This window comes from Crinia signifera, chromosome 1 (assembly GCF_055691185.1).
Source record: "Crinia signifera chromosome 1, ASM5569118v1, whole genome shotgun sequence".
Taxonomy (NCBI): domain Eukaryota; kingdom Metazoa; phylum Chordata; class Amphibia; order Anura; family Myobatrachidae; genus Crinia; species Crinia signifera.
In genome coordinates this window covers 84,190,801-84,332,168 of record NC_139217.1, presented here as the reverse complement: position 1 = coordinate 84,332,168, position 141,368 = coordinate 84,190,801, and the positions used below count along the sequence as shown (strand labels likewise).

Below are 141,368 nucleotides of genomic sequence, written 5' to 3'. Positions count from 1 at the left end.
GAATTATATACTGCAATAAATAAAATACTGGTAGCCACTGCCAGTGGCAACAGCAAACTGGAATTATATACTGTGATAGGTACTGGTAGCCAGGGGCAACAGCACACTGGAATTATATACTGCAATAGGTACTGGTAGGCACTAGCCAGTGGCAACAGCAGAGAGCAGACTGCAGCAGACACTAGGCAGTGCAGGGCAGGCAGTGGCACTAGCAGCACCAGTGGACTATCACACTGTGACTGACTATACAGGAGCACAAAGGAGAGACAGAACACAGCACCAGTCATCCTTGCAATGGTGATGTCTTGATCACTGAGCAGAGACACAGTACACAGCAGCACGGGCCCAGCAGAGACCACACACAGCAGCAGCACACCCTTCCCTACCCTTCTCCGAGATTGGAGTGAAGATGGCGGCGCGAGGTTGCGGAATTTAAGGGTTCCGTGATCTCGCGAGAATCCGACGCCGGGCGATGACGTTTTGCCCGTGCGCCCAGATTCCAGTCAGGCGGGATGGCCGAACGCTGCTCGTATCCGGGCCCGGATTGATGACGTCCGTGCTGGCTCGGATCTGAGGAATCCGAGCCCCCACATCTCTAATAAGCAATGGAACTATGATGCTATGTACCAGGCTAAGGGGGCGAGAAGTAGCTCATTTGTGTGGTTACTATATCACAGCACAGGTGTTACAATTATTAACAAACAAATCTTAAAGAGAGCAAGCCATTAGGGGCCTGCAATAAGAGGGGCGTGAGCTTGCTTGTCTAATATGGAATTATAAGGTGAGAATTAGGCAGTGGCAGATCTAACCTATGAGTTGCAGGCCTGCAGCCCCTCCCACTGGCTTTACTGTGGCTGGCAGTGGCTTCCTATTGGAAGTCCTACCTGTCTATCACAGACTCCACAGGCAGTCCCAGTGGCAGTCCCAGTGGGAGGACTTCACTCCCTCTGGGACTGCCAGATGAGGCCGCAATAAGCAGAGGCGGGGGGCGGCAGAGAAAGCTCCGTAAGCACGGGGCGCGTGCGAGCATCTCGTGCGTTAGTGCCCCTGGTGAGAGCCGGCCGCTGGCAGGGGGCAGGCGATAGAATCGCAAGGAAGAGGCCGGCTCTATCTGTAATATAGTTGCTTCTTATTTTACCCTTGTATGTCCTATTGTCATGTATTGCTGATTGCACATTGTAACCTACACATACCTCCCAACTTTTCATACCAGCAAGGAAGGATAGGGGTGCACGCCCGGGCATGGCGTAGCAGTAAGGGGCATGGCCTATAAATCGCATCATTCCCATGCGGCCACGTCCCCATTTTCGCCGCTGTGGAGCCTGGCCTGACCAGCGGCTCTGTAAGCTGCTGGCCAGCCCCCAGTCTCTCTACTGCGGGAATAGACCCTGTGCACAACGTGTCTATTCACTGGATTACAGGGGGGACTCCCAACTGCTCCCTGCCGCGGGACACTGCCAGCCTTGGGCGGGACGCGGGGAAAGTCCCCAAAATCCAGGACGTTCCCACAGAATGCGGGACAGTTGGGAGGTATGACCTACGTCGTGCACCCAAGATGGCTGCCTCCCTGGGACTCTCCTGTGTAGAAAGAGCTGTGAATGGTTCTGATGATTTAGCAGCAATCTCTCCTAATCCCAATGTGTGTAGGAGGAATAATCTTTGGAACTGAAAACACAAAATGTCTGTCACATCTTTGTATTTTATTCATTGTTTCTGTATTCTCTGAACTTCTGTATTATGTTCATGTTATCTGTAACGTGTTTTGTGCCGAATTGGAGGAAATACTGTAGAAATATAATTCTTCTTCTTCTTTGTCTTCTTTCTCCTTTGTTAAAACTTCTTTTTACTATTTTGTATTTTATTATTATTATTATTATTAATATTATTATTATTATTATTACTATTGTTATTGTGGCTAACTTTGTGGAAAAGAAGGTTGCACAATATATTGTCCCCCAACCGTAGGCTTGCGAAGCCCATTTTATTAGTGCATGCACAATTGGAGGGGCATGCCTATCGCTGCCTACTGGATGTGTCTATCTCCATCTACTGGGCGTGTCTGTCATCGCCGACTGGGCATCAATGCAAACCAGCACATACTTTTTGTACTGTGCAATGGATCCATCACACGGTAAAAACGCACCATGTATGGGCACCTTTAGTCCATCAAGCTGTAAGTTTGTTACAATATATTCCCCCCTTGGCCCTCTCTCCCCTAACAGATACCTGCAGCAGACCCTCAGTGACTGCTGCTGCAGCTCCTACCCACCACAGTCAGTCAGTATGTACAGTACTCAATGTGCATGTCAGTTTCAAATGTATTACTTTACAATTTAATTGCTATTTCTTTCCTCACCAAGCAAAGAAAATACCTAACCTAGCTTGCTTCCTTCTAGGAGGAACACTGACTGCCTGGCTGCAGCTCAAGCTGGCTCCTGCTCAGCGTGGCTATCACTCACTGCCTGCTGAGAGTCTGCTGATAGTGACTGTGGCACACGTGCTGTTGGCTCTGAGGCAGCAGGAGGACAGGAGTGTGGACGCGAGGACAGATGCGTGCCGTCACCGCATTGTGCGTGCCGTGACGTCTATAGAGGCGAGACCTGGAGCTGACTTGAATGGAGCCCAGTCAACGCTTCAGGTCCATCTGCCGCAGTGGCAACACCCAGCTGCCGTGATATGTTTGGAGTGTGCGCTGGAGACTGGCGGTGGCAGGCAATTAAGGCAGTCCTGACCGCCACTGGCCACCGGGTGCTGCTGCTGTGAATTTTGCGTGCATTTTTCCTATGCCCCCAACCCACATAGAGAATATGACTTTGTAAAATGTCAGGTTTTTTTTGCAGAAAAATTGGACATTTCACAAAATTAGACTAAAAACATCAGTCACTACATCACGGCCTACATCTCTTAGGGCCAGATGTACTAAGCTTGAAAAGTGATAAAATGGAGAGTGGTAAACCACCAGCCACTCAGCTCGTAACTACCTTGTTACATGCTGTGTTTGAAAACTGACAGGTAGGAGCTGATTACTTGGTGTTTTTTAACTCTCCATTTTATCACGTTTCAAGCCTTAGTACAGTACATCTAGCTCTTAAGTAGCAAAACTATGCTCTATTACATAAAGGGTAACAATCTCAGGTGTCATTCCTCATTCAGCACTTGTGGCTGGTGCTACTCATCACCAGTATTGCTAAAACATTAATTTTGAGAAGGAGGGCACTAATAACTATTTCTTCAGTAGAAAGGTGTATTCAGTGGCAGATTCGGGGGGGGGGGGGGGGGGGGGTGTTAACCGGGCACATGGTTTTTTTTGTAGCTGAGGACCGGGGCTTTCCAAAAAGCACAGCCTCACATTTCTAGTCCCTGCATGATCCAGGGACCATATTCCCAGGTAACATCCTGTAGTTTCTGGTGTGAAAGGGGTATTATTTCAAGAAGCCGAGTCCTGGCAATGAGCACGTAGGTAAGCAGCACTTATGTAGCATCATTTTTAATAGGCATTTGGTGTTTGGCATAATATGTAATGGATATTATGGTGTGTGGCTTAATGTGTAATGGGCTTTACAGTGTAAATGTTTGATGCTCAATTTCGGCGCGCAGTGTCCCTATTTATTAAGCATATTGTGAACTTTGGATTAATCCGTGTAGCATTATGTCAATTTTAGCCCAATCTGTGTAGCATTATGTGAATTTTGCCTCCATCCATGTGTCATTACTGTGAATTTTGCCTCCATCCATGTGGCATTACTGTGAATTTTAGCTCAATCTGTGTAGCATTATGTGAATTTTGGCTCAATCCGTGTGGCATTATGTGAATTTTGGCTCATTACGTTTTGCATCATGTGTAAGGGGCAAGTATAACGGGGTCTAGTATTTTGTTGGATAATGTGTAGAAGTGGTATATGGTGTGGTACACTACACTCAAGGACACTCCCCCTTTTGAGTGGCCATACACCCTTTTCCGGAGCGCACAAGCCTTTGGCGCACACAGAACTACATCCTTTACTTTCGACGCCAAGGTGGGCCTTTAAATGCCAGGGTCTATTTTTAAACCCATTCCCGCCCGCTCTCTGCTCTCATCCTCTCTCTTGCTGCTCTTGGAGCATGTACACTGGCACCACTAACACCCCCCCCCCCCTCCCCTACCATCCCCTCTCCTATCATGGTACCCCTCCCCTGTAATTTTCTCCTGGATCCGCCCCTGGGTGCATTCACCCATCAATATTGCTAAAAGTAGGATTTAAGTCCTCAGACTGTTTTCATTTTGCCTTTATACTACATAATATTTGTCGCATCCAGAACATGTTATTGTACAATAATAATGTTTTTAATTATTCCTTATAAATTGTACATCTGGGCTGTGTTACATGCATTTACATTTATAACGATCTGTGCGTCTGCCTCAGAGTACACATTATTCCAATAGATGTTAATCTGTTTATTGCGACCAAGTGAAGCATATTGAATGGTGAATGGCATATTAACATGTGTAAATGAGCCTCTGAATATTCATAGTTAAATACATAAGTATGCAATATTTACACTTTCTTCAAATGACAGTTTGTAAAGATAAAATGGGTTAGAAAGAGTGCAGAAGAACAGATGCGTGCTCCTTATCACCTGTGCGTGTATACTGTATATACTGCATACACCATGGCACACTTCCATTCAGTGTTCTGCGCCGTGTCCAAACCATGGATGTCTGTGGCATCCCTGAGATTTGTACATCACCAACAGGCAATGGCAGCTTTATATGTCACCTGTACAGTGGCGTAAGTTCATCCCAGTTGCCCGGAGGCAAGGTAAGTACTGGTGACCCCCCCCCCCCCAATAGCTAATTCAGTAAGGTGTCTGTCTCCAGTAAGGTCATGGTTCTAATACAGGGTGTGACACTTGCAAAAATGATGTTAGAAGGGGGAGTCAGCCACATTAGCAATATCAACTGCTTTCACTTAACTGATTCAAACTCAAAGGGAAGGAGAGGTGCCCCCTTGGGAGCAGGAGCCCGGCGGCAGATGACTCCATTGCCTCCCAGAGTTCTGCCCCTGCACCTGTATGCTATGTACAATCAGCATTGCTATCCTAGAGAATGTATAGAGTCCAGTGGCTGGAAAACAGGACAGAGTTATTCACCAGAATAAAGTAAGAGAAAGATGCAAAAGGGAACAGGACACAAAAAGGCAGAGCAGTGGGAATGGTTGAGGCAGATGGAAGTCAAGGACAATCTAGAATGATATATAACTGAATATTGAAGGGAGAATGGTGCAGGGCACAGCAGCAACTAGGGTACAATAATCTGGCAAGGGATAAATCTCAAGATCTGCCTTCTATAGGAAGTCAAGAGGTGGAACTAGGATATGCTATTACATCAAGACAGCAGAAAAACTGAGCTGATCAGGTGAAAGCAAGGAGCTGTCCAACAGCTAGAACAGCTAAGTCAAACGAGCAGCAGACCACAGAGGCAGCAAACTAGATCTAGAATCCTGACACTGTGGTTATACCGGGATTGACTGTACCCATCAGAGAAGAGTTGGGAATGAATGGGACCGCATACACAGAGCAAAGGTTAGTGACTGCTGTCCCTAGGGCATGTTGTAAGGAGAATCTCAGAGAGTTGCCCTTATACACTGCATGGTATACCTGCTAAGTAGTTTTCTTCATATTACTTGATACAGTAGGGTCAATGGGGCAGATGTATTAAGCCTTAACAAGAGATAAATGCAAGGGTGATAAAGAGAGATAAATGTCCAGCCAATCACCTGCTAACTGCCATGTTACAGGCTGTGTTTGAAAAAAGTCAGTAAGGTGCTGATTGGCTGGATGTTTATCTCTCTTTATCACCCTTGCATTTATCTCTTATTAAGGCTTAATACATCTGCCCCATTGAATTGATGTATGGAACTGCAAATCTTTCTAGCCATGTTTCTGTGCATGTTTAGCTAATTATGTTTTTTTGTCATTGGGTTGGTGGAGCTTTATTTGCTGGACTGGACAGTGTGGGGGCCTTGGACCTTGCCATTGCATGTACATGTACTCTACTATGCATACTAATGATATACTTTGTTGCTGTACTATTTATATCATTAGATGAACATCCCTAGCTGCTAAGTATATACTGTGCAATACAAGGCCCTTGTTGTGCAAAGCAGAAAAAGGGCAGTGCAAAATCCTTCATTGCCTTTTGCTCCAAGTGCAGCTAGATGTACACCAAAGTGCATAGGGTTGAATAGCAAGATACTGGATCAAGTGTCTTGAAATAATATCTGGTATATAATATGATCAATAAAGCTGCCACTACATCATGCAGTGTAAGGGACAGAGCAGAGCAGCACATGCGTATTGTACCAGCTTATTATAGCACATTTACTGTATGCGTGGCTCTGAGCCCTCATACATCGCAATGGACCAGAGACTAGCTGCTAGGAGGAAGAGACAGGAGCCTTACCATGAAGTGGGAGATTGTGAGCTTTGAAAATGCAGTACTGGGATTCTATTATGTTTTTGTATTTATTTATTATATGTTTTACCTTTTTCTGACCACTTATCTTATTTAAATGTTTGAAACAGCCTATACTATAGACCAGTGGTTCTCAAACTGTGGGTCCTGACCCCAAAGTGGGTCCCAACCTTCTCTGCATGGGGTCGCGACTGCATGTTGCTGACCATCAGGCTGATGACTTTTCTAATCTCAGTCAGTGATTCAAGGAGTCTGATACATCTGTTGAATTGTCTGTTATGTCAGACTCCTCACATCATTTGGTGCCTCCACAATGCTGCTATGTATGTGCTGTCTGCTGACTACACCTGTGATGTGATGGCCTTCTGCAGTCACTTGCTGGGGTCCTATAATTATGTTTACTGTCTGATGGGGTCCCAGAGCAAAATAGTTCGAGAACCCCTGCTATAGACCATCTGCACGTTTAAATATTTATACTGTATTCCATACTGTATCCAGTGTATAAAAAGACCAATTTTTAGGGCTGTTACCGCTCCCCCAGACTCCCGTACTTACTCCAATGCACTGCAGAGTGGAAGACACTAAATATCCTGCGTTTGACACTGATAAGAGGAAACACCGACAGATATAGATCGAGGTCTGAAATGTAATGATGTTTACCCCTGAATGTTGAAAATCATTATTTTTATTATAATTAGTAATAACGTTTTTCTTTATTTTTTTTTTATTCTTTAACTTCTTTCTCAGATTCCACTTAAAGTCATACATACAAGTCTATTGCATATGTTCATCCTGAGATTTCATCATTACAGCTTCCATTACTGTCAAAATAGAGATGATCGATAACATATGGTTTGCCAAACACCAGATGGGCCATGAACCTTCCTTGTTGTTTTAGTGGTCAGCCAAGCATACAGGGAATTTTCAGTGTGTAAGGCTGGGGTAGCCAACCCTAGTCCTCGAGAGCTACCAACAGTGCATGTTTTGCAGGTCTCCTCACAGAGGCCCTTATTCTGGTTCGTGCGGTACGGCCCGCGTGCGGCCGTACCGCCGATGTTTTCCGTCTGCACATGCGCAGAGGTCAATCTGCGCATGTGCAGGCGAATTCGCCGCACATAACGTTAGTACGCCGCAAAGGGGGCGTATAGGGGCGTGAGGGGCTTCATGCCCTCATTTCCCTATGTATACGCCCCGCGTTTCATGGGCGTTCCCATGCAAACGCGGGGCGTACGCATGGTAATGAGGCCATGACGCAACTCATGGGGGCGGAAAGCTGACGTCGCCGGATGTCAGCTTTCAGCCCCCATACAAGCTACCACACGGACGATTGTCCGTGTGGTCTCAGCTTGCGGGAGCTGCCGCGGCGTGCGGACCTGCCTTCGATGGTCGACGACCATCGAATGCAGGGGGCAGCTCCCACCATGGTGGAGGCGTACGCCTCCACCATTTTCATGCGGATCGGCAGCCGTCCGTGTACGGACGGCCGTGCCGATCCGTCTTGTAGGCGGGGATTCGTCTGGTGCGGTCGGAGCCGCATATGCGGCTCGACCGCACCAACCAGAATAAGGGCCAGAATCACAAGTGAGCTAATTAGCTCCACCTGTGGATCTTTTAAAATGTGTCAGTGATTAATGAGTGCAGCTGTGCAGTAGCTAGGCTGTCTGGAAAATATAAGCTGTTGGTATCTCTCGAGGGCTAGGGTTGGCTACCACTGGTGTATGGCATTAAATTCACTACAGAAATTCACTATAAGCTCTATTTTCATAATTATTTATGCTACAGTGATTGGAACTAAGAAAGATGTGTATCTGCCTTGGACATGGCCATATAAGCATTTATTAAATCGGCGTCTGTACTAAGAATGAATTCTGGGCAATCAGGAACCGACTTTCCTGGCTCCTGATTGGCCGCTAGGTGGCTCCTGATTGGCCAGAATTCATTCTTAGTACAGACACCGAGGAGGAAGGATCTCTGCGGCTCTGACAGTCGGGGAGCTTTGCTGGAGTCGCCGGCAGCGTGAATAAGAAGCAAGAAGATGGAAGAAGAAGGAAGAAGGCCTGGACTACATCGGACCAAGCCAGAAGAACTTCCATGGAGGACCTGGGTGAGTTGGATTTCCTTCCACAGGCCACCATGGATTTCTTCGGCCCCGGACCTGACGCCGACGCCGACATGAAGATCGACATGATGAAGAATGACGACATGATCCGGAACCAGGACAAGACACCGGATCAAGACCTTGGGACCTACCTACGGGATCAAGATAGGTAAGTATCAGTGTGTGTGTAATGTATGTATTAAACTTTTATTTTTCAGGTGTCAGTGTGTATTTATTTAACTATTTTTTTTACTGTGGAACTACAAGTGCCAGCGGGCCCTTTAATGCCCCGCAGGCTGGGACTTGTGGTTCTCCAAGTCCCAGCTTGCAGGGGAGGCTTGCTGGGACTCATAGTTCCACAGTTTAAAACAATAGTTTATTCATCTTTATTCACCAAGATCAGCTCGATGCCCACCGCCCAGGGGCATCGAGGACAGCACCAGGCTTCAGCCTGGTCAGGTAAGTCCTGGAGGGGGGGCCCTTTAATGGGGGGGTCCCCACTCCCCCAGGGCCCCTGGCCAGGCTGACTGTTCAGAGGGCTGAATGCTTTGGCCGGGGGGACTTGTATAAAAAGTCTCCCCCCAGCTGTGGCATTACACTGCTGGCTGGTTTGGCCTGGGGCTGGTTCTTAAAATACAGGGGACCCCTAGTCATTTTGTCCCCCCGTATTTTGGGAACCAGCCCCGGACCTGGAGCCTGGGGCTGGTTGTTAAAAATCGGGGAACCCCTATTTGTCGGGTTCCCTGATTTTTAATTACCGGCCCCGGCTCTTTCAGCCTGGTGCTGGTTACAGCTGTGGGGGGGACCCCACGCTGTTTTTTTTATTTATTTATTTAATTTTCTATTTTTTTTTACACCTTGCAGCCTGCACGGAACTGACTGACCTGTGCAGGTTGCCTCTACTAATTCGTATTAGCGGCCGTATATATGGCCAGCTAATACGAATGGTTACACCATCTGAGGGTTACAAAGCAGTCATATCTGACTGCTTTGTACATTCCCCTCCGGAACACGACTTTGCATACGACTGAAACAGTCGTATGCAGTCGTAGGGGAAATACTAATGCGAAAAACTAGGTTTTTCATATTAGTAAATTTCCCCCGATGTGCTAACAATACAAATACAAATTGCCGTATTTTCGGGATAGTAAATGTCAAAAATAAGTGAATTTTTGAATACAAATACACCTATTTTTCACAAATTTCCTTTAGTAAATTTCCCCCTTCTACTTTTTTTTTTATATATAAATTAAAATCTGCTTGTGTTAAGTTTGAACAAAATTGCTATGCTAAAACTGATACATATATACCGGAAGTGACAGTATAGCCTTCTACCCTTACTGCTGCTACTACAAGCACATTAACTCATTAGCTTGGGCAATTAGCCCGAAATCTGTTGGTTAATGCATGTTAGCACAGTTATACCACCAAATGGGCTTATCATTGACTAGCTCTAGGCAGATATTCAATCCCAGGTCAGGACTGTCGGGCTGGTCCGACAGACATGACCCTGTCCCGTTCTTGGATGGCTCGACGAAGAATCGGCAGGTGGCAGAGGCAAACCCAGGATTTCTAGAGGGGGGTTTTCAAATGCAGTACACAAATTACCACTCTGTGGAACATTGGAACGAGAGTCTGGGGAAGCGCTAGAATGACCTACTAATGACCCTGGACATTAATGTACACACTGTTCTTTTTATACACTGGATACTGTATGGAATGCAGTATTAATATTTAACACTATACATGGTGTATACTATATTATAGGCTATATCAAACTTTTTAATAATATAAATAAGTTATCAGGAAAAGGGTAAACTCACCATAATAAATACACAAACATAATAAAACCAGTACTGCACTTTCTAAGCACACATTCTCCCACCTCATGATAAGGCTCCTGTCCCTTCTTCCTGGTAGCTGCTTTCTGGTCAAGTGCACTGATTGTGGACACACACACAGCAAACTTGGTAGAAGAAGCTGCTACCACTGGAATGCTACTCTGTATTATGTGGTGGCAGCTGTAGTATTCATATTATATACCCGCTATAGTCATCATTTGAACCACTTGCCAAGAGGAGAGGGGTTTCCGGGCAACCAGAACCCCTTCCCCTGCGTTTGCCTATCGGTGGGATTCAATGCCGCTATTTCCCCCGTCGGGAATAGCGATGAGAGATTGAATACCCCCGTATACCTATAAGTCACTGACAGGCATCATGGATAATTCAACTTGGCCTGTAATTTGTACTGTATAAATGTTTCTGTTTGGGAGTCGCTTACTCAGTCTATCAGCCCGATAGACAATCGGCTATTCTCCCTCGTGGGCGTCCACGACCCCCATAGAGGGAGAATAGAATAGGTGGCGAGCATAGCCCGCAACATTCACCAAGTATCAATTATGAAATCATTTTTTGGTTTGTTTATTTATATGCTGCTATGCTTTTAGGGGCCCATACATCAAAACCTATCGGGGTGTAGGTCTCACATTTGGTGAATCGGCATGGGGAATAGCCCCTTGAGGTGAGTACACACTGGCCGATATATCGGGCGTTCGATTGAACAGCCGACATATTGATGCACCATCAGCCAGTGTATACGAACGATATATCTGAGAACTGCGTCTTTAACAGATATATTACGTTGGATCTGCGACACAGCGGATGCCCAATATATCTAGAGATATATCGGTGCATCCTGCTGTGTGTACGGGTGATCCACTGACTGTCCGTACAGCTGTGCCGGAAGCCGCCGGTGATTGATAGCTCACTTGTGAGGTCAGTCCCGACAGATCATGAATGGCAAACACGCTGCCCGATGATTCTGTAGATATATCTGCAGATTAATTGGTCTGCAGATATATCTACTTGTGTGTACCCAGCTTTAGATGTTTTGCATGCTTTATGTTATGGATCACAGGTTTGTTAACATAAGTGCTTAGCAAGTCATGGTACTGTATATACTTCATATTATTAAACAGGTAATCAAATAAAATCATTTTAATCAATTGAATGCATTGAATTCTGTAATTAGGACCCCTGTACCTGCTTTTGAATTGTATTTATTTGATAAATCTTATAGAACAGTCTACGTTTACAACAAAGCTCCCGTGTCCATAAGCTCTTGTCATTTGTAGAATGATACTTGATCACTTGTAATTTCTAAATAAAATAGGAAATTATGCAAATTTGTGACATAAAATAATTGCAAATTACCTATATATAAAAAGTAATATCTTGCATGAAAAATATGAAAAACAGTGATTGCCCTCTTACAGCTTGTTTCAATTTTCTACAAATTGGGTAATATCAGATTTTCTCCAGTAGGTGGCAATGTAGTGAAATATAACTGTACAGCAATACAACTGTTCTTTATAATACAGTAGAGCTATCTTAAGGACTTTGTGGATCAATTTAAGAATATCATTTTAAACCAATCACCTGTATTCCAAAACCATAGAATTTGAGCACATTTTATTGTACAGTATGTTGTATGAGGTTGCTTATAACCAGTAATAAAAAGCACATAAAGTAAGTTACCTGTAAATATCTATTGCTCTTTCATTCTTTTTTGTTCAATGTGTCCTCTGTGTTCTGTACACCAGCAGTGGCGGATTCAGGGGGGGGGGGGCACCCGGGCACATAGCTGAGGACCAGGGCTTTCCAACGAGCCCAGCCCCGTGTCTCTAGCCCCCCAGGAACCGGAGATATCGCCTGGCAAACCTGTAACGTTTTTTCCCCATAGGATAATATGGGACCCGTCAATTCCGACCCCTCCCGGTTCCGACGGCTGCCAGTTCCCGCCCTGGCATCACAGAAGCTTGTGGTTGATTTCATTCAATTTCAAATCACTGGGCCTTCAATATGATACCAGGCTGGTCCGAATTGGTCAATCAGTTCCAGAGATATTACGTGTAAACCGATTTTTTTATTTTTGAAATGTAATTTCATGGTTGTTCATGTTCTTTGAGGGCAGATTACTCTGGAACCAAACGATCCAGTTTCACTGGACCAAAATCATTCAAAGCCCACTCAAAAGTTCTTCAATATAATACTTGTCTCATGTAAATGGGTCAGTTGGTTCCGAAGATATAGCCGGTTAAATGAGATAACTGGTTAAAGGGGGGAGGGGTGGTTTTCTCTACCCCTCACACCAGAAAATGCAGGGACTAGGCTGGTGTAAAAGGGGCCAACCAAGGAATGCCTTTTCTGGTGTGAAAGGGGTATTATTTCAAATAGCCGGGACCTGCAGTGCTCTGAATACAGCCAGGCTCTGCCACTGTCAGTGGCTATCACTTCTGCCTGGCGGCGGCTGTCCCCCATTTGCCACGAGCATGTATTCCCCCTTGGCAATGAGCATGTAATCCCACATGGCTACGAGCATGGAACCTCTGGCAATGAGCATAGAACCCTTGGCAATGAGCATGTAGAGAAGCAGCACTTATGTAGCATAATTTTTAATAGGCATTATGGTGTTTGGCATAACACATAATGGACATAATGGCGTGTAACTTAACGTGTAATGGACATTATGGTGTAAATGTTTAATGCGAGCCTTTGGTGGACAATGTCCCTGTTTATGAAGTGTATTGTGAATTTTGGCTTAATCTGTGTGGCATTATGTGAATTCTGGCTCAATCCATGTGGCATTATGTGAATTCTGGCTCAATCCATGTGGCATTATGTGAATTTTGTCTCAATCCGTGTTGGCATTATGTGAATTTTGTCTCAATCCATGTGGCATTATGTGAATTTTGGCTCAATCCATGTGGCATTATGTGAATTTTGGCTCAATCCGTGTGGCATTATGTGAATTTTGGCTCAATCCGTGTGGCATTATGTGAATTTTGGCTCAATCTGTGTGGCATTATGTGAATTTTTTCCCAATCCATGTGGCATTATGTGAATTTTGGCTCAATTCTGTGTGTGTTATTATGTAAATTTTGGCTCAATCCATGTGGCATTATGTGAATTTTGGCTCAATCCTTGTGGCATTATGTGAATTTTGGCTCAATCCGTGTGGCATTATGTGCATTTTTTCCCAATCCTTGTGGCATTATGTGAATTTTGGCTCAATCCTTGTGGCATTATGTGAATTTTGGCTCAATCCGTGTGGCATTATGTGAATTTTGGCTCAATCCGTGTGGCATTATGTGCATTTTTTCCCAATCCTTGTGGCATTATATGAATTTTGGCTCAATTCTGTGTGTGTTATTATGTAAATTTTGGCTCAATCCATGTGGCATTATGTGAATTTTGGCTCAATTCTGTTTGTGTTATTATGTGAATTTTGACACAATCCGTGTGGCATTATGTGAATTTTGGCTCATTCCATTTGGCATCATGTGTAAGGGGAAAGTATAATGGGGTCTAGTATTTTTTTGCATAATGTGTAGAAGTTGTATATGGTGTTGACATGCACCCTGTTGAGTGGCCACACCCCCTTTTCCAGAGCGCGCCTTTGGCGCGCGCACAACTACATCCTTCACTTTGTCGCCATGGTGGGCCTGCGTACTTTAAATGCCAGGGCCTATTTTTAATCCCATTCCCACCCTCTCCTGCCACTTTCTTAGCATGTACACTGGCACCACTAACACCGCCCCTCCCCACCTAAACCCTTTTTTATCATGGTGCCCCCCCTGTCATTTTATCCTGGATCCGCCCCTGTACACCAGCAAGGGTCATTCTTTAATATGGTTTTAGTATGTAAATGTAATAACATGTGGAAATTCTATTCAGTAAGGATTAATGCTGCACCCAGAGATCTGACTACCAGCACCCACCACAGCTGTACTTCTCGGACATTTATTCATTTACTAATTACTGATTTTAAGCAAACACTGGCACTGAGTGTGCCGCATCTGGTTTTTGCTGAGATTTATCATACAGTACATGCACAGAAGCCATTCTGCACTTTTGCCTAAGTCCGTGTCCACCCAATTTGAAAGGATCCTTGCAGAATCTTTCTTGAAATGGGCATTTCATTGTTGCAGCTGGCATGGTAGTGCTGTTGCACGGAACTGTTCTGTCTTGTGGGGGTGTCATGGCATACTGAGAGTGGAAGTCTATGGGGCTGGTAACAACACTGATGATAATGATGGCAACTGCAGTTGGAGAAACAGTGAATGGATAAAACTGAACAGATCCTAGCTTTGGCCAATGAAAACACAAATAATGTATTAAACCAACATATAATGTTTTAAATCTGGCTTCCGCAAAATCGTCTCTGACTTCTTTGTTCCATCCATACTGTCAATAAAGATTTAACAAGAATATTATAAATGGTATTTACAATATATAGAAACCAGGTTCACCAGGGTGGCCCTTGCCAGAAGCTTGCACATTTATACCCTTGGTGGAGAGGATATATAGCGGCATTTGCAGATTACAGATGGACAACTATAAATAGATGCAGTCCCTATGTCCACCAATAACTCACAGTTCATTTTGCTGTTTATGAACACAAGTAAAACCCACCCACAAAACATTCCAGGAAATTGTTGCTATGCTGTAGAACTCCAGACCAGGAGTAAATCTATATGGCATTCTTGACAACCCCTTCTTCACTTCATTCTATCCTCAATGCTGCCACCAGCTCATCTTCCTTTCCAAATGTACTATGTCCACTTCCTGTCTCTTGCATGCCCTCCACTTGCTCCCATTCCTTTTCAGAATTCACTTCAAGCTTCTCACTCTAATATACAAAGCTTTCTCCAACTCCTCTCCCATTTACATCTCTGACCTTATCACCCTTTAATACCCCTTTCACACCAGAAAATGCAGAGACTGACCCGGGTTGGCCCCTTTCACACCAGAAAAGTCCCTGCATTTTCTGGTGTGTGAAGGGGGCGGGGAGGAGGCAGGCAGGCAGCTTGATGGAGGAGAGTACTCACCCCGGTTGTTGGTCCTCGATGCAGGCCGGGGATCCACACAGGCGGCAGGCGCAGATGACAGGTCAGACGGAGGGTGCAGATGACATAGCTCTCTGGCGGAAGTGAGGGCGCCAGAGAGCTGCGTCATCTTCATCTGCCGCTGTCCTGTCATTTGCGCCCGCCACCTGTGTGGATCCCCGGCCTGCACATCAAGGACCGGAAATGCGGGTAAGTACTCCCTAGCCCTTTCACAACAGCCAGGTCCCCGGGTTGAACCCGGGAACAACCTTGCTCCATAGCAGGGTTGATATCCCAGAAATTTTTGCCAGGATTTTGGCCTGGGAACCTTACACACCAGGGCTTGTCACGAGTTGCTCCCGAGCCCAACCTGGGAACTTTGGCTGGTGTGAAAGGGGTATAAGACACCTGCCCATCCTCTTTGCTCTGCTAATGCAAGCTAGCTTTTCTGCTTAATCATTATCCCCCCCCCCCCCCCCCCCGGGGTTAAAGTGGGCCAGAACGTGGCAGAACTGCGTTCTGGCAATTCAAATTGGAGGCCAAACTGTTCCGCCTCCGTCTGCCGACCTTACCAGGACACAGCACACTGCGCACACAGCAATGTTGAACAGACGCGCAGGAGCGATTGAGCAGCCTGACAGGGGGACAGCAGGCTGGCTTGTGATTGTGCTACTTTGTGACCATGTCCATTTCTTGTGAAGCCACACCCAGTTTGGGGCTGTGCACCAAATGCGTGCAATTGGTGGAGGACCTTGGCAGGGAAAATGAGTTCCACCACCTCTCCAGGACCACTTTAAGCACTGCTTCCTCCTACACCAAGATTTTGCACATGCTGCTTCCTTTCTCTAGAATTCTATACCTCTCGGTGTGTACACACGCATCGATTTACTTTCAATTTGATTTGCTTTCGTTTTCCCCAAATCCACCCCCTTTTGATTTGGCCTTTGCTTTCCATTCAATTTCACATTCGATCTGCGATTTAAGGCACAGTATATACATTTGATTTAGGTCGAATTTGATATTTCCTTGCCTGGACAGTCGTTTTCTTTTCGATAAAGAGTATATGGGAGCACACAATGAATGAATGCAGATCGAAAATGTCTTAAAAAGCGTTCAATTTCGATTGGATTTAGTTTCTATAAGCAAAATCAAATTGAAAACCTGTCAAAAATGAAGCCTATGTACACCCATTCTCCCTGTCAGATTCTCCACCTCTCCACAAATCTACAATTGAGCTCTTAAGTCCCACTTCTTCACCAAACGCAGCCAAATCTCATCGTAACCCTCTGTGCCGCACTTAGGGGGTTATTCAGACCTGATCACAAAGCTCCTTTTTTTCTCAAATGGACAAGTATTTCTGCATATATAGCAGTATAGACCCTTGAGATGGAGCGCCTGACGGGGATGCGCGAGCGTCTCACGCTCACACGTCCCATGCGCGTGCGCCCCCTTCTGGCGGCTTGTGAACGGCGGCGGATGGCGATTCTATCACCAAGAGAAGCTCTAATGAGAGCTGCTCCATCTTTATAAGATCACTGCCCGTTTGGAGTGTGTCTCTTAGATGCAGTAAAGCCATGTACACCCGGGGCGATTGGCCGGGTGTACTAGATCGTCAAAATTGCCCAGAAGATTAGCCAGTCGCCCTGTGTGTACACTCGCAGATGATAGCGATGCATGGCCCGTGGTGTCGCTTTTGACTGGGCATATAGATTGTACAGGCAAGTCAATTTTGACTAGACACCGCACAGGTATCTGGTTGTACACACAGGCTAGTGCCAGGGGATGGCAGCCAGCTATCTCCATCTTTATTTTGACTAAACCTTTATAAAAAAAAATATTAAATTAAGGAAATTGTGTTTAGACTTTTTCAAAGAAAAAATGGTCCCGAGTTCAGCCGGCATCCTGCACAGCCACCAAACTCAGAAGCTATGACATATGGACGAAAATATCTTTTAAAAAGAGAATTGTCTTATTTTTGATGTGGGCATACCCACAATGTCGACCATTGTTGGTTGAAATATAAAGAATACATGAAATGTAGTAATAAAGTGACATATTGGAGCTGCACGGTATACAATCAGCAGGCTGCCAGGTAATATGGGTCACTCCTGAAGTGGAAGGAGTTGAGTTGATAATAGATAATGGCTTGAGATCCGCCCTTACATTCATTACAGCAAAAAAGTTATTTCTGGAAATTCAATTATAAAAAAAACCCTCTATATTGTTGAAGATGTATACTGGAGAAACCCCCCCCCCCCACCAGGGAAAAGAGGAAACGTAATATACAGTATGTATTATAAATCAGGCTGACATTACTTGCCGTGAGTGGCTAAATAAAAGTCAAGTTGACTGGCCGTCTATTAAAAAGACTTCCATAGATTCTTGAAACGTAATGACAAAAATGTTCATTTCAAAGTCACCAGGAGTCACCAGGAGATTAGCTACAAGATTTGTCTAGACATTCAAGAAAACTGTGTATATAGAGAACCCTGGAGCCAAGGAGAAGAATTTCTTTCAAATTCTATATGGCTGAGTGAGATTGTTGGTCTCACATATACAAAGTGTACAGTCAAGAAGTTTAAGAATACTGTTAGCGCCATAAATAACAAATTACTGTACAACAGAATATTGACAATTTCGTTTTTTGTTTAACAAAATTAAACATATTACTACAGACCAGTGTTGGAATATATACAACAGACAATGGGTTATCATTCACATGCATGTACCTTGGAGGGACAGCAGATGGCAACATAGTAGTAGTACGTTTATTTATAAGGCGCCACAAAGTGTCCGCAGCGTCGTACATAGCAAACAAAAAAACAAATTACAAGGTAACGTACAGGGTGTGTTGAAAAATACAGTATAAATAGGGGTATAGCTGGTAGAACTAAAATCAGCATCAGTTCAGAAGTAGGTGTCAAAATTGTCGAGGAGACTGAAGATGAAGTAGAGGAAGGGAAGAACAGGACAGGAGCACAGGTGAGCTAAAGAGGTAGGGTGAGTACGTGAGGAAGGAGGACCCTACTCATAAGAGTTAACATACTAAAAGGAGGTGGGTGGACGAACGAAAAACAATAGGATAAGTAGGAACGGATGGGAACGGAGGCAGGATAGGAGGATCAAAAGAGGTTAGGAGGAGGGATAGGCTAGTCGAAAAAAGTGGGTTTTGAGGGAGCGCTTGAAGGAGGTAAGGGAATCAGATAGCCTGATGGGTGGCGGGAGGTTGTTCCAGTGCAGGGGGGCAGCGCGAGATAAGTCTTGGACACGGGAGTGGGAGGAGGTGATTAGGTGAGAGGTCAGTCGGCGGTCAGCGATGGAGCGAAGAGGACGGGAGGGAGTGTGGATAGAGATCAGTGAAGAGAGGTAAGGAACAGTGGAGGAGGAGAGAGCCTTGTAGGTGGTGGTGAGGAGTTTAAAGAGAACTCGGAAAGGAATGGGGAGCCAGTGAAGAGATAGACAGAGGGGGGGGCGGAGGTAGAGCGGCGGGAGAGGAAGATGAGCCTAGCAGCCACATTAAGAATGGATTGGAAAGGTGCGAGGCGGGTGAGAGGTAGCCCAGAGAGAAGGATGTTGCAGTAGTCAAGGCGGGAGATGACAAGAGAGTGAATGAGAATTTTGGTCGCGTCAGTGGAGAGGAATGGTCTGATGCGTAAGATGTTGCGTAGCTGAAAGCGGCAAGACTGTGAGATAGCACGAATGTGGGGGTGAAAGAGAGGGAGGAGTCAATGATGACACCGAGGCAGCGCGTTTGGTCGGTGGAGGTGATCTCGGTTTCACCAATGCTGATGGAGATAGTGGGAGAAGAGGGGATGTTCGGGGGATGGAAGATTAGAAGTTCAGTTTTAGCCATGTTTAGTTTCAGGAAGCGTTGGGTCATTCAGGCTGAGATGGCCGTGAGGCATTCGGAGACCTTGGACAGGAGTGATGGGGATAGGTCGGGGGAGGAGAGATAGATTAGGGTATCATCAACATAAAGGTGGTAATGAAAACCATAGGAGCTGATGAGGGTGCCCAGAGAGGTGGTGTAGAGGGAGAAGAGGAGAGGGCCAAGGACTGACCCTTGGGGAACACCGACTGGCTGCGGGGTGGTAGGAGAGGAGGAGCTCGGAGTGGAGATGGAGAAGGAGCGATCGGAGAGGTATGAGGTGAACCAGGAGAAGACCGTGCCAGTGATGCCAAAGGAGCGGAGGGTGTTGATCAGGAGAGGGTGGTCAACAGTGTCAAAGGCAGCCGACAGATCAAGCTGGATGAGGATAGAGAAGAGGCCTTTGGATTTAGCCAATAGTAGATCGTTAGTGACTTTGGTCAGGGCAGTTTCAATGGAATGTAAAGGGCGGAACCCGGATTGGAGGGGGTCTAGAATGGAGTTAGCAGTAAGGTGGCTAAGGAGACGATTATAGGTCAGACTGTGAGATAGCACGAATGTGGGGGTGAAAGAGAGGGAGGAGTCAATGATGACACCGAGGCAGCGCGTTTGGTCGGTGGAGGTGATCTCGGTTTCACCAATGCTGATGGAGATAGTGGGAGAAGAGGGGATGTTCGGGGGATGGAAGATTAGAAGTTCAGTTTTAGCCATGTTTAGTTTCAGGAAGCGTTGGGTCATTCAGGCTGAGATGGCCGTGAGGCATTCGGAGACCTTGGACAGGAGTGATGGGGATAGGTCGGGGGAGGAGAGATAGATTAGGGTATCATCAACATAAAGGTGGTAATGAAAACCATAGGAGCTGATGAGGGTGCCCAGAGAGGTGGTGTAGAGGGAGAAGAGGAGAGGGCCAAGGACTGACCCTTGGGGAACACCGACTGGCTGCGGGGTGGTAGGAGAGGAGGAGCTCGGAGGAGCTCGGAGTGGAGATGGAGAAGGAGCGATCGGAGAGGTATGAGGTGAACCAGGAGAAGACCGTGCCAGTGATGCCAAAGGAGCGGAGGGTGTTGATCAGGAGAGGGTGGTCAACAGTGTCAAAGGCAGCCGACAGATCAAGCTGGATGAGGATAGAGAAGAGGCCTTTGGATTTAGCCAATAGTAGATCGTTAGTGACTTTGGTCAGGGCAGTTTCAATGGAATGTAAAGGGCGGAACCCGGATTGGAGGGGGTCTAGAATGGAGTTAGCAGTAAGGTGGCTAAGGAGACGATTATAGGTCAGACGTTCTAGGAGCTTGGAGGCAAAAGGGAGGAGCGAGATGGGCCTGTAGTTAGATGGAGAGTTGGGGTCCAGATTTGTTTTTTTGAGAATTGGGGAGACAAGAGCGTGTTTGAAGGAGGAAGGGAAGATCCCAGAGGATAGGGAAAGATTAAAGAGGTGAGCCAGGTGAGAGCAGACTGACGGACTGAGACGACGGATAATATTGGAGGGGATAGGATCGAGCGGGCAGGTGGAGGGAGAAGCGGATTGAAGGATAGAGTGGACTTCAGCGGCAGTGGTGGGGTAAAATGAGGACAGGGGTTGGAAGGAGGGGAGTGGAGATGTAGGAGGGGAGGAGGGAGAGGGTGAGGTCATGGCAGCAGTGATGGCAGTCCTGAGAGAGGAGATTTTGGTTGAAAAGTAGGTAGCAAAATCAGCGGCTACGATGGAGGACGGAAGAGCTGGAGGAGGGGGGGGGGGGGGGAGAGCAAGGAGTTGAAGGTGGCGAAGAGCCTGCGGGGATTGGATGAATGGGAAAGGATGAGGGACTTAAAGTAGGATTCCTTGGCCAGAGCAAGGGCAGAGCTGAAGGAGGAAAGAATGAATTTGAAATGGAGATAATCCGCGAGGGAGCGTGATTTCTTCCAGAAGCGCTCAGCGGTGCGAGAGCACTTTTTAAGGAATCGGGTGATAGGCGAGTGCCACAGTTGGGGGTTGGAGCATCGAAGGGAGATAGAGGAGGAAGGGCAGGCAGAGTCCAATGCCGAAGATAGGGTGTCATTATAGAGGGAGGCGGCGAGGTTCGGGCAGGACATGACGGCGATTGGGGCGAGAAGAGGACACAGCGTGTTTGAGAAGGCAGCAAGATCAAGTGTGTTGACGTTATGCCGTGAGACAATGCGCTTGGGAGGGGGGGCGGGAGAGGGGGATGCACTGAGGGAGAAGGAGATGAGGTGATGGTCAGAAAGAGGAAAAGCCGAGATAGTGTAGTCAGTAAGGGAACAAGAGCGAGAGAAGACAAGATCGAGGGAGTGTCCTTGGATGTGGATGGGAGAGGTAGTCCACTGAGATAGGCCAAGAGAGGAGCAGAGAGAGAGGAGTTTGGAGGTGCCAGGATCAGCGGGGTTATCCAAGGGATACTCTGATATGCATTGCTTGTTTGCTGTTATATTCCTGTATCTTTCTTGTACTTCCTGTTCATGTTGTCTGGGTAGTGTCTAGATCCCCTTCAGTTTTGACAATTTTCCCATCATGCCCTGGGTCCATGTATACCTGGAGGGGGAATATAAATCTGCAGCGTGCCTGAAGCATGTGAGCGTAGCGAGCCTGCGAGGGTACAATGCAGCTAAAATAAAGCAAAATAACCTACACCTACGTGAATTACAGATAAAATAAAAAATGTTGTGAGGGCATCTAACAACTTCCGCCCTCACTGAACGTCACATCCTGTAATCAGAACTGAAGGGGATCTAGTCTCTACCATGTTGTCTGGAGAAGAGATGTGAGGAGCGCGTGTAGCATGTTGAGGTTAACAAGTTGTTACTGAATGCTGGATGTTTTGTCTTATTATATTGATCCTGTTACCGTTACTGCTCTGTTCATACTGTAGTCTCCATTCAGTTTGTTCTGTATAACTCTGGCCCCTTCCACGTCGCAGATCAGACCCAGAATATATTGTTGGGCATGCTGACGTTACAACCCGGGTCGAGGTGCGATGTGAAAGCACCAAACCTTAGCATAATGGAGAGCAACCCGGCAATTCAACCAGGGTTATACAAAGCTTTAAACCCGGTTTTCCCTCTGTATAATGGGTGACCCTGGCTTAATGTAAATGTGGCGGACCTGGGTCGGACCCATGTTTGCAATGTAAAAGCATCATCTGTGTACCAGTACCCGCTGTAAAAGGAGACACTGGTTTACAATGCTTATATGTTGCGTAGCATTGTTATGTGAATCTGAATGAACCCACCTGGCTTTAGAACACAATGGTGGTGATCTTTTGCTTATATTCATCCCTGAAGCGTGTCTAAGCAAGGGTACGTACATTATGTGACTTAAAGGACAAACTGTCATGAAATGTGTCATGACATTTTTCTGATGTCTTTAGACCCATGATGCCTTTTGCTCGAATGTCCTGAAGCCAGACTGCGGCATTGGACCAATCTATACACCACTCTGTAGAACCATGAGGCACATACAGGAATAAAGCATTGAGAAAATTCATTTTGTGACAGCCACTGTTATGATTAAGACCTCACTGAGTCACACGGGTTTTAATAAATAATAGTAGATACAGGACATGTCAGTCACAGGCTACTACTGTATATGACGGTGTTCAGTGTATCTACCTGTGCTTTGAAATGCTCAATGTTTTCTAGTTATTTTTCGCATTTACTGTAGGTTCCAATCCTCATATAAAGAGAATAGCAAATACATCTTCTTCCCAAGGCACAGGGGGAGGTTAGCTCTTTTATAAGTTTCTGGATAAGCACATTTTATTACTTGCTTTAATTGAATTCGGTTTGAGAATTATTTGATATATTTTGACTCCAGTCTTACTGTTTTATTACTGAAAATGAAATGTGATACTTTATCAGTCTGATTTGCTGAACATCACAAGTGAAAAGTTGCAAAAGTAATGACTCAAGCCTTTTCATTTCATGAGTTAGATGACTGTAGTGAAAGTGTTCCATGCCAAATTTCTGGTGTCAATGGCTATCGGCAATCTTGGGGCCAAGGGAAGGGGGTGGGACTAAATGTTGCCTCTCTGTTTGGTCCCACTTCCCAAAGTGGTCTGAAGTCTTCTCAGAGCCGGCCCTAGCCTAAATCATGCCCTAGGCAAGATTTTGGCCGGTGCCCCCTAGCACCACGACTAGTTCCGCCTCTGACCCTGCTCCCCTTTCCCAGCACCATCAACCCTCATCATAGCAGTCATCATTTTGGTGCTCCTACCCGCAATATTTTAAATAGAAACAGTGCACACATTCGGTGCTCAGCCCAAACAGCGGTGTGTTCTTGCTGGGAAGCGGCATGGCCACACAATAGTATCCCCAATTCAAATTATGCCACATTATGCAACTTTATTTACATTATATCTTGCTATGGTGTCCCTTATTCACGTTACATCACACAGTAGTACCACTTTACCTTATGTACATTACTCCTCACATTATTCACATTATACCCTTAGAAAAAAATCCTGAGAAAATATTGTATTTTAAGCACCTCCACGGCCACAATGCAATTCAGCACAAAGCAGTGTGTGCTGGGCAGAGGAGAAGAGCTGCAGCTGCTGCTGTCACTTAAGGGGAAGGGGCCCAGGGCCCCCACTGGGCCCTTCCATCAGACTTTGGCCTGGGTAATTTGTACCCCCTACCCCTTTCTCTCTGTACCCCTGATAATACCACACAGTAATGCCCCTTACACATGACACATATTATTAATGTCCTTATAACCATAATGCCCCTTACACATATGTTGCACATTATTAATGCCCTTATACACATGACACACATAATGCCCATTACACATATGTTGCACATTATTAATGCACTTATACACATGACACACATAATGCCTGTTACACATATGGCGCACATTATTAATGCATTTATACATGACACACTTACACATATGCCGAACACTATTGCACAAGCAACCCACCTGCAGATAGCACTCGCACAGCCACTAACACTGTGACCTCTGCCTCTGCTTGGATACACATGTTTCCTCATACATTTTGACTTAATAAGCCATGCAGCTCCTGGCCAGTTCTGCTAACATTAGGTGCCTTTTTTGTTAAATATTCATCTTATTTGCATTGTTATGACCAGCACACACAAGAAGCTTCCAATGATTAAAATGATATGCAGCATGCCTATATTCTGTGTGCGACTGTGGCTGTACCTGCATACAGAATGCTATGTTACAGTGATTTCCATGAATACACTATTTAATATACAGATTCAGCCTCACTCACACACATAATATAGGCATGCTGCATATCATTTTAATCAGCAGAAGCTGCTGATGCCCCTAGGCATTCCAAATGCCCTAGGCAATTGCCTAGTTTGCCTATGCCTAAGGCCGGCTCTGAGTCTTCTCTCCAGTAGCGGATACCAAAGAAGTCTTAGTAGTAAGCAAAAGTGGTTACTAAGTACAAACTAGGGCGCTAATTGGGGATTTCATTTATATTTTCCCAGAAGCTGCTAATGCCTGCAGTTACTGGGTAGGGGGTTCCTGCTGTGCTGACACCATGGCAGTGACTGGGGGATGGTGCAGGGAAGTAAAGGGACTGGAAGGTCCCTCAGAGCAGCAGCTGGTTTCTGTCATTTGTAAGCTGAAGCACTGCTGGATGTATGCCGATTTCAAAGGGAAGTTATCATTATTTAAAACAGAAACAACAAAGTAAAGCAGCGCTTTCACACAATAATTACTAACAGTGTATGCATCAATCTAATGGTAAAAAATGTAATAAAAATACATGAAAATACAATGATAAAATGACAGTAGAATTGATAGGACCTATTGCATGATATAGTTACCACTGATGAATCGATAAACCTGCTCTGATCTTTGAAATAAATGTCCAATGGAATTTAGAGGGAGTCTGTCCATGTGTTGTAAGTAACCTGTGGATGCTTGGTTGATGGCCCGTTGGCAAAAGATGGTATAGCCAGCCCGTGGAACCTTTGTATTAGCGCAATCCAATTCCAGGAGTCTTGGACGGTTTGCAACCTCAACGATGGATGATGGGACAGGATCAGAAAGTTCAGCAGGTAGTCGAATAACAGTTTGTGGCAATTGGCAGTGTCCCTATTTCTCTGAGGGTTGGTCCAAACCCACCAACCCTCAGAGAAATAGGCACACTGCCAATTGCCACAAGCTGTTATTCGACTACCTGCTGAACTTTCTGATCCTGTCCCATCATCCATCGTTGAGGTTGCAGACCGTCCAAGACTCCTGGAATTGGATTGCGCTAATACAAAGGTTCCCCGGGCTGGCTATACCATCTTTTGCCAACGGGCCATCAACCAAGCATCCACAGGTTACTTACAACACATGGACGGACTCTCTCCAAATTCCATTGGACATTTATTTCAAAGATCAGAGCAGGTTTATCGATTCATCAGTGGTGACTATATCATGCAATATGTCCTATCAATTCTACTGTCATTTTATCATTGTATTTTCATGTATTTTTATTAATTTTTTTACCATTAGATTGATGCATACACTGTCAGTAATTATTGTGTGAAAGCGCTGCTTTACTTTGTTGTTTCTGTTTTTCTTAAATTCTGGGGAATTGACCACCCCCAAAAGCAGCCGCTTGCTAAGACAACAACCCATATAGAAGCGCTCTAACATTAACCTCGGTTAATATTGCACAAACAAAAGTTATCATTATTTGTCTTTCATCTTTTGCAGTTTCCATGGCTGACCACGGCCTTCTTTACATTTATCAGTGTTGCCCATTTCTTTGTGCTTTTTCAAACGAATTTGAACAGATGTGAGCTTAATAACACGTGGCATAAGGCTTCACCTATAATAGACACGTTTGTGGGGCTGAATTAGGTCCAGCTCCATACTGGTGCCACCAGGTCTTACAGGGAACAAGGTGCCTAATACCTCTAAAATGGACAAGAGGAGGACTAACTAAAAACCCTGTACAAGTGGAAAACAAAACATAAAGTGGCACAGCTGTCCCCAACAGGTAAAGATTCCCCCAGTATTCCAACGTACACACTAATAATCTTGGCTGACAAGGCTGAACCAGGTAGGGTACTCAGGGTTTTCACAGGACCCAGAAAGTCCAGGAGCTGGCAGACAGGGTACAAGACCCTTGAAAACAGGAGCAAACAAACCAGGGACACCAGGGGCTAGCTGAATAACTTACAATCTGCTATCATCGGTGTCTGGGTGAAAGGCAGCATGGGAGATAAAGGGAACATTCCCAATCAGAATAGCTAAGGCTGACAAGCTCCCTTAATGAGGAGACTTACTACAGGTGAGCAGCGTAACACACAAGACCCAGAGCTAATGGCCTAATTATACAGCAGCTGCACTGCACATTGAGAAAACAGGAGTCAGGCTGCAGCTCCACAGTGCCAAAACCATATACCAGAAAACATGGTATGCAAACAGACAGAAATACGTAACAGGAATGAGCCACTGCTGGCTCATGACTGTGGGTATGACCTCTTTGTATTAATCTAGTCTAACCAGTTTGTAGCCTCATGGATGTGAACAAAGAACTGAGCTGCCATCATCACCTTTAAGGCCCCCATACATTAGGCCGACTTGTCCTAGGGACAAGTCGGACCCAATTTACCTGCGAGCCGCCCGGCAGCTCCCCGGGAGGCTCACATACAATTTGGCACTTGATGTGCCATTTTTTACATGGGATAAATCGCATGCGATTTATCCCATGTAAAAAAAAACCCCGGGGAGCTGCAGGGCGGTGAGGAGTAGTGGGGGCGGGCAGCGGCGGCGGTGGTGCGGGCGGGCAGCGGCGGTGGGGGCGGGCGGCGGGTGCGGTGAGCGCTGCTGACCTGGCCGGGCAGTGTACTTACACATAGCAGCAGCGGGGACGGGACGCGTAGTGGCGGCTATTAGATTTTTAAAATATCTGTCAAATGACCGGCCGCTCTCTGATTGGCCGGAGAGCTCTCAGCCAATCAGAGAGCGGCCGGTCATTTGACAAGTATTTTAAAAATATAATAGCCGCCACTGCGCTGCCCGTCCCCGCTGCTGCTATGTATGAATGGGCAGCCTGTGATTGGCTGAGCGCTCTCTCAGCCAATTGCTGACTGGCTGAGAGAGCGCTCAGCCAATCACAGGCTGCCCATTCATTGTATGGGCTTTTTTTTTTCCGTACTGACAGCTCCAAGTCCTGCCGGCTCCCCCTGCCCGGCTCTATGCCGCCTGTGTCCCCCGCAGCGTCCCCAGCCCCCCCTGCTCCCTCTACCGCCGCGCCGCCCCACTAGGTCCCAAGTCGGGTGGTCGGACGTGCAGCAGGTCCGACCACCCGACTCAGATCCGATGCGCACGGGACCGCGCATTGGATCTGAGGGGACATCAAAACTAGCCGTTTTTGGTCCGATTTCGGCCAGATCCGACTGATCTGGCTGAAATCTGACCAAAATCGGCTAGTGTATGGGGGCCTTTAGTCTATCTGTTAATTGAATTTGATACTTGAGGACCTGAAGGCTCAAGCTGTGTAATTTTACTGGTGGATAAGTATCATTAGTGAGACTGGGTATTACAGTTGTAATTGTATACGCATGTATTATATGCAGTATATATGTGGTTAACATAAGCTATCTATGAAATAAAGGTTAAAACAGGGTGCATGAGAGAATGTGACCACAATAAGACTAATTAAAAAAATTAATCTAATAAACATATATACACTAAACATCGGCACTCACCTTTCCTAGTTTTGGGGTGCCCTATGGCTTGTGACCACATTGTTTAAACAGACATTGTAGACATTGACCCCTCCCACCCACATTATGTCATAAATGTGCAGGCATTTGACCTGCTCATTGTAATGTGGTATAAAATGAACAATATAATGTTACATAATATAAACTGGTTGTCACAACTGTAATACGTTTCCCACCAACTCGGGATTTGGCTCGACCTGACATAGGGGCGGGGAGTCTAACCGTGCTGGGGGTTTTCTGCCAGTGACCCCTCCAAGCGGGATTTGGGCTTTAGCGGCGCCCGACACGTCGGTCGCGCCCCCCTGGTCAGGTTTCCCGTGTGAGTTGTGGGTGGTTATGGGAATATGGAAGCGTGGTCGTCAAACAGGGTCGATTTCAGTACGGTCAGGAGGTACCCAAGGGGGAAGGCAAGAGAGAATCCGAGGACAGGCCGGGTCATACGCAGGAGGCACGTTTCGTGGGACACTGGGATGAGACTGAGAGAATGGTCGAAGAGGCAAGCTATGGTCATACACGGAGTAACTCGGGTTTAGGTACAGTAGGATCAGACAAGGGAATCGTCAGCAACAAGCTGGGGTCAATACGATATAGGAGACTAGATATAAATGCACAAGGACGCTGGAGCTGGTGTAAACCTATACTCTGGCAGCGTTCACCTGTCAGGGACTTCCTTTTATCCCTGCAGGCTCGCTACCTAATTTCCTGCCTGTCCCTTTAAATCTAGTTCAGGACGGCGCGCGCGCGCCCCTAGTGGGCGCGTGCCCGCCAACCCGGAAACTGCACGCTCATGTTGGAGCCGCAGGAGGACCCTTGCTGCCGACGGGGATGTGCTGCCCGGGCGGCTGTCCCCTGGGCTTCCGAGCACCGCTCAGACACTGCCGCCCAGGACCCCGGACTCGCCCGCTACACCACGCTGGACCACGGACCCGGTAAGAGACCCCCGCGGTCCGGGGAAGCATAACATTACCCCCTCCCCTAGGGGTGGGCACCGAACACCCTATGAAGGGTTTGTTGGGATATTTCCGATGAAAGTTGTGAAGTGCCTGTGGGGCATGAACTTCAGAAGCCCTAACCCAGCAGCGCTCTTCAGGGCCAAATCCCTTCCAGTCAATGAGGAACTGAAGAACTCCTCTGGAAATCCTGGAATCCAGAATTTGATTTATTTCATACTCCTCATGATCACCCACAAGAATGGGAGCGGAAGAATGTTTAATGGTGGAGAACTTATTGATAATAAGTGGTTTGAGAAGCGACACATGAAAAACGTTGGGAATCTTAAGGGATTCTGGGAGTTTGAGTCTTACTGCCACAGGATTGATTACTTGGAGAATGCGGAACGGGCCGATAAATCTTTGAGTGAGCTTCATGGATGGAACCCTGAGTCGCAAGTGCTTTGTGGAGAGCCAGACCCTATCTCCGGGTTTAAACTGAGGAGCATTTCTTCTTCTATAATTAGCGTAGCGTCAAATAGCGATCAAAGGATTTAGTCAAGTTTTTCCTTACTTCTGACCAAATGTCTAAAAATCTTTTAACCGTCTGTTGAACGGCTGGTAACGTACTGGAAGACTTGGAAAATAATTCTGGAAGGTTAGGGTGAAACCCATTCTGAATGAAAAAAGGAGAACGACCGGTGGACTCATGAAAGAGATTGTTGTGGGCAAATTCTGGCCAGGGAAGTAGGGACACCCAATTATCTTGATTGGCTGAAATATAAACTCTTAAAAATTTCTCTAGGTCTTGGTTAACCCTCTCAGTTTGTCCATTACTCTGGGGATGGTAGGCCGAGGAAAAATTAAGTTTGATGAGGAACATAAGGCTCGCCAGAATCTGGAAGTGAACTGAACCCCTCTATCCGAAACAATACTTTGAGGGAAACCGTGCAACCTGAAAATGTCTTTGATGAAGATCTGGGCTAACTTGGGGGCAGACGGGAGACCCTTTAGTGGAATGAAGTGGGCTGCCTTAGAAAAATGATCCACTACCACCCAGATAGTGTTACAACCCTGGCTGACATGAAGTTCGGTAATGAAATCCATTGAAATGTCTACCCTGGGATGACTTGGAATTGGAAGAGGCTGAAGTAACCCGACCGGAGCTTGAGAAGAAGATTTGTGTTGAGTACATGTGTCGCAAGCCGCCACAAAGTTCCTAACATCCGCTTTCAACGATGGCCACCAGTAGTGACGGCAAAGGATTTCCATGGTTTTCTTTGCACCAGCATGTCCGGCGAAACGAGAGGAATGGAACCAATGTAAAAGTTTAGTTTGTGAACTTGAAGGCACGAAAGTCTTCCCGACTGGGATCTTAATTTTCCTAGAGGATGCAATAAAACAGGATGATTTTAGGATGGGTTTCTGCTCTTCCAATTCTTCCGAAGAGGCTGGCCCAAAGACTCGAGAAAGGGCATCCGCTTTGATATTTTTGGACCCTGGACGATAGGGTAAAATGAGATTGAATCGGTCAAAGAACAAAGACCATCTAGCCTGCTGGTAGTTGAGACAATGAGCGGTTTTTAGATACTTCAAATTTCTGTGGTCAGTATAAACTGTTACTGGAAACTTTGCCCCTTCTAAAATATGCCACCATTCTTGCAAGGCCAGTTTGATGGCCAACAATTCCTTGTCTCCAACTGCATAATTTCGTTCTGGAGATTGAAATTTCTTGGGAAAAAAAACGCAGGCATACCATTTATTAGCAATATCTCTTTGGGAAAGGACTGCCCCAACCCCTACTGAAGAAGCATCTACCTCCAGGAAAAAAGGTTTATCAGGATCGGGACATCTTAAGATGGGGGCGGATACAAAGAGTTGTTTAAGTAAAAAAAAAGGCTTGTTTGGCTTCCAAGGGCCATTCCTTTGTATTCTCTCCTTTCCGGGTGAGCTTAGTTATCGGGGTTACCACCGATGAATAATTTTTGATAAACTGTCTGTAAAAATTACAGAATCCCAGGAATCGCTGGATGGACTTCAGTACTATAGGTTGGGGCCAGTCGGATATCGCGGATAGTTTCTTTGGGTCCATCCGCAATTCCGTGCCTGTGACAATGAACCCCAGGAAAGGCATCTCCTGCTGTTCAAAAGAGCATTTCTCCAGTTTGCAGTATAACCTGTGTTCCCGAAGGCGGGACAGTACTTCACGAACATGGTGCCGATGCTCTTGGAGGTTTTTAGAAAAAATTTAAATGTTGTCTAAGTAAACTACTATGAACTTGTTCAAGAGGTCTTGAAAGATATGGTTCATGTATCTTTGGAAAACTGCCGGGGCGTTGCTAAGACCAAACAGCATTACTAAATACTCAAAATGCCCGTCACGCGTATTAAAGGCCATCTTACACTCGTCTCCAGATCTAATTCGAATCAAATTGTATGCTCCGCGGAGATCCAACTTCGTAAAAACGTATGCCCCCTTGATTCTGTCGAAGAGCTCTGAAATTAGAGGAAGAGGGAAACGGTCTTTTATTGTAATGGCATTAAGTCCCCTATAATCGATGCATGGCCTAAGGCCCCCATCCTTCTTTTTAACAAAGAATAGACCCGCAGGCGACCTGGACTCTCTAATAAAGCCCCGCTCCAGATTGTCTTTAATATATTCCGAGACTGCCTGGGACTCAGCCATGGATAACGGAAATACCCGGCCACGTGGAGGCGACTTCCCAGGTATTAAATCGATGGCACAGTCCCAATCCCTATGGGCTGGCAATCTCTCCGCCTCCTTCTTACTGAACACGTCCAGAAAGGGCCGATAAGGTGCCGGGAGCTTGACCTCGGGATCCAACTTAGCAGAAGAAATAGTAAATTGAGGTCATTCCACCTTGGTGAGACACCGCCCCTGACATTCCGCACCCCATGCCAGTACTTGTGGATTCCTCCAGTCTAGTATGGGGGAGTGTAACTGTAACCAGGGTAAGCCCAGAATAACTGGATTCTCTGCGAAGGAAGTACGAAGAAAGAAATAAGCTCTTGATGAAGAGCCCCTATCCTCATATGAATCAAAGAGGAGCTGGAATGAATGCTTGAAAATGGCAGTCTGTCGCCATCCACTCCCACAATATGCAACGGGTTGGCCAGGGGCGTAACTAAGTTTTTAGCGCCCCCCCGTCGGATGGTTTTTCGGCGCCCCCCTCGAACACCCCCCCCCCCGCCGCCGCCCGCCACCCCCCCACCTAACCTGACCCCCCCTTCTTACACTTACCTGTCCCCGCAGTCTGCATCTCGCCCGGCTCTCTGCCGGGACCTGCCTGACGTCACGGTCCCGGCCGGCTCCTGCTGCTGCAATGAAAACTGACTCTTAGAAAATGGCTGCCCCCATACTGCAGACAGAAAACTGTCTGCAGTATGGGGGCAGCCATTTTATAATAGTCAGTTTTCATTGCAGCAGGAGCCGGCCGGGACCGTGACGTCAGGCAGGTCCCGGCAGAGAGCCGGGCGAGACGAAGACCACAGGTAACTATACCTCCGCAGCCCCCCGGCGGCGCCCCCAATTTCTCTGCAGCCCCCCGCCACCGCGGGGGCTGCGGAGGTATAGTTACGCCACTGGGGTTGGCCAGTCTTTGACATTGAATTCCCAGGCGTTTAACGGTTTGTGCTGTGATAAAGTTGCTGTCCGCGCCTGAGTCTAGGAAGGCTTTTAGAACCAAGGAGGAATCTTGATTCTGTAGAGTGATGTCTATGGTGAATCCCACTGCGGGGACTCGAGAAGGGGTATATAATAATGCGCCCAGGCTGACCCCCCTACTGTCAGTTAGGCTTTGTCTTTTCCCGGACGCTTAGGGCAACTGGAGAGACGATGGTCAGACTCCCCACAATAAAGCCACAGACGGTTCTTGAATCTCCGTTCCCTTTCTGCGAATGGAAGACGAGATTTCCCAATCTGCATGGGTTCCTCGGATTGTTGACTATCCGAAACTGAGGATGCCGAAGAAGAGGCGCCTCCTGGGGGAATAAATCGAGGTGCCATTTTGAAGCTATACTTCGGAGATTGCACCCTCTCCTTCTCCCTCTCCCGATGGCGAAGGTCCACCCAAGTACACAAGGAGATAAGTTCATCCAGTGATGCTGCTGGGTCCCGAGATGCCAATTCATCCTTAATTTTCTCAGAGAGCCCCTGCGTGAATGTGGCTATCAGGGCCTACTCGTTCCACACTAGCTCGGAGGCGAGGGTCCGGAACTGTACGGTGTATTGTCCCACAGTTTGGGTTCCCTGCTTCAGTCGGAGAATTGCTGAGGCAGCAGACGTCACCCTGCCTGGTTCATCAAACACTTTGCGGAAAGCAGCAATGAAATCAGTGCTATTATTGATCATGGCGTCGTTCTTCTCCCACAGGGGTGAGGCCCAGGACAGGGCTTGACCCATCAGTAGCGAAATTATATAGGCTACCTCTTCTCTCTCCGAAGAAAAGGATGCCGGCTGGATCTCAAACTGGATAAGACATTGGTTTAAGAATCGTCGACATTCCTTTGGATCTCCGCCGAACTTCGTGGGATTCGGAATTCGGAGAGGAGCAGCGTTGGCTACTACAACTGGGGGTGCTGGTGCCAGAGGAGGCGGGGGTGCCTCCATACGCTGCATCAGAGTCTGCAAACACTGCATTATTTGTGCCTGATCCTGTTCTTGTTTGTTTACTCTGGTCAACAAGTTTTCCAGAAGTTCCTTAGGAGACGGACCACTGGTTGGATCCATATTCCAATGGGCCAGAGTATTCTGTCACAACTGTAATACGTTTCCCACCAACTCAGGAATTGGCTCGACCTGACACAGGGGCACGGAGTTTAACCATGCCGGGGGTTGTCTGCCAGTGACTCCTCCAAGCGGGATTTGGGCTTTAGCGGCGCCACGTCGGTCGCGGCCCCCTTGTCAGGTTTCCCATGTGAGTTGTGGGTGGTTATGGGAATATGGAAGCGTGGTCATCAAGCCGGGTCGATTTCAGTATGGTCAGGAGGTACCCAAGGGGGAAGGCAAGAGAGAATCCGAGGACAGGCCGGGTCATACGCAGGAGGCACGTTTAGTGGGACACTGGGATGAGACTGAGAGAATGGTCGAAGAGGCAAGCTATGGTCATACACGGAGTAACTCGGGTTTAGGTACAGTAGGATCAGACAAGGGAATCGTCAGGAACAAGCCGGGGTCAATACGATATAGGAGACTAGATATAAATGCACAAGGACGCTGGAGCTGGTGTAAACCTATACTCTGGCAGCGTTCACCTGTCAGGGACTTCCTTTTATCCCTGCAGGCTCGCTACCTAATTTCCTGCCTGTCCCTTTAAATCTAGTTCAGGACGGCGCACGTGCCCGCCAACCCGGAAACTGCACGCTCATGTTGGAGCCGCAGGAGGACCCTTGCTGCCGACGGGGACGTGCTGCCCGGGCGCATGTCCCCTGGGCTTCTGAGCACCGCTCAGACACTGCCGCCCAGGACCCCGGACTCGCCCGCTACACCACGCTGGACCTCGGACCCGGTAAGAGACCCCCCGTGGTCCGGGGAAGCGTGACACTGGTGCAAGGAATGTAGCAGAATATAAAGTAAAGGCACTTTAGTGTGGCGTAATATGAACTTGGGACACTGTAACCTGTATGTCATAAGGTGAATTGGGGTCACTGTGTGGCATAATGTGAACTGGCGGCCCTACAATCTGACATAACGTGAGTTAGGACATTTCTATGGGTCAGAAAATTAACTATGGCTGTATTATGTGGCATAAAATGAACAACTGCACAGAGATGTTTTTCTAAAAGCATAAGGACAGAACGCATCAAATTGTTGCAATGGGGCCCAAATAGTTACGGGCCTGGTGTTTGCAGAAACAGAAAGAATAAATAAATAAAAGCCAGGCATGCTGGGGATCACAGTATACTATATTTTGCAAGGAGCAAGGGATTGGATGGTATCTGCCTCCATCTATCTAGGCACACCTCCAATCTGCTTAGGAAGCTGGAAGACCTTGGTACTGAAGTATTGCAGGTTATGTCCATCTGGTGGCTCCTGCTGTTTTCTGAGAGTGCAGGTGTGCCTTAGATGTCACCGGTGGCCTTGATTAGCCCGTCAGACCTGTTACAAACAACCACAGGTCAGTGAGGCTTGCTCCCCGCATCATCCACAGCTGAGGCTCGCCACATAAAGCTAGAGCCAGAGCGGGTTGAAGTGAGCCCACCTACTAAAATCTTCCTCCTAAGGCAAAAGCACTATTTGCACTTCACATGCAATTATATGGAAACTTTGCGGCCAGTTCATTGTGCAACCAGTCCCATCAGTCAATGATAAAGTGTTTTTTTTTGACAAAGAAAATCTGTCACATATTTACCTTACAAATGGCCATTTAAAGGACTACCATCCACATATCTTTTCAAACACCACACACACCCTAGTGCGCACAGGGTTGTGTGTCCATTGACTTTATTTAGGGAAGGTTTAAATCCCATTATACACCTTCATAATTGAGTGATTTGGAGCCGGGCATTATTACCCATATTTTTGTAAATCATTGTGATATTGTGATACAGTATATTGTGAGTCTCATGTTCATTTATCAATATATTTGTATTTTTATAGAGATAGACTATTAATTTTAATTGTGTATTGCTTATTTTTTATCCTAGTTAATAAATTACAATAATCTTTTCAAAGTTGTGTGGCGCTCTCTAAATATCTTTCATTAAATCAAATTATTGCTATAACTGTCAAATATAGATTATTCATTCTTCTTGTCTTCATTGACAATTTCCAGAATTGTCTCTGGGATATAGTTACAATTGATTTCCAGTGTGTGTATACTCACATTTATACATACACCGGGTAGTGGAGCAATTACAGGAGCATCGCGCCCGATTGTATTCTTTTTATGTTTTTATCCAGCCTTAACCTGTGAATTTCCAGGGAGCAATTAAGTCTGTGCTTCGATGCGTTACTTCAGCGGTTTGATGAGCAGATCTCTGTGTGATTGGCCAGTACTTCTGACACATCTCTCCCCTGTGATACGCCTGAGTTCTTTTTAACTTACTGTATGTACCTAACTTTTTTATAGCATCTATTTTAACAAAGTCCTTAACTAAAATCGTTACTTTAGGAATACAGCTGTATTCTATCTATTTCTTAATTACTTTTATTTAAATGGTAGCAGCAGATGTTATACAGAGAACACATTATTCCAACCTTTTACAGAGGGATTAAAGGGGGGGGAGACGGGGTGGAACGGAATTTCCCCACCTGTAATGGTGAGGTGGAACTACAGATGGAGCAGCTCCCATTTGAGCTGCTCTGGCGATAGAATCTCCATTCGCCAGCGGCAGCCAGCAAATGGAAGGGGGCTCGTGCTGCCCATTCCGTAGGAGCCCTCCACTGCCCACAGCACTGGGGTCTCTATTACACTGACAATATGTATCCCTATCTAGCTTGAGAGGAACCTCTTTATTAGCTATAGATATGGTTCCATTCATTGTAGCAGTGCATGCACCCATGGATGTGAGATCCAGCTATAAATGGTTCTGTGCTATGGGTCTGTATCAGATTAGCACATATACTAGATGGTTTACTTAGTAATATGATTGTTGTGGGTCTGCCGCACATGTGCAGAACAGGTTCTGTGTGATTGCTTGCAGCCTTCCCCTAAAGGTGGCCATACACCGCTGCAATGTTTCTCAGCAGTGTACAGTATGTCCATCGGATCCCCGTTGAGCCACAAGGATCCGGGCAGCAGAATCGCATGTGATACTGTACATCGCATACAGTCTTTTGACATGTGATGTATTGCATTATAGGGATGCCAATCCCGGGGCATTTTTTCAATCCCGGGATTCGGGATTGAAAAATGCTCAATCCCGGGATTCCCGGGATCCCGTGATTGGCATCCCTATCTCTATCTAACACAAGTGTAAAAATTGAACAGCAGTGTTCAAGCTCCGAGATAAAGCCAAGTGTAGAGGTTAGACTGTGGCATAGATATTTTAAAGTTTACCGGAAAAGGAACAAACGATTACTAGAACCAAGGTGGATGCAGGTTTGAAGCTTTTGATTACTTGATTAACATTAAGTACAGATGTCCACATGCATAATAAAAAACGCCCTGGCCGCCCACTATTTACTTACATTTGCGGAGGTTGCTGAGTGGGCGGCCGGGCTGATTGGGTGGCCGGGAGCCAGGTATGCGTGCGGGAGGGCTGCTGGCTGGGTGGCCGTGAAGAATGGCTGGGTGTGATGGCGGGGCGGACCGGCAGGCGGTCGTGATGGCTGGGCGGGCCAGAGGAAGGCTGAGCGGCTGTGCCCTGCGCAGCATGACCTCTGACCTCGTCATGCTGTGCAGGCCACACGCCGGGTATGGGAGAAGCCGGGCAGCGTCTGAGCAAGTGCTCAGATGCTGCCCGGAATTAGACTGCAGTCTAATCGCCAAAATCCCGGGATTGGAAACTCCAATCCCGGGATTGAAATCCCGGCGTTTTAGGGGCCAAATCCCGGGATCCCGTCGATCCCGATCCCGGGATTGGCCACCCTAATTGCATACGACCCCATTCTCCGCCGCAGGTAGGGAGCTGAAATCAGAGATCACTTGTGCAGCACATATGATCTCTGGATCCGATCTGATCTGATGCACGCGGATATTACATGGTAACATCAATGATATGTACAGAGGTAACTGTCAGTCACATGAAGGAATATGTACTTATTAACATTTACTTAAACAGTGCCAGCATAGTATGTTGTATTTTAAACATACTTGCTGACTTTTCAAATAGCCTCTCCGGGAGAAGCAGGGAGAAAGCCCCGCCCCCAATCCAGCCAAACACTGCGAGTCGTGGGTCCGCGAGTAGGGGGAGGGGCAAAAATGATGCGGACCCACAAAAACCCGGCAATTAATGCGGCACGGAAGGAGGGTGCAGGAGCTGCCTGGCAATTGAGGGAGGATTGCCGACCTTCCTCGGGGGACGGGAGGGGGACCCGATTTTCGGGAGCCTCCCGGCAATTCTGGGAGGGTAGGCAAGCCTGATTTTAAATTATCTCAGTGTAACAAAAATAAGTGACAACTGTCCCAAGATAAGATAAGAGGGTAACCCCCCATAATTGTGGGGTTTGGGGTCCCCCTAGAATAGTTAAAACCTTCCCAGGAAAATTAGTCTTTGTTTTGCTGGAAACTCATCCAGGCTCTCTCTACCACTCTCTCTATACAGATGGATAGATAGATAGAAATCTGTGGCTTGATCAGCAAATTGTAAATAAATTGCAGCACTCCCTTATTCAGTTTTTTGTTAGCGGTGGGGAGTGACTGACATTTACCTCTGCTCTCACAACAGATGTTGCTTTTGATTTATTTATTTTAGGCAGTATTTGACCATAATGGTTTACATACAAAGCCGTTGTTGGGTGCATGATGCATACCCAGGACATGTTCTATGCATGTGCACAGGACTGCCATCAGAAACTGTTGGACCCGGGACTGACAAAATAGACAGAGCCCCCCTTTCCCCTCTCAAACACATGGAATGTCTGGTGAGACCTCAATGGCGGCACTACTCAACCTCTTCATTGCTTCAAGGGAAATGTCAACTTTGTTTAACCCCTTCCCGACATTTGACGTACATTTACGTCATGGTCGGGAAGCACTTCCCGACACATGGCGTAAATGTACGTCATGGATTTAAACTGTCACCGCGTCTATAGACGCGGTGACAGTTTCAACATGTCTGCTGTCCCTGACAGCAGACATGTCCGTGCATGCCCAGGGGGGGCTGCGATGCCGCCCCCCCGTCGGCGATCGCTGTGATTGGCTGTTCAGTGTGAACAGCCATTCACAGCGTTTTCCTGTGTCACCGGCGAATAACGTTCGCCGGTGACACGGGATCAGAGGTGATTGGTGCTGTAAAGTACAGCACCAATCACCGCGGGGTGTAAGGGTGACACTGGTGTCACCCCACCTCACCCCGCCCGCCCCCAAAGGCCGTGATTGGTCCGTCGGACCGACGGACCAATCACAGCCAAGGAGGGGGATTTAAACTAACGGTGACTGCACTGCAGACGCCATTCCGGTCTGGAATAGCGTGCAGTGCGGTCACCGTACCCCCCTGCCGCCATACTGACCAGAACCTTGCTCCATACTTACCTGATCGCTGCTTCATCACTGCTTCCTGGATCCTGTTGCTACTTGTGCCTTCCTGTGCTGTGAAATTGTGCTGCTGCAGTGTAATAGCTAGATAGAGAGATAGATAGAGAGATAGAGAGAGATAGAGAGATAGAGAGAGATAGAGAGAGATAGAGAGAGATAGAGAGAGATAGAGAGAGAGATAGTGTCAGAGAGTGCTATATTTTGTGCTGCTGCAGTGTGATATAGTTATAGATAGAGAGAGAGAGATAGAGAGAGAGAGATAGATAGAGAGGCCTAGTGACAGAGTGCTATATTTTGTGCTGCTGCAGTGTGATAGTTATAGAGAGATAGAGAGAGATAGAGAGAGAGAGATAGAGAGAGATAGTGACAGATTGTGCTATATATTTTTTATATAACTGACTGCTGCCCCCTCCTTTTGTGCTGATCAGTATAAATTAACTGATCAGCAACTTTTTGGGGGCGCAGGTTTTTTTTTATATATAGATATACCTGTCAGTGCTGCTGCTGCAGTGTCATAGAGTGATAGATAGTGAGAGATAGAGAGATAGAGAGAGATAGTGACAGAGAGTGATAGAGAGTGCTAAATTTTGTGTCTGCTGCCCCCGCCTTTTGTGCTGATCACTATATCTGAGGTGATCAGCAACTTTTTTGGGGGTACAGAGGTTTTTTTTTTTTTATATATACCTGTCAGTTGCACCAAAGGTTGTGCACCTGCTGCACCTCACTGGTAATCAGTGTCGCATCACTGATCACCTTTTTTTTTGTGTGTGTGCTGTGGGGTCTTTTTTAAAAAATTTTTTTACACACACTGTGATTTTGTGGGTGTCCTGTGGCCGCTGTGCGCTGATCAGTGACGTACATCACTGATCATCTTTTTCGGCACAGGGTTGATCTATTTTTTTTTTTTTTTGATCAAATTCCTGTTGCCTTTGAGCGCTGTTCAGTGACAGACGTTACTGACCAACATCTGTGCTCAATTTTTGGCGCAGGACCTTTTTTTTTTTTTTTTAACCCCTTAAATTTTTTATTTTTAACCCCTTCATTTTTTTTTTTTTTATTGGTATAAAGTATTTTTTTTTTTTCTGCACTACATACACACTACACACTACATACCCCCCGGATTGAAATAAAGTTTGTACCCCCCCCTACACTATACACGTGTTGAAACATTTCACTACCAGTAACACAAAAATAAAAATGGCATCCCAAATGTCCTCCCAAATGTCCTCCCAAATGTCCTCCCAGTCATCCAGGAGAATGTATTCAGTGGAGGAGGCATATGCCATGCTTGCTTCTGACTCTGACACAGCCAGTGATGCAAGCGGGGAATTTGAAGGATTTGCCTTAAGCTCCTCTTCCTCCTCTGGTGATGAGGGACCCCCTCAAAGACGCCCCCGGAGAGCAGCTGAGACCCCCCCCCCCAATAATTGATCTCGTATGGACCCCACCACCAGACAATTTTGAGCCCCAGGTTCCTGAGTTTTTGGCCATGCCAGGAATCCAATTTGATTCCACAGGTCTCAGAGAAATTGACTTTTTCAAATTATTTTTCTCTGATGATTTTATAAATTTAATGGTGGACCAAACTAATTTATATGCCCAGCAGTTTATTGCTCAAAACCCCACGTCATCATTTGCTAGGTGGACCCCTGTAGATGCAGTAGAGATGATGACGTTTTGGGGTCTGGTGTTTCATATGGGCATAGTAAAAAAGCCAGAAATTAGGCAATATTGGAGTACAGATGTTCTGTACAGTACTCCATTTTACCGTATGGCCATGACCCGGACTCGATTTGAGACAATTCTTAAATTTATACATTACACCGATAATGCACAGTGCCCACCCAGAGATGATCCCACCTTTGACCGGCTATTCAAAGTCAGGCCGGTCATTGATCATTTCAGTGCCAAATTTGAAGAGGTGTACATCCCTGAAAAATTTATTTGTATCGACGAGTCCCTTATACATTTTAAAGGAAGGGTTAAATTCCGCCAGTACCTTCCCAGTAAGAGGGCAAGGTATGGCATAAAAATGTATAAACTGTGTGAAAGCACCTCAGGGTACACCCACAGGTTTAGGGTTTATGAAGGGAAGGATTCAAGAATTGAACCGCCAGAATGCCCCCCCTCCCTCGTAGGTGTTAGTGGGAAAATTGTCTGGGATTTAGTGCACCCCTTCCTGGATAAAGGTTATCACCTCTATGTGGATAACTTTTACACCAGCATCCCCCTGTTTAAGGCCCTTGGTTCAAGAGGTACAGCAGCTTGCGGTACTGTGCGCAAGAACCAAAGAGGCCTCCCAAAAACGCACATTGCCCAAGTAATGAGAAGGGGTGAAAGCAGGGGAATATGCAACGAAAATATGTTGTTGGTCAAATATAAGGACAAGAGGGATGTCCTTATACTGACAACAATTCACGGAGACAGTACCACCTCCATCCCTGTACGAGGTACCAGTACCCACACCTCCAAACCTAATTGTATCCTGGATTACAATAGGTACATGGGCGGAGTGGATCTTTCAGATCAGGTACTGAAGCCGTACAGTGCCCTGCGGAAAACAAAAATCTGGTACAAGAAGGTGGCCGTGTATATCATCCAGATGGCACTGTATAACGCTTACGTGCTATTCCGTTCTACCGGCCAGAGGGGGACATTTATGCACTTTCAAGAGGAAGTCATAAAGGGCCTAATATTTGGGAACCAGCAGGCAGAGGGCCCCAGTACTTCTAGTACTGGTCCCCGTATTGTACCAGGGCAGCATTTTCCTGATGAAATCCCCTCCACTGGAAAAAAGGGCAGGACACAAAAAAGGTGCAAAGTTTGCTATAAAAAGGGAATAAGAAAGCAAACTATTTTCCAGTGTGACACTTGCCCCGACAAACCCGGCCTATGTATAAAGGAGTGTTTTAAAATATACCACACATCTATGGAATATTAGGTTCATAATTTCACCGTGCTTCGGGGGTCTTGCTAATGCCACATAGCACCCACCATTCATTCCACCAGAATCTGAGCCGCAAAATCCAAAAATCACTCCTTCCCTTCTGAGTCCTGCCATGCACCCAACTGGTATTTTTTGGTCACATGTGAGGCATTGCCGTACTTGGGAGAAATTGGGGCACAGATTTTGGGGTGCTTTTTCTCCTTCATTCCTTGTGAAAATGAAAAATTTTGAGCCAGAACTGCATTTTTGTGTAAAAAAATGTAATTTTTCATGTTCACTGCCCACTTGTATCAAAATTGGTGAAACCCCTGGGGGTTTGAAATGTACACTATACCCCTAGATGAATTCCCTGAGGGGTGTACTTTGCAAAATGGGGTGACTTGTGGGGGGGTTCCACTGTATTGGTGCTTTGGGGGTCTTGCTAATGCGACATAGCACCCACCATCATTCCACCAGAATTTGTGCTGCAAAATCCAAATATCACTCCTTCCCTTCTGAGTCCTGCCACTTTTTGGTCACACATGAGGCATTGCCGTACTCGGGAGAAATTGGGGCACAGATTTTGGGGTGCTTTGTCTCCTTCATACCTTCTGAAAATGAAAAATTTTGAGCCAGAACTGCATTTTTGTGTAAAAAAATGTAATTTTTCATTTTCACTGCCCACTTGTATCAAAATTGGTGAAACCCCTGGGGGTTTGAAATGTACACTATACCCCTAGATGAATTCCCTGAGGGGTGTAGTTTGCAAAATGGGGTCACTTGTGGGGGGGTTCCACTGTCTTGGTGCTTGGGGGGTCTTGCTAATGCGACATAGCACCCACCAAAATTCCACCAGAATCTGAGCTGTAAAATCCAAAAATCACTCCTTCCCTTCTGAGTCCTGCCATGCACCCAACTGGTATTTTTTGGTCACATGTGAGGCATTGCCGTACTCGGGAGAAATTGGGGCACAGATTTTGGGGTGCTTTTTCTCCTTCATTCCTTGTGAAAATTAAAAATTTTGAGCCAGAACTGCATTTTTGTGTAAAAAAATGTAATTTTTCATGTTCACTGCCCACTTGTATCAAAATTGGTGAAACCCCTGGGGGTTAGAAATGTACACTATACCCCTAGATGAATTCCCTGAGGGGTGTACTTTGCAAAATGGCGTGACTTGTGGGGGGGTTCCACTGTATTGGTGCAACATAGCACCCACCATTCATTCCACCAAAATCTGTGCTGCAAAATCCAAAAATCACTCCTTCCCTTCTGAGTCCTGCCATGCACCCAACTGGTACTTTTTGGTCACATGTGAGGCATTGCCGTACTCGGGAGAAATTGGGGCACAGATTTTGGGGTGCTTTTTCTCCTTCATACCTTCTGAAAATGAAAAATTTTGAGCCAGAACTGCATTTTTGTGTAAAAAAATGTAATTTTTCATGTTCACTGCCCACTTGTATCAAAATTGGTGAAACCCCTGGGGGTTTGAAATGTACACTATACCCCTAGATGAATTCCCTGAGGGGTGTAGTTTGCAAAATGGGGTCACTTGTGGGGGGGTTCCACTGTCTTGGTGCTTGGGGGGTCTTGCTAATGCGACATAGCACCCACCAAAATTCCACCAGAATCTGAGCTGCAAAATCCAAAAATCACTCCTTCCCTTCTGAGTCCTGCCATGCACCCAACTGGTATTTTTTGGTCACATGTGAGGCATTGCCGTACTCGGGAGAAATTGGGGCACAGATTTTGGGGTGCTTTTTCTCCTTCATTCCTTGTGAAAATGAAAAATTTTGAGCCAGAACTGCATTTTTGTGTAAAAAAATGTAATTTTTCATGTTCACTGCCCACTTGTATCAAAATTGGTGAAACCCCTGGGGGTTTGAAATGTACACTATACCCCTAGATGAATTCCCTGAGGGGTGTAGTTTGCAAAATGGGGTCACTTGTGGGGGGGTTCCACTGTATTGGTGCTTGGGGGGTCTTGCTAATGCGACATAGCACCCACCAAAATTCCACCAGAATCTGAGCTGCAAAATCCAAAAATCACTCCTTCCCTTCTGAGTCCTGCCATGCACCCAACTGGTATTTTTTGGTCACATGTGAGGCATTGCCGTACTCGGGAGAAATTGGGGCACAGATTTTGGGGTGCTTTTTCTCCTTCATTCCTTGTGAAAATGAAAAATATTGAGCCAGAACTGCATTTTTGTGTAAAAAAATGTAATTTTTCATGTTCACTGCCCACTTGTATCAAAATTGGTGAAACCCCTGGGGGTTTGAAATGTACACTATACCCCTAGATGAATTCCCTGAGGGGTGTAGTTTGCAAAATGGGGTGACTTGTGGGGGGGTTCCACTGTATTGGTGCAACATAGCACCCACCATTCATTCCACCAAAATCTGTGCTGCAAAATCCAAAAATCACTCCTTCCCTTCTGAGTCCTGCCATGCACCCAACTGGTACTTTTTGGTCACATGTGAGGCATTGCCGTACTCGGGAGAAATTGGGGCACAGATTTTGGGGTGCTTTTTCTCCTTCATACCTTCTGAAAATGAAAAATTTTGAGCCAGAACTGCATTTTTGTGTAAAAAAATGTAATTTTTCATTTTCACTGCCCACTTGTATCAAAATTGGTGAAACCCCTGGGGGTTTAAAATGTACACTATACCCCTAGATGAATTCCCTGAGGGGTGTAGTTTGCAAAATGGGGTCACTTGTGGGGGGGTTCCACTGTATTGGTGCTTGGGGGGTCTTGCTAATGCGACATAGCACCCACCAAAATTCCACCAGAATCTGAGCTGCAAAATCCAAAAATCACTCCTTCCCTTCTGAGTCCTGCCATGCACCCAACTGGTATTTTTTGGTCACATGTGAGGCATTGCCGTACTCGGTAGAAATTGGGGCACAGATTTTGGGGGGCTTTGTCTCCTTCATTCCTTGTGAAAATGAAAAATTTTGAGCCAGAACTGCATTTTTGTGTAAAAAATTTAATTTTTCATTTTCACTGCCCAGTTGGACCACAATTGGTGAAACCCCTGGGGGTTTGAAATGTACACTATACCCCTAGATGAATTCCCTGAGGGGTGTAGTTTGCAAAATGGGGTCACTTGTGGGGGGGTTCCTAAATTTTAGCATCTTATGGTGCCTAGAAACCTACATGGTGCCTAAAAAATAATCTCATAAAAAGGAGGCTCCAAAATCAAGTAGTTGCTCCTTCTATTATGAAGCCTGTGGTTTGGTCAACGTGCACACTAGGGCCACATATAGGATATTTATGAAAACAAAAGAATTGGGGGAATCAATTTTTAGTCACATTTCTCTAGTAAAATGTACTGTGTTCCTTAGAAAAATGTATTAAAATTGCAAATCTGCAAAAAAAATGAAATTTTGAAATTTCACCTACACTTTGTTTTAATTCCTGTGAAACACCTAAAGGGTTAACAAACTTCCAAAATGCTGTTTTGAATACTGTGAGGGGTGCAGTTTTTGAAATGGCATCATTTATGGGGGTGTCTCACATACAAGTCCCTCAAAGTCACATCAGAACTGAACTGGTCCCTAAAAAAATCAGTGTTTGAAATTTTCTTGAAAATTTGAGAATTTGCTATTCATATTGTAAGCCTCCTAGTGTCCAAAAAAATTAAAAGGAAGTTGAAATAATGATGGAAACATAAAGTAGACATATGGTCTATGTTAGTTATTAACTATTTTGAGTGGTAAGATTATTTGTCTCACAAGCAGAAAATTTAACATTTTGCAAATCGCTAAATTTTCCATTTTTTCACGACATTTTGGTATTTTTCACAAAAAAACACAGACTGTATCGACCCAAATTTACCACTAATTTGAAGTACAATGTGTCACGAAAAAACAATCTCAAAATCACTGGGATAAGTAAAAGCAAAAAAAAGTTATCCCCACTTCAGTGAGACATGTCAGATTTGAAAAAAATGGCTCTGTCAGGAACGCAAAAACTAGCTCTGTCAGGAAGGGGTTAAGACAAATTATCCTTTATAGACTCCAGTCCTGGGCCTCCCTTCTGTCTGGAGCATAGGCGGATTTAGGGGTGGGGGGGTGTACTCGGGCTCGTTTCTGACAATTTTTTTTAACACAGAACAGCAGCACCAATGCTGCCTCTTTAAGAAAGAACCGGCGGTTACTAGGACCCGCCGCTGCTCTTTGCAGACAGCAGCCGCTGCTCTTTGCAGCCGAGTCCTCCTTTGCTTCTTCCCCGGGAGCTAGTGAGAAGTTCCGTCTCCTCCACCCAGCAGGGAAACCAGACTCCGCGGCTCTTCTCAGTTCCGGGGCGAGCCCCGGCGGATTGATTCTCCAAGCCTGCCAGGCGCCCGCTATGTACTGTGAATAAACCACTAGCTGTGCCCTGGCTTCATGTAATGTGCCTCCTGCCCTGGTTCCTGCATTCGGACTCAAAAGAGGTCGGTGTATATAAGGAGTTTTATAGGTATATTATGTATTATAAAGTATATGAAGTGTGTGTATGTGGCAGGGGGGGGGGGGCTATACTGTGAATAGTATATATACTTTGTGTGAAATTTAATGATAGGTATTCATGTATATAAGGGGTGGGGGGCAATAGGTACATCCGGCCTCCAACTCATAGTGGGCCACATGCACAGTCTGTCATCGGTGGTCCCTCCAAAACTGGCAGCCGCCTTGGAGGAGATAGACACTATAGGTCCAGCCAGACCTCTAGTGTCTGTCTCCTCCAAACAATGGTCATTTTTGGAGGGGCCGCTGCTGACAAAAAGTTTGTGCGGCCCGCTGTTGGTTAGAGGCCTAACGCGGTGGTCAGAGGAGCGTGGCGTGTTGTTAGAAACCCCCTGGGCATCGGGCATGTATCCCTCCTTCCCCTTGGCAACGAGCATGTTAGTCCCCTTGGCAACGAGCATGTTAGTCCCCTTGGCAACGAGCAGGCAAGTCCCTTGGCAACGCGCATGCAACCCCTCCCCCTGACAACAAATATATAACTCTTTCCTGGCAAAGAACATACAACTCCCCCCTTGCAACGAGAATGTAAACCCCCTATCAATGAGCATGTATCTCCCCCTAGCAATGAGCATGTAACTTTTCCTAGCAACGAGCATGTAATTCCCTAGTAATTAGCGTGTAACTTCCCCTGACAATGAGCACTGCCTCAGTGTCTGCTTCAACTGTCTTTTATTTACTATGTACTTGTCCTAATTTGCATTTGTACTGTATATCGTTATTTTCTTGTTTTTTATTTTTTTGCTCATCTACAGTATGTATTGTCAGGTGCTGTGGAACCCTTGTGGCGCAATATAAATACATGATAATAGTGTATGTAAGCTTAACTTATGTGTCATAATATGTAATAGGCAATACGGTGTGTAGTATAATTTGTTATGGACATTACGTTGTGTGGTATAATTTGTAATGGGCATTACGGTGGGTGGCATAATTTTAATGGGCATTATGTGTAATGGCCATTATGGTGTGCGGTATTCTGAGTAATGGGCATTATGGTGTGTGGCATTATGTGTCATGGGCATTACAGTGTGTGGCATTATGTGCAATGGCCATTGTGGTGTGTGGCATTATGAGTAATGGGCATTATGGTGTGTGGCATTACAGTGTAAATTTTTCCAGCGTGCCTATGGCGTGCACTGTCCCTTTTTCTGCTGTGTGTGTGGGGGAAATTAATCATTCTGAAGCCCATATATATAAATAAGTCACCAATTTAATTTGCATTGATGCCCAGCAGGTGTGATGGGGGCTTTAGGTATATAATTTATAAAAGATGTGAGGTGGATTGATAGACATTTATGTATAGGGACAGGGTGATAGGCATGCAGCATTTAAAGGCTGTGTAAAGGTATAAACACTCTCTTGATAGATATTGCACAAAAATATTATGGAACATTATTAAATATGTGTGTAATAGTGAATATGGGAAGGAGTTGGGGACAGAGACTTTTGCAGAAGGCGCACGCAAATTGACCTCTCTCCAATAACCACCACCCTTCACATTTAATGGTGCCCCCCCCCTGTCATTTTCTTCTGGATCCGTCCCTGGTCTGGAGTCCCCGCAGTCTGTCCCCTCCAATGGCTGCCCTGCATGCACAGAATGGGTTCTTAGTGCCTTCTAAGCTGCCATTGGGAGGGGTTTGGCTGGGGAGAGTCAAAGCTGCTATTGCATAGCATGATAACTGGGATTAGGCCTATAGTCATTGATTTATAGCAAGCATGTGGCAGGTATGTACTTTCACTCATTTCATGTGCGTAGGCATAACTCTGTCAGGGTGCCATCTAGTGGCAGAAAAATATATTGCATGAAACTTCAATATTACCATTTCATCTGTTTTCTTTAAAGCAACAGCGTGGAAAGGATTAACCCAACAATATGCCTCTATTTAATAAATGGGAGTTCTATTTAAGATGGAATGTTGCTATGGGCAACCAATCAGATTATATTATCTTCTTGATTGGAGGTGCTAAATAAATAAGCAGATTACTATGGACAACATATTTTCCTAAAATAGAACCCCATTTTAGTAATATAAACCCCTGCATTTGAAGACAATTTTAAGCTTGCTATATCTATACATAACTTGATATAAATATATATATACACTTTTGAAAAATCCCATTTGAGTGCCGCCTCTTCCATTCCTCTATCTATATATCTATATCTATATATATATATATATATATATATATATATATATATATATATATATATATGTATCTATATAATTAGAATAACATCATATTTTATTATTATTATCTTCTGCTACATTTCTGTACCCTATTGTCCAGAAAATACAGGTGAATCTCCAAAAATTTCAATATCATGCAAAAGTTAATTTATTTCAGTAATTCAAATTCAAATTGTGAAACTAATACTGTATAATTTATACTCATTACAGGCAGAGACAAAGTGAGATATTGCAAGCCTTTATTTGTTATAATTTTGATTAAGGCTTACAGCTCAAATCCTCAAATCCAGAATCTAAGAAAATTAGAGTATTGTGAAAAGGTTTAATAATGTAGGCTCAAAGTGTCACACTCTAATCAGCTAAAACACCTACAATGGGTCGCCGAGCCTTTAAATGGTCTCTCAGTCTGGGTCAGTAGAATTCACAATCATGGGGAAGACTGCTGCCCTGACAGTTGTGCATAAAACCATCATTGACATCCTCCACAAGGAGGGAAAGCCTCACACAAGGAGTGGAAGGGAAAGTGTGGAAGAAGAAGGTGCACAAGAAGCATGGTTGACCGCAGCCTGGAGAGGTTGGTCAGGAAAAGGCCATTCAAAAGTGTGCGGGAGCTTCACAAGGAGTGGACTGAGGCTGGAGTTAATGCATCAAAAGCCACCACACACAGACGGATCCTGGACATGGGCTTAAGATGTTGTATTCCTCTTGTGAAGACGCTCCTGAACAACAAACAATGTCAGAAGCGCCTTACCTGGGCTAAAGAAGAAAATAACTGGTCTGTTACTCAGTGTTCCAAAGTCCTCTTTTCTGATGAGAGTAGATTTTGCATCTCCTTTGGAAACCAAGGTCCCAGAGTCTGGAGGAAGAATGGAGAGGCACACAATCCAAGATGCTTGAAGTCCATTGTGAAGTTTCCACAGTCTATTTAGATTTGTGGAGGCATGTCATCTGCTGCTGTTGGTCCACTGTGCTTTATTAAGTCCACAGTCAACCCAACCATCTACCAGGACATTTTAGAGCACGTCATGCTTCCTTCAACAAACAAGCTTTATATGATGCTGACCTAATTTTCCAGCAGTACCTGTGTTGGCACCTGCTACACTGCCAAAAGTACCAAAACCTGGTTTAATGACCATGGGATTACTGTGCTGGATTGGCCAGCAAACTCGCCTGAATCCGATAGAGAATCTATGGGGCATTGCCAAGAGAAAGATGAGAGACATGAGACCGAACAATGCAGAAGAGTTGAAGGCCGCAAATGAAGCATCCTGATCTTCCATAACACCTCAGCAGTGCCACAGGCTGATAGCATCCATGCCACGCCGCATTGCGGCAGTAATTCATGCAAAAGGGGCAGTGGCGGATTCAGGGGGGGGGCACCCAGGCACGTGCCCCCCGTGTAATTTCCCTTGCCCCAGCTGAGGACCAGGGCTTTCCAACGAGCCCAGCCCCGTGTCTCTAGCCCCCCGGGAACCGGAGATATCGCCTGGCAAAGCTGTAATGTTTTTTCCCCATAGGATAATATGGGACCCGTCAATTGCGACCCCCACCCGATTCCGACGGCTGTCAGTTCCCCCCCTGGCATCATAGATGCTTGTGGTTGATTTTACTCAATTCTAAATCGCTGGGCCTTCAATATGATACCAGGATGGTCCATATCGGTCAATCGGTTCCAGAGATATTGCGTGTAAACCGATTTTTTTATTTTTGAAATATAATTTCATGGCTGTTCATGTTTTTTGAGGGGAAAATTACTCTGGAACCAAACGTTCTAGTTTTACTTGACCAAAATCATTCAAAGCCCACTCAAAAGTTCTTCAATATGATACTTGTCTCATGTAAATGGGTCAGTTGGTTCCGAAGATTAAGCCGTAGCCGATTAAATGAGATAACTGGTTAAGGGGGGGGGGGGGTTTCTCTCCCGCTCACACCAGAAAATGCAAGGACTAGGCTGTGTAAAAGGGACCAACCTGGGAATGCATTTTCTGGTGTGAAAGGGGTATTATTTCAAATAGCCGGGACCTGCAGTGCTCTGAATACAGCCAGGCTCTGCCACTGTCAGTGGCTATCACTTCTGCCTGGTGGTGGCTGTTCCCCATTTACTGCGAGCATGTATTCCCCCTTGGCAATGAGCATGTAATCCCACATGGCAACGAGCATGGAACATCTGGCAATGAGAATGGAAGCCTTGGCAATAAGCATGTTGATAAGCAGCACTTATGTAGCATCATTTTTAATAGGCATTATGGTGTTTGGCATAATACATAATGGACATAATGGCGTGTAACTTAATGTGTAATGGACATTATGGTGTAAATGTTAAATGCGCGCCTTTGGTGGACAATGTCCCTGTTTATGAAGCGTATTGTGAACTTTGGCTTAATCTGTGTGGCATTATGTGAATTCTGGCTCAATCCGTGTGGCATTATGTGAATTTTGGCTCAATCCATGTGGCATTATGTGAATTTTGTCTCAATCCGTGTCGCATTATGTGAATTTTGGTTCAATCCGTGTGGCATTATGTGAATTTTGGCTCAATCCGTATGGCATTTTATGAATTTGGCTCAATCCGTGTGGCATTATGTGAAATTTGACACAATCCATTTGGCATTATGTGAATTTTGGCTCAATTCGTGTGTTATTATGTAAATTTTGGCTCAATCCGTGTGGCATTATGTGAATTTTGGCTCTATCTGTGTGGCATTATTTGAATTTTGGCTCAATCCATGTGGCATTATGTGAATTTTGGCATCATGTGTAAGGGGCAAGTATAATGGGGTCTAGTATTTTGTTGCATAATGTGTAGAAGTTGTATATGGTGTTGTACACTACACTCAAGGACACGCCCCCTGTTGAGTGGCCACACCCCCTTTTCCGGAGCACGCCTTCGGCGCGTGCACAACTACATCCTTCACTTTTGTCGCCATGGTGGGCCTGCGTACTTTAAATGCCAGGGCCTATTTTTAATCCCATTCCCAACCTCTCTCTGCCGCTCTCTTAGCATGTACACTGGCACCACTAACACTGCCCCTCCCCCACCTAAACCCGCTTTTATCATGGTGCCCCCCCTGTCATTTTATCCTGGATCCGCCCCTGAAAAGGGGCCCGAACTAAGTACATATGCACGATTATTCTTTTCAGAGGGCTGACATTTCTGTATTTAAGATCCTTTTCTTTATTGATTTCATGTAATATTCAAATTTTCTGAGATTTTGGATTTGGGGTTTTCATCAACTAAGCAGTAATCATCAACATTATAACAAATAAAGACTTGAGATATCTCACTTTGCATGCAATAATCCTATAAAATATATTAGTTTCACATTTTAAGTTGAATTACTGAAATAAATGAACTTTTGCACAATATTCTAATTTTTGGAGTTTTACCTGTATAGTAATCCAACCTTTATTTCTCCAGATCATTGCAGGGGACATTCTATTAAAGCATCTGGCTGGATGCAGAGCACCTCTTGTCCAACACAGTACACATGACCTGAATGAACGTCACACTGCCAAGGTGCAGGTCCACTAGTTTCTTTCTTTTATTTTATTTTAGATTTTAATAAAGGAGTAAATGCAACAAATGTTACAAAATCTGCATATTGTGGTGATGAAAATAATTTTCACAAAAGGGGTAATATACATAAATCAAAATTTACACATCACTCTTAATTATCAATTTTATTTAAATTGAATAAATATTTATTACATGTTTGGTGCATTAGCAAAAACATAATTAGATCATTGGAAATGTATTATTAGACAACAAAAACATTTATCATAACTAAAAAAAGAAAACAAATATATAGTGTATTTGTAGTATAAGAGAAATATGTGTGTGTGTGTGTGTGTGTGTGTATATATATATATATATATATATATATATATATATATATAATTACACACACACAGGGTGAAATTTACTAAGATGTGAAACACAGGTAATGTTGCTGTGGGCAACCAATCACATCCTGTCTACTATCTTCTAAAGGGTGGTAAATAAATAAGTAGATTCTGATTGGTTGCCCTAGCAACATGACCTGTGAAGTGTATTTCACATCTTAGTAAATTTCACCCACACACGCTATATGAGCATTCATCCTGCTTGTGTCACAGATCTGGATTCAGTTAAATAGCTCTCACTGAGTCGGTCAGCTTAACATGTATTGCAGTGTATGAACCTGATATTAGACTAACACCCAATGTTTCCAGTTTTTATTGACTTTAAGCAATTCCAGTCCAGTGAATAACCTGACTTAGCTGTATAAAAAGTTATAAGAAGAGTCATTTTTTCAGGGAACATGTAATGGGTTCAAAACGTAAGGGTTGTACACACGGGGAGATTTTCACTAATGGACAATTTTGATTAAGCAATTTTGGGAGAGATTTTGGCTGGATGCACTTGAGATTTTGACTAAGCGATTTTGTCTAAGCAATGATAGTCTATGATCTATTCATAATTGTCTTGCCTGCACAGTCAATCTATGCTAAGCAATTTCTGCTAGACAATACTGACTAAGCAGGAGAAAAATAGGGAGATTTTGGCTAATGTTCTATCTAGTCAAAATCTCCTGTTAAAAGTTCTCCGTGTGTACACCCCTTTACAGCAATGAAAGAGAAGGGCTTGCCGGGGCCATGAAGCACTACCAGTTACCAAAAATATAACTCCAGGCTATGTCAAAACTACCTTTGAGGAAAAGAACAAGCTGGTAGGCTTTAGAATGGCCATGGAATGGCCGGCACAGGCTCGACTTGAACCTTGGTTTGGGTAAACTGTAGAGAAGAGTGAAAACAAAGCAACCTATAAGTGCAGGCTGCAGCGCATTTGTGAGATAGCTGCAGCACACTTGTGGGAACCGCTGCAGCACATCTGTGGGAACCGCTGCAGCACATCTGTGGGAACCGATGCAGCACATCTGTGGGAACCATTGCAGCACATCTGTGGGAACCGCTGCAGCACATTTGCGGGAACCGCTGCAACGGTTTCAATAAAACTGGAAAAATGGGGATGTGCTAAGAGATTTCAATGAGAGAGAGAGAGCAGCAGGAGTGTGTGTGTGTGTCTAACTATATATATATATATATATATATATATATATATATATATATATATATAAATATTTGCCTTCTTAAAATATATAGATATATCTTTTTGTTTGTGTTCCAAATCCACTGTAAACTTCAGCACATCAGATTTATGTACATGTCCGCTGCATTATATGACACAGAACAAGTGTATGTGGATTAAAATCAAAACCAACTTTGGATACAAAAAGGCGCTGAATTGTAAATTCTATTAGTTGTTCCAGGGACACATTTCACTAAAATATACATCTGTGTTAAACTCTGACTGACATAAATGTGTCTATACAGCAATTTCATCAAAGCAAAGAAAAGCCTAACAAATAAATATCTATGTTGAAAACAACCCTTTAGCGGACTGCATTAACACACGAGACGAAACAGACGCGTCTAGCAGTACAGTACTGTCAGCATAGGAGTATTCTGCATGCAGAGAGATCCTAGTCTGTACCTGTCACCAATCATGTTCACTGTACACAATAATAATAATACACAGCAGAACACTGGAAAACAATATTATCATTTTAATATGCCTTTAATATATATAAGAAATAAAGGAAAGTTTAGCAGTGTTAGCCAAAAATAATTTATGATAGTAGCCTTTACATTCTATAGTGAAAGATTGTTAGAGGTGTGTACAACGGAGGGTAATGGAGTCTTTATAGTTGGATGTTCAGTGCCTCAGTCAACCTGTAACAGAACAATGATAATATTTTACTGTAAGTATTTCATATCTCTGACTCAAGTGTAATATAAATTGCAATAACACATTTGCTACAGTAAGCCAATGCTGACATTAGATACTAGCATTATGTATTAAATAAATAATAGGGTATTTCTATTTTGTTAGCTCATGCAATTTAAGGCCCTTATTCTGGTTCAGGCAGATTCCTTCTCAAATGGACAAAACCATGTGCACTGCAGGTGGGGTAGATGTAACACGTGCAGAGAGAGTTAGATTTGGGTGACTTATTTTGTTTCTGTGCAGGGAAAATACTGACTGCTTTATTTTTACACTGCAATATAGATCTCACTTTGAAGTAAATCCCCACCCAAATCTAACTCTCTCTGCACATGTTACATCTGCCCCACCTGCAGTGCACATGGTTTTCTCCATTTGAGAAGGGATTTGTCTTTGCAAGTGAACCAGAATAAGGGCCTAAGTGTATTGTGAGCTACACACGGTTCGATTTGGTCTATTTTTCTATTTGACTTTGCTTACATAAGCAAAATCGAATCGAAACTGAATGGAAATCAGGCAAGACTATATACTGTATAGTCTGCAGGGACACCTGATATATTTACCATCTGCCTATTTGTCTGCATATGATGTGTAGACATCTATACTCGGTGAGAGTCTGCTGTTTTAACACCTCCTTGTTTGTGTTTTAAATTAATGTGAATAAAGCGGTATTACACCATACCAGCTTTCTATTTTTTCCATATGTGCAATTGGAATTGGATATCTGGGTTACCTGATGGTGACGTGACCGCTCCCCCACAAGCAATTTTGGTCTACCTTAAACAGTAGACCAATCTACAGGGTATGAGTCCCCTCATATGTATGAGGGTTTTAAAATGACATGGTTGATCTCTTTTAATATTGTAAAACGGTATTATACTATTGTGGTTTTTTTCATTTCTTTATTTTGGGTACCAATCTAATGAGAATAAGTGAAAATACCTATGATCAGCGCCTAAGGAAACTGTAGGTACTTCTTTTTTTTTGCAAATTGGGAGACTTGCCTGTTCTTCCGAGGGCCATGAGTAAAATAACTTTTTACTCACACTGTAAATGGTAATCTCAAGAAAACACTTGTTGTTGTTATTACTAAATGATTCAGATGATGTCACAGATAGACTGGTAGCCATGGAAGTGCGGTATTACTAGATCAGAAAGTCCAGTTTATCTTGGAGCATTTATAGAGCACATTTTTTTATCCCATTGTATCAGAAATGGAATTTACTAGGTCACATGAAAATAATTATTTTTCATGGAAAAGAAGTTCTATGACTCTTCAAGGCAAATAGGAGGAGTGCACTGGCTTCATGTATTATATTATATTGGCAATAACATCTTAGGGTTGCAGACAGACCTTGGGAGTCTGCTCCGAGCAGCTCACGATAAATAGCCAAACAGAGCACCAGTATCTGGAATACTATAGACAGAGAGTCTGGGCTAATGGACTGCTGAGCACTAATCTAAATAAGGAGTTTATGTGACCCTTTGTATTAAGTGTAATGATACCCTACATCCTGGGTTGTAGACAGACTGCAAATTTAAATCATCTGCCAATCCAACAATTGTTATTATTGTAATTTTAAAATAGCACTGGGGACACAACAAGTAAAGTCAGGTGGAGGTGAGGATATAGGAGCAGTAAGTGTCTGACAGTACGGCTTTATGCAATGACATGATCATTCTGGTAAAGATGCTTTTTCAGTCCAGGTTATAGCACACTATGGGGGTTATTCTGGTGGATTCGCAAGGCTGCGAATTTTGCAGCCTTGCGAGTCCACCAGATCCCGCCTTGCAAATGGTTGGCTGCCGTCACCCATTTGGAAGGGTGACTCGCTCGCAGGGGCTTGCAAATTGATGTTACACACCGACCATCGAAAGATATGTATGGTAGCTCTGAGGAACCTTACATATGCGTGATGTCAGCAGCCCCCCCCCCCCTCACGGCCTCATTAGCATGAGAACACCCAGCGTTCTCAAGGGAACACCCATGAAACATATGCTAATGAGGCTGCCTGGTGCCCCACACCCTTACCCCCCCCCCCGCCCGCTGTGTTGGGTGCATGCACCCGGCAAACAGAATGTTCGCCCTGCACAAACCCTCCTTATGCAAATGCTCAGAAATGCACAGGCGAACTAACAAAACTTCGGTCCCCGTGCAAACGCATGCTAGTTGTGAACAGACCTGAATAAGGTCCTATAAACAGTAACCTTATAAGCAGGATGCTGTATTATCCAGTGAGCATTACTTGGCCACTAAATATTTATGTGATTATACACTTTATACAGTGTTTCATTCTAGATTGAGATGAATGACTAAAGCCCCATACACACACACACACACACACACACAATCGTAATCCCGGTCCAATGATATAATTAACGATTTTGTCCAGTGATATCAAACTGCTGCTGGACGGAAAAAACAGGACGTGTTCGATCCCTGTGTATTCAGTTGCGGCATTTTCCCCCATTTTTAAATCTTTTTTGCCGATGCAGTTTCACTTTTTTGGGTCGGCAAAAACTGACTAAAAACCAGGTGAAAGCGCCAGCAATTTTGCAAAAAAAAACAGAAAGTAATTTACCGATTGTGTTTTTTGATCATGTCCAATTTTTCACCTAGGCAAAAAAATTGTCACGTCAACTGAACAGTTTGAATTGAAATTTGATATAAAAACGTTGACAAGTACAGATTTTACAGAAAATGAGGCACCAATTTAATGTCCCCTTAGTGTGTATGGAGCTTTAGTATAGGTTTACAAATAATAATATTGAGGTCCATTTATTAAGCTTTGGATGGAGATAAAGAGGACGGAGATACAGGGCCTTATTCCGGTCCCCATGCTCCCCTGAGAATTCACACAGGGGAGCAATGGTGTGCGTTTGCCCATGCACATTTTTGTGCATTTAAGCGCAGGCAGACTCTGGGTGCTAGTTTGTTGTCCCGTTCGCACCTAGCCGTGCGGGGGGTGGTGGCGATGGGCTGCATCCATGGAAATGCCCAGCGTTTCATGGGCAATCTCATCCAAACACTGGGCGTTCCCATGGAAATGGTGCCGTGACGTGGGCAGCTGACATCACCGAATGTCAGCTGCCCACCCTTTTCCAGTACAGGGAGCATGCAAAACTGAGTGGGTGGCCATGCGAGTGGCGGGTGGCATTTCATCCACACGCAACGCTGCGAATTTCGCAGCATTGCATGTGGGCCACAATAAGGTCCAAAGTACCAACCAATCAGCTCCTAACAGTCATGTTACATGCTGTGTTTGAATATTTACATTTAGGAGCTGACTGGTTGGTACTTTATCTTCATGCACTTTAACTCTTTTCCACACTAAGTAAATAGACCCCCATTGTCCTTTATCTGATATCAAATAACATGTTCTAAATACCTGTTAGCGGAATGATGATCGTCTTCCATTACGTGGCTGAAAAGTAACATGTTGAATGATCAGTGATAAATGACACACGATAGTAAATAAACTTCCATATACACTTTTACTGATAGTTAGGACAGGTATGGGTCATTTGGTCGACCTTTTGACTGTCGACTTTACCATTGTCGACCAAATGCTTGTGTTGACCTTTCAACCCTGTTGACCTTAGCCATGTCGACCTATTTCAGGTGTCAACCTAAGGCCTGATGACCTTTGGTGGTCAACCCAATACCTGTCGACCTTAATAGGGTCCATCTAATGACAGTATCCCATTAGGACAATGAGTTTCCAGACACAACAGGAAAGCAGACAAACAAGATCTTGTAGCATGTCCCTTGTGAGATAGTGATAGAAAGCAGTTTACACTACTTGTCCTATTATATATATATTTGGCAGTGGCGTAACAATAGCCCCGCAGACCCCGGGGACACAGGGAGGCGCTGAGCAAAATAGCTCACACAAAATGTCCGCCCCCTTACAGTAGACACATTTGAAGATACTAGAGGAGGAGGCGGCGGAGGCGGCCTCCTCTAGCATCCTTAAAAAAGGTCTGCTGTTAGGGGCAGCCATTTTGTGAGGGTCATTTTCATTAGCAGGAGCCAGCCAGGAGGAGCGTCGGGACCACAGACAAGTAGATCTGCGGGTCCTGGCCACAGACCCGTGGCAGCGGTAAGCAGCAGGGTAAGGCAGGGCTGGGGGGGCGGGCTTTATTTTACCGGTGGGGGGCGGGCTTTATTTTATGTAGGGGGTTCGCTCTGCCAAAATTTCCGGCAGGGGGGGGGGGGCACACATTTTATAGTTACGCCACTGATATTAGGATGGAAAGAACTGAAGGTTCAAATATAGTGTGCCTGTGACATTAAAAGTAAAGTGAATGCCAATGCAAGTGAGAAATGAAAATGCATTTTAAGGCAAACGTAGGGCCTGATTCAGAGCTCATCGCTAAGCTGCAGTTGCAGATGTCTGCGAGTAGATAGCTGCCACCCTGACAGAAATAAAACCCACCCTGTGTAAATTTGCGAGTGAATTGCGAATGGATCACTATCCACTTGCAAATCCATAGGCAATTCATGAACCAACAAATGATTTTTCCAATCTGTGCAAATGTGAGTACGTCTAAAGCTGTCCGTACGTCTATAGATTTATTATCAAATCTGGCTGGTTGGAATAAAAACCTGGTACTGAATGACAGTTTGGGGCAGTTTTCCAGTATTTTGAAGCAAATGGTCAACTGTCATTTGCTCTCATCCACTACCAGGTTTCTGTTCCAACCAGCCAGATCCGACAATAAATCTGTAGATGTATGGCCAGCTTAACCCTTCCACAACTCTGCCGTAGATGACATCACATACACTCCCTTAAAACACCTGGGCACACCTGCGTTTTTTTTAGACTCCCTGCGTTTTTTTTAGACTCCCACAAATGCCGGCTCCCTGTCTGTCAAAGTACAGCAAGATTGGCTTCAAGATCCATATGTATTTTATATTGATATTCACCCTTGCACATGCGCGATGTGTACAGTACACATGTGCCGTCATTCGGTAATCACTTGATCTGCAAATTCGCTAATCAGCGGCCTTCTTTGAATTAGGCCCATGATTTGTGAGCCATAATAATGAATGGGGGATGCAGGTTTCACCATGTTGAATGTGGAGGAATTTTATTTTCTTTTAAGCTCTATTGTCTGTCATTGCCAGACTATAGTGGGTATTCAATCTGTGGTGATATTTTCCAACAGGTGAAATATCAGCACTCACCTATTCAACGTTGCTGTTACCGACAGCATTGAACAGTCGGTACATTGAATACTGACTGTCAATGTACTGTCGGAAGCCATTGAGATTTGAAGCTAAATCAAGAATTTGGTAGATTTTATCTCTTTATTTAGCAAAATAGTTGTCACAACAAAACAGGTATCAATTGCAGAATGTGCACAGGTAGAGTTTTATTGGGCTTGTGTATTATACTTCAGTGTGTTCACTTAACGCCGATGTTTAATGACAATAATTGTTTTCCCTGTGAGAATGTATATTAATGAACGTCTTCTGGGATATCAATTATTAAATGATTTAATCGGTGTTGAAAATTATTTTTTTATGCACGACTTTCCACACCCTCTCTCAGAGACATTCATCTCATTCTCCCGGAGACAAGTTGGAGTTTGGTGACCCCACCCCCTTAAGAAAAAAAAAATGTAGTGTGTGTGTGTATTTTCAGCAGCAGATAGTGATAGCAGCAGCAGCAGCAACAATGGTGAGTTGCACTGCTGGTGGAAAATTCTGGCACTGTGGGGGCCTATGTGTTTCTGGGACTGTGGGGGCATACCTGGCACTGTGGGGGTACATGTGTATCTGGCACTGTGGGGGCATATGTGTATCTGGCACTGTGGGGGCATATCTAGAACTGTGGGGAGCATATGTGTAATGGGCATTACGGTGTGGGGACTATTGTGTAATTGCCATCATGGTGTGCGGTGTAATAAGATACACAGTGTGGCATAATGTGTAATGGGCATCATGGGGTGGGGCGTAATGTGTAATGGGCATCATGGTGTGCTGCGTATTGTGTCATTAGCATCACAGTGTGAGGCGTAATGTGTAATTGGCATCACAGTGTGTAGCATAATGTGCAATTGCCATTATGGCTAAACAGTGTATATTGATTTATGTAGCCTGTCATTGTTTGGGCTTGATTTGTAAGGCGTACTAGGTCACTGTGTGGACCTTTATGTTTATATGTCACTGTGCGGCCTTCAGCCAGGCAATTTAAAAGCATGGGAGGACAACGACCATTCCTGTGGTAACCAATGTATGGTCATGCTGGTTGCAAAAGTGAGGTGTAAGGTAATTGTTTTCCAGCTAGATCACACCCATTATAGCTAGACCACACCCCATAATATTAAGCCACACCCTTCTTGCGGCGCACGCAATTTCTTTGCTAACACATTATATAAGGGGGGGGGGGGGGCGCATTTTTATTTCTTCGCACTGGGAGTCTGCTGCTGCACTGCCTCCAGTCCAAACAGAGCTACAGTACACTTGATTTGCTCCATCAGGTGGCCACTGAAACGCAAAATACTTTACTCCCCCCCATAGAGGTGAGGATCAGTGTTAGCCTTTTATTATACAGGATTATATTTCTGCCATACCTTGTACTGATAGTTTGCACTTCTGCTGGAAAAAAATCCTGGTCCCTTAAACAACCCCTGGAAAAAAAAAAACAACAACAATCAAAATCTTGCCTATACCGTAAAGTGAAGATTTCACAGAAAGGCAGATGTTAGAATGTCACCAGTTCATAAGCGAGTTACAGGACATACCACAGGTCACAGCCGGACTTTTACAAACAGAGTGTGATTTCCTTCAGAGACCAGTGAGGTCTAGGACACCTAACACGAACCACTTTTAGGCCTATCACCTGGCCAGCTTGTTCAGCATCAGGGGAAAAGAAAGTTTCTTGTCTCTGAAAGCGATTTAAAACCAACTGATAGGAGTTTTCATTCAAACTTGTGTTAGACTTGACCACACCTAGTATCTGGCCTGGATTCAGTACAACCACTCCCTGCTGTTTTATATACCTGCCATGTAACATGGTCACAATTCATACCTCCCAAATGTCCCAATTCCAGCAGGGCAGTCCTACTATTCAGACCCTGTCCCGCTGTCTAAATGACAGGCTGCTGTGTCCAGGAGGAAGGAGGGAGAGTTCGTAGAGACTGTAATCACCAGCAGCTCTGCAAAGCACTGAATGATCCCTGAATAGGGATCAATCGCACACGGCATCTATACAGTTCAGGGACTGTCCAGCTGCTCAGGGTGAGCTACCCCCCCCCCCCCCCAAAAAAAAAAAGTGCCAGACACAGGTCCTTGCCACAAGGACACACCCACCCACTCTAGGTCTCTCCCCTTTCATCCAAAATCATGCCCACCTTACGGGTTGTGTGTCCGATCTGGTGGAGCTAAACGTTGGAGGTATGTAAATAAACAGACATATGTAATTAGAATAAAATAATTGGTACTTGTGTACTTTCACGGCTCCCATCGCATGCCATCGCATGCCATATGTAGTGGCATGCGATGGCATGCAATGCGATTTTCCCGTGTTTTTGTGCATTTTTATAAAATCGCATGCGATCGCATGAGATCGCATGCGATCTGATGCGATGCGATGTCATTTTTCACAGAAATAATGGACATGAGTTGACATCATGTAAAATGCACCCCAAATGTAATTTTTTACACTGTACCACCCCCACTATCAACGCCAACCCGAAGCGTGGCGAGGGCAGCGAGCCCGCGAGGGGCGGCGGTACGCGTCTTACGACCTTTTCATACCCCCACTATCTACGTCGGCGTGGAGTTGAGGATAGAAAGTGTGGCGAGCGCAGCGAGCCACCGAGCCCGAAGCGTTGCGAGCGCAGCGAGCCCCCCGAGGGGACGCGGATACCTTCACAGGTATCCGTGTCCCCTCGCGGGCTTCACAGGTATCCGTGTCCCCTCGCGGGGCTCGCTGCGCTCGCCACGCTTCGGGCTCGGTGGCGCGCTGCGCTTGCCACACTTTCTATTCTCAACTCCACGCCGACGTGGATAGTGTGGGTATGAAAAGGTCGTAGGACGCGTACCGCCGCCACTCGCGGGCTCGCTGCGCTCGCCACGCTTCGGGTTGGCATTGATAGTGGGGGTGGTACAGTGTGAAAAATTACATTTGGGGTGCATTTTACATGATGTCAACTCATGTCCATAATTTCTGTGAAAAATGACATCGCATCAGATCGCATGCGATCTCATGCGATCGCATGCGATGCGATGTGATTTTTCCCTGTACGATGCACATCGTGGGAGCCGTGAAAGTACACAAGTACCAAATAATTATTTTCTGTGCTTATTTAACATGGCAAAGAATAAACAAGTAACATTTTATTGCACATAAAAAATGTGATGGTGCTGAACTGTAAAAAATTGAGAATAGGATTTTAAACCTTGATTTTAACTCAGGTAACCCAATTTGCTCCTGAATGGATTATCCACTACAGTAGGTGTTAAGGTGCCCATACACTTATCTGATTTGGGATGATTTCCCCCAACTCAACCCGATGCGCTGTCCTGTGTGTATCGGGTCTGACCCTAAAGATTGAACCTGCTGCAAGTTCAATCCATCGGATCAGACCCATCAGCTGCACATCACAGGTAAATTTTAGCACCCACGTGTAAATTTTAGCACCCACCCACCCATGTGTTGGTCCGATCCGCTGGTGTGTGCAGGGGCGAGCAGCAGCGGGATCCTGGCTGCGCTGAGAGCCCGGGGAGTGTGGGTGACCGAGCACCGCGGCGGGCACTGTCCGGGAAGTGCGAGTGGACCGGCCGCCAGTGGTGGCAGATTTTTCTTAAAAAAATGTAAAGACAGGCCTGCCGTTGATTGGCGAAAAGTGCTCTCTCTCTCTCTCTCTCAGCCAAAAAAACCTGCTCTGGTCACAGTTCATTTAGTGGCCACACTAATTAAACATTAGCACCACCAGAGTGCTAATGTTTAATTAGTGTGGCCACTAAATGAACTGTGACCAGAGCAGGTAAAGTTCAGAATATAGATGATAAACGACATGACAATATTTTACATGATATTAGACTATTACAACTGTGGCATATTTATAATGGGTGCAATGTACATGATGCACATGGGCCCCTGAGTCCCTTGGGGGCCCACATCGCACACACTGTTCCCATTTATTAATACTTACCTTCCAGAGTCCCACAATGAATGCAGCAGTGCTGCCTGAATCACTAAAAAAATGACAGCCACACCATCGTTCCAGAGGTCTGCGCATACGCGCTCAGAATCTATTGCGCTGGGCAGCGGGACACTGCTCCTGGCTGAGAGAAGGGGGCCTGGCCAGAGGAGGCTGCACACGGCCCTCCTCCTCTCTTAAGGAACCGCAGTATCAAAACTTAATATAGCAAGAGTATAGCTTCAGTGAAATTCCAAAACCCATCCTTAGCTATGGCTAAGTACTGTACACAAACTTTATATATGAATGTCCCCTTTGTTTAGGGTTTGGTTCCAATTCATCAACATGTTTTGGATTCTCACATGTTTTGGTTCAAATTTTATTTTTGGTTCAGTTTAAAAATGCTAAAAAATAAATCATAATCATTGATAAAATTGATAAACTGCCACTTTTTTCAACTCAGAACCCATACGATAAGGTGTGTTCATACTTCAGGAAAACCGAACCGCTCGTCTCTAAAACAACCCCATTTTTTAAGTTACTTGTGATGTCTTTCCTATTGAAGTGGCTTTATGGCAGTATAGATATTTTCCAGGTTTGGTTGTTTTGTATGGACTTCAGTTGCTTTTTATAAATTGGGGTGGGACCACAATGATGTGATCTTGTGGTCATGCCCCCCTGCTCTGCCCCAATAGACAGTCATATTCCCTCATCCCACGCCACTCCCCCTGCTATGCTAACCTGTTGGAAAGTACGATTTATGGGCTACATGCAAAAGGAGACAGTATTTACTCTGCACTAAAAATGTAAATGTATTTGCCCCCTTGCATGGAAACATGGTTTGCCACAGATACAGTTACTTGTTTTGTTTGCTTTACTTCCAAACATGAATAAGGTCCTATGTGAAAGATAATGATTTCTATGAAAAAGTTACCAGTACTCAGAAAAATAGTTTATACAGCAGTAGCCTCAATGCTTGGCATAAGTGTTCAGGTGATTCTTATTATTCCTGCTTTCAGTACTAGTTCGAAAAATGACTTATTATACTAAGCCCGTTTGAAGCTAATACTACGAAAGCTAGCTTCACTTACTGCAAACATATGGCAGAGTTTGAGAGACACATGAACACACACACACACACACATACACACATAGGTGCCGATTCTGTGGGTGCTCAAGGGCCTGAGCACCCATGGAAATTGATGAGCACCCACGGGCCCGAGTCTCGCTGCTTAGCCGCCATATTAACTTGCTGATTTGCGGCTGCAGCACCCACATCGCCGGACCCGCCACCTGGGAAACAATATGCTGGGAAGAGTATATTCTGTCCGCGGAGTACCTACACTGTGGGGGAAATTTATGTACCTGCACTGTGGGGGCATTTATATACCTGCACTGTGGGGGCATATATGTATGTGGAACTCTGTTGCCGTAATTTGAATATTGGAGACAACTCTGTTCCGTAATATAAATTGGTATTATTTTGTGGCCACACCCCTTCCCCATGAAGCCACTCCTCTATATTTTTGGCTTGAGCACCCACCAGCAAAAACATAAATCGGCATCTATGCATACACATATATATATATATATATATATATATATATATTTACAGTTTCTTATATAACGCAGCAGATTCCGTTGCGCTTTACAATTGTAAACAGAGTTAAAACAAAATGGGTAACAAGTCAACAGACAGACTTGGAGGTAAGAGGGCCCTGCAATCTCTAGGGATATAGGAGGGAAACACAAGGACAGGCACCAGTAATAGCTTTGCTTGTAGGTCCATAAGGGAAGCTATGTGATACATAAGTGCATGTGTGTGCTATGTAAATATGATAGGCTTGCCTGAAGAGGTGAGTTTTCAGGGAATGCGTGAAAGTTTGGAGGCTAGTGGAGAGTCTTATTGTACATGGAAGGGCATTCCATAGGGTTAGAGCAGCCCGATGAATGTCCTGTAATAGTGAATGGGAGCTGGTGAAGAGAGACGCAGAAGAGAGACACAGATCTTTTGCAGAGCGGAGTGGTCAAGATGGGAGATATTGTGAAATAAGTAAAGAGATATATATGCTGGTGCAGAATGGTTAATAGCTTTATATGCTAGCAGAAGGGTTATATATTGAATATGGTAAAACACAGTTAACCAATGGAGGGACTGGCAGAGCGAATCAGTAGACAATGAGCCTCTTGCTAGGAAGATCAGCCTAGCAGTGGCAAGAGTCTGTTCTTGAGAAGACCGGTTAGGAGACTTTTGCAATAATCAATGCGGGATACAATGAGTGCATGGATTAGAGATTTAGTAGTGTCTTGAATGAGATTGTGTCATATTTTGGATATGTTTTTTAGATACATGTAACATGATTTGGTGACAGATTGAATGTGGGGAACAAAGGACAGTTCAGAGTCAAGGGTGACACCTAGGCAACGAGCTTGTGGGGTAGGGTAGATTGTCAAGTTGTCAACAGTGATGGAGATATCAGGATGGTAACTGTTCTTAGCTGGTGGGAATATAAGTAATTCTGTTTTGGAAATATTGAGTTTGAGATGGCGAGAAGACATCCAAGATGAAATGGCAGAGAGGCATTCAGAGACTCGGCCCAAAACCACTGGTGACAACTATGGGGTTGATAGATAGATTTGAGTATCATCCGCATAGAAATGATACGGAAATCCAAAAGAGCTGATGAGTTTGCCAAGATAGGAGGTATAAATTGAGAAAAGCAGAGGATCTAAGACTGAGCCTTGTGGAACTCCGACTGACAGAGGTAGCGAAGAGGAAGTAGAGTCAGATAAGCGAACACTGAAAGAGCGATCAAATAGGTAAGATGTGAACCAGGAAAGGGCTGTATCATTAAGACCTAGGGAGTGCAGTGTTTGTATGAGAAGAGTATGATCAACAGTGTCAAATGCAGCAGAGAGATCAAGAAGAATAAGTAGTGAGTACTGGCCTTTAGACTTGGCAATTACCAGATCATTCACCACTTTAGTCAGTGCTGTCTCAGTGGAGTGTTGAGAATGAAATCCTGACTGAAGTGGGCCTAATAGGGTGTGAGAGTTAAGAAAGTGTGTGAGGCGAGAGTAGACAAGTCTCTTCAGTAGCTTGGAGAGGCATGGAAGCTGAGAGAAACGACGATAGTTAGAGAGAGTTAGGGTCAGAATTGTGTTTTTTCAGAATGAAAGTAATCACTGCATGTTTGAGCAAAGAGGGAAAAGTACCAGTAGCAAGAGAGAGATTGCAGATTTTAGTTAAAGTTGGGATAAGAACAGGAGACAGAGTTTTAATGACTTGTGCAGGTATAGGATCAAGAGGAGAGGTAGTAGAGTAGGAGGATAAGAAGCTAGTGGACACTTCCTTTTCATTTGTGAGCTCAAATGAAGAGAAAGAGAACCCCCATCCACTACAGAATCAGTACTTGGGTGTAAGATACAGTTCTGTCATTTTTAATTCCCTTTTATTTTGTGGAGTTTTATTATTGTGTGTACTTTTAAAATCTTTGTAATCACCTTTGTAACCATTTTTATCAGTATTTTCTTGGAATAAATCATTCATAATTCCAGTTCTGAATTTGTGTTCTTTGTACTTAAGCCGGAAGGGCGGTTAACGCTAAAACTTTTTTGTATAGATTGTATTGTGTGGTCAGGTACGGCAAGACGCCCCTTGCGCAATTTGAAAGCGCTAAATCAGGCTTTGCTCGTGGCGGCATACCTCATATAGCGACTGGTGGGTCCGTGACATTTGGTTTGTGACATATATATATATATATAAAAAATATATATATATCACCCACACACCTTGACAAAGGGGGACCACCCCCGAAACGTTGGTTTCTGTTGCTGTGAATACAACTCGTTTTTGACAAGACCCCAGAGTGCCAGCCTGCTGTTATTTACTATATATATATATATATATATATATATATATATATATATATATATATATATATATATATATATATTAAAAGTAATGTATAAAGATATCGGCGACTAATTATTGTAAAAGAGCTAGAATATATATATATAAAAGGCTGGTTTATAGATATAAAAAAATTTTATTAGTTGACAAATTCGATATAAAAGAGAAACAAGTAAACAATGATCGCTAAAAGAAAAAACAATTTTTTAAAAAAAACTTTTTGGTATAAAAAAATTTTTTAGTAAAAAGACAGGATTCTAAAATAAAATAGAGAAAGGTGCTTATCTTTGGAGTAGGAAGGATTGCCCAACGCGTTTCGTCTTATGTGACTTCTTCAAAGGGTAGGAGACAAGTGAGACCGGGCTGATATTTATACCTATGTACCTGCTCAGATACTTGGTGACATCACTTCCTGTAATTAACTAATCTAAACTGGCTATTACTGTTATAACCTAACCTGGGGATATATCTAGAGTTTATTTAGATACATATAGGGACTGAGAGCATAAACGCTATATTTACAACGAAAATAGAGTTCTCAAAATGCTTTAAAAACATTTATATATACAAAACGCGGCACTTCCGCCACGTTTCCGGCATCCGTTTCGCGCTACTGCGCATGTCCGGCTGCAGGAGCTTCAGAGAGGAGAGGAGGCGACCTTCTATGTTACTGCGCATGCGTCGGCCGGAGATGGTCAGACGGGGCTTCAGTATGCAGCTCTTGTGAGCGAGTCTCTGAATTCTTTCTTTGCTTGCGGCCATTTTCTTGGAGATTAGGCTGATCTCTGCCGATTCTCAGTGTGCCGTTTATTAAATACATAGGGAACAAAGAGGCAAATTAATAGATTGTTTGTGGACATGTAAACCACTAAATAAACGGGTTGACTTAGTATAATGTTTATGGACATATAAACAATTAAATGGACAGGTTGACTTATTTAAATGAGAATCGTTACGTTAGGTGATTCTGATGCTAATTAACAGTGAGCGAGAATGTAAATAATAAGAAGTTGATTAGTGCACCCAGTTATGATATAGCATACATTGGTGTGCAGAATAGTATACGAGTGCAAAGGGGGATCATTTAATTTGTGTCAGTTCAAACTAGTATGTTCAAGGTGCTGGTGTGTTAAAGTGCTACAGTTGGAGTGCTAAAGTGCCTTTTGAAAAAAGGCAGTATTGATTAACCTTAATTAGTTAATAATAATAATAAATATTTGAATAAATAAATAAATAATTAATTAAATAATTAGAGTGCTACAATTAGAGTGCTAAAGTGCATTTTATTAGTAGTAAAGTGCATAATACAATCAATAGGTAATTTATATAAGATATATAAGATTTAGGTATATCATTCCCTCCATTGGTTGTCTGTCTTTAAATTATTACTACAGCACCAGGTTTTCCCAAGGGGTCTCCCATCTTGGTACTAGCCTGGCCCAACACTGCTTAGCTTCCAAGATCGGACGAGATTGGGCGTATCAACGTGTGGTTTGACTGTAGGTTATTATGACGACAATTGGAGTTTGGATATTGGTTGCCAGATATCAGTTTTAAAACAATTTGAATAGTATTACGCACTTCATGAATAAAAGAAAGATTGTGTGGAAGAAAGATAAAAATTCAGTACATTCAAGATTGACCTTATAAAAACGGTGCTATTTCATAGCTGTCATTAAAACCCAGGGGATGTAGTGTGTTCAATTCAAAGATCCAGTACATCTCCCTCTGGGAAAGCTTGTTAGCTAGATCGCCACCTCTTGGTCCCAATTTGACCCATTCGATGGCTTTAAATGTCATTCCTTCTGGATTCGCATTGTGCTGGGTTTCGAAGTGTTTATATAGAGCATGATTGTCAATCTTGTTTTTAATGTTCCGGCTATGTTCTTGAATTCGCAGTTTCAGAGGTCTTTTAGTCTTGCCCACGTATTTCAGGTGACATGGACATTCCAGAAGATATATTACCGATGAGGTGTTGCAGTTCATAAAGTCTTTTATAATGTATTCCTTACTGTCATTGTGGTTAGTGAATTTTTTCCTGTTCGGATGAACATACCTACAAATGTTGCATTTTCCGCACTTGTAGGCACCTGTGCATTTTATTCCGGGATTCGTTTGTGTTCGCTTTGATGTAATTAGACTGGGTGCCAGGATGTCCTTCAGATTCTTTGATTTTTTAAAAATAATCTCAGGGTTGGGTGGGAGTATTTCTTTCAAGATAGGGTCCATCAGCAGCAGGTTCCAATGTTTCTTCAAACTTTGTTTGATCTTATTTTCATGTTGGTTGTATGTAGTAATGAAAGCTACTGACTCCTTTCTCTCATTTTTTCTCTTGTATTCCAGCAAATCTTCTCTTTTGACCTTATTGACTTTGGTTCTTGCTTTCTGTATGATCTCGTTAGGGTATTCTTTCTCTTCAAATCTTTTTCTATACATCTCCAGTTGCATCTCACAGTCCTCAGCCTGGTTGCAATTTCTTTTGATGCGATTGAATTGAGAGTAGGGGATGTTCTCTTTCCATTTACGGAGGTGGTTGCTCTTGAAATGCAAATAGCTGTTAGTGTCCACCTTCTTAATGAAGTTTTTTGTTATTACTTCTGACTCATCTCCTATCAGAACCAAATCTAGGAACTCAATCTTTGTTTTATCAATGCTGGATGTGAAGCGTAGATTCATGTTGTTATCTTCTATATATTTGAGGAACTCTAAAAATGAATTTTCATTACCTTCCCATACAATTAAAATGTCATCAATATATCTTTTGTAAAATCTGATGTTGTCCTTAAAAGTATGGTCCGTGTAAATAAAACGTTTCTCCCAACTTCCCATAAAAAGATTCGCGAAACTGGGCGCAAAAGTAGTCCCCATTGCAGTACCACATCTTTGGAGATAAAACTGGTCCAGGAATTTAAAATAGTTATGGCTTAAAATTAATTTCATTGTATCACATATGAACGTCTTATGTTGTGGAGTCAAGGTGTCGTCCTCTTCCAGAAATTCTTCACAGGCTTCAATTCCCAGTTTGTGGTCAATGCAAGTATATAGTGACTGAACGTCTATCGTGGCCCAATAAAAGGATTCTTTCCATTTAAAATCTTTTAAAAGGTTTAAAACAGTGGTGGTATCTTTCAAGTATGCTGGCAATTTCTTTACGTATTTGCTCAAGAAGATATCAACGTATTCCGACAGGTTCGAAGTTAAGGAATCTATCCCCGCTACTATCGGGCGTCCAGGTGGATTTTCCAAAGACTTATGAATCTTCGGCAGGAAGTAGAAGATGGGGGTAATCGGACTTGACCTCATTAGGTATTGGTACTCCTCTTTAGTTAGAACTTTCTCACGTAGTCCTTGTAATAAGAGGGTTCTGAGTTCCTCAATGTATTCATCCTTTGGATCTTGACTAAGGGCTGAGTATGAAACTGTATCTCCCAGTAGTCTGTTGGCCTCTGTTATGTATGCTTCACGATCCATAATAACGAGTCCTCCCCCTTTATCTGCTTGTTTCAAGATTATCTCTGTGTTGTTTTTAAGGTGCTTCAGTGCTTCTCTTTCCGTATTGGTTAAATTCTTTTTTATAATTGGTTCCATTGCTTCTTCACACAGGTCTTTCTTCACTAGGTCATGAAAGATCCCAATGTTGTTGCCCTTGGATTCGATGGGATAATATTTAGATACAGGTTTTAGGCCCGAATTCGATCTGTTTTCATAGTTTTGTATACTAGCATTTTCTTTCCTCGCAAAATGTCTTTTCAGCGTCAGTTTTCTTACGAACTTATTCAAGTCAATATATGTTTCAAATTTATTCATGCCTCCCGTAGGGGCGAAGGATAGACCTCTATTGAGAAGGGTGGTTTCTGCTTCGGTTAAAACATGCTTTGAGAGATTAAAAATTCCTTTTGGTTGTGTCCTTATTGGAGTGTTCTTTTTTTGGGGTCTCTCCCTCCTACCGCCCCTCTTTCCTCTTCCTCTAAAAATCTTCTTTTTAGAGGGGATGCTATTCTTATGTCTTCCTTCACTGTCTGTCTCATTGTTTCCCGGACCCTTGTTGCTGTGTCCGAAGATAAAAAATCCTCCTGTTCTCCTGTGGATTTGAGTCTCTGTAGAGGTGTAAATCTGTTGAAGGTCCTCCAATGTGGGGTTTTTGGAGATTCGGTATTCCTAGTGTTGAATTTTCGATTCGTGTTCTTGGTTAGCTGGTAAGTAGGTCTTTGATAATTTCTCTGCTGGTTAGGTGCATTAGCAAATCTGCTCCAATTCTTAACTTTGCCTTGATCGTAATCATGCTTGTCTCTTTGGAATTTCTTCTCCTTATTTTTAATTACTTCCTCCTCCATTCTTTCCAATTTTTTGTTCAGCACTTTCTCATTGATTTTGTAGTCCTCATTGTCTTTGTGTGTTTCTAGTGTACTTTCTTTGTTTTTAATCTCTTCTTCAAGTAGAATTAAGGATTTCTTTTTTTCGGTTACTATTAATCTCATTAAGTCCATTGAGCAATTGTGCAAAATTGCATCCCATTTATTTATAAATTCTGGGTCTGTATTGCCAAAAGTTGGTTGCTTATTTACTCTAAGACCCCTTGGGATTCTGTTTACTGAGAGGTATTGCTCTAGTCCTTTAATGTCCCACCAAGTTTTCATTTCCTTGGCTAGCAATCTTTCCATTGACCAGAATTTGTCATCTAAATCCTCTGTATTTATAGATTCAGTTATCACTTCAGTTTCACAAAAGATTTTTTGGCACCAATCATTCCTCTTGTTGGTGCGTTCATTAGCTCTGAACATGGTCCGAAGGGAATATTATTGTTTTTTATACGCAAATAGCACAAGTGGCGCCTTTTATCCATAGCATATAGACACTTTCCAGGTATTTTTTGAAAGGCTGCCTGGTGCCAAGTACTTCGGACCATGTTCAGAGCTAATGAACGCACCAACAAGAGGAATGATTGGTGCCAAAAAATCTTTTGTGAAACTGAAGTGATAACTGAATCTATAAATACAGAGGATTTAGATGACAAATTCTGGTCAATGGAAAGATTGCTAGCCAAGGAAATGAAAACTTGGTGGGACATTAAAGGACTAGAGCAATACCTCTCAGTAAACAGAATCCCAAGGGGTCTTAGAGTAAATAAGCAACCAACTTTTGGCAATACAGACCCAGAATTTATAAATAAATGGGATGCAATTTTGCACAATTGCTCAATGGACTTAATGAGATTAATAGTAACCGAAAAAAAGAAATCCTTAATTCTACTTGAAGAAGAGATTAAAAACAAAGAAAGTACACTAGAAACACACAAAGACAATGAGGACTACAAAATCAATGAGAAAGTGCTGAACAAAAAATTGGAAAGAATGGAGGAGGAAGTAATTAAAAATAAGGAGAAGAAATTCCAAAGAGACAAGCATGATTACGATCAAGGCAAAGTTAAGAATTGGAGCAGATTTGCTAATGCACCTAACCAGCAGAGAAATTATCAAAGACCTACTTACCAGCTAACCAAGAACACGAATCGAAAATTCAACACTAGGAATACCGAATCTCCAAAAACCCCACATTGGAGGACCTTCAACAGATTTACACCTCTACAGAGACTCAAATCCACAGGAGAACAGGAGGATTTTTTATCTTCGGACACAGCAACAAGGGTCCGGGAAACAATGAGACAGACAGTGAAGGAAGACATAAGAATAGCATCCCCTCTAAAAAGAAGATTTTTAGAGGAAGAGGAAAGAGGGGCGGTAGGAGGGAGAGACCCCAAAAAAAGAACACTCCAATAAGGACACAACCAAAAGGAATTTTTAATCTCTCAAAGCATGTTTTAACCGAAGCAGAAACCACCCTTCTCAATAGAGGTCTATCCTTCGCCCCTACGGGAGGCATGAATAAATTTGAAACATATATTGACTTGAATAAGTTCGTAAGAAAACTGACGCTGAAAAGACATTTTGCGAGGAAAGAAAATGCTAGTATACAAAACTATGAAAACAGATCGAATTCGGGCCTAAAACCTGTATCTAAATATTATCCCATCGAATCCAAGGGCAACAACATTGGGATCTTTCATGACCTAGTGAAGAAAGACCTGTGTGAAGAAGCAATGGAACCAATTATAAAAAAGAATTTAACCAATACGGAAAGAGAAGCACTGAAGCACCTTAAAAACAACACAGAGATAATCTTGAAACAAGCAGATAAAGGGGGAGGACTCGTTATTATGGATCGTGAAGCATACATAACAGAGGCCAACAGACTACTGGGAGATACAGTTTCATACTCAGCCCTTAGTCAAGATCCAAAGGATGAATACATTGAGGAACTCAGAACCCTCTTATTACAAGGACTACGTGAGAAAGTTCTAACTAAAGAGGAGTACCAATACCTAATGAGGTCAAGTCCGATTACCCCCATCTTCTACTTCCTGCCGAAGATTCATAAGTCTTTGGAAAATCCACCTGGACGCCCGATAGTAGCGGGGATAGATTCCTTAACTTCGAACCTGTCGGAATACGTTGATATCTTCTTGAGCAAATACGTAAAGAAATTGCCAGCATACTTGAAAGATACCACCACTGTTTTAAACCTTTTAAAAGATTTTAAATGGAAAGAATCCTTTTATTGGGCCACGATAGACGTTCAGTCACTATATACTTGCATTGACCACAAACTGGGAATTGAAGCCTGTGAAGAATTTCTGGAAGAGGACGACACCTTGACTCCACAACATAAGACGTTCATATGTGATACAATGAAATTCATTTTAAGCCATAACTATTTTAAATTCCTGGACCAGTTTTATCTCCAAAGATGTGGTACTGCAATGGGGACTACTTTTGCGCCCAGTTTCGCGAATCTTTTTATGGGAAGTTGGGAGAAACGTTTTATTTACACGGACCATACTTTTAAGGACAACATCAGATTTTACAAAAGATATATTGATGACATTTTAATTGTATGGGAAGGTAATGAAAATTCATTTTTAGAGTTCCTCAAATATATAGAAGATAACAACATGAATCTACGCTTCACATCCAGCATTGATAAAACAAAGATTGAGTTCCTAGATTTGGTTCTGATAGGAGATGAGTCAGAAGTAATAACAAAAAACTTCATTAAGAAGGTGGACACTAACAGCTATTTGCATTTCAAGAGCAACCACCTCCGTAAATGGAAAGAGAACATCCCCTACTCTCAATTCAATCGCATCAAAAGAAATTGCAACCAGGCTGAGGACTGTGAGATGCAACTGGAGATGTATAGAAAAAGATTTGAAGAGAAAGAATACCCTAACGAGATCATACAGAAAGCAAGAACCAAAGTCAATAAGGTCAAAAGAGAAGATTTGCTGGAATACAAGAGAAAAAATGAGAGAAAGGAGTCAGTAGCTTTCATTACTACATACAACCAACATGAAAATAAGATCAAACAAAGTTTGAAGAAACATTGGAACCTGCTGCTGATGGACCCTATCTTGAAAGAAATACTCCCACCCAACCCTGAGATTATTTTTAAAAAATCAAAGAATCTGAAGGACATCCTGGCACCCAGTCTAATTACATCAAAGCGAACACAAACGAATCCCGGAATAAAATGCACAGGTGCCTACAAGTGCGGAAAATGCAACATTTGTAGGTATGTTCATCCGAACAGGAAAAAATTCACTAACCACAATGACAGTAAGGAATACATTATAAAAGACTTTATGAACTGCAACACCTCATCGGTAATATATCTTCTGGAATGTCCATGTCACCTGAAATACGTGGGCAAGACTAAAAGACCTCTGAAACTGCGAATTCAAGAACATAGCCGGAACATTAAAAACAAGATTGACAATCATGCTCTATATAAACACTTCGAAACCCAGCACAATGCGAATCCAGAAGGAATGACATTTAAAGCCATCGAATGGGTCAAATTGGGACCAAGAGGTGGCGATCTAGCTAACAAGCTTTCCCAGAGGGAGATGTACTGGATCTTTGAATTGAACACACTACATCCCCTGGGTTTTAATGACAGCTATGAAATAGCACCGTTTTTATAAGGTCAATCTTGAATGTACTGAATTTTTATCTTTCTTCCACACAATCTTTCTTTTATTCATGAAGTGCGTAATACTATTCAAATTGTTTTAAAACTGATATCTGGCAACCAATATCCAAACTCCAATTGTCGTCATAATAACCTACAGTCAAACCACACGTTGATACGCCCAATCTCGTCCGATCTTGGAAGCTAAGCAGTGTTGGGCCAGGCTAGTACCAAGATGGGAGACCCCTTGGGAAAACCTGGTGCTGTAGTAATAATTTAAAGACAGACAACCAATGGAGGGAATGATATACCTAAATCTTATATATCTTATATAAATTACCTATTGATTGTATTATGCACTTTACTACTAATAAAATGCACTTTAGCACTCTAATTGTAGCACTCTAATTATTTAATTAATTATTTATTTATTTATTCAAATATTTATTATTATTATTAACTAATTAAGGTTAATCAATACTGCCTTTTTTCAAAAGGCACTTTAGCACTCCAACTGTAGCACTTTAACACACCAGCACCTTGAACATACTAGTTTGAACTGACACAAATTAAATGATCCCCCTTTGCACTCGTATACTATTCTGCACACCAATGTATGCTATATCATAACTGGGTGCACTAATCAACTTCTTATTATTTACATTCTCGCTCACTGTTAATTAGCATCAGAATCACCTAACGTAACGATTCTCATTTAAATAAGTCAACCTGTCCATTTAATTGTTTATATGTCCATAAACATTATACTAAGTCAACCCGTTTATTTAGTGGTTTACATGTCCACAAACAATCTATTAATTTGCCTCTTTGTTCCCTATGTATTTAATAAACGGCACACTGAGAATCGGCAGAGATCAGCCTAATCTCCAAGAAAATGGCCGCAAGCAAAGAAAGAATTCAGAGACTCGCTCACAAGAGCTGCATACTGAAGCCCCGTCTGACCATCTCCGGCCGACGCATGCGCAGTAACATAGAAGGTCGCCTCCTCTCCTCTCTGAAGCTCCTGCAGCCGGACATGCGCAGTAGCGCGAAACGGATGCCGGAAACGTGGCGGAAGTGCCGCGTTTTGTATATATAAATGTTTTTAAAGCATTTTGAGAACTCTATTTTCGTTGTAAATATAGCGTTTATGCTCTCAGTCCCTATATGTATCTAAATAAACTCTAGATATATCCCCAGGTTAGGTTATAACAGTAATAGCCAGTTTAGATTAGTTAATTACAGGAAGTGATGTCACCAAGTATCTGAGCAGGTACATAGGTATAAATATCAGCCCGGTCTCACTTGTCTCCTACCCCTTGAAGAAGTCACATAAGACGAAACGCGTTGGGCAATCCTTCCTACTCCAAAGATAAGCACCTTTCTCTATTTTATTTTAGAATCCTGTCTTTTTACTAAAAAAATTTTTTATACCAAAAAGTTTTTTTTTAAAAATTGTTTTTTCTTTTAGCGATCATTGTTTACTTGTTTCTCTTTTATATCGAATTTGTCAACTAATAAAAATTTTTTATATCTATAAACCAGCCTTTTATATATATATATATATATTCTAGCTCTTTTACAATAATTAGTCGCCGATATCTTTATACATTACTTTTAATTTCATTTTTGAGTAACATACCCTTACTTTTATTTAAAGATTGGCAGACACCCTATATAACCAAAGGGAATATTATTGTTTTTTATACGCAAATAGCACAAGTGGCGCCTTTTATCCATAGCATATATATATATATATATATATACAAAAAAGGGGTTGACCCTGATTGCGCTTCCAATAGTTAAGAGCTGCTACCTCTACAGAATCTCCCCTGTTAGTGGGAGACGAAATAGAAACAAGAAATAGGAGCGTAGAGGGCGCTGTTAAAAGTACCACCACCTTCAATTATTAGTTTGAGGTGAACAATGATACAAGGATATACAAATCAATAATATTTATTAAAAATGAGAGACATTTGTTTGATTCCAATTCAATTCAATTGATGGATAACCGCAAGGACAGAACCTCTGTCCTTGCGGTTATCCATCAATTGAATTGGAATCAAACAGATGTCTTCTCATTTTTAATAAATGTTATTGATTTGTATATCCTTGTATCATTGTTCACCTCAACCTAATAATTGAAGGTGGTGGTACTTTTAACAGCGCCCTCTACGCTCCTATTTCTTGCACATATATATAGTAGATATTCAGGGTTCTAAGGCCTTTGTGTACTTTATTATGTATCCATCCTGCAGAACTCATTTTAAAGGCGTAATTATGTAATGTAAAAAAACTGGATGGGGAAAAACACACATTTACTTTCATCTTTTACATTTACCAAATGTGTTTAAAATAAGAGCCTGAGGGCCAAGCAGCAATACAGTGGAAATTTGGGAAAACTGCCTAAAGCACAAACTAAGAGGATGCAGTCATGTCATTGTCAACACCACAGTGTCGTTAATTATGATGCCATTGCCGACACTGTTAAAATATTGAAAGGCATCATGTGAACATCCTCAAAATGTTGATTAAAGTTCAACTGAAATGTTGATGTAAAAATTCTGGCAAACTGAGAATGTCAATTATAGGGTTAGACTGCTGGAGCGAAAGGTTATAGTGAAGCACAAAGGGGAGGTTAGGGTTAAGATACAGAGCAGGGGAGATAATGGTTAGGTGCTAGGGGTGGGGTTAAGGGAAGGGAGTAGAGTTATGCGGAGAATACTCAACAGTATGCCACTTGTCACATATCTCCATCAGCACACAACCGTCAAGAATCGGAAGCTGCTGCTGCTGTCAGCACCAGGTAAGTTGCCATTAGACTACCAGGGATGGCTTGTTGACATGTTATCATGTGGACAGTTTAGTCCACATAATGAACTGTGACGTGATTAATGGCAACCTACTGTATTATACCACAGTCTAATTTACACAAGCTATAGTAACTTGGTTACAAGATGCACAGTTATAACATAGATTGTATACAGACAGGCAGGGCCGGTGCAAGGCACCGGAGCGCCCCAGGCGAGTCGGGGTGGGGGCGCCCCGGTGCCGGGCGGGGGGGGGGGGGGGGGGGGGGTCGGGGGTCTGGGGGGGTCTTGGTTGGTACCTGCGTAAAAAAAACTTCTGTCCCCGGCGTCCCTGCTGAGTGCTGGTGTAGGGGTGTCCGTGCCGCCGGGGGAGCCTGCGGCGCTGTTATCGTGTATACGCTTGTCGCGCCCGGCGGGGTCCCTACAGAGCATAGAAAATAACTAGCGCTATGCGCGCGGCGTTATTTTCTATGCTCTGTAGGGACCCCGCCGGGCGCGACAAGCGTATACACGATAACAGCGCCGCAGGCTCCCCCGGCGGCACGGACACCCCTACACCAGCACTCAGCAGGGACGCCGGGGACAGAAGTTTTTTTTACGCAGGTACCACAGTGCAGGGGGTGAGGGGCGAACTGCCGCCCTCCAGGTGCCGGCGCCCTAGGCAAATGCCTAGAGCTGCCTAGTGGTGGCGCCGGCCCTGCAGACAGGGCTGTAAGATCATTAGCAGTTGTTCACCTTGCATGTGATCATAAATGTATTGATATCAGTCAAAACCAAAAAAACACATGATTTATGTATTTACTTTTGTACATTATCCCCATAAACTAACTTTTCAATTAAGTGGGAAGTGTACTTACAGTATCAGCTAGTTATAGTAGTTCAGTTGCCTGTATACTGCGATTTTTTCATTTTATGCTTTATTTTAGGAATATTTTAGGGATATCAATGATTACATCCTATTTGCATCCTATTTTATAATAATATACTGTTTTACATTTATTTATTTTCATCAATTATTGTCTGTACTAGAGAAAATGCTTTATTGTGTAATTTGTTTATCCATGGCTATCATTGTATGTTTCTTGGCGTTCACTCTGTTTGGTCATTCTACCTTAGCAGCTTAGCTCATCATTTGAGTAAAAGGTTGCACATCAGATTGGATCCGGAGATCATCATGGCTGCCACAAGGATACATCGTAACCTGGGGCAGTTAATTGTATTGCATTCCATACATCATATGCAAAAGGACCACATGAGATCCCTTGGCATAGTGTATGGGGGCTTTAAGGGACTGTCCAGTCACAGCACTGTGTCACAGACACATTTTATCAGGTTACAACTAAGGTTACTCCGGTACCAGATATATTCCTCTCTATTTCAGCTACTTACGGTAGTGTCAACCTCACAGTTTTCCCTTGTGCGTCTGGTGGAGTGTGAGGGAAAACTTGTGATGCTGGCAGGTGCAATTGCCATTCTGGAATGGCACATAACGTGTTGGCAACTAAATGACCCCATATTTGATAAATAAGAATTTATGATGAAAACCAATACAATCAGCTCACAGTAAATAACATTTCTATCAGTTTTGTTATCTGATCATTTTCATCCTTTCAAGACCTTTAAAGTAAAAGTAGAAACAGCTCATGGCAATCATTGTATAAATGCAAATTAAAAAGTTACATACTTCAGTATTGAATCTCTTCATCCTTCTGTCATAAAGCTGGGGAACGAGTTGCAGCAAAGGGTGCACGACAGACGACTGAGAGGACATGAAGACAGACAAATGAGCAACATGGACTTTTGAATGCACAGAATGTTTTCATCACTGTTACATGGACAGAGCATGTCAAACAGAACACGGAACATGTCCCCTTACACAAGACATAACCTAGAGCAGGGATAGGGAACCTTCGGCCCTCCAGCTGTTGTTTAACTACACATCCCAGCATGCCCTGCAACAGTTGTAGCATGGCCACATAGCAAAACTGTAACAGGGCATGCTGGGATATGTAGTTCCACAACAGTTGGAGGGCCGAAGGTTCCCCATCCCTGACCTAGAGACTAAAGAAGAGATATGAAATGTTCGTATGATTATCTACCAGCTAGGGTTGCAATAAATTGGTCTTTCAAGATAAATGGTGGATTTCAATTGATCACATAATTCTTGTGCCATGCTATCACTGATGCCTCCATTATTTCACTGCAGGTACTTAATGCAATGCGGTTTCAATTCTAGTATGTTGTCATGATTTACGATGATCATACAGCAGTAAATACCCTCCAGTTAATAGGGCTGAGTAATAATAAAACACTATGGGCCAGATGTATCAAGCTTCAAAAAGTGGTAAAATGGCGAGTGATAAACAACCAGCCAATCAGCTCTTAACTGCCATGTTACAGGCTGGCAGGGCTGTCATCAGAAATTGTGGGGCCCGGAGCTGACAAAATAGGTAGGGTCCCCCTTCCCTTTCTTGAGCACGTGGAAGGCCTGGTGAGACCTCCGGTGTCTGCAGCACTGGCCGTACTACTCAACCTCTACATTGCTTTATGGGAAATGTGATTTTTATGTATGACAAATTATACTTTATAAAGTCCAGTCCTGGGCCATCTTTCGATCTGGGCCCAGGACTGGAGTCCCCGCAGTGCCCCCCTTATGGCTGCCCTGCAGGCTGGGTTGAACAATGATAGGTAGGAGCTCATTGGCTGGTTCTTTATCACTTTCCACTTTATCACTTTTTGAAGCATGATACATCTGGCCCTATATATCTGAAACTTAGTTGGGTTCAGCTACCAAGTACTCTTTACATGAGACAAATTCACCTATATTCAGAGTTACACTAATCTACTCACCCTATTATCTTGGGGAAAGATAAGTAACGCACTTGCTACCAACCCTATAAATGGTGCAAAAGATCTGTGTACAATCAGATAGATGTCTGCATAGCCTGCTAATCCTTCTACCCGCCCTTAACACTCCCTCACTCAGCACAGCCTACAGGACTGTAAGGTGTATGACGCATTGCCTATACATGGACATGCTCAGCTACGGAGCATGTGCAGTGATAATATTCATGTGTAAGTCTGCATAAGCATCTATAAACCTATATTTACTAGCTAGACTGTGCACAGATTTTGTGGAAAGTGATAATATTTGCAGACACAAAAATGCAACCGCACCACAAACATGTGATTGTTTGGCAGGACAGGAAATGTAGATGATTTATGGGCAGTATACATAGGTTGGGTGTATATATATATATATATATATATATATATATATATATATATATATATGTCTGGGGATGCTGCGGCACTCTCGGTCTTCAATGAAATAATCACACTGTAAACTAGTGTTGCTTCAACGTTTCGGTCTTTATTTTACAAGACCTTCATCAGGATGAAGGTCTTGTAAAATAAAGACCGAAACGTTGAAGCAACACTAGTTTACAGTGTGATTATTTCATTGAAGACCGAGAGTGCCGCAGCATCCCCAGACATATACAATACCTTTGGAGGCACCCGGCAACGTTTGCAACAAGTAAGAACGGGAGTGCCGGACGCAAGTTACCTATATATATATATATATATATATATATATATATATATATATATATATATATATATATATATATATAAGGAAAGAAAGAAAAGGGGGGTTTCAGGGTGCGCTCGTCCTTCTCTTATTGTACAGAATAAATTCAAAAACAGTAAAAAAAAAAAAATTTAGTAAAACTGGCCACAGGGATTAGCAGTAGCATTGAAAACCAATTCCACCAGCTGGAGTTTTTTTTTTTTATATAATCAGAGAACTACCGGGGTTCTTCAGGCGGGATAGCGGCCTTTAAACTTTGGTGAAGGCGAGAAATGGCACTTGTGCTCTAAAAGAAGAGGTGTGTACTGCTCAGCTCCAAAAGTGGAGCTGAGCAGCACACACCTCTTCTTTTAGAGCACAAGTGCCATTTCTCGCCTTCACCAAAATTTAAAGGCTGCTATCCCGCCTGAAGAACCCTGGTAGTTCCCAGATTATATAAAAAAAACTCCAGCTGGTGGAATTTTTTTGATCAATATATTATTGATCTACAGTACCCAACATCTTTGGTTCATTCCACTACCTCGAAGAACCCCAGTCTTAACCTAAGATCATGTGATCATCTCATTCAATTGTTATACCGTGCCCCTGATGAAGTCTTGCTCAAGACGAGACGCGTTGGGCTAATGGGCTAATTTTTTTACTGTTATTTGAATTTATTCTGTACAAAAAGAGAAGGTCCAGCGCACCCTGAACCCCCCCCCCCCCTTCCTTTCCATTTCTAAAAACTGGTCTCAACTAACAGGGGATCCCTTCAGGGTAGCTGCTTCCACTCTCATTATATTTAGTGCAGTGTGTGGTCCTTTCTATATACAGTATATATATATATATATATATATATATATATATATATATATATATATATATATATACAGGGCTATTTTTCTGCAGGGTCCAGCAGGAACTGTGGCCCTTATTCTAGTTCACTCTTTCTGACAAAATATTTCTTAGATGGACAAAACCATGTGCACTGCAGGTAAGGCAGGTGTTACTTGTGCAGAGATAATTCGATTTGAGTGGGGTTTTACACTTGCCTCACCTGCAGTGCACATGGTTTTGTCCATCTAAGAAATATTTTGTCAGAAAGAGTGAACTAGAATAAGGGCCACAGTTCCTGCTGAAGCCTGCAGAAAAATAGCCCTGTATATATATATATATATATATATATATATATATATGTGTGTGTGTGTGTGTGTGTGTGTGTATATATATATATATATATATATATATATATATGTATATATATATATATATATAATAAGCTACCTGTGGACGTCCATGATGTGCCTTCGCTGATCCTAAGTATTGTTTGATGGAACTTACTCTGTTTGACTGCACTATCATTTACCTGCATGGATTGTCCTGATGTTTTACTCTTATTGGAATATAAAAATACTTTTTTTTCTCACCAAAGAGCCCGGAGAGGAGACTTTCAGCAGCTGTTCGGGGGCGGGGCTTGAGCGTGCCATCATTAAGCCCCACCCCCAGGATGTAAAATAGCCTAATTCACGTATCTCCATGGAGTTGTTTAATACTGAGCCAAATTACTTTTAAGCTGCACGAACAGGCTTGACTATTAAAACTACACTTCATATGGGTTGAAATACTGTGCTACAAGCATAAATCAGCATCAATGCATAAATCAATGTATTTAATAAAGTCAATTTAAATATTTTCCACTTGAAATACATGAAGAACCAAATGTACCCTTTTCAGGAGTTATATGAAACCTAAATGACTGCAATATTACCAAACTAAAGAGAAAAAGGGAAAGGTTTAAATAGATGTTTAGCTATAAGCAGTAGTAGGTCACATGTAGCTGTGATGATGTACTGTATTTGCATATTGACGCAATCCAGAGACCTCCAATAACCTTCAATGTACGTAAGACATGAAATGTACCATGTAAACCAGGAGACAGATTGCTTAAGTTATTAGACATAAATTGCTTTAAAAGCAGAATATCCCCACATTACATCTCTTACACTGTATATAGTCTACACTGTATATTATGTGATATCATGCTTTATTATTTGTTCCTAGTTACTGTAGGTTTGTTTATGCTTGCAAAAATATAACTGTTATATGTATCCTTTGAAGAATTTGTTGTTTATCTATTTTTTTAACTGTTGGTTATACAGGTTGAATATCCCTTTTCCAAAATGCTTGGGACCAGAAGAATTTTGGATAACAGATTATTCCTTATTTCAGAACATTTTTATATTTCAGTGATGTATCTTGAGGTATCTTGCATTTATGTTGTACAAACACATCAAACACATGAAATACACACAGATATATTTTATTTGTGCATAAAACATGAAACAAAGTTTGTGTCCTATCTCAGGTACTGAATTTGAATGCCAAGCAATCATTTTCTTGCACATATTTAGTGGCAGTTACATATCATGTCCCCAGTAGTGCTGTTACAGATGACCCCGGTAGTGCTTTTAGCAAGAACATGTTTTTTTCACTTTCTGAAATATATGGTTTTTGGAATAATTTAGATAACGGATATTTGGATAAGGGATACTCAACCTGTATTGCTGTTTCTGTTTTTGAACATATATCGTACTGACGCACTCTGGCATGATATTGTTTATTATACTTTTGTTAGTTTGAAGGCTTTTCTACGGTTAGGGCAATAAAAGTATGGAACTTTATTCCAGAAGAGGTGGTGTCAGCAGACACAATAAATACCTTTAAAGTATGGTTGGACAACGAATATTTGGGGAAAAAAATTGAGGAGTACAAGAAATATGCATAATTTGCAAAAACTTTACCCAGAAAATAAAAAATTCCTAATGTGCCATACCCTCTAAATGGTCCTAAAAATGGTTTAACTTGATAGACGTACATCTTTTTTCAACCTGAACTACTATGTAAACTATGTATAAAAAAATAAACATTGAATAAAAAAAAAAAATAATAAAAGCAAACAGAAGCCCCGTTACACTTGTTCAACTTATCGATCAACAAATTGGACCTGATTGACTCAAGATTTATCCTATGTGCAGGAGGATCAATCCCTTACAATCTCTTCGTTATACCCAATGGCACAGGATTGTGGATTGTGTCCTACACATCAGGCACATCAGATTTTGTCAGACAGGCACATCAGATTTTGTCAGATAAATTGACTCAATCCACCTGAATTGGATCAAATCTCACAACATCTTACAAGTGTAAGGGGCCCTTAAAATGTACTAACAGCTCTGGCATCACAACACGTGTACCCAAAGCCAGGTAACAGTACTACCATTATAAATAATTGTGGTTTGGTTCTCCAGAATTCTGAATCCACTAGAATTCTGCTCTGGTCCTAACGGAACCAGAATGCAGTCTAGATCTCTCCACCCTCTCTTGTTCAGAATTTGGATCTTAAATCTCAATTTCGGGGTTTGGAGTTCAAAAATTACATGAATTCACCTGTAGTTATAGATTTGAATTCTTTTTTTTTATCAATGATTATCGTTTTCCTTGAATAACAGAACCAAAATCTGAATCTGAACCAAAACAGGGTGGTTTTGCCAAAACCAAAACACGATGATGACTGCTGACAGCAGCGGAGGCAGGAAGGAGGTGAATATATGCCTCGCAGATGGGGGGCTAGTGGAGCACAGAGGCTGCGGGCTGGGTTTGCCCCCAGTGTGGCGATTGGCAGTCTCGGCGGGGCAATCGGAGGTCCCAACACTTGGAGATGATGTAATCTCCAAGCGCTGCCCCGTTTACAATGCGGGTCGGTACTGCAGTGTACACGGGAAAAATCTCAGATCCGACTCGGATTGGAACCATGTTTCAAACACCGGGTCAGATCCGGGATTTTGATGTAAAAGGGGTATTATCAGGCTTTGCCAATAAAATGGTTAAGAAACTGAAGAACAATTTTGGTGTGGGAAAGTAGAGTAGTTCCTCAGCCAATTCATCACAGAAACTTTATACAGTATTTATAAGGACAACTTTTATCATTTTAATGATCTTGTACATTGCTGTAACACTGCCTGCTGTATGTCACTCTGTAAAGTTTCAGCCACAGAAGTAAAAATTATACACAGAGCATAGTAAAAATCAAAACCTACTAGAAATCCAGACATTACTTATTGATTCCCAGCTGTATTAATAATTAATAGTGTTTGTACCCAGAAGGTGCCTACAATAGGACAACAAACAGGCATATATTCAGAAAGCTGCTGGCAGTGCTGTCTTATTCAGACTACACAACATTTATCTTGTAGTGCAAAATAGACAGTGACAGGCAAAAACTGCACTTAATTGCAAAAATAATGTTATTATATGGTATAGACAGTAATTTCCTATCCATCACATAAATCATGTATGTTTCCAGAGCTCCTATCCCCTCTAAAGGTCACAAAAAGTTGAATTTACTGTACACCTCTATTTATCTCATGTCATAATGTCTATTCCGAACCTGTATCACAGAAAAAATTCCACCCAGATTGACTCTTTCGACATTTAACCTAGGGGCATTTGCTGACATGATGTACATTGAATGAAACAGCAAAGTACAGATGTAGCGCCTGTCAGCCAGCCTACAGGCTGGCGGACAGGAGCTCCATCTGAAAGTGACGCTCTAGCTTCTCACTCGCTCACACATCCCCGTCAGCAAGGCGGCTTCCCTGTCCGTCTCCACTTTCGGGAGATAGGCAGGGAGTGCGGGCAGGCTAGGGGAGCTGCTGAGGCAGTGGGGAGGGCGGTGGAGGGCTCCGACAGAACAGGGCACGCAAGCGTGTGCGCGTGTGCACCCCTCTGGCAGCTGGTATCGATAGAATCGCCAGGAGCAGCTCCATTGAGAGCTGCTCCATCTGTAAGGTTGTCCTAAAGTACCAGCAGGCACTGGTAGCTTTGTAAGAGTACTGTCTGTACTGAATTAGTGCAGATATCTTATATGCCTATGTGCTGATGGCACAGAGATACCAAAATAGTAAGGGCTCTGGGTTGGCTTGGTAAAGCTTTTATAACTACTGGATCCAGTACCTGCAAATGGAGAGATCATAGTTTTGCTTCTACTGCTAGACCTTACTGCTCAACTGATAACCTCAGATGGGTACCAATGGGGGTCACTGGTCAACCCATTGGGTGGGATGTAGTGTAGTCCGAGATTCAAAAGAAAAGAAAGAAAATGATCATAATGAGCTGATGGTTAAAGCGGATGCATCTTGAAGACACCTAGTTGGATACAGAGTGAACTTGCAAACGCCACACTTAAGGCCCCCAGGCACTATGCAATTTGGGCCAGATTTCACCAAATTCCGGCAGATTGGGCAGAGAAATCGGTCCAAATCAATAAGATAAATGTTATGTGCAGCCATTAGCAGAACATCATGGCTCCCTCTGCCTGGCCATGCGGAGGGATGCTGAGGGCCAGGCAGGGGGACAAAGGGCTGCCCATTTATTTGTATGGGTTTTTCTGTATTCTCCTGCAGCCCGGCTCCCACTGCCCGGCTCCCAGCTTCCTCTGCCCGGCTCTCTTCGTCCCCCCACCCAGCTCCTGGCTCCCTCCACCTGCAGTGCCCCTGGAGTTACATGCGATAAATCACATGCAAGGTACTGGTTTGGGTCTGTCGTCAAACAATCCATAACACTACCGATAAATGCTCAGCACTGCATATTAATCTGAAAGAGTTTGTAGGTCTTTTGGAATAAGGCGTAATACCTGTGTGACATGTAAAGTAAACTGACTGCCCACATACAGTGGATGAAACAATTTTGTACATCCAATTTTTTTTACCCTATTACAGAACAGCAAAGGGATTTTGGGAGTGTGGGTAGGTCCATGTGATGTCATGAAGTCACGCGGTAGTCGTGCAATGCTTCTCTGAGAACATATTGTACGGCAAGGATATCTTTATGGGGCCACTTGGGACCTGCTGGACGCCAAATGCGTGCCTAGGTTGCCCTTCAGCAGGCATGCCCTGCTAGACTTTTGGCCCTGCTAAAACTGTTGCAAGGATGTGTAGTTCAACAGCAGCTGGAGGGCCGAAGGTTCCTTACACCTGGCTTACAGTGTCTTGGTTAACGATCAGTCAAGGTAAAATCTGCCACCCACTTAGTGTCAGTGAAGCCAGAAGCAGTCCGTGACTGCACTGGCTACACTGTGACCGGCTGTGACTTCCTATTGGAAGTCCTACATGTCAATCATGTCAATCACAGAAACTACAGGCAATCTCATTGGGAGGTATTCCTGGAACTGCCAGTCCGGGCTGTGATAAGTAAAGAGCTGGCTTCCTGTAGGGAGCCATTCCCTGCCTTACCGTGCTGCCCTAGCTGGCTTCTATGGGCTGTATTCCGTGCAGTCCAAAGAAGTTGGGAGTTTGCACATGTGTACTCAAGCCTCTGCTTGTGCGCAATAGGGCTAACAGCTCCAAGGCTGGGGCTGTCAGCCACATTGTGCAGATGCCAGGACCAGGGACAAAGGGCTCTCCTCTTCAGTGTGGGAAGTGCCAGCCCCTGCAGTCTATGGGCCCCAGCACTCTGAGGTAGCAAAGCTAACCACTGTGCAGCCCAAAATGTTTATTTTTTTTAAATGTCTCCCATGAAGGTTCATCATTAGATTAATTTATCGGATCTAATATGCCTTTCTCCTTGCCCTAAAACACACGCTAAATAGCATCATCAGCCAGTGCTATGCACAAAATACCAGTATACTTTGTAAAACACTACTCCATCAGTCCTATACACAGGAAGAAGTACTAACACCTTAACCAGCACACATCGTGGTTGTTTCCTTATGTATTCCCAATCTAACATTTAATCAGTTTCTCACACCAGTATACCACTGACTGTTTTTCCAGATTTGAAATCACAGTTCAAGCTGTGTGTCTGAATACAGTCATAGGCATACATATAAATCCCCCATTGGCAATGATGATCCCGCAGAGCTGAAACATAAGCGGTGCAAGGCCGCATTGCACTCTGTTCCATAGATGTATGCAGAATGGTGACACTACTGATATCAATGAGTACTCTGCAATGGAGGCTTCCTAGCTGCGGGGCTAATATGAACTCTAGTTTGGTTGTCGCTCTCTCAAACTGCAACTTACCGTGATGTCTGATTTTCCTGAGTCATGACTCTTAGAATAATGAAATAAGAACTGTGCAGAAAAGAAATTAAGACGCTAGTTTACTTCACAAACAGTTCACGAGGCGGGGAAACATTCACATTACTTGTGTGGTCAGGGACACTCACCCTCTTAGAGTCGTCCTTTTCCTCGGAAGCCTGTGAGGAGAAAGCAGTTGCTGTTTAGTACAATGGTTATTTGGTTCATGTTTTATGTTGTTATAAATAAACAAATATCTAATTAGTATCTATAGACAACACCAATTTTATTCTACAGATATGTCTGGAACAGTCCATCAGAAATGTCCCCCATTATTACGAACAGTCTCGTTCCTCATCATAGTGCTCAAAAGGAACCAGATGAATTGTAAGAGAGAGGCCCAGACTGGAGAGGCAGCCGATCCTTGATGGGGGCAGGGTTGTATTGTCCCCGACTCCTTACCACGGAGATGCATTATGCTCTCTGCACTACCAGGACTCCGGAGGGATTACCCGAAAACTGAGGACATGCCGGGAGAGTAGGTAAGTATGACACAGGTGTAGGTCATAGGGTCGACAATATTTAGGTTGACATACATAAGGTCAACCACTAAGGTCAACAAGGTCGGAAGGCTGACACAGGCATTAGGTCGACATGTTGTTTTCCCATTTTTCGTGTCTATTTCGATGATGGTAGACATGGATGCCGTATCAGTGTACCGCGTCACCTTGCATGGCTCGCTGCGCTCGGCACACTATCCTGTTCTCCCTACATGCCCTAGTTTTTTCCTGAAAATTTGAAAAACTCATGTCGACCTTAGTCCTGTTGATCTATAGTGGTCAACCTAATTTCAGCCAGCCTTCATGTCGACCTAGTGATATTCGCCAAACCCAACCATTGGGCTGGGGCTGAATTCGGATCGCTGCGAGCCCCTCATTTCCCTCTGCCACCTAATTCTCCCCCTCCCCCAGAGGTATGGCAGAGCAAGGGACAGTGGTAGGGTTTTTGGCACCACCCCGCAAACTATGATGACTTTTTGTTAGAATTATTGTGCAGGACCAAGGTGGAGGCTGAACTAGCTCCACCTCATCAATACAGGTGATAGAACTCAGGCCCTCATTCAGGTTCAATTGGAATGGGGCGAATACGACCCTGTTCCGATGTTTGGTGGTGTGAGCATGCACAAGCGCGTATGTGCACACCCTGGTGGCAAACGGCCTCGTCAAGTTAAACACTCGCCGGGCTGTTTGTTGCGGGATGCGAGGGATGGGGGCAGATAGGGATTGTACATGGGAATGCCCAACATTTTACGGGCGTCCCCATAAAAATGCTTGGCGTTCCCATGGGTATGGGCCAATGCATGCTGGGGGCGAGCAACTGATGTCACAGGCCATGAGGCGTCCGCTCTGTCTTCGTCCTGCAAAGGCATGAGAAATGGTCGGCAACCATCGAATGATTTCTCCTGCAGCAGAGGCACATCCCTCATATGGTACCAAGGGGAATCGGTGGCGGGGGGGGGGGGGGTATTCAGAGGTTCGGTGTCTCAGGTGCTCGGTAAGCTGCAATGTTTGCATCGAGCAAACCCTCATTGCCCCCTCACTCTAACCCCTGACCATTGTATTATTCATATCATTGTATTATTCAGATCGATTTTATAGGCAAAACTCATGCCAGATCACGTGTGTGTGTATATCTGATACTGGCCAGTGCCTCCCCAGCCATTGACCTCACCACACCTCAATGGAATAAATCCAACTGTAGTTGCTACTATTTCTAGCAATCAGTTGTTTCCCGGCACCATTCAGGGCAAGTCCTGCCATACTGTACTTTTACATATATCCTAAATGGCAAGCTTAGTCCCCTTTCCTCAGCTGCTGGTAAAGTCCTTTAAATGCAGCTTGTCTTACTTGTAAGCAATGAAAATCCAGCTGCCACAATGTGGTCCCCATGGCCACAGGAAAAGTTATTTGAGTGAATGAAGAAACAGCACCAGGTCCGTGCAATTGCTTAATGTGTTTCTCTGCCTTAAATTACAGTCAGCAGCTTCCCCAGAAAGATCATGACCTATAACCTATTATTAACAAAGGCTTATTAGCGGCAGACTCATTTGAGTAGCCAGAGTCACAGTAGCACTACTATGACTCTGGTGCTGATTAATAAATGTATATGACGCTGACAATACTGTACATATGTCCCAATATTCATCTAGTTTATCAATAGGCTTATGTGAGTGTCGCATCGTTCTCATTAATCACATGAGGCTCACATACATAAATATACATTATGGTTTTCATCCCATTTAATTTACTGTTACAGAACAGATCATATAAATGAGTTCAGTAACTTTCTCTCCCCACAGAAGGTGCCAAGCTTGTGTTCTAGAAGTCACAGAGTTCAATGTACAATAGATCACCTTATTTTCCAATAGTGATCCATACTTGAAAAATATTTAAGAGCATAACTGTATAACATTGCACAGATTCTGATACTGCACATTGGGCCTAATACGCTGGGCTACGAATTTGGGGCCCTGCAATTATTGAAAGACCGTGCATACGCACGATACGCTGTGCCCATACGTAGGGTCTCCTTTGCAACTGGATCATGCAAAGACTAACCTTCCCTGGCCGCGTTAGGGGGTAACGCTGGCATGGAAAACACAGGCATTTCCCAGGCATTGGGAGGGAGTGACGCTGATGTCAGCAGAGGCCTCCTTCTCCCCACGGCCTTTGTAAAGCTGAGTAAGGGGGGGGAAATCATTTGTTGGTGAGTTATTCCCCCCCCCCCCCCGTTGTGCATGGCTGCGGACGCATTTGCAGGGCACAATGGCAGGGAGCTGGGCAATACTTACAGCCCAGCATGCAGGGGGTAATCATATTAATGTTGGGGGCTGATACACAATGAATAATACACAACTTTGCTTAGTGTAAGTAGCTTAAAATCGCTCTGAAAACTCCCAGAAAACGATCCACAGGCATAAACGGCTATGGAGAGTTCCGTGATTCTGGAACTTACACCCAAGTCTACCTGGAGAAGAGGGACACTGTGCTATAACACATGGTGGGTGCTAGAACATAGGGGTTTATTCTAGTTCATTCTTTCTGACAAAATCCTTCTTAGATGAACAAAACCATGTGCACTGCGGGTGGGGCAGATGTAACTTGTGCAGAGAGAATTAGATTTGGGTGGGGTTTTTCTTCAAAGTGAGATCTATATTGAAGTGTAAAATCATGCAGTCAGTATTTTCCCTGCACAGAAACAAAATAACTCACCCAAATCTAATTCTCTCTGCACATGTTACATCTGCCCCCCTGCAGTGCACATGGTTTTGTCCATCTAAGAAGGATTTTGTCAGAAAGAATGAACTAGAATAAACCCCATAGTGTGGATGCTATAATATAGGAACTGTGTTAAGCAGCTAAGTTGCTGCCAGTATCGGCAGGGGAGCATGGCCTCTGCTATCAGCATCAACCATCGCGCCCCCCCCCCCCTCCCTTCCCTTACCACCCGACTTCAAGGTTCCGAAGCACAGGCTTCTTCAATGCAGGAGGCTGGCGGCCAATTAAAATGCAGCGCTGGCTGGTGAGCCAATCAGGGCTCGTGTGCCGGCAGCCGCTCTGATTGGCTAACGATACACAAGCTCTGATTGTCTCAAAAGCCGGTACAGCATTTTAATTGGCACCCTGCATTGAAGAAGCAGGCAGCACAGCATAGGCAGTTGGGGAAGGGCGGGCTGTGGGCAAAATGAGCTGCCTGGGCCATTCCAGAGGCCGGGGCCGGGACAGCTGTACCCACAGCACCCCCCTGTTGTCGGCCCTGCGTGGGACCAGACATTACAGATTTTGGCGCAGCTGGACTTTTGCACCAAGTTAGTAAATGACCAATGTGAATCATCTGCAATGAGAAAGTTACTAAGTCTTAGTAATATTAAATACTGTGCCTACCTGATTTTTTTCCAGAATTCCCATAACCAAAAAGCAAATTTCTTCTAAACCGCTGGACACCTGCACACAAAAAGCAAATGTTGTAGACACATCTCAATTTTTACGCTGTAGGAAATGGAAAAGATAATGACTATGGACTCACCGCGGGCTGGGAATCTGACAGCACTGCAGAGCACACATCATCTATCTGTAGACAAAAGGAAATCACAAAATCAGTGTATAAATGCAACACGCTGGTTGTCAGCAGTTCGGTGCACAGCCTGGGAAATATTTACCTTTATTATATAAAAACTGAATAGATTCTCTTTATGCAGTAATATAGTACTAATACTTTAGTGGAATGGACAATATGTATGTTATGCTCACAAGCTGAAGGATGGGATGCTTTTAGAAATACAGTGTATATAATAGGAGACCCTGGGGGATACTGTACACGAATCCAGGTTATACCACATTTAATCACTGTATCAAGCAACAGTACATGGCTGGTTACTGAGTCGCTGAAGGGTTTGTATCCAGGGATGTCATTCATATTTGTGTTGAACGGTGTATAGATGGCAGCCGCATAATGGCACTCCTATGGGTAATCCAGTTTGCTACATGTCCATAAACCTGCTGTCAGGTTCCCTGGCAGCTGCCAAAATGAAACCTATTTTAGGCAGTAGAGAGACTGTGGGCAGGTTGCATTAATCTTTGCATTGTGCATGCTATGCGTAAAGCCTCTCACCGCAAGCCCAGTGTCACTTAGATACACCGAATGCTTGAATAAAAGCTATGCCAATAAGGGTACAAGGATTGGGTATTTCTTCTGCGCATGCGTCTGATGACTTGAGCTCCTAATGGGACACTTCTCAGTGCACATTGTGAAAGGAAGACCATATGCTTTTATACTCGCCTATCGGGCCCAAGCTCTGATATTTTGTACACTTGGTGTATGGTGCATGTACATGTGAAATCTGCTCGATCCTCAAAAATTTCATTTTCTGAGGTTTAACTGCAAAAATGTTTATCTGTAAAGCATCTCACCCTGTAATCAGATAAAATGGTGAAAACTGCACTAGTGGATGGTGGCCGTTACGCTTGTAAAGGAACCCCCTCTCCTCCCACCACATAACAGTATTTTGCATCATTCGGTCTGGCATAATGTGAATTTTGGCTCATTCTATGTGGCATAATATGATTTTTTTGGATCATTCTGTGTGGCATAAAGTGAATTTTGGATCATACTGTGCGGCACAATGTGACTTTTGGCTCATTTCATGTGGCATAATGTAAATTGTAACTCATTCCGTGTAAATTGTGGCATATCCATGTGGCTTAATGTGAAGTTTGGCTCATTCCATGTGGCATAATCTGAATTTATCTCAATCCATGTGGCATAATGTGTAAGGGGCAAGTATAAGCGGGTTTACTATTGGGTTGTATACTACACTCAAGGACACCCTCCTTTTCAGTGGCCACACCCCCTTTTTCAGAGCAAGTGTTAAATGTTAAGTGGCCTTAAATCAGCCTCTTTTTGTGAAAACTTTAAGCCACCTCCCTGTCTGCACCAAATAATTATCATGAATCGCAGAGGTCTTCCTTGCAAAGATAATAAATGCCGTTGCAAATTAGAGCATTCATGAGTAGCTTTACGAGAGGAGGAGGCCCGGGTGCAGCCCCCTCCATTCAGGACATTTTTCCAGCAATTCTGCCAGCTCTGCTGCCTTCATGGCGGGACACTGGAGGGGTAAGTATTAAAAAATAGGTGCAATGTTTGTGGTGTGGGCCCATGTGCACCATGCACATTGCACCCATTATAAATACGCACACAAGATCTGAGCCCGCGCTAGCGATACGCATTACTGTGCATCACCATCACTATGGGCGGTATTCAATGTGAATACTGGTGACGTGCAGCGAATCCTGTTTAGGATTCGCTGCACATTCGCCACTGCTCGCTGCGTTCCGGAGCCTCGCCGGCTCCGGTATTCAACGAGTCAGGGGCTCGCTGCCCCTGACTGGCGAATTTGAGCTCCTGTGGCGGACGCCGCAGGGAGCCTGAGGATGGTGGCAGGCAGGGAGATGGAAGTCTCCCTGCCTGCCCCAGAACGTTTGTGGGGGGGAGGTGGGCTCCCCGGGAGCCAGGCAGCATAGGCTGCCCCCCGGGGGTGCCAGCAGGGGACCGGGTACATTCATTACACCCGATCATGCATATGTAATGACGGTAGGGTTACCACCTAGGACCTTTAATTCCGGACACATGTTAATTACACAGGTTCTGTGGCAGTTTAAAATCAGGTAAAGTGGAGTCTTGAAGTCAGCCAGCCACAGAACCTGTGTAATTAATATGTGTCCGGAATTAAAGGGACTAGGTGGTAACCCTAAATGACGGGGTGAAGTGAATATATGAATATCTAATGAGCGACTCCTTTTGTTCCCCTTTTGAGAATCAGATCTGGACCAAGAGCCCACTGCTGGTTTCAGAAATTCAGGGGGACCCTGATCATCATGACATATTTTCCCCCCTGAATTTCTGGCACCAGGAGCTGGTAACTGCCGGGAGGGGGACCGTCCACACAGCGTTTTTTTTTTGGTTATTTATTTATAAATATATTTTTTTATTTTTTTTTACGCACAGAAGCCTGCACGGATCACCCATATACGCCTGGAAACTGAGGAGTATTTTCCAGGTGTATTTTTAAGATGATACCAGCCGTAAGTAAAGTAAATGAGTAAATTAGGAATCACCATTCAAATGAATAGTAATTCCTATTTGTATTCTTTTGATGGCGTATGCATTCATATTTTAAAAATAGGAATATGCGTATCCTGGAATACGAATACAAATGGCCTGTATATCGGCCATAGTAAATTCTAAATATACATCCGTATACGGACAGAAATGGCTACAAATAGGCATATTCGTATTCATTTTTGCTTAGTAAATTTCCCTGTCTATCTAATAATCCGCACCAGGTGGAGTGTGGCTATTGTAAGACAGCAGCATAACCAGCTGCTAGTAATGAAGCATCCATTATTGGCCCACATTTCTCTGCAGCTCCTGGTAGATTGTACATTAAGCTCTCATGAGCAAGAACATTTCTCTTCTGTGTCATCATCAAATGTAGTTGATTTTTTTATGGAATAATTTGATATTTTTATGTATGATTTGCCTTATACCCACTGTCTGGCGCTGCAGTTACAAATATAGGATGAAGAAGACACGTGGACTTACCCCATTCCACAACTGCAGCTCTTGCTCTGCTCTAAGCATGTTAGATGAAAATGGAGCACCTGAAAGACATGAATTTTACCATTTGATAAATACCATAAAATATACAAAATTAGAAATGAAAACATGTTGATTGGTTGATTAATATCATAGTTGCCTACCCTCCTGCATTCTGCAGGAGACTCCCTGAAATAGCAGCAATCTCCCTCTCTCCCTCATTAGTCTAACAATCTCCCTCATGTCACCTAGCCACATTACACTGTTACATTTTGGGGGAATAAGGAATGAGAAATAGATACATTTACATTGAATAATCAGCACCATTTCCCAGCACTTTACCAAGTAGATTTGGATACAAGTCATTTTAAAAGATTCCTCTAAGATGTAGCAGTACACAACCACGCTTCTAGGTGCCACGTTCACAATCTCTTTTCACAATCTCTCCATATATGGAACTAGACACGCCCTTTGGGTGGAACATGCCCCGCCCCCTCAATGGGGCACGGTGCAAAATTCTATTACCAACGATAATCTCCCTAAAGCTCGTTTTCAAAAGTAGGCAAGTATGATTAATATATGGACAGTTGTGTCTGCAATGCAGGACAAAAGCAGTCTGTTATAACAATAGCTGGGGAAGTTAGGTAGATGGATGTCACTATTACAGTGTATATTGTTGCTAACGTTAAAAGAAAATCTGCTAGAAAGAAGAGAGTAATGCTGGGTACACACCAGGACGACTAGGGCCCGATCCCCACAATCTAGATCCAATTCCGATCAATTGGATGTAGATTGTGTGCTGATTGGGCCCTTTTCTGACCTGGTGTGGCCCGATACCGATCCGATGCGCGTCCCCGCGGGTCGGTCGGTCGTTATTGAGATCCTACCTGCTGCAGGTAGGATCTCAATGACGACCATACAGCCGGGTGCGGGTCGCCATCTGATCGGACCCGCTCACGGTGCACATCGTGAGCGGGTTGTGCCCCCCCGCGTCATCGTGAGCGGGTCGGACGAGACACTGACGACCCGCTCACGATGTGCATCGTGAGCGGGTCGTCCTGGTGTGTACCCCGCATAATATGCAAGAAGTGAAGTGCTGAAGGCTTCTGGGAATAGGTTACAGACATTTATGCAAAGAGCAGTGTTATTGGTGAGATAAACCTAAAATACAGACCCTCATTATATAAGCATATTCTTACAACAATCATGCTGTAAAGTTATGGTGAAGCTTTTAGACCACATGTCTTCCACCTGTGGCCCTCCAGATGTTGTAGAACTACATGTCCCAGCATGCCCTGACAGTTTTGGCATGCTCTCATAGGAAAAAATGTGGCAATGCATGTTGGAACATGTAGTTTCACAACATCTGGGCCACAGGTTGAAGACCAATGTTTTAGACAGAGGAAGATGAATAATTCATACCATGCGGTTGTAATATATATAAAGATATATAAGGTATATAAAGATACAAAGCTATCTCTCATTGGCTTTATGCACCTGACAAATAGGCAGACTGGTGTGGCAACAAGGAGCAACAGTGGCGTAACTATTAATTATGCGCCCCCCTTCCGCAGATTTTGGCAGCACCCCGCCCCCCCCCCCCCCGTGCGGCCAGTACCTCCTGCCGAATCTGTCTGTGGGTCACAGTTCTTGCGGCTCCTGCTGCTAATGAAAAGTGACACTCAGAAAATGGCTGCCCCCATACAGCAGACCGTTTTTAAGGTTGCTAGAGGCCACCACCTCCTCTAGCATCCTCAAAAACTGTCTGCAGTATGGAGGCAGCCATTTTCTCAGTGTCACATGTTTTGTTAGCAGCAGGAGTCGGGAGAGCCGGGACCTGCAGACAGAAGCGCCGGCGGAAGGGGCAGATGGCAGTGGTTACAATAGCCCTGCAGACTTCCCGGCGCCCACACCTTCTCAGCTCCTCTCCTCCACCGCGGGTGCTGCGGGGCTATAGTTACGCCACTGAGGAGCAATGTAAGAGTTTAATAAGTCAGGGCCTAAAGTGGTCCTGGTGTGGTGCAGGAACTCACTTTCCCAGCCACCTACCCCCCTCCCCTCTCTATTAGGAAGAGCCAGTGCTAGGTCTTTCAGTACTCCCTTGTTCCCTACCTCCTGTACTTTATAAAAGGACAGTGGTCTCACAAGGAAGGGGATTGAATACAAAATAGTTCCTCTAATTCAAATTACACCACACAGCAGCACAGTCTTATTCACATTACACCTCATGTAGTGTCCATGATTAATATTACACCACATAGTAGTTCCCCTTATTCACATTGCAACAAACAGTAGTGTCCCTAATTCACATTACCTCACTCAGTAGTGCTCCTTATTTGCATTACAGTACACAGTAGTACGTCTTATGCATATTGTGCCACCTTAATAACCTTAATAGTGTTCCGTATTCACGTGGCCCACATTAGTGCCCCTTATACAAAATTTCCACATTGTATTACCCCTTACACATTATACCCACAATAGTAATGCTTCTTATACACATAAGGCCCACAGCAGTAGTGCCCCTTACACTTAATGCCCACAGTATTACCACTTATACACATGCCAACAGTAGTGCCCCTTATACACATAATGCCCACAGTATTACCGCTTATTCACATAATGCTAACAGTAGCATACACATAATGACCACTATTTCCACATACCATAATAATATAATAATAATAACTCAGTTCCACCCTGTCACCCACACACACACAAATTTAACCCCTGGATGCAATGAACATTTGACCTATGGGGTTCACGTTTTCCAGCAGATGCGGGTGCAGATTTAGATGATGAAGCTGTAGCTTGGTCATCAAATTAACAAGCATATGGTTCACTTGCTGGGGGTTTGCATACAAGTTTAAGATTCCATTTGGGCTTTTGGGTTACCCAGAAAGAAAGGAATTTTCGTTCATCAGGGGAGAATGAAAGAGTAAGCAAAAACTAGAGGTGGTGTAACTTGGGAGAAAAGCGGCCATTTTAGTAGGCTCCCCATGCCAGCTCTGGATGTAAATGTAGAAGCTAGATGCATTCAGAACTACTCCCCACCTTTTGTAGCTGGAAGGAAGATCTGCTAAGGATGCGGCTGATACCATTAGCTCTTTTAATAAAGCATGACAAAAAACTAAGCTGTCATCTAAGGAGCCATCATTTCTTCGTAGACATCTCCACATGAATGCGCTATAGCAGGTACTGTATGTTATTTAAAACATTCAACCCTTTTCTTAGGGTTAATTTCAGAGTTTGATAGGCCCGGTCATCCCGTTTACAGCAGTGGGAGAGCCCATACCTCCCAACCACAGCATCCAACGGTCAGTATAGAGGTTGGGGGACAGGTTGCATGCAGTCTCCTCTGCTGTCTGCCCTGCTATGCAGACAGCATTGGTGCCAGGGTGAAGGTGAATAGATGCGCATGTGTGCAGGGCCAATTTAACACACAGCAATGGAGGCTGATGGAAGCCCAGCAGCAGCTTCCAGAGTGCTGGGCTTACCCCCAGCATAATGTAAGAGCCTGGATTTCCCAGCGCTTAGAGATGATGTTATCTCCATGCACCGGCCATAAAGACACTGCACCCCTGTGCAGTGTGAAAGGTACCAACCTGGGAGTATCATTTGGAACTGTCAAAAATACTGGGTCGGATCCATTATTTTGGTGTAAAAGGAGCACACTGAGGATCCTCCACACATCTAGTCCTAAATCCTCACAGACAAGACCTCAGCCTTCGGTTTATAGGGTCATACAGATACAGAGACACTTATCACATATTGTACAACTCAGCAGGTGCAAATGCCAAACACATCCTCAAAAACTACAACAATGAAATGTTACTGTTGCATGAACAGCAATAGGACATTACAGTTACGGATATATATATATTTTTTTATACACAATAAATGAACAAGAGCATAAGGCAGTGGTTCCCAAACTGTGTGCCTAGGCTCCCTGGGGTGCCTCAGGACACTTGCAGGGGTGCCTTGGGTTCAGGGCCGTTTCTAGAGGCGGACAAGCCGTGCAGCAGCCCGGGGCGCCGCACGGCTTGTCCGCCTCTGTTTAACAGCCGGGGCGCCCTGCAGCCAGCGGCGTAGATAGCGTAAGGCAGCCCCCCGCTGCTGCTTTGGGGAGTGGGGGCTGCGTGGGCGCCGGCTGCGTGTGACAGACCATCTGTCACAAAAGATGAGATGCTGGGTGTGCCGCTGCCCGTGCGCTCGCTGAGCACAGGCGAGTCAGCGCGGGCGCGGCCATGACAGTCAGTCACACTGTCTGACACAGTCACAGACGGGTGGGCTGTCTAATGGGCGGGCGGACGGATGGGCTGTCCAATGGGAGGGCGGGTGGAGGCGCGGCCTGGGATGGAGTGTGAGAGAGGGGAAGCAGCAGTGTCTGCTGGTCCTTCTCCTTCAGCTTCTCACAACGTCACATGCTGGAGAGGCAGAGAGGAGCCGGGAAGCCAGTAGGGAGGCAGCGCTGAGTCCAGCAGCAGAAACAGTGTCCCACCCAGTATAAGTCAGTATAAGAAACATATTTTAAATAAGCATATGCATATGTATATATACTGTATATGTATGTACACACATATATATATATATATATATATATATATATATATAGATCTCACAGTATATATATATATATATATATATATATATATAGAGTATAAGGAAACAAACAGCGGCACTCGCAGGGAACTTTTCAAAACGTGTAATAAAGCATAAAACCAATCCAACGTTTCGGGGCTACACACACCTTGACAAAGGGGCCTCTGTAGCCCCGAAACGTTGGATTGGTTTTTATGCTTTATTACACGTTTTGAAAAGTTCCCTGCGAGTGCCGCTGTTTGTTTCCTTATACTCTATATCTAGCCTCCAGAAGGCACCGGGGCAGTTGTGAAGTTAGGAGAGTGCCGGGCCGCTACAAGAAGTATATATATATATATATATATATATATACTGTATATATATATACATATACACACACATATACACACACACACAAAGATGGAGCACTGTCATTCTTGCAGGGGCTGGCGGTAGATTCGCCAGCCCCCGCTGCACGTGCGTCCCCTTACTACGGTGCTCTCCACCGCCTGATCCCACCTCCCCGCTCCCCCCCTAACCCTTCCCGTCCCCCGCCGCCAGGAAACTGACACGTGCGTCCCAGTCAGACGGAGCGCCAGCTCGCCAGTGGGAGCGTTCTGGCAAGTCCCAGCACTGGCTGAGAGTCGCTCCATCTGTACATCTCGCAGTCTATCTGTGTGTGTATATATATATCTATATATATATATATATATATATAGATATATATATAGATATATATCTGTGTGTGGGGGTTGGGATCCCTTGGTCTACAACAAGTTGGTCGACAGTTATTAGGTTGACACCATTAGGTCAACATGGGGAAAGGTCGACTTGGGTTTAGGTCAACACAAGCATTAGGTCGACAGTCAAAAGTTCGACATGGGGTTTTTCACTGTTTTTCATGTTTTTGTCTTACAATGCCATGGGGGTGGGGGCTCAACAATTTTTTGGCAGGGGGGAGCAAAATTTATAGTTACGCCACTGCCTGCAGCTCCCCCAATGCCGCGGCCACCGCAGCCTCCTCCCCGGCATTCACACACAACAAGCAGAGAGAGGGGAGGGGAACGCATCGCGCGTGTCTCCTTCCCCCTCACTCAGTGTGTCACTGGGCTGTCAGCCTATCAGAGCTCGCGGGCTGGCAGCCACTAAGGAGCCAGCCCGCGGGGTATGAATGGCTGATGGGCGACGGCTCAGGACAGACAGGTACACACTGCACAGTGAAGGGGAATGAAAGAAGCGCGATGCGCTCCCCTCCCCAAGGAAGCAGCGCTGCAGCAGCACTCCCCAAGGAAGCAGCGGCAGAGGCGATGGCACAGGGGGAGACACAGACACAGTGAGTTTGGCACTGTGGGGGCATAGATCTTTGGCACTGTGGGGGCATATTTGGCACTGTGGGGGCATATATCTGTGGCACTGTGGGGGCATATTTGGCACTGTGGGGGCATATATCTGTGGCACTGTGGGGGCTTATGTTTGGCACTGTGGGGGCATATGTTTGGCACTGTGGGGGCATAAGTGTGGCACTGTGGGGGCATATGTGGCGCTGTGGGGGCATATGTGTGGCACTGTGGGGTATATATTTGTGGCACTGTGGGGGCATATCTGGCACTGTGGGGGCATATTTGGCACTGGTGGCATATGTGTGGCACTGTGGGGGCATAGCTGTCACTGTGGGGGCATAGCTGTCACTGTGGGGGCATATTAGTAAACGGCATCAGTTGTGCGTCAGCGGCGTGTGGGGCATAATTTGTAATGGCCATTACGGTGTGGGGTCTAATGGGCATCACGGTGTGTGACATAATGTGTAATTGTCATCACGGTGTGTGCGACATAATGTGTAATTGTCATCACGGTGTGCGGCGTAATGTGTAATTGTCATCACAGATAAATAGTGTATAATGATTTAAGTAGCCTGTCATTGTTTGGCCTTGATCTGTGAGGCGTACTAAGTCCCTGTGTGGCCTTCAGCCGGCCAACTTAAGTGCGGGAGGACAATGACAATTCCTGCGGTAACCAATGTCTGGTCATGCATGATGCAAATGTGTGATGTAAGGTAATTGTTTTCCTGCTAGACCACGCCCTTATATTAAGCCACACCCTTTTTAAAATTAAGCCACACCCCCTATTTCGGCGCACGCCTCCGGCGCGCGCAGTTTCCTCGATACCATGTTATGTAATTGGTTGGGGGAGGGGGCGCATTTTTTTTCCTTCGCCCTGGGAGCTAAATTGTCTAGAAACGGCCCTGCTTGGGTTGGTGGACCAGGATCAATTCATATTCTTTATGGTCAATGTACCAGGCAAAACCAGTGCTGGTGGCTGCCAATCATAACATATGTGGACAAACAGAAGCAAATCCTGTCACTCACCACATAACTGTGACATACAAACACAATGCACTTAATTAATTTTTTTTCCTGAATTTCTCAATAAGAAGCATTTGGCCTAGGGGTGCCATGAAAATATTTTGATGCTTTAGGGCGCCATGATTCAAAAAAAAGTTTGGGAACCCCTGGCATAAGGCAATAACCCATATGGACACAGATACAGATGCTATTCAGCTATTGTTGAACTACACATCCCAGCATGCCCTGCAACAGTTTTAGCATGGCTAATTAGCAAATCTGTAGCAAGGCATGCTGGGATGTGTAGCTGGAGGGCCGAAGGTTCCCCATCCCAGTTTTACTGTATAAGTGCAATTATGATGTAAGTACATAACAACATGTTCCTGTCATGCACAAGATCTGGAAAATCTGCCACCATATATACACAAGATCTTCACAGAGATAACTCATAGCCAGTTTTCCCCATGAAAAAGGAACATTATGGAGAAAGAGTTTTTTTAGATATACTTGAGAAGCTAAAGGGAAAAAAGAAAAAAGCAGCGCTATATCAATTCAAAAGAACAATACTGAAAATAAATTTAAAATAAATAGGAAAAAAAATTGGATGATCTTTACAAAATGTAATAAGACATATGGTAAAACATTACTATATATAAAAACCATGATAACAATCACAGCTTAATAACCTGAAATGTCCACTCATAATCAATGAGTATGCAATGAATTGGAGAGTCCGTTCCTAGTTTTACACTATATGGATAGCAAGTGAGTGTATAGTTACCGCCCCTGGATGTGCTGGCAGAAAAAAAATGTCTGCTCAATGTCCATGTGGTCGGTCCAATCCCGGAATATTAATGAATATCTACATTAAATGTAGTTGGGGACAGTATGTTGTTAAATCTGTAAGTTGCAAGCCAGAGGAATGGCCTGAGGGGCGATAACAGCTTGTATCAGTTTTCCCCTGGTGCCGATGCCTGCAAAGTCGGTATAAATGGGGAATCCTGTAGGGTCGGTCTGGACTGTGATCCAATATTCTTGTTAGGGAGTGGGTGTACTGTAACAGCGATCCCTGACGCATTACTTAGAGAAGCTGGAGTAAATATTATATGCCAAATGCCCATTATATGCCTCAGACCCGTATATAATTCAATGTACCATAAGATGTCTCCAAATGACCCTTACAAGCCAGTAGGCTCTTCCATAAGAGCCTTATATATGATCTGACTCCTCCAGATAACTCTGGTATACCATCGTACCACCAGTCTCCAACAAATGACCCTTATAAGCCAGCAGACAAAGCTTTGGAAAGAGATAAAGTGGATGGAGATAAAGGCATAAAGTACCAATCAATCAGCCACTAACTGTAATTTATCAAACACAGGACCAGATTTACTAAGCTCGCAGTGTCACAGCCTGTGTTTGAAAAATTACAGGTAGGAGCTGATTGGTTGGCGGTTTCTCACTCTCCATTTAATAACTTTTTCAAGGGTTACTACATCTCACCCACAGGCTGCAAGATGGCAGTTGACTGGCTGGTACTTAATCTATGTGCACTTTATCTCTCTCCAAGGCTTAGTACATACCCCATGACCCCATGTTCACTGACATGTTATTGTTCTTTCTTTACCATCTATTATATTTTTGTAAATTTTAAGTAAAAGGGGTACTTGTGTAGTTTCACGGCGCCGCCGCGCGCACAGTCTGTTTGAAACTTGGCAGCCTGCCAGACTCTGGGCGCGTGCCGCTCTAGCTGTTCTCAGAGCTGCGCTCGCCACGCTTCGGGCTCGGTGGCTCTCTGCGCTCGTCGCACTTTCTATTCTGAACTCCACGCCGACGTGGATAGTGGGGGTATGAAAAGGTTGTAGGACGCGTACCGCCGCCGCTCGCCACGCTTCGGGTTGGCGTGGATAGTGGAATTTACAAGGTCGACAGCTGTTGCATCGACTAGTGCCACTGTTGACAGGTTTTAATAGTGTACCCCTAGACCCAACCAAATTTAGATGCTTTAGCATCTAAATTTAGATGTACCCCTATTCCCAACTAAATTCAGAGGCTTTAGCGTCTAAGTCCAGAAACCCCGGCTTCTTATCGGCTAGCAGGTAGTCGGGTTTCAGACGCTTTAGCGCCTAAGTCCAGAAACCCCGGCTTCTTAGCGGCTAGCAGGTAGTCCGGTTTTCAGACGCTAAAGCATCTAAGTTTTAGCGTCTGCATGGGGGACACGACCCCTTCGTAGTGGCTAGCAGGTAGTTGGGTTTCAGACGCTTTATCGTCTGAATCCTGACTCCCCCTTCTTAGCGGCTTGCAGGTAGTCCGGTTTTCAGACGCTTTTGCGTCTAAATTTAGCCTCTGCATGGGGGACTCCCCCTTTGATAGCGGTGTGCCGGGGGGTGCCCGGGGTGTCCACTTTTACATGGCCCCGTTGTCAGCGGTGCGCAAGGCTGCCTATTTCACTGTGGAACTACAAGTACCACAGTGACCTGTCATCGCCTGGGCAGCACGCTGCTGCTGCTGCCCGGCCGCTACGCTGATAACGTAAGCTGACAATACGTAGCTTACAAGCTAGAGCGGCACGCGCACAGCCAGACAGAGCTAGAGCGGCATTTGCACAATTAAACAGAGCCTCTGGCAGGCTGCCAAGTTTCAAACAGACTGTGCGCGCGGCGGCGCCGTGAAACTACATAAGTACCGTAAAAGGTTGCCCAGTTTTACATTACATGTGGTTGTATTTGTCTCTATTTAGATACAGTAAATGGTGATGCATTTTTAAGAGAAGATACCAACCTATGTATAGATCATAGTTGCCTACCATCCTGCATTCTGCAGTAGACTTAGCAGCAATCTCCCTCTTTCCCTCATTAGTCTAGCAATCTCCCTCATTTCACCTAGCCCACATTACACTGTTACATTTTTGGGGAAAAAAAGGAATGAGAGATAGATACATTTACATTGAATCATCAGCACCATTTCCCAGCACTTTACCAAGTATAGTAACTCTTACTAACTGCTTTGGGGCTTATCTACATTTTGATATAAGTCATTTTAAAAGATTCCTCTCAGATGTCAAAGTGCACACCCATGCTTCTAGGTGCCGCGTTCCAATCTCTTTTCACAATACCTCCATATATGGAACTAGACACACCATTTGGGTGGAGCATAACACGCCCCCTCAGTGGGTCACTGTGCAAGATTCTACTACCAACTATAATCTCCCTGAACTAACCTACAGGCTAAGATCAAGTGTAGTATCTGTTCTTATCAGTGGGTATGGACTGGCCTCTGGCAGAGAATAGAGAAAGGCTGGACTGAGTAACTGCTCTGATGGGCGGAGGGTGTGGGACCCCTCTTTTTTGCCTGGGAGTGGTGAAAAGTCTGGCTGAGTACCTTCACCTCTGCCTTTGGTAGGAGGTGTTGTTTCTGTAAATCCACTGGTAAGAGGGGGGGAGAAACACTGGGCCTAGTAGTTTGAATCTCTTGACGGGGTTCGTAGCTCCCGAAGGATGAGACAGCGAAAGGCTCAGTCTAGTATCCATTCCCAAGGAGCGGAGAAAGGCTGGGACTGAGTAGATGGCTCCTGTTCCAGAGGTTCGTAGCCTCTGATGGGGAGACCGCGAAAGGCCCAGCTTAGTACCTTAACCTTGGGATCGGAGAAACACTGAGACTGAGTAGATTGCTCTTCCGAGGGGGTCGCAGCCCCTAAGGGAGTCAGTCGAAAAGCCCAGTGGAGTACCCATTCCCATGCCAGGGGCTGGAAAATGCCATACGATGGGAACAGAGAAACCTTGGTCGGACGCTGATCGGTCGGTTGCTTGGAGTCCGAGGCTGCACTGTGCCCCCGGGGAAACTCGGGGGTGCTGAACATGCACGGGTGATCCCAAAATCACCATGCACTAGTATGGCACTTGCACTGCGCACTTCCCTTCAGGTAGCGCTGCATGTCCTTACCCCGTCCTTTTGGATGGGGTAGGACAATTTTTCACACCCCCACCCTGGCCTTCTGGCTAGGGTATCTTTATTATTTATTTCTCTTCCCCTCTCACGTTCGTCACTTTTCACGTTACTTGTTTTTTGTAGTTTTGTCACGGTTTTTTTGGGCAGTGTGGTCGACCCTTTCGGGCCTTCCATTTCCCCAATGTGCCGAAGCTCTCGCCTTTTGGGGAGAGCTTCGTGCCCCCCGAGGACGACCCCGAGCCGCAAGGCGGAGGGAAGTCTACTGCGGGTCTCTCCAAACCTTCGGGTGCGTAGGACCCACCGCCCTAACCCTTGGGGTTGAGGAATGAGGGTCTCTCTAAGCTTCGGCGAAGAGGACCCACCGTTCCCTATTTTCCCCTCTTCGGCCTTATGTTTGAGAGGGGTTAGGGGAAAAACGGGGCCCGTCTCCTTCGGGAGATGGCCCACTTCGATCGCACGGCCCCCTTTGCACGTGTTTAGGCACAGCACTGGTGGTAGGGAGCACACCTCGGGCTCCTGAGTTTCTTCAAACTAACCTACAGTGGTACATCCTGCCACTTCCTGCCCCAATACGAATCGAATATAAAGTAAAATTGGTATTGCAAAGGGCCCAAGAAAACAGAAGCATACATCCCAATGAACAGCATCTCCGCAGCAGCCTCCATTTGTGCGTATTACCAGGATGTACTGCAAAATTATTTAGCTGTAAACACTGAACTAAAATCACCGCTCATGATTCAGACAATATTATATGCATGATTAATACTCACAGCATAGGAACAAACAATCTATTGGCAATAAAATATTGCAAAGAACTGTTTTATTATGTAAAAATGCTATACGGAAATCCGCAGCAGGAACACGTGTGAACAGATGGATAAGACTTTTTTTTTATCTATATATATAACTTTATTTATTGAACATTTTAAATAACATGATAAAACAATAGTGCTAAGTTTCCTTTGGTTATAGCAATTCTGTAGAAGAGATAAACAATTTATGGCCGTAATGTAATTATTTACACTGGCAATTCAAATACATATTCTTCCTATGTTTAGACAATTGCTGACATTTATTATTATATATTACGTTTAATATCTGCAAGAGGGTTCGTCATTACACAAACAACTTGTCTCTGCCACTTGTTGATGACTGATAGAATAGATGTAGGCCAAGACAGAATAAGCCAACGCAACAGCCCTTACTTATATGTGAACACGATGCTATGTAATAATAGTGTGATTTATACACACAAATAATGAGAAGTGCGGTAATTGTCTAAGTGACATCTGTATTTTATCTGTATTTTATGTTAGTATCCCATTAAAGGATATTATACAGATGCTGTATTGTAGCTAGTGACCAATTGTCATTAGACTGAAATTGAAAAATGAGTTTATGGCCCACAGCTGATCCATGCGCTCCCCTGCCCAGTGGAGCGATGGTTTGAGACTGCACATTCGCATGTACAGGCTACGTTTGCGAGCTGGTGCGGCGAATTGATTATTCACCAGCACATTCGCACGGAGAAGTGTGCACGGGGGGCGGGGGGCAGCGTGGACGGGTAGCACCCATGGAAACGGACAGCGTTTCATGGGTATCTCCATGAAAACGCTGGGCGTTCCCATGGTAATGCGGCCAAGAGACATACAGGGGCGTATGTACAGGGGCGCCGCAGATCTAAGACACCAGAGAGATCTATGAGTGCTAGAGAAATAATTTCATGGTCGGCAACCATTGAATGATTTCTGCCCCGCACGCAATCTGCGAACGGGTGTTTATGCGAAACGTCGATTAGGATGCGTGTGGGGATATTCGCGGCACGTGCAGCAGATGGACATTTGTGAGGGAGGCGAGTGGCGTTTAGATGACCCGAAAGCTGCGAATTTGACTGCGGGTCAAACAGAATAAGGTGCCTATATGTGGACATCTATAGGACATACAGTATAAAGAACTACTCTTAAGAGCGAAAACAATAGTAGTGAAGTATACTGTGTTACAGTGAGTTATGAATGCAGTTAAATGCCAGCATTCAGTATACCGACGGCATCACCACCACCACTGTCAGAAGATCGACGCCAGGAACTCCAAAAGGATCAGGATGCTGACGCCGGAACACCTACAGTTGGCATCCCGATAGGTCAGGGCTGGGCAACACCGGCCCTCCAGATGTTAGTGAACTACACTTCCCAGGATGCTTTGCATTCGTTTTGCTATGTGGCCATCCTGAAACTGATTCAAGGCATGCTGGGATGTGTAGTTCATCAACATCTGGAGGGCCGGTGTTGCCCCGCCCTGCGATAGGTGAATAAGCGGGTGGCTGTATGGGAAAGGGGGTAGGTTTAGGCACTAGTAGGGGGGTGTATAACACTGTTGGGGGGGGGGGTTGGGTTAGGCTGCTGGGAAAGGGGGGGATTAGGGTTAGGCAGTGGGACACAGGGATTAGGCACTTGTGGGGAGGGTAAGGGTCAGTCTGTGGAGAGAAGGCTAAGGCTGTTGCAATCAGCAAGGGAGGGTTAGGGCAAGGGGGTAGGGGGAGAGGGTTCGCTTACTAACTTCAAGATTCTCCGTATTGGGATGCTGGTGTTGTTATTTTGACCGCCAGCATGCCAACCATTGTGATATTGTAAAACGACTATACCTAAACTGGAGCGCATCATCCCTGCATGCTCATGTGTGACTGTAAGTGGGATGCAGGGATGATGCGCTCCCGTTTTAAGAAACGTTTCAAATACTGGGTCTAAGCAGGTTTTGCGATGTGAAAGCAGTATTATACCCCTTTCCCACTGCAGCTCTTAAACGGTAATTGTAGTTTTTTTTAGCCCTTTTAAATGAATAGAGCTGCAGTGGGAAAGCTCCAGGTTGCTTGACCCATTTAACAAATACCTGTATTTGTTAAACGGGTAAAAAGCAGTGTTTTACCCGTTTAAGACCCTTTTTTTGGCAGTGGGAAAGGGTCTTAAACGGTATCCCACACTGGTCTCCCCCCTCCCCTGGTGGCTGTCCTGCCCCCCCTCCCGTGGTACCTTGCAGCTGGTACCCCCGCTCCCCCCCTCCCCTGGTACCTGGCAGCAATCCTGGGGATCCAGGCAGCGCGGACTGTGCTCAGGCGGAGGAAGCAGGTCCATTAGGAGAGTGTGACTTCATTGGCGGGGTCCCTGCTGCAAATGGGAACTAACGGGCCGCTCATTACATATGCACATATGTAATGAGCGGGTCATTCATATGTGCATATGTAATGAGCGGCTCATTACATATGAGCATATGTAACAAGCAGGGACCTCGCCAAGCTGGGACCTCACCAATGATTTCACATTCTCCTAATGGACCCGCTTCCTCCTGCACAGACAGCGCTGCCCGGATCCCCTTTATGTACTGGCTCAGGACATCAACAAGTCAACAAGCACTGCACGGCCACCCAGCCACCATGCGCCTACAGACCACCTCACTATCCTCTTCCTGTCTGCGCTCCTGTGCCCAGTGAAGATGAGGACAGCACGGACCGCGCTGCCTGGATCCAAGGCTGCCAGGTACCAGGAAAGGGGGGGGGGGGGGCGAGCGGGGGTACCGGAGGGGGGGGGGGGGGAGCGAGCAGAGGTACCAGAGGAAGATGGGGGAGGCAGCGAAGGTAGTGGAGGTACCAGGGGAGGGGGGACAGGGGGGGTACCTTTCAGGCCAGGTACCAGGGGAGGGGGGGGGGGCAGGACAGGTACCCGGGAATGGGTGGTATATTACTGGTGAATTACCGTTTTTTGTACCTTTCAAAACGGGTTCAATGTGAAAGGTACAAAAACTGTAATTCACCAGTAATATACAGTTTACAACATGCAGTGGGAAAGGGGTTTCAGGCTCAGACCCGTTTTAAAGTCTCATTTAAGAATAACGGGTCTTTACTCGTTTCTGCAGTGGGAAAGCAGCATAAGTCAGTTCTCCAGACTACCAGCCTTTGCACGGCAGACTACTATAGTGTGCATTGAGGAGTTAGTAATAAGGACAGGGGACACACTGGGGGTGTAACAGAATTATAGTAGATGCTGCTATGTCTCCTTCTGTGGGCATTCCCTGATTGTTTTTAAAATCTTTTAAAAAAATACCAAATGTCTATGTGATACCTCCAGTGCTTGAAGTGTAAATTTTAAAGTGCGGGTATGGAAAAGTGAAGGTTGTTGCTAAGTGCGCGCTGAAGGCGCGCACGCTCCAGAAAAAGGGCCATGGCCACTTTAAAGTTGGCGTGTCCTTGAGTGTAGTGTGCCACGCCATATACCTCTTATACACATTATGCAACACAATAGTAGACCCCCTTATACTTGCCCCTTAAACCATGGGTCTTCAAACTGTGGCCCTCCAGATGTTGTGAAAGTACAAATCCCAGCATGCCTTGCCACAGTTGTGCTATAAGGGAGTGTTAAAACTGTGGCAAGGCATGCTGGGATTTGTAGTTTCACAACATCTGGAGGGCCACAGTTTGAAGACCCATGCCTTAAACATTATGCGACACACAATGAGCCAAAATTCTAATAGAATTTGCCAAAAATCACATTATACTACCCGGATGGAGCAAAAAATTCACATTAAGGTGCCCATACATGGAGCAATGTGCTCTGTGTGTTTTGAACTAGATTGCATCACATCTAGTTAAAAATGTATGCGATGTGCTAAAGCAGCGTTGTTTTGAACTAAATGCAATGCGATCTAGTTCAAAAAGTATGTGCAGCACATGCTTTTTGTGCTTTGCGATGTGGGGGACCGCCCATCGCCTCGCAAAAACAGGATTGCTCTGTGTTTGGGCACCTTATGCAAAAATGAAAGTGCCAAAATACCCATCCTGGTACCCAGACTGAGCCAAAATTCCCATCCTGGTATCCGGAATGAGCCAAAATTCACGTCATGCCACCCAGACTGAGCCAAAATTCACGTCATGCCACCCAAACTGAACCAAAATTCACGCCATGCCACCCGGACTGAGCCAAAATTAGTATATTAGTACTTATTAGTAAGTACTAACTTGTTAGTAATATTGGTACTTGTGAGTTATCCGGGCTGCCGATTTTTTCATCGCGCCCGAAATCGTGGGCATCGCGTCGGTCGTGGCCGTTATAAGGAGCCGCGACGCGATGCCCGCGATTTCCCATAGACAGTAATGTTAAAAGACACGATGGACACGATTTCCGACACGATTTCCCATAGACAGTAATGTTAAAAGACGCGATGGACCCGATTTCCCATAGACAACAATGTTAAAATAAAATGACAATGTGTAATTGGCCAATATGGGCATTTCACATTGGATATGTTTTAAAAAAAAATGTTTCATGGCCCCCCACCACCGTTAACGCCACCCCGCTATTGACGCCAACCCGAAGCGTGGCGAGCGCAGCGAGCCCGCGAGGGGCGGCGGTACGCGTCCTCCGACCTTTTCATACCCCTACTATCCACTAGGGCGTGGAGTGAGAATAGAATAGTGTGGCGAGCGCAGCGAGCCACCGAGCCCGAAACGTGGCGAGCGCAGCGAGCCCCGCGAGGGGACGCGGACACCTGTGAAGCCCGCAAGGGCATGCGGATACCTGTGAAGGTATCCGCGTCCCCTCGCGGGGCTCGCTGCGCTCGCCACGCTTCGGGCTCGGTGGCTCGCTGCGCTCGCCACACTATTCTATTCTCACTCCACGCCCTAGTGGATAGTAGGGGTATGAAAAGGTCGGAGGACGCGTACCGCCGCCCCTCGCGGGCTCGCTGCGCTCGCCGCGCTCCGGGTTGGCGTCAATAGCGGGGTGGCGTTAACGGTGGTGGGGGGCCATGAAACATTTTTTTTTTAAACATATCCAATGTGAAATGCCCATATTGGCCAATTACACATTGTCATTTTATTTTAACATTGTTGTCTATGGGAAATCGGGTCCATCGCGTCTTTTAACATTACTGTCTATGGGAAATCGCGTCGGAAATCGTGTCCATCGTGTCTTTTAACATTACTGTCTATGGGAAATCGCGGGCATCGCGTCGCGGCTCCTTATAACGGCCACGACCGACGCGATGCCCCCGATTTCGGCTAAATCGCGGGCATCGCGTCGGTCGGGTGTCCTTAAGTTAAGGACAAAATCGGCAGCCCGGATAACTCACAAGTACCGTAATATTAATTAAAACAATAGTGGTCCTTTGCATCACACCAACTTGCCTTCCAGAGGCAGGATTGCAACAGGTTCTAAACTATACTGAACAGAAGTTCTATTGTGTTCTAATGTCTGCAGTTTTGGGGATTCCGATAGGATGTGGCGAATCGGTGGATGGCAAACCCACGGAAAATCAGCTGAAAACTGAAATAATTATACCCCTATGAATGCAACATCAGACTATTAACACAGCGGGAAAAATCAATATAAAATAACACAATTTACCACAATCACCAATTATTCAGTAGACCCCTAGTGATCATCACCTGACTTTTTACTTGGTGTATAAACCTGTTTCAAACGCACTTTCTGCTTCTTTTCCAGCTTTTCCTGGACTCTCACATCCTAAATTCCATGTATGAGTATGGCAATTCAATTGTTATAAAAGAGTTATTACAAATGAAAGCTGACATATAAATGTAGTTATCAATGTAACAAGAGGAGCATTGTGTATTATTACTTTCACCACTTGTCTGGACAATCAGCACTGTCCAGATTCCAATTTATATAGTGACTATAACTAATTCTCCTGTCTCTATACCTGAGGGAACTTGCAATACACTCCTGTGCTGCACAATGCTACACTTAATAGGATAATAGGATAATTATGTAAACTAAAGCGGAGGTATAAATCCTCCACAGTTATTCTTAATTAATTATTTGATTGGGTTACAGCTTATTGCCTAGATTATTTTCAACATAATTACATAAGCGCACACTGATTTTATTACTGTGGTAATTAGTTCTGTTCCTGGAATCAATGTCTTACACCAACTCCAGGTTCTACCAGCCAAATGTAGAAAAGAACAAATCATGAATCATATGTTACATACGGTAGGTGCAAAGCTATTGTAAATGTATTACACCATGTATATTAATTGTAAAGTCAACAAGTTCTAATATCTATTTAGATTTATATATTTAGATTCAATTTGAGAGCACGGTATATTAACTCATTAGGAAATCATAACAATTCACTGGGAATAAAAATAATTGTATAACACAGTGGTTCCCAAACTGTGTGCCGTGGCACCATAGTGTGCCTTGGGGAACTTGCTGGGGTTCCCCAGACTGGTGTTTCATGTCCATGAAAAAATTATGACCAATTTAAAAGGCAAATTGTAGGCAAACAGAAGTGAATCCTGACCATTAGCACACAACTAATACTAAGGATGAAATATAAACACAAATTACAAATCTGATACTCAGGGTTCCTTGATTCAAAAAAGTCTGGGGAACCACTGGTATAACAGTTTTATAGCTTCCAACATTTTTTAGTTCGGAATGCGGGACCTGCCCAAAAAGGGACGGAGCCTCGGGTGGAAGGAGTGGTGCCTTGGGCAAGGGAGCATGGTCGAGCGCCACTTCCCCCTAGTTTTCAGCATTTTGGGGACATGCTCAGCGCTCTCTATATAGCTGGTAAGCCCCTGACTCCCCTTACTGTAGAGCAGCGGGGTTCACTGGCTCTCCCAACTGTCCCCCTGCCTGTGGGACACTGCGGCATGTCAAGTTAGCGGGACTTTTGGGAGGCATACAGTTTGTAAAGTGGACATTACCCAGAAATATACTTACAGCCTCTGAAATATCAAGGGAATTCAATTGGGCGCAAGGTTTAGTGAAGAGATTATCATACTTCTGAGAAGCCCTAAGGTCACACACCATGGGCCTTATTCGGCATGGATTGCTAAATAGAAAATACGCAATCCAGTCGATTATCGCCTGGTTTGCGCATGCAAGCCCGTTAATTCTGCTTCAATCACATTTTGATTGACAGGAAGCCATTGTTTAAGGGGAGGAAACATTGAGTTTTGTGGGTATGATCACTTCCAGCCTGTTGCTTTAGCAGAATTGTGGAAGCATTAGACCGGTGCAGATGAAAAGTGCTCTTCAATGTCCTGGTTTCTGCGAATGGTTCTGCAGATGCAATTTGGGCATTTTTTTGGTTTCTTTCTGGGCAGCAACTATCGGATTGCAGCAATTGCTTTTTTTGCACTTTAGCGATCTACACTGAATTAGGCCCTATGGCCGCAGGAAGTAAGAAGCTGGAGCCACTGCAGCTACGTATGAGATCGCAGTCACCACAGCACACCTGAGTTTTTGCTATCACTCCCGTAACTGCCCACAAATGGTGCCTTTCAGTCACTCTGCGAATAAAACCTCACTGCTACCCCCATTACAAGACCAGCACAGCAGGTGCGCAGTGCTGTCTAACTGTATGCGCATTTGGCCGATAATCTTTGAACTGTGTAAAAATCGAGCTTATAACATCAGTGTTATGTGTTCATTTACTTCCTATTTATTGACTAAATAGGCTAAAGTGCCGCAGCTACTGAGAAACCAGATCAGATAATGTATTCAGAAATTGCCCACAATTAAATCACTTCTGACAACTTTTTATTTTTATTTGAAGTGTTATAGTTAGATTGCTTTTCTTAAGGGCCCTGTCACATAAGTGGGCCATGTGACCAGAAGAGCTATACAGATTGGTGGCCGTAGCGCTTTTACCCACCACTCATACCAATGGGCCTAATTCAGACCTGGTTGTAAAGCTAATATTTTTAGCAAATGGGTATGCAAATGCCCCCCCCCCACCGCCGTCCGAACATCCTCACCGCTTTGCATAAACATCCATTCACTGGGGACTGTAGGGGGGCAAAATTATTTGATGGTCGCCGACAATGGAATGACTTTTCCCCTGTTCGCAAATATTTGACTGATCTTTATTTGCAGCGTCTGGTCCGAGCATGGGACGGGCGGCTGGCGACTGACCCACCAGTGTGGGTGCAGCCTGCAGAAAGTCCTGCAATCATAAATGGGATCAAACAATGGGGGTTATTCTGGTTGATTCGCAAGGCTGTGAATTCACAGCTTTGCGAGTCCATCACACCTCGCCCAGGGAATGCCAGGCCCCCTCCCCCCCCCCTCCTTGCAGCGTGTGTTTGACTGCAGGGCCTGCAATTGGATAGTTAACATAAACATCCATTCGCAGCCTGCGGGTGAACACCCACATCATTCAATGGTCTACGACTATTGAATGATGTGGAACATGCACGTATATCTAAGTGACTCTCGGGTTACTTAGATTTGCGTGCACCCTCAGGAGGAAGTGGGCGGGCAGCTGACATCCGGTGATGTCAGCTGCCTGCCCCCCAGCACTGATGTCACGCCCCGATTACCATGGGAACGCCCGACATTTACGTGGGAAATTTTAGTGGCAAAAAGAAATGTTGTAAGGACCGCAGGCGCTCTTCAAGCTCACATATAGTAAAAACAATTTATTGGTTAAAAAAATATCAGACAGGACAATGTCTCCGGGTGCACCCTGCTTGGCTCCAGAGGATTGAGGATGTGAAGGTTACTGATCCAAATCAAACTGCAGTAGTGCCGACGTGTTCCGAGCTTGCTAGCTCTTCCTCAAGGCAGCCTTTCAACCAATACATTGTTTTTATTAAATGTGAGCTTGAAGAGCGCCTGTGGTCCCTACAACATTTCTTTTGCCACTAAAATTCTTTTGGTGTGAGGGACACCAAGTAGGATACCGGGGCGGCTCTAACAAGTGGAGGGCCTAACGAAGGTGTCACAAATTACCTATCCATATTTACATGGGAAAGCCCATGAAACACTGGGTGTTACCATGGGCGCGATTATCCGCCACCGCCCCACGCCCCCCCGGCCACAGCCTTGGGTGTGTGCAACCGGCAAACAGTCTGTTCGGTGTGGCTGCCCGCACCTGGCATATCCACATGCACAGAAATGACCCTGCACATGGGCATACGCCCACCATTGGTCCCTGTGAGAATGTTCTGGTCTGTGCAAATGGGCCAGAATAACCCCCAATGTGTGTGGATGGGAGAAGCACATCTTGTGAGGAGCGAAGTGGTCAGGTTGGGAGATACTTTGAGATAAGAGAAGAGATGCATGTTGGTGGAGTTTGGTTTATGGCCTTAAGTAAAAGTATTTTAGAGTGAATATTTTAGAATACAGCAATGGAGGGAACGACAGAGCGGATTTGTCTGGCGAGGAAGATTAGCCTCACAGCTGCTTTCATGATAGATTGTAGTGGTGAGAGTCCGTACTGGGATGACCAATAAGGACACAATTGGGAATCAACTGTTTGCGAATCAACTGGAAACCCACTTGACAACTCATGATATGTATGATCCATTCCAATCAGGATTCAGGAGAAGACATAGCACACATATATGTGCTAAATGATCTTCTGACGGCAAGAGACGAGGTGATTGTTCAATCTTAATCCTTCTGGATCTCTCTGCAGCATTCGCTAATGTGGACCATGGGCTTCTGATTGAGTGCCTGAATTATTTCTGTGGAGTGGATGGCACAGTACTAAGCTGGTTCAAATAATTTCTCACTGGCAGGTCACAGAGTGTGTCATCTGAAGTATACTCATCCACATCAGTGCCACTGCCATGTGGTGTCCGACAAGGTTCTATACTATACCCCATGCTTTTTGCAGTGTACATGCTGCCACTGGGTGAAATAATTAGGCACCATGGCCTGGGCTACCACTGCTATGCAGATGATACACAACTGTACTTGTCCTTTGCTCCGGGCAATGAGAACCCAATAACAATGGATGCAGTGGTCGAAGTGGGGCGGTATACGGGGGTATGGCATACCCCCACTTTAATCTGATCACTCAGCAGCACATATTGTGCTTTTGTAATACCCCTGTACAACGGAGCAGTCTGGATGGGGACGTTGATGGACAGGGGGGTGTCCGAAGGTGCGCACTATATTCACTCTTTACTTTTCCATACCCCCACTTCAAAATTTCCACTTCGACCACTGAATGGATGAGTGTAAGTTCACTGATACTGAGACAGAATCCTGATAAAACAGAGGTCCTTATGACAGGGCCTCAACATCAAAGGACACGACTGCAGCATAGCCACCCAACTGGAAGGACACTCGGGGGTACAGTATTACAATTACGTTTTATTGTATGTAAAAATGGCACATCGGTGCATGAAGGAAGTAACTGAAGTTAGATAGCGATATCAAAAGACTTCCTGTTTTGAAATCCAATAAAACACTGGGTGCAAAAAAACTTTTTTGCATTTTTTTCCCAAGGTTTTACTGATAATTTATATAGTGATATCCAATTTAGATTGTATGATAATAAGCACAAGTTCTCCCGAAAAGACACCGGTTCAGTGAATCCTGTGTGTTTTCGGCCGACATCACATGACATCAGCCGCCCATCCTGTCTTCATCCCGGCGCCCCAAATAAAAGTCAGTTCAGACTGACTTTTATTTGCGAAGGCAGGAGAAATCCTTCGATGGTCGGTGATAATCAAATGATTTCTCCTGCACCGGCGGCCTGGAGGCGATGTGTCTTCATTACACATCCCCTCTTATAGTTGCGAGGGGAAATGGTGGTGGTGGGGGGCATACAGTGGCGGCCACACAAATGCTGGGTAAGCTGCGAGATTCACAGTTTACTGAACAAATCAGAATCACCCCAAATATTCCTGAGAGACCCGGGCATGGCCGGCTTATCACGGAAAACGAGATAGCCCTGGAAGAGCCTATCACCTGCGATCAAGGTAAGATATTGTTAGAAATATGAATGTATACTGTATATACTCGAGTATAAGTCGACCCGAATATAAGCCGAGGCACCTAATTTTACAACAAAAAACTGGGAAAACGTATTGACTCAAGTGGGACCCTCACTCGAGTATAAGCCGAGGGGGGCGTTTTCAGCATAAAAAATGTTCTGAAAAAGTAGGCTTATACTCAAGTATATATGGTATGTAAAATAAAACATTGCTAATGCATATACATGTCTTTCCAATACATATTTATCTCTAGCAGCCAGAATGTGTCTTCTATCATACGCTACTGTAGCCAGGACCAGGCCTGGGGTAAACCCGATCACCTGGGAACAGTGTCATTCATTCATCTAATTTTTCCCAATATAGCTCCAGAACTCTTATACATTAACGTCATCCGATATTTGAATTTGGTGACAGTATAAATATGCAGCAATTAATTAACATGTTGATACATTCTGATCCTTTCTAAATACATACATCTGACAGAATATAAAAAAAGTCTTAACTTTCCTGAGCCTCTATAATTACCATAATGTCAAATTCCCTGTATGATAAAGTAATAGCGTATTAACATGGGGGCATCACCAGCAAATAGGTGCATATTAATAAGGAGTTAAATACAATGACTGGTTAATGCTAATGTGTGATTTATTTGGAGAAGTCAGAGTTTAACATGTTTCTTTCTGTGTTCTTTGATGGAAGTTTAACACTTTCATGGGGTTGGAAAATGAAGATGGTCTATCATTGGGCTATGGTATAAGTACAGTATGATATTACTAAGTGCTACAGGTGTGTAAGTAATACTCAAGGGGACATTTATCAAAACTTCTTAAGAGGACAAGTGGAGGTTTCGCATAGCAACACAACATTCTAGTTATCATTTTGTTAGTACATTTTATAAAATGATAGCTAGAATCTCATTGTTTGCTATCCATTTGTCATCTTTTGAATGTTTGATAAACTTCTTATCCTAATGAAATTGGTCTTTATTTATTAAACCGTAAAAGCCATATCTCTGTAAAAAATGGGTGTTTTCCCTATCAAGGCTAGCAATGTGCAATTACTGGCGGAAGCCCTCACCAGTGAAGATATTTGTCAGGTTCTCCAGTCTTTCTAAAGGTCCATACACACTGGGCGTTTTTGCCCAGCGTGTATGCAGAGAGATGATGGGGAAAATCGCTGAGATAAAAATCACTCAGTGCATAATCACTGAGCAATTTTTGCCCGTCTTGTCCCAGTGGTGGACAGCTTTCCACGTTACGCTATGGAAATCTATCCACCCCTAGTACTCCCTACTAAGGAGTGTGTGTAGAGCGCAATGGCTGTGAATTTATTGGCAGGATTCTAGGTCACGTGATTAGATGATACCGTAAATTATATGCACAATAATGACCAGTCATAGCAACATTTTCATCTATTGTGTACGCATCCAGGGTCAACAGAGGACATTGTTAGCGAGCATGGCTCCCGCTCTCCACATCTACTATTGCTCGTTGTGGACGGCATCAGCAAGAGTCCCATCGTGCAAGACCTCACTAGGTACACATATCCTCTAATGTGTATCCAGCATTGCTCGGTCATAGCTGTAAAATTAGTAAAAAGATTTAAAGGAAAAAAATGTTTAAATGAAAGGGGATGCAGTAATGATGTTGATACTTTGGGTCAACATTCATAATGCTAACACAATGTAGACAGATATTTTATTGTCATTGTTGAATTGAACATGTCAGAATCTACAGAATGTTGCCATTTTCAAAATGTCAACATATGAAATGCTGACATAAAATTTTGCCATTTTGTATGGACCATAGTTAAAGGGTTAGGCTGCCGCTGGGAGGGTTAGAGATAGGTTCTAGGGGGAGGAGAAGGGTTATGCTGGCCACACATCAGACCAACTTTCCTCCAACCATCCAACTAGTTGGTTGGTTGGACTGAAAATCTGGCACTGTATGGGGGCAAATGTCAATAAGCAATTTGCTCACAAACTCAGGTGAATGGACAAAAAGATTCGGTGAAATTGTTTAAATCAAATAGGTTCAACTACAGTACATTGTCTGAGTGACAGTTGTTGTCCATTTTCTGATTTGGGGAAACAAATGGGTTAATTACAAATTACATTTGCTCCTATCTATTATCAGGTTTTTATTCCATCCAACCAACTAGTTGGATGGTTGGAGGAAAGTTGGTCTGATGTGTGACCAGCATAAGACTGAGGAAGGGGAGGGTTAGATATGGGTTCTAGGCAGGGCAGGGTTGAGAGATGCACCAGGGTGTGTGTGTGTGTGATGCGCCAGGGGGATGGGTGGGTCGCCACTGCGTCCAGGGGGGAGGAGGGGGTGACCACCGCCGCCGAGTCTGGTTGGTGCTGTGGCCTCCGCCGAACCCGGGGAGTGGGGGGTTTAGGGAATGCGCCCACCACCGCAGAGTCCCGGGGGGAGGGGGTGATGTGGCTTACCTGGATCCAAGGGAGCTGCTCCAGAATGCCGCCCTCCAGTGGCCCTGGTTCTAGGGGGATGGTTAGGCTGCAGGAGGGGACACATAAGGGATAGGCACTAGGGGCATGGTTAGCCTGCAGGAGGGGATGTTTAGGGTTAGGCACCAGTGGGAGGGTTAGGGTTAAGCTGTAGGAGTGGAGGTTAGGGTTAGGCACTAGGAGGGTTAAGGACAGGGCCGGACTGGACATCTGGAACTTCTCGCAAATGCATAAGCCGTAGTGCAGAAAACTATCTCTGGTTGCTGAGGCTGATTCTGAGCTGCATGCACAGTGACTGTAGTTGGGGACAGCTGCGGAGCCCTGATTTACTACCTTATTATACTAAGGAGAAATTTAATTCAGCTAATACCAGGGTCCATGCAAGTGGAAAGGTGCGCTGCCATCAGCTGAAACCATCAACATTAGTAAAAGCACTTGCCCCATACTTGCCTACTCTCCCAGAATGGCTAGGATTCTCCCAACAATTGTGTGGAGCTCCAGGCCCCCTGGTAGAGTGGGCGAGTCTACCGGGAACTAGCTAGATGCTAGAGATCAGTCAGAAATAGGCCTCTCTTCCCTGTATGCATGACTCAGGGGTCTATGTACTAAACCTTAGCCAGAGAAGTGGATGGAGATAAAGTACTAGCCAATCAGCTCCTAACTGCATTTTGAAAATGAATGTTAGGAGCTTGTTGTCTGTCTACTTTATCTTACGCCAAGGCTTAGTACAAAACACAAAACTTCTGTTACACCCAAACAACACTGCTATGACACTCTCACAATGGTGTAAGGGTGGTTACCTGTGAGTGCACTTGCTGCCCAGTTCCCACCTAATTTGCAAATTCACAGCAAGACAGATCTGGCCCAGTTCGGTCCGACTCAGAATTGGACGGATATAAACAGTGATGCAAACAATTGTATTATAAACTCGCCATGTGCATCCATGCACCCTGATCTGTCAGACTCAGAATCAGCTCCATTGTGTATAAAGTTCTTATAGCAAATGACAAGCAGTACCGCGTGACTACATTATTATTTTACTAGTAATATGGACCAGACATCTAACGAGATCAACCCTACCCCTGCCAACTGTACTTAGCCTGTGCTTCTCATCTACTGGTCTGTGCTGCTGTCTTCCATGCTACTGGGAATGCCCCTACTCCCGCTGCTCATGGCAGACAGGTCAGCCATAATTATTACATGGATTATTGAAATTTTTTGTAGCCTTTACATCACCTATGACCCTCGGGGGCTGGTATGATATAGACCGGCTGCAAATGTGCATGCCTTGGGGGGGTGGAGTAAACTGATAGGCATAACCAGTAGCGTAACATAGGTGCGTCAGCCCCCGCCAGGACTTGGAGGAGCCAGCGCCGGTGGGGTAGGCAGAAACAGCAGAGGGGGAATGAAGGAGCCAGCGCCTGAAGTCCCGGGGGCATAGGTGTGAGCACGGGGAGTGCTGGGGGTGCACAGGCACCTCCTAATAACCAGCACCCCCCACATGATTGCAGCACCTCCTAATGGGCTGCCGAGAGGGGGGGACGGGTACAGTTTGCCCGGGCGACAGATCAGCTGTCCATCACTCCCCTGCTGGACCACTGCTGCCATCAGTAGTGCTAACTGTACCGAGTGCAGAAGCTCAAAGACCGGGCCGGGGGTAAGAGGATGCACTGTTGGCCCCCCTCCTCCATCCAGTGGAGGGCTTCCCGTCCGAGCCTGCACTCACCTACGGGCAGCAGCACATCAGCACTGTGAGCAAATCTCTCGCTCTCTCCTCCTCCCTGCATGATGTGGCTGCAGCCATAGTGACCCTAGTTATGCCACTGGGCATAACCACTGGTGGAGACATGAGTTGGGGGGCCCTTTATACATTTTGCTATAAGGCCCTCAGAGTTCTAGTTACAGCCCTGGGTGGACAGCAGTGTTGAGGATGGACTTCCGAGGGTATAGGTGAGAGTTTGGCAGGCCAGTGAGGAGTAGGTTACAATAGTCTATATAACAGATTATAAGGGAATGAATGAAGGCAGAGTGGAGAATAACACTCAGATATAGCAAAGCAAGAGGGGACTTTAGTGAGAGACAGTTGAATGTCATCAGCATATACAGTAGGTGGTATTGGGGACCAAAGGAGATGACGAGGTCCCTGAAGCTTAAGGGAGAACTTTAAGTTTTACAAATCTGAACTATTGCAATTTGATGTTTAAAAGTTAGAAAGATCACTTCTGAAAGAGAATACATTCTGGTTGGAGGTCATCACATCGGTAAAGTGTCAGGCTAGTAGCATCATCCCTAACATTTTATAATGAAATAAAACAATGTAATTCTCAATAGCCAGTACAAACTTCAGGAAAGAATGGGATACAGTCATGGAGATAGGCCCTTTATCATTGGTAGAACTCATTTTGAGAGAATGATAAATAATTTAATTCAATGAAGATATACAAGTGATAGAAGGATGAAGCCTTTCACCTTTTGGGCCTAATTCAGAACTGATCGCACTACAAATTTGTTCTCAAAATGGACAAAACCATGTGCACCTCAGGTGGGGCAGATGTAACATGTGCAGAGAGAGTTGCAAATACGACTTCTGAAATGAGTTAAATTCAAAATGTCTCCCTAGTGAAATCAATATAAAATTCTCCACAAAGAAGAACGGTTTTGTACACTTAATGTATAGGTGTATGATGTTTTTAAAAAAATATGCCTAACAATTTCTTTTCATATTATCTATGATAATCCTAATTGATTGATAGACATACAATACTGGCGTTATCACAATAATAGCATTATATTGCTCACTAGAACGTGGGATGTGGTAACAAACAATATGACATTCATTGCTTGATGCATCCCCTCTGATGTCACACATACGTAATATTGCTCTATGGATTATGCTGCTACATCACCACCCACACTGCTCTGTCTGAATGTTTTGATACATGTCACAATATTCATTTTCTGTACCGTGACTGTTTGGATGTTGACAGACAGATATAATTTTGCCACAAGCTACCAAGTAAATACTAGGGGTGAAATGTAATAGGATGAGAGATTCAGAAAGTTAGAGATTTGGTAAGAAATCTCCAGTTTTTTTTAAAGCAGCAATCATTTACACGGCAAAACCAGATTGATTTTGCAGTGTAAATGATTGCCGCTTTAAAAAAAAACTGGAGATTTCTTAGCAAATCTCTCATTTTCTGAATCTCTCATCCTATTAAATTTCACCCCTAGGACTTTTTAATACATGTGCACTGAGTAAATAACTAAAACCACAGGGAAATGAACATCGCTGGCTCTTACTTGTCCTAATTTTTATTATACATTTATTCCGATGAGAATAATGCAAAACAAATATGCAAATAGGTGAGACCCAGCACTTAACCCTTTGAGTGCCAAGTGAATTTGTCAAAATAGGGGTGAAAATTGCCAAGCAAACATTTTTATTTATCATAATGACCTGTAATATTTACCTTATATAGGAACTATAAGGTGAAACTTAATAGGATGAGAGATTCAGAAAGTGAGAGATTTGCTAAGAAATCTCCAGGGTTTTTTAAAGTGGCAATCATTTACACTGCAAAATCAAACTGATTTTGCAGTGTAAATGATTGCTGTTTAAAAAAAACTGGAGATTTCTTAGCAAATCTCTCACTTTCTGAATCTCTCATCCTATTAAATTTCACCCTCAAATTTTTTTTTTTTTACACATTTTTATTTGAATTTCTATAACAAATGTGAGTGACGCTGGCATATTTAGTGGATATTTTGCACATCTCTCACAGAGATGTTGGAACTCAAAGGGTTATTGCCTATGACCATTAGTACATTATGGCAATTGAAGACTTTTCCAGCTTGCTAGTAATGATGAACAGACATTATCTGTCACACTACAGGTAAGTCTGTCTATTACTTCAGCAAATCTCTGCACAAACCTTACAGGTCACACTGAAAAAGATCCAAGTCTCATTAAAAAAGGTTGTGCCAAGAACTTCATACACAGTAAGGATTGTTATATTGTATTGTAAAGCTCATTATTATATGTGTACAGTTAGAAAATTCTCTTCTGAATTCCATGATAACTGACCACTGCTTCAATAGATCATTTCTTCCTTACTATAGAATCGGAAATATTGGACCCTTTTAAATCCATTTCATATAAATATGTCTAGCCATTCTTATAGCCTAAAGGAAATATATGTAGTATAATGGGAGGAGGAACACATTAATGTTTAGGATCATTTAAATTGACATTTAAAGCAAACAGAGTAAAGGTCCATACACACTGGGCGACTATGCCCAGCGTGTATGGACAGCGAAGATGCCAATCATCGCTGCGGGGAAAGCCGCTCAGTGCATACAAACTGAGCGGCTTTCCCCCTGCCCAGCGCCGATGGAGGTTGGGGGGGACGGCGTTGCAAAGCCGTCCTGAAAGCCGCTCATCTGCTGGTATAACCAGCAGATGAATGGCTTTCCCGGCGATGTTGCAGGAGTGCGCAGCAGTGCTGATCGCCGGGCCATACACATTGGGCGTCTTTCAGCTGAAAGCCGCTCAAACTGGGTGTTTTGAGCGACTTTCAGCTCATAGTCGCCCAGTGTGTATGGGCCTTAATATTACTCTTTAATCATAATTTAAAGTAAGCAGAGTAATATAGTACACCATTATAAACCATTAAATAAAAATCTCTTTTGGAAATGTGCATACATATACTGTAAAATGTTATGTACTAAACGTCTAAAATTGGATAATCTTGGCAGAGAGTTAGATTTAGGTGGGGTTTGTACTTCAAACTGAAATCTAAATTGCAGTGTAAAAATAAAGTGCCCATTATTTACTCTGTGCAGAAACAAAATAACACCCAAATCTAACTCTCTCTGTACATGTTACATCTGCCGCTCCTGCAGTGCACATGGTTTTGTCTATTAGAGAGATAATTTGCTTTTATGAGTGAACCAGAATCAGGCCCATTGTACCATGTAATACATTCTGAGCACACTGATTTACAGTAAGGTCGATTTCCAGTTCCTTAGTGAACTACTGCAGGTATCAGGGGTATTGTTGGTACTGGATGCTAGCTGGTGATGCTATGGATACACAATTGTTGGGATTTTGGCTCCTATAAATTGTAGACCCACCTAAAAATAACTAATTCCGTCACTAAGTGTGCTGTATCAGAATGTCAACAATGGTATTTAGTGTTAAATCTCATTCTGAGCCTGACCATAATCCTAGTCCTAACCTAACACTAATCTAAGACTAACCCTAACATGCATAACTCAAACCCTACATTTGTGTCCACATTCTGGCTGTCAACATTAATAATGCCAAAATTCTGATAATATCAACATTATGTCAGTGTCAACATTGTGAATGTCGACATTCAGACTATGTTGGCATCCTGTATGTCAACATGGTGACTCATACTCTATAATTTATTATTATAATTGAATTCCGCAGGTCCTCAACTTCCCAAAGCCCACATGGGCTTTTTAGTATGTATGCATCAGAATGGGATCACTGATCCTTAATGACAGAGCCCCAACTGTTCATACAACTACCTACTATTCTGTACTGAAAGCTGGACACTAGAGGTACCTGTAAGTGCCTGCTACCTCAGTACTCTACCCAGCGGTCACATAGTGTGCCTGTTGGGCACGAAATCTGTCATTGTGTATGCAATCTAACACACACCTACAGCACAACTTCTGATGTGAAGATACCAACAGCTTTCATGCCAGACACAGCACAGCTCTGCCACTGCTTACTACTTATTTCCTTGACCAAACTGAAATAATGGAATAAACCTGGACTCTATGGAGTCATGTATATTAAATGCACTTATTGGGCATATACTGGGTAAGATAGTTCATGCCACATGCTATAAATACAGCATAGCCTAAAAAAATTGCACTCAGGACATTCTGGGCTAATCTCAGTAGTTCATGTTAAAAGCAAAGCTCGAAAAAACCCTCCTCTGTACAAGTGCCTTAAATGATGACAACAATAGCGCTGGTATATACTGTAATATGATCAATAGAGCTGCCACCACATCATGCAGTGTAAGGGACAGAGCAGAGCTGCTGCACATGCCCAGTGTACCAGCTTCTTCTACCACATTTACTGTATGTGTGGATCTGAGCCCTCAACCATCGCAATGGACCAGAGAGTAGCTGCCAAGAGGAAGGGACAGGAGCCTTACCATGAAGTGGGAGATTGTGAGCTTAGAAAGTGCAGTACTGGTTCTATTATGTTTTTGAATTTATTTATTATATGTTTAAACATTTCCTGACCACTTTAATTGTTTTAAACAGCCTATAATATAGACCATCTGTACTGTTAAATATTAATACTGTACTCCAAACAGTATCCAGTGTATAAAAAGACCAATTTTTAGGGCTGTTACCGCTCTCCCAGACTCACATACTTACTCCAAAGTGCTGCAGAATGGGAGATTGTGGATTACATTTGGAAACCCCCCTCTAAAAATCCTGCGTTTGCCACTGTAAAGGGTAGACGTTCCAATCTAAACCTGTACATAATCATGCCGGGTTATTGAGGGCACAGACTTCCACATCTTTCACAAAGCAGCTCCAACACCCACAACACCGTACTTCCAAAATCTTTCATTTAACACAACAGTGTCAGACAAAAACCAGCAGATCACTATTCAGGTGGACGAATGCCTATCTGAAACTTCCTCACCACAATCCTGCATAGGTTCACACACAATGCCCAGGAATAATCTCATTTTACCCAGCTGTCAGTTCCTACAATCTCTAATGCATGGCATTTTAATGAGCAGTATTTGGAGAAAACCAAATTATGAGAACAGACAGGAAAGAGGATTTCTCCATATGTGTGTATGTGTGTAGAGGTCAGTAGGTGAGGAGTAAGGAAAGGCAGACAGACATGCAGCCATGTGCAGGGCTTCTCAAACATGGCATGAAAGAAGAGATTCGCAGAACCAGAGACTCTGATTTACCATTTAGATGTTACATCTACTGTAAATGATAAATCACACATATTTGCAGGTGTTGGCAGGAGAGTTTAAGTACTAATAAGCACAATAATAACACACACAAAACTATAGTAGGGTAATACAAGCATGAAGAACACCAGGACAGAAGGAGAATATTAGGAAACAATTTGAGGATGGACTACATCATATTACGTTAGATTTCAGCTAACAGCCACAGGCAGCATTGCATGTAAGAAATATTTACTACATGTAAGGTGATTATAATGGTAAGCTGACTGCAGGTACCTGTTGCTTTTGCTGATGAGAGCTGAGAAGTGAATGCATAGGGAGGGAAAGCTTTCTCTTACCTTGGCAGATGCCAGTCCAGGACACTAGAATAACGAGAAGCAGCAGCCCACACGGAGTCTGCCCCCTGAAGTTGTGTTGGTGGTGCCTGCTCTGGGCGCTGTCCTCACTGGCATGGTGCTGAATTGGATGCTGCCTCTTGCAGCTACTGGAAGTCAGCATGACGTTAGAGCGCAGTTTTCCCTGACTAGTAGAAGATGAGAAGTGAGGAAATCCTTGCTGCCAGCTCCTGCTCACAATCCCCGGGCTCCTCTCCTGATTCTCTGCCTCGTACTTATATAGTGTAACCATGTGGCTGATCCGTGCAGATCGCGGTGCGCACAGCAGGGACTATCGTCATCAGCTCGCAGTCCCCCCCACTACTTGCATCACCCAGCGTTTCCGCACAGGGGCCAAAAATAATATATAACATTGCTTTATTACTCTGTAACTGATTGATCATATGCTTTTTACATAGTAGTTAACTTTTGCATTCATCTACATTTTTTCAAACCTGGTAACACTGCCCTCTTTTTGGGTTCTTGTAGAGATTTATTATCTCATAATACAGACATGTTTCTATGAAAACTGACTAGATTAGAATTTGTTGCTAATGTTGGGGTGTAGTTATCAAGCAGCAATAACCAATTTTTCAGTGTTCAACTGACCCCCATCCCCTAACCCTCTCCAGAAAGAAAGGGCTTTACTGCTTTTCCCTATTTATCAGGAGTGAACCTGCATCAAAATAACAGATTTCTCCAAAGATCCCCCAATATCACATAGTATTGCATTCTTCTAGTCTACTATGGGGACTGTGAAGTTGGGTCAATATAACAAACTGCAAAATGCATAGAAACGGGACTAAGTAAAAACCGGACCCGGACAAGCCCATGGAACGCCGGAGCGGACATCAAACTCTGCATTGTCAGGTCCGGGTGAGTGTCCAGTCTGGGGGTTGTCTTGTGCGGGGGGGGGGGGATGCCTGTGATAGCTTTCACCAGGGACATGGAGAAGGGAAGACTACAGCCTCCCCGTTTGGTCTGTACCACTCTGGTTTTTGCTACATGCCCGGATCATACAGGGAGGCTTTATGCTCTTTCTCTCCCTGGTGACAGCTGTCACTGGCAGCCCCCCCCCCCCCCCCCCCGCAGGACAACCCCTGGACCAGACACTACAAGCTCCTGAATGCAGGGCCGCCAAAAGAAATCCTGGGCCCCGGTACAACAACTTCCTGGGGCCCCCACAGATGGAGCTCATCTGCGGACCTGTTGTTACGCCACTGCTTCCAAGGTGGATACAGGGACAAAAATTTACACCGTAATGCCTATTACACATGTCACACACCCATTACATATTATACAACATGCCATAATGCTCATTACATGTTATGCCACACACCGTAGTGGGATGTACACATTATGCCATACACTGTAATACCTATTACATATTTTACCACATGCCATAATGCCCATTACACATTATTCCACACACCGTAATGTTCATTGCATATTAGGGGATTAACATGCTTGTTGCCATGGATTTACATGCTCTGCCATGGGTTACATGCTTTTGCCAGGGGTTAACATGCTCGTTGTCATGAAGCTACAGTATGTGCTCTGCCAGGGGTTACATGCTGACTTCCAGAGTTGTATCTCAGCCCCAGCAGCATGCCGGAAGGTAGCAGACACAGAGCAACCAGCCATCCACTTTCCACCTTATTACACAGTGACCTGGACATAGGTGGGGAACCCGGTCAGCGACTGCTTAGCTGGAGACATGGCACCTGCTGCTGCTGGTGGCGGCTGGGATGGGAATGTGGGGAGCAGGGCGGGCTGGATTCTGCAGAGTGGGTGGTACTCCCTCGGGAGGTGGCCTCTCTCTGACCCAGTTTCTCCCAGCACCCAGGGACTACCTACTCTAAGTATCCTCCTTTTGCTGAGCCACGGTAAACTCCAAAGTCATGTTGCAGGCCCTGGAGTCGGAGAGCGGAACAAACTCTCAGAACGACCTCTGTGATGCTGCTGCCCCCACGTCCGCCCACATCCGCACTCCTGAAGTGCCCCCCATGGGGATCATGCTGGGAGGGATCCGGTAGGTTCCCCCACAGGTGGAGCAGTGTGACAGAAGATCACAGGTTTGTTTGAGCAGCACCAATCTGAAGAAGACATTGCCCACTGCATCCCTTTCATTAAATTCAAAACCATTAGATGTTATAACCATCTCTGGGGCCTGTTTATCAAACAATAATTGCTGCTTTATCCCCCAAAACACCCATTTTCAGTGGCTAGCTGCAAGTATTATATATCCCTGCAAGGAGGGATTGCAGCAGGTGTCTCCTATACCTGCTGTAATCCCTCCATTGCTGACCGCAGACAGATGACCCCTAGGTTTCTTTGGTATATGCAATGCTGCCTAATATACCAATATCCGGAATACAGTATACCAATATTGCAAAGCATTCACAATGTTGGCCTTCACAGCTACTGCCTATGGGCTACACTTGGTGGAATGTAGTTCCAGCAGTGTTCCCCAGTAACCCTGCACTGGAAAGGGCCCCTGTGTATGAAGGTCAGACCAGCCTCACATGTGCAGAAGCCCTGGGTGTGCACTCAGCACTTTACAGGCACAGGCTCTTTTGAAGCATGTGTCTCTGTCTGTGCTGACTGCTACATACACCCAATATGATCAGCATTAATATCATGCCCATTGATGAATCTTACTATGTTCACATGTGCATAAGCAGTCAGAGCTTCTTACGGGCACTAGTAAGAAGAGCTAATGACACCAGCTCACGGGTGTCCGCAGCTGCATAGAAGGCTGTCAGTTGTTAGAAGGGTATAGGGAAAGCTGCAGCTGATGGCTAGCAACCATCAGAAACCGACAATTTCAAGAAAAAAAATATGTTCTATCTGATCAGGAACCTCTATGGTTGCCAACTATTGGTTTCTTATGTCTATCCCTAATTCAGAGACTCTGCTGCTTTTATGGTGTATGCTGTGGCTTCTCTGTACCTGCTTGCTGGAGGTGTGGCCCGCACCCAGGTGTCACCCTCAAAAGGTGGAGGCACCAAAGTGGCCACACTGAACACAGCACCATAACCGGTGATGTTGGGCATGCTCCGGATGTGACGCAAATCGGATCCAGCGAGACTATGCCTCTGTTGCGTCAGTGCATGCATAATAATAATGCATGAGATATGGTCGGTTGGTCAACCTAAAGATGGTCGACAGTCATTAGGTCATCATGTGTCTAGGTCGACATGGGACAAGGTCGACAGATGCTTAGGTTGACACAAGCATTAGGTCGACATGGTCTAGGTCGACAGTCAAAAGGTCGACATGGTATTTTTCACTGTTTTTTGAGCTGACATGTGCCCGAAGCGAGGGGACACAGTGCACTTTAACCTGACATTTGGGTTAAAAAAACAGTGAAAAGCCCCATGTTTACCTTTTGACTGTCGACCTAAGCACCTGTTGACCTTGTCCCATGTCAACCTAGACACATGTCGACCTTGCTGTATGTCGACCCAACGGTGTCGACCTAATGACTGTCGTCCATCTTTAGGTTGACCCAATGATCCTATTCCTAATGCATCATAGTTTTGACATGTACAAGGTTGACGTAAGAAATAGGTTGACACAAGCAAAATATCAACATTAAAATGGTCGACACCTAGACAGGTAGACATGGGTTTTTGGGAGGAATGCGGGAACGTCCCAAAAAAAACCGGGACGTTCCCGTGATAAGCGGGACGGTTGGGAGGTATGATTTATATGAAAGGTTGTACACAGAAGTTACATTTAATATATTTTGGTGTTTTATTTAACATGCTCAATACCACTGTTACAAATGGTAAATATGTTATGCAATCTGTTTACAAGGGAGTGTTATGAAAAGTTTCCATTCAGAATGTCAAAACCAGAATGTTAACATGTTTGGAATGTTGTATTCAGAATGTTGACATGGATAGGAGTCAATTGTTAACATTCGCAATGTCAAAATTGACAGAATGCCAATATTTTCAGAATGTCAACATTATTCGACATTTCAACCGTGCAGTTTTCCAGCAACATGTTAACTAACTCTACACCTAACCCTAACGGCAATTTAGCCCCAGCCCAAAAATAGTAGAAATCTCCATAAGTCCTTCCTGAAGAGACTGGCACTCTCCTTGATTTCACCTAACCCATATTAGGCAGCTGATACATTTTTGGGAAAATAAAGAAATCAGAGATACAGTATACTGCAGTTTCCCTGCATTGGTTATAAAGCACAATGGTGCTGCTGTATTAAAGCCTTGTGAAGTGATAAAGTGCACAGTGATAGTGAACCAGCAAGTTAGCTCCTAACTTTTCAAACACAGTCTATAACATAACAGAGCTGATTGGCTGGTGTGTTGTCACCACTTTGGGCCTTATTCTGGTCGATGTGTAAATTTCCGAATTCTTTCGGATGGCGTTTTCTAGCCGTCTGCACATGCGTGGGCAACGCTATGCGCACGTGCCACGCAAGGTCTCCGTACTTGTTCTCACTAATACCGGACAGAAATGTGCACCGCATTCACTCGGGAGATATGGGCGTATTATGGGCGTCATTCGGAAGTACACAGGGGCGTAGTTTCAAAATGGGCTAAACTGGGCGTAAACATGGGCGTACACGAGGGAGTGCACTAATTCTGGTAGGCGTGCATTCGGACTGAACACCGACTGCAAACGAACCAAAAGGCAAGAAATATGCGGTGTCCATAAGCAAGTATTTCTTTGCGGACACCACTCGGTCATGCGCTAGGCATTCGGATCGCCCAATTAGTATTCCCGCACCTGAACCAATGTCACCTGAACACAATACAATCCACTCCTCTACTCATTACTCATTAATTACACTCTTTTCATTGCTTCAATTAGAAACCTTGCAGCTTAAATGGACCATTACTAAACACACAAATCTATGCTGAAAGCACGGCTGCATTTGTTACACACATTTACACTGCAAGCAATGGACAGAACTTGCTTTCACTAATATAAATATACATGTCACTTTTACATTTACCAATAATAGCACACTTTTAAAAGATAGTAGTATGTTTTGCGGAAATACACCACATCGGTGCGTACGGCCATGTTCCCGTCCGTTCTGACGCGGTAAGACCGTGCAGAATATGTGTGTGTCCACCACACACGCAAGGTTTGGATGTCGTTTGTAAACACGCCCTCTTCTTAAAGTGTGAGTCCGTCCGAATGCGGAGGACCGGTGGGCGTTTCTTCGTACCATGTCCGCACAGCGTAGTGCGCGGACCGCTCAGAAAGAATTCGGAAAATTACGCACCAACCAGAATAACCTCCTTTATTACTTGACCAGGCTTAATACATCTACCCTAATGATACCTATGGCTCAGTGACATGCGGTGGTGGCTGTGAATGGAGAGGCACTGTCACAGCCACCACCGCACCCCCTTCTCCCCCTGCACCTGGCTGCCGCCGACACTTGCTACCCCCCCAGCAGCAGCCAGCAACCGTCCCCCCACCGCCACCTCCGTCAGCGCCCATTGACCCCCCGGGCACTTGGCCACCACCAACACCTACACCCGGGAAGCACACACCAGCTCCCACTTAGTAATTCCACACACCTGCCCCCATTAGTAATGCCATACACATGCTCCTCTTTAGATATTACAAACACCTGCATGCCAGCCTTGAAAAAATGGCGCCAATTGCAGCCCTATGCAGTCACGGTGACTCAGCCATCCTCGGCGGCGGTGCTGCGGCTGTAGTGAAATGCAGGGTGCAGGCGGCTTGGCACTGCTGTATGTGTGTCCGATGGCGGCTGTGTGTGCACGCGGCATAATCCTGCGGCCTTTCAAGCATGCGCTGGGTCGTGCATGGTGCCTGCTACGCACAGGCTGTGCGTCGGCTACACAGCACTAAGCGGCGTGCACACACAGCCATCATTGGACACACATACATCAGTGGCGGGCCAGTCAGGAGCTGTTCGCGGGCCACTTGCGCGTCGGGAGGAAATCATTCTGGTCTCTAAGACACTCTCTGGTGTTTTAGATCTGCGGGCTCCCTGTACAGGAAGAGGGCAGGCAGCTGACATCCAGTGACGTCAGCTGCCCACCCCCGCATCCATGTCATGGCGGCATTAGCATGGGAACGCCCAGCATTTTGATGGGAACGCCCATGAAACGCTGGGCATTCCTGGGCATTCCTATGGGCCCAGCCCGTTGCAGCCACCCCACGCCCCCCCCCCCCCTGCTAGGTAAAAACTGGATCCAACTCCCCCATCCATGGTACCCACAACCCCCCTCCCACACACAGGCTAACCTCTCCTGTGTCTTCTCTCCCCTTACAGCTACAATCCCTCCCCCCCATTCGCGGCACCCTCAACCCCCCTCCCCCACACAAGCTACCCTGCCCCATTTGTAACACGGGGGGGGGGGGGCAGAAACTCTTGGCTGAGGGGAGCAAAATTTCTAGTTATGCCACTGCTCTTCACGCTGAAATCACCTGTGTCCACTAGGCAACAATGTGCATGCTCTAGTGAGTCCTCTAGTGACAGATCCATGTAGGAAGAGTATCAGACTGCATGGCTGTGCAGTCTGTTACCACCACAAGTGTGAGTCACTGTCATATACCCAGCACATTACACTTAACACCAGCTGCTGCATAGTCCCTGTCTCTGTCTTGCTGTGTATGTGCAGACCATAGTGCTGCTGCAGAACATCTTACATCTTTTAGCACTGCTATCATATGAATACTCAATAAAACAATGTTCTCATAATTCTGTTGTGTGGATTAACCCAAACACCACAACACTCTGCCAACAGGTTATGGGCCCAGGACCGCGTGTTTGAGAAAGTCTCTCTAAAACTGAATGTGAAATCGCAGCATATTAAAATAGAGAAGACATTTTATTAAAACACAGATAAGATGCACAGCACAGGGCACACTATGAACTTTGCAAAACTGAAAGCGTCAGAGAACTATGCTACATGGAAGTTTGCCATGGAAATGCAGTTTAAGCGTGAAAAGTTGTGGAAAGTCACAATTATTCCAGGAGTAAGTCCAAACCCTGATGAGGTAGATGGAGCCATTGGGACTATAGGCTTCGTTGTGGAGAAGCATGTATACTCCATTATCAGTTGGAAAGTGTCAGCAAAGGAGGTGTGGACAGCTCTGCAGACTGCATATGAAGACAGATGTCTGATGATACTGATAAGCCTGAGACATGCTACAGTATGTATATGGGGCAAAGTTAAGTACCTACAAAGACAATAATGATTACATTGATCAATTGTTGTCATTATCTCAGCAGTTGGCATCTGTGTGGGCACAGGTGGAAGATGAGGAGGTGGCAATGGTGATGTTACAGAATCTGACACCAGAATTTGATTTCCTGGTGGTAGCATTGGAATCTAATGATACCAAGCTCACAACAGAAATTGTAAGGACCAAGCTACTGCAATTCCAAGAATGTATTCCTGTTGAGACAAATCTGAGGGTTCTGCCTTACTCATAAAAGGTACAAAGTTCAAAAGGCTCAAAATCAAATGCTTTACATGTCACAAGATGGGGTATGAGGCTTCAGATTGCCGATTGAGACATTCCAGTGGTGCGCAGAAACAGCGTGACAAACCAAATGAGTCACCACTGAATGTAGCAGAGTCACAAGAAGGATTGCTGGTGGCACTTCAGTTGTAATCGAGACTGGTTTAGTTCTTTGACAGCATGTGAATCAACAACAGTTACAGGGATTGGAAGTCCTTACTGCTTCACAAGTTGGGACCATCACAGTATGTCTGAGAATTAAACGGTCATCATGAATATCCAGGATCTTTTGTTTGTTCCAGACTTAATATAGGAGGGTTGGTTTTGCGGAGAAGCAAAACAAAAGACAAAAAATGCTGGTACTTGTGTATTATCACGGCTCCCACGATTTCCATCTTATGGGATCTTATACAATTGAAAATTGTATACCATTGTATATGGCATACAATGGCATACGATGAGATGAGATGAGATTTTAAATTGTATAAGCACACTAATGGGTGCTTTCAAGGTCAATTGGCCCCCTATAAGATTTTTAATTGTATAAGCACCCTAATGGGTGTTTACAATGTTAAATGCACCCCCACGCCACCCCCACTATCAACGCCAACCCGATGCGTGGCGAGCGCAGCGAGCCCGCGAGGGGCGGTGGTACGCGTCCTCCGACCTTTTCATACCCCCACTATCCATGTCGGCGTGGAGTTGATTTTATATAGTGTGGCGAGCGCAGCAAGCCACCAAGCCCGAAGCGTGGCGAGCGCAGTGAGCCCCGCGAGGGGACGCGTAATATTTTACATGTATTACGCGTCCGCTCGCCACGCTTCGGGCTCGGTGGCTCGCTGCGCTCGCCACACTATATAAAATCAACTCCACGCCAATATGGATAGTGGTGGTATGAAAAGGTCGGAGGACGCGTACCGCCGCCCCTCGGGGGCTCGCTGCGCTCGCCACGCTTCGGGTTGGCGTTGATAGTGGGGGTGCATTTAACATTGTAAGCACCCATTAGGGTGCTTATACAATTAAAAATCTTATAGGGGGGGGCCAATTGACCTTGAAAGCACCCATTAGTGTGCTTATACAATTTAAAATCTCATCTCATCTCATCGTATGCCATATACAATGGTATACAATTTTAAATTGTATAAGATCGGGTCCCATCGCAGCACATCTCATCTCATTGCATACCATCTTAAGCCTTATGGTATGCAATGAGATGGGATGATATGGGAGCCGTGATAGTACACAAGTACCAAAATGCTTTTTGGGCGCACTTTTATGGATTGTTAATGAAATTAATTTAAAACATAACTTTTATTGTAGATTCCTTAGTATAAGTAGCAAGAGCTAATATAGATAAATATTTGATATTTTTAAAATAAAGATTGGTATAAATATGTGTTGTGTGATTGGCTAAATTGCCCACTTATAGGTGGATCACATGTCTTGTTAACATCGATGATTGTATGATGTGACCTCAGGCTAAATGAATACTTTTGGTCCCAAATTAATAGTTGAATAATATTTAGAAAAATGATCATGGGACTGGTCAACCCCTCAGGTGATTCACCAAACGCTAGTATATTACTGTTTTGGCTAAGACAGTCAACAGTTTCAGTGCATCTGTTATTTGGACAATAAATCCTTCATACCATACCCGGTGTTCACCAGGGGTCACCCACCTGGATACTTGCCTGGCCCTTCACTGGTTGGCTTCCAAATTCGGAATGTATTGGGCAATCCAGTGAGGTATGATGGTATCTATGGATTGTGCTCCAAAACAAAATGCATGTTACACTGCTGCTGGAGCCATATACCCCTGAGGAGTTTTATGATCACTTATAAGCAAATATAGTGGCTATAAACAGATGATAATATGCAGGTTAGACACTTAGAAGCTCTCTAATGCACTATTTTGGGGTCAATCTGTAATGGAGAGCCCTATATTGTAATTAAGTGGAGTATAAATGGTATAGGGTGCAAAGAGACAAAATATTCAGTTGGTTAGGCAATTTAACAATTATCTTAGTCTGCATAGACTGTATAAATGTCACCTATACTTTGATAATTGAGCTAAATTTTTTGAAAATACAGTTGTTACAGCTGTGACATGTGGATGCAGCATTCATCCAATCAGTGGCGTAAGTTCCTACCAGGTGCCCGGAGGCAAAAAATATGGTGGCGCCCCCTACCTTCCAGCCCCCATCGGTGAATGTGCAGTAGCACAGCTGGGGGGGGGGGGGGGGGCGCGCCACAATTTAAATAGCTCAAGTAGATGGCAAACTGTGGGTATGTGCCACAAATAAATTCCCCCCATTATCCCCTACAGAGAAAAAATTTCACATTAACGCCACCAAAGAAAAACATTATACGCCACGCAAAAAAACGCATTCCCGCAAAATAAACACATTATTCCATACAAAAAAACCCCCACATTATTCCAACACAAAACCCCACATTACAGTATACACACTAAAAACATTCCACACAAAACAATCACATTATTCCCACAAATTAAAAACACATTATTCCCCAGAAAAAAATGCACTGTTCTAACACAAAACACATTCATAAAAAAATACACCCCCCAATTTTTTTTTTATCCAAATAGGCAAATACACCTTATCCACCATAAAAAAAATTTAGACACTGTCCCACAGACCCCCCCCCCCCCCCCTTCACGAAAAAACAGGGCTGCTAAAGCAAGGATTTATTTTAACCTGAGGATTCGACTGAAATAAGAGGGCTGCAGCAGCCGAACAGCATGTGTTTGTGTATGCCACTTCCTTGTTCCCATCCTCCCGCACACTACCTTCCTGCATTCTGCGCACTGTCCTGTCACCGGGCCACAGGCTGCAGTCAGGACCAAATTCCATTAGACAGCCGCCGGAAGTTAAACGCTGCTCTATGGCGCCGGCGGCTATCTGTCACTGTGTGTTCAGTCAGCTGCGCTGCGGATTGGAAATAAAGACCCGATCCGCAGCGGGTAAATGGTGGTGGTGGCGGCGTGGGAGTTCTCAGGGGGACACAGGGAGCCTGACTCTGGCTGTGATAGTGGAGTGGATGAGCCCCCGCCAGGGCTTGGCGCCCGGCGGCAGGAGCCTCCACTGCCTCCCAGAGTTCCGCCACTGCATCCAATGGTCAGGGTGAAAACAAATGTCAGTATACAAGCTGCCTAGATACAATTAGATAGATGCAAAGTTCTGCAGTGCTGTTGAATAGTGCCAATGCCTGCCATGAACACTCTTGTGTGCATGTTATCAGGCCATAATCTCCAGGGTATGTAAACTTTTGATCAGGGTCATTTGGGAAGTTTCTGTTGTCATTGAGATTTAAAAAGAGTAAAGACGGTTGTTTGTCAATAAATGGCTACATCCAACCACTAACCATGAGTGAAAGAAAAGTTTGTGAGTTATCATTCATATCCTCTGACAAATGGCCAGAAAATCACAAATTCTGCTAGGGTATGTCAACTTATGAGCACAACTGTATGTGCATATGCTTTACAGTGGAAGACATGAAGATGGCTTTTTACCTTTCACCGCTACTATAGGTGCATGATTTTTGAGATATACAGCAGTAGATATTGCCACTGCCCAAAATTTCTTCTCCAGGTCTGCGACACTTAACATAGTTCATATTCAACAATTGTGAGGTTTGCCATCAAACTCACTCCATTCTGCTCTGGTGTGTAGGCAATTGTTAACTAATGCTTTATGCCATACTTTTTCAGGAATGTGGCTAAATCTTTGTTTTCATATTCTTCGCCATTGTTGGATCTCAAGACTTTCAACTTCAGACCTATCTGAGTCTCCAATAATCTCCTGCACTCCGCAATTTTGCTGACATCTTCACTTTTAACTTTAAGGAAATATACATGTGTCATTCTTGTGGCGTCATCAATAAGAGTCATGAAATATCTGTAACCACTGATTGATTCAAACTCCATTGGACCATATACCCCAGTGCTCATTAAAGCTAGTTATCTCTACTCTACTGACTTTGGAAATGGATTTTGAGTCTGCTTCCATTTATGCAACTCTTACACATGTTTCTCACTATTACTCATGGTGATTCCTATTGCCATTCAATCTAGTAGTTTCTGGACAAAGTCATATCGCAGACCTAGTCATCTGTGCCACAGCTCTATTGACTTGTTTGAATCAGAAGCCATCATTGCAGAAAACTCCTCTGTGTCTAGGACGTACAGTTGGTTGCACCAGGTTGCCGAAGCAATTACAGTCCCGTTCTCATTTTTGCACCATACACTTGCCCTTTGCAAATTGGACTCTGAGTATGACGACTGTAACCACTATCTACAGTATGCAGCACTACCTGTGATCATCAGTGGAAAATATATACTGGCAGTAATCTTTTCACTGCCCCTTTGAATTCTGCTGCAGATCAGCACTTTAAAAGTGCACCCAGGCAGATCCAAAAACAGTTGAATGTCTTATGCTCAGATACTGTGAAGAGAGCAAAGGATACAGGCTTTGGGACATTAACAGTAAACATCTTCTAAAACCCAGAGGTGTGGTGTTCCACGAGACAGTACCATTAACTGGGACACTAAAAGAAGAATCAAAGCAGCAACATGTATTATTGGATGTACAGTCAGCAGAATGTGTGTCTGAGAGTGTTCATGTGAACTCCCAGGAGTTCCATAAGGAGTAACAAAAGTATTCCACCCTGGAAGTACATTGAGGAATATGCAAACATAGTTTACTGTGATTCTCAAAATATCCAAGAAGCAAAGTCAAACTAGCGACTGGAAAGAATGGAAGTCTGCAATTGATACAGAGTTGTCAGCTCTGGAGGATAACAATACATGCACTGTAGTTTATAGGCCAAGTAACGGTAAAACAATCAACAACAATTGGGTCTTTTGCAAGAAACTAAGGGCTTGATTCTAATCACATCGATCCCCTGCATGTTTGCACGGGGGATTGATGTTTGGCATCTGCCCATGCGCATTTCTGTGCATGCGCATTTCTGCGCATGTGCAGATGCCGGGTGCAAATGGGCACGGCGAACTGCAAGTTTCCGTTCACACCCACAAGTGCGGACGGGGGGTGTGGGGCGGTGGAGGGTGGACGCCGGGTGTCAACTGCTCGCCCTGTTCCTGTACAGGGCACACACAAAGCTGAGTCACCTGAGAGTGCCTTATGCTGGGTACA

The 141,368-nt window shown here is 44.4% G+C and overlaps 1 protein-coding gene and 2 pseudogenes across 4 annotated transcripts; 1 reads left to right on the top strand and 2 right to left on the bottom strand.

Moving 5' to 3' along the window:
- Positions 1–52,441: 52,441 nt before the first annotated feature.
- Positions 52,442–128,996, bottom strand: NMU (neuromedin U). Of its 4 annotated transcripts, XM_083168742.1 has the most exons (10): positions 128,671–128,996; positions 96,260–96,318; positions 93,185–93,229; positions 93,043–93,102; positions 89,248–89,277; positions 89,102–89,152; positions 80,136–80,210; positions 61,127–61,183; positions 57,934–57,969; positions 52,442–54,492 (listed from the first exon to the last, which is right to left on the bottom strand). In XM_083168742.1, exons 1-9 carry the CDS (start codon positions 128,957–128,959, stop codon positions 57,937–57,939), a joined length of 699 nt encoding a protein of 232 aa, XP_083024868.1. In that variant the 5' UTR covers positions 128,960–128,996; the 3' UTR covers positions 52,442–54,492; positions 57,934–57,936. The 4 variants fall into 4 exon arrangements, with proteins under 4 accessions (XP_083024868.1, XP_083024885.1, XP_083024877.1 ...); XM_083168759.1 differs by lacking the exon at positions 80,136–80,210 and having other exon boundaries at positions 128,671–128,995; XM_083168751.1 differs by lacking the exon at positions 89,102–89,152 and having other exon boundaries at positions 128,671–128,994.
- LOC146036332 (5S ribosomal RNA) lies at positions 68,999–69,118 on the bottom strand (annotated as a pseudogene).
- Positions 75,794–75,913, top strand: LOC146036328 (5S ribosomal RNA; annotated as a pseudogene).
- Positions 128,997–141,368: the final 12,372 nt, after the last annotated feature.

Excerpts from the sequence above, each read along its gene's own strand:
- NMU (XM_083168742.1), bottom strand. The coding sequence starts at position 128,959 with ATGGTTACACTATATAAGTACGAGGCAGAGAATCAGGAGAGGAGCCCG. Across the intron at positions 93,103-93,184 it reads TGTCAGATTCCCAGCCCGCG|GTGTCCAGCGGTTTAGAAGA; the intron begins GTGAGTCCATAG and ends TTTTGTGTGCAG. Across the intron at positions 80,211-89,101 it reads CAGGAAAATCAGACATCACG|TCGTCTGTCGTGCACCCTTT; the intron begins GTAAGTTGCAGT and ends ATGTCCTCTCAG.